The sequence below is a fragment of the Myxocyprinus asiaticus genome, chromosome 16, assembly GCF_019703515.2.
Source record: "Myxocyprinus asiaticus isolate MX2 ecotype Aquarium Trade chromosome 16, UBuf_Myxa_2, whole genome shotgun sequence".
Lineage (NCBI taxonomy): Eukaryota > Metazoa > Chordata > Actinopteri > Cypriniformes > Catostomidae > Myxocyprinus > Myxocyprinus asiaticus.
This window is the reverse complement of record NC_059359.1, coordinates 20,980,732-21,115,144: the sequence shown is the minus strand read 5'-3', so window position 1 is coordinate 21,115,144 and position 134,413 is coordinate 20,980,732. Positions and strand designations below refer to the sequence as shown.

The 134,413-nt window shown below is 37.7% G+C and overlaps 4 protein-coding genes across 17 annotated transcripts; 2 read left to right on the top strand and 2 right to left on the bottom strand.

The window, feature by feature from the left end:
• The first annotated feature begins 655 nt into the window (after nucleotides 1–655).
• On the top strand, nucleotides 656–4,641 carry gpatch4 (G patch domain containing 4). The gene is made up of 8 exons (XM_051721990.1): nucleotides 656–768; nucleotides 921–1,034; nucleotides 1,172–1,245; nucleotides 1,617–1,709; nucleotides 1,835–1,942; nucleotides 2,772–2,884; nucleotides 3,238–3,288; nucleotides 3,541–4,641. Exons 2-8 carry the CDS (start codon nucleotides 953–955, stop codon nucleotides 4,460–4,462), a joined length of 1,443 nt encoding a protein of 480 aa, XP_051577950.1. The 5' UTR covers nucleotides 656–768; nucleotides 921–952; the 3' UTR covers nucleotides 4,463–4,641.
• Nucleotides 4,642–4,789: 148 nt separating this feature from the next.
• Nucleotides 4,790–9,613, bottom strand: LOC127454645 (C-type lectin domain family 9 member A). 2 transcript variants are annotated; one of them, XM_051721995.1, is made up of 8 exons: nucleotides 9,450–9,613; nucleotides 9,096–9,161; nucleotides 8,765–8,872; nucleotides 8,098–8,132; nucleotides 7,865–7,997; nucleotides 7,595–7,758; nucleotides 5,371–5,495; nucleotides 4,790–5,235 (listed from the first exon to the last, which is right to left on the bottom strand). In XM_051721995.1, exons 1-8 carry the CDS (start codon nucleotides 9,511–9,513, stop codon nucleotides 5,046–5,048), a joined length of 885 nt encoding a protein of 294 aa, XP_051577955.1. In that variant the 5' UTR covers nucleotides 9,514–9,613; the 3' UTR covers nucleotides 4,790–5,045. The 2 variants fall into 2 exon arrangements, with proteins under 2 accessions (XP_051577955.1, XP_051577956.1); XM_051721996.1 differs by lacking the exon at nucleotides 9,096–9,161 and having other exon boundaries at nucleotides 9,450–9,605.
• Nucleotides 9,614–11,918: 2,305 nt separating this feature from the next.
• Nucleotides 11,919–20,490, top strand: LOC127454632 (nestin-like). Its single transcript, XM_051721967.1, has 4 exons — nucleotides 11,919–12,839; nucleotides 13,143–13,267; nucleotides 15,552–15,625; nucleotides 16,701–20,490. The coding sequence occupies exons 1-4, from the start codon at nucleotides 12,027–12,029 to the stop codon at nucleotides 19,673–19,675; spliced, it is 3,987 nt and encodes a 1,328-aa protein (XP_051577927.1). The 5' UTR covers nucleotides 11,919–12,026; the 3' UTR covers nucleotides 19,676–20,490.
• Nucleotides 20,491–26,866: 6,376 nt separating this feature from the next.
• mef2d (myocyte enhancer factor 2d) lies at nucleotides 26,867–126,134 on the bottom strand. Of its 13 annotated transcripts, none has more exons than XM_051721979.1 (13): nucleotides 125,900–126,134; nucleotides 81,643–82,068; nucleotides 78,030–78,233; nucleotides 66,177–66,311; nucleotides 58,016–58,223; nucleotides 55,168–55,224; nucleotides 51,743–51,921; nucleotides 49,341–49,370; nucleotides 47,232–47,346; nucleotides 45,963–46,155; nucleotides 40,134–40,202; nucleotides 32,871–32,921; nucleotides 26,867–31,338 (listed from the first exon to the last, which is right to left on the bottom strand). In XM_051721979.1, exons 2-13 carry the CDS (start codon nucleotides 81,694–81,696, stop codon nucleotides 30,948–30,950), a joined length of 1,686 nt encoding a protein of 561 aa, XP_051577939.1. In that variant the 5' UTR covers nucleotides 81,697–82,068; nucleotides 125,900–126,134; the 3' UTR covers nucleotides 26,867–30,947. The 13 variants fall into 13 exon arrangements, with proteins under 13 accessions (XP_051577939.1, XP_051577935.1, XP_051577937.1 ...); XM_051721975.1 differs by lacking the exon at nucleotides 66,177–66,311 and adding an exon at nucleotides 65,948–66,085; XM_051721977.1 differs by lacking the exons at nucleotides 66,177–66,311; nucleotides 125,900–126,134 and adding exons at nucleotides 65,948–66,085; nucleotides 125,702–125,853.
• Between the last annotated feature and the right edge of the window lie 8,279 nt (nucleotides 126,135–134,413).

The window sequence follows — 134,413 nt, the reverse complement described above, 5'->3', positions numbered from 1 at the left end:
GAATAGAAAATCATTAAAATAAAAAAAATTATCTGTTCACATGTGACATTCACAGGACTCTTGGTTTGTAGAAAGTAATCCATATGACTCCAGTCGTTAAATATATGTCTTTAGAAGCGATACGATAGGTGTAGGTGAGAAACAGCTCACTATTTAGGTTGTTTTTTACTATAAATCTTTAATCTTAAAGAAGATTGTATCGCTTTAGAAGGCATTAAAACACTGGAGTTGTATGGATAACTTTTATGCTGCCTTTGTGATTTTTGGAGCTTAAAAGTTTTGATCACCATTCACTTGCAGTGAAAGGAACTGAAATATTCTTCTAAAAATGTTTGTGTTCTTTTGAAGAAAGAAAGTCAAACATATCTGGGATGGCATTAAGGTAAGTAACTGATAAGAGAATTTTCATTTTTGGGTGAACTATCCCTTTAAACTTGAAGTGTCCAATGAAAGCATGTATAGGTCTCTGCAGAACAGCAATGGGTCTTTTCAAATCTGCGGGTGTTTTCAAACTGGGATGGGCGTTTTTAAACTTTCCAATGAAAGTAGGGAATCTCAATGGTTTGAAGACGCCCACTGATTGGGAAAAGCCCATTTTTGTTCTGCAGAGTTATAAGACTCAATGAAAGACTTATTTGGAACGCGTTTCGTTAATCGAGAACTCAGACCCCTTTCGTTTTCCGTAGCTGCCTTTTCGGGCCGGTGTCATGTCTGCTCCCATGCTGAACGCGTGGTAGAAATAATCGCTATTTTCCCCTCATCCTTCTGGTAGGAACATGAGAATATTGCTTGTGTTTTAAATGCACCAACAGTTATTTAACAGATACAAAATTGCTCAGAAATTCGTGTGATAGAGCTTTGTGTTTAAAACAGTTATGTGTCTGGAGTCTAAACTGCGTCTAATGGCTTCACTCATGCAGATGCTGTTATTCTGAAGAAGTCATTCAGAGTCATGGCAGAGTCGGTACAAGACAAAAGTGCCACCGGACTAGAATTCGCGGAGCAGCAGCTTCTGCGCCATGGATGGGAAAAAGGTGAACTCCGTACAGATTGCAGAATGCGGGCAGCTTTATACATCGCAATGCACTGTCCGTAATATGTCTGTATTTAACCAGAACTTACAAATAGATGTAAGTCATTCATATATTGTGTTTCTATTGATGTGTTGTAGGTAAAGGTCTGGGCAGGACAGAGAATGGCATCTCAGAAGCTGTTAAAGTCAAAATTAAGTGTGGCAAAGGAGGGGTGAGTTGTATATACTGTATATTCCCTCTTGGTGTAGATGTCTGCCAAAAGTACAACATGTGGGTACTTGACAGATAACATGGTCATCACATTTTTCATTATTTTTTTTTTTTTTTTTTTAAGTTTGCAGTTTTAGTCTCAATTAAATTCTCTTTAAATCTCATAATTAGTATGAAATCATAAAAACTGCTTGCAAGAATAAGAAATATACTGTTTAAAATGGTCTTGATGAAGTTTAGCATAATGTCACCCCGCAGGACAACTGTCACTGCTTGACAGTACAAGTTATACATATCTAGCACTGGAGCTAATTCATTTGATGTTCTACTGCTCTTAAAGATATCATAAGTTTATTGTACTGTTTGTTTCAGATTGGCCATAATGAAGGTGAACAGTTTACTTTCCACTGGTGGGACCATGTTTTTAACAAAGCATCCTCTAATCTGGTTGTGGAAACAGGGCAGGTAAGTAATGTGAGAAAGTGGATTTAAGCTATGCATTTTTACAGTTACCAAAACATTATTTCTCCTCATTAGATATTTTTACTGCATCAGTAAACATGAAGTTCTGTTGTATCATTGTGGATCAGGATGGTGTGTTGGTGAAGGCAGACGATGACAGTGATGGATTGATCTCCAACAAGAAGCCACGCAAGGCTCAGCAAGCCAAGTCCATGCTCTATGGACGGTTTGTGAAGGTACCAAACTGCAAACTCCACTGTACAAATATCAAAATAATGAAAAAAATACCACATGAACTAACATTAATGGGGCATTAAAGGAGTATTCTGGGTTCAGTACAAGTTAAGCTCATTCGACAGAATTTGTGGCATAATGTTGATTACCACAAAAAATAATTTTGACTTGTCCCTCCTTTCTTTAAAAAAAGCAAAAATTGAGGTTACAGTGAGGCACTTACAATGGAAGTGAATGGGGCCAATTTTTGGAGGGTTTAAAGACAGAAATGTGAAGCTTATAATTTTATAAAAGCACTTACATTAATTCTTATGTTAAAACTTGTGTATTATTTGAGCTGTAAAGTTGTTTAAATCATCATTTTTACAGTCATGATTTGTTGACATTACATCATCATGGCAAGTTGTAAAATTGGCTTTAACTTTACACAGAAAAGATAAGTGAGTGATTTTATCACACTAAAATCATGTTAACACATGTATTGTTTATGTCTTGTGGCAATACTATTGAAAAAGTGCGAATTTTAACATTTATGGATTGGCCCCATTCACTTCCATTGTAAGTGACTCACTGTAACCCAGAATTTTTATTTTTTTTCTTTAAAGGAGGGGCAAGTCAGAATAATTTTTTGTGGTAATCAGTATTATGCCACAAATGCTGTCGTTTGAGCTTAACTTGTTTTAAACCTGGAATACTCCTTTAATATTCCTTCATCCGAACCAGTTGTTTTCAGAGAAGCATGTCTCTCATGTTATTCTACCAGTTGAGTTGTTTCTGGATGTGTCTTGCCCTTTGTGCAATTGTTTTAAGGTCTTATTTTTCCTGTCTTAGTCAGCCACTCTGCTCTCAGGTGAAGAGCAGCCGGACAAGACCTCTGATTCAGATGATAGCAGCAGTAGTTCTGAAGATGAGGACCAGAAACTGGACCTCTCCAGCGCTACAAAGTAAGAGCTGCCAACATTTTTCAAAACGCCGACACATTCCTGTAAATTCATTAAATGTTATTGGGCATGGAATATCGTGCACTAAACAAGTACCTGATCATTCAAGTCTTATTGTAAGTTACTGTTTAGTTGAGTTAATTCATTCTCTCAGCCAACCAAACTGTCTGTTTCTAATCTGTCTGTTAATACTGAATCAGTTTTAGAGTTCTTATTGAAAATAACATTTTAAAACCTTATATAAGTTTTTAATCACTCTACCTGTAAAAAAAAAAACCCTTGTTTTTCGCCATGAAAATAGCCATGGAAGCCGGCATGGCGTGAAATAACTAACTAATCTGTCTGTTTGTCTTCAGGTTATCAGATGAAGACTTGCTTAAAGCTTGTGGAGGACGAACAGCACACAAGTAAGTTTGATCTCTTAAAAATGTACACTATAATAAATTACATTCCACAGCATCCTTATTGTAATACATGTTAGTAAAATGATAAAATTCCCCTGACAAGATATTGCTGACAAAGAATGTAAAGAAATGAGCATGTAGCATTTTTATTATTAAGAGAATTTAAGTTGGACAGTAAAATGAAGAATTATAGATATTATAACATTTTTGTGTCTTTTTGTTATTGCATTTTTTTTTTTTTTTTTTGGTGAACAGAGGGGCAAGACATGGGCTCACTTTGAGTGCCAAACTGGCCCGTCTTGAGCAGCAGGAACAAGAGTTCATGATTAAGTATGGTAAAAAGAACCAAACTTCAAAGACACCTCAAAGCAAAACAGTTGTCTCCGATCCAAACACTGAGGGAAGTCCTGATATTACAGAGAAAACAAAATGCAAGAAATCAAAAAGCAAAGAGAAACCCTCAGAGAATGATATCCATTATGGTCAGACCACAAGACATATCCTTGGACGTAATGAAATTGTTGACAGCAAACCCAAAAAGAATAAAAACTCTAATGGGCTGCCTGCCTCAATAAACGAGGATACGATGGCAGATACTGAGCCTAAGAAAAAGAAAAATCGCAAAAAAAAGAATGCCTTACCAGAAGAGGTGAATGGGGACTGCAGCATAGCAGTAAATAAGATGTCCACACACTCAACTGAGAGACCACAGCAACAGAGGACAGAGGAAGAAGCTTTACACCAACTGATGAATGACAGTATCCCCAAGAAGAAGAAGAAGAAAAAGAAGAAACAATCAGAGATGGTTGCTGTAGCTGAGGAGGGAGTGACAGCTGACACAGATGTGATCAGTGAGGATTCCACAGACAGCCGTGACAAACAATCACAGAAGGACAGTTCTGAGAATAAACAAACTTCTGACAGTGCCTCCAAGAAGAAAAAGAGAAGAAAGAAAGCCTCCATGAACCACCATGAAACATCTCCATCCATTGATGTGGAAAACTCCACCAGTGTTGTGACGACAATAACAGAGGACACTAGCACAGTACGACTGAATATAGACACGGAAACAGAAGGACAGGAGAAAAAGCCGAAGAAGAACAAGAAAAAGAAACAAAGAGATGTGGTAGAGAATTTTGAGGAGTCTGTGCCAAAGAAAAAGAAAAGCAAAGAGTAAATTCAAATGGTACCAAATTCATTACAACGGTGGCAGTCAGTGTTGAATGATGACAAGTTTTCTTTTTGGGTCAACTGTCGCTTTAAGAATCTGGGCTGCTGTTATTCTAAAAAGTAACTGTTGTTGAGTTTTGGACTATTCGTTCATATTTATTCTTACAAATCATTGTGAATCTTTTAAGACTGAGACTCACAGGTGATATGAAATGATGTGTCTTTAGATTTCTAAAGATGTTGTTATTGGTCTGTTCTGTAATGTGTGTATTATCAACATTATTCACAATCAAAAATAAGATATTGACTAGAGATCAAGATTATCATAGAGAAATGTGTCGCTGTATTGTTTATTCCATCATGTCAAATGTTTTAATGATTTTTTTTCTTCTGACATTCATTATGAAGCTAATGTGAGCATATATGAGTTCTCCCTGAATTGCTTCAACTAGACAGAGCTAGTACTTTTCTTAGTAAGTCCAACAGCAAAACTTATTTTGAGTATGTATCTTGTCATTCTTGGAACTTTACCCTAAAAATTAAAATTACAATTTGTTTTTTAAAGGGTTATCTTTTGCACGGGTTAGTTTTCAAAATGTTGAAAGGTTGCTGTGGTTCATCTGGGCTTGAAGAAAGTTTGGCCATGTTAAAACTGTCATTTTGCAGATCCATCTGTTAAACATGAGACACCGCTCTGCATGCCAGCTGTTCAAAGTGGAGTTGTTTACCATTGACAGGACACAATTGTTATCAGATTGTGAGGGAGCATCAATCCAGAAACTGAAAGGAAAATACAGTTTAAAAACAGTAATGTTTGAAATCTTTTAGAAAATATATATATATATATATATATATATATATTTATTTATTTATTTATTTATTTATTTATTTTCGCGTCATTATTTTTGTTCTTACCCTCCCTCAAGCTTAGCGCCACTGGTCCAGACCCAAATCTTTGGCTGTTCAGATTTTTCATGAAGTCCAATCCAGTACCCGTGATACTGGTCAAAGTAGGGCTTAATGTGCTTATTGATGAATTCCTGAATTTTAAGAGAAAAAAATGTGTTATTTTTAAGGTTGTCGGTTTAACAAGTTAATGGTGATTAATTGTTTAAAAAAAATAACACATTAAAGTGATGTAACTTTTTCAGTGTTTTCATTCAAATTGATGTTTGTTTTGAACGACCCGCTTAGGGACTATCTGACTATTTGAATGGCAGCAGATGAGGGGCGTGTTCAGAAAGCTGTTTTGAAAACATTTTGTGTCGCAGCAATTACATACTTCAGCTTTAAAAATGTAACACAATTAATAATGCCTCTTGACCATACGTACATTCCATAATAAGGCATTTTCCTACCAACGGAGCAATTCAAGCTCACAGTACCACCTTCATGTTTTTGCATTTTATAGTCAGCAGGGGACTGTCTGCACAGCTCCAGCTGTAATACAAGCAACGCACATCTGTACAGACAAAAAACGACAGCTGTTCAAAGACAGCTGGACAGCGCTTCAGAATGCAGGGGTCTCGATATAAATGTAGTTTCAAACTACATTTAACATGACACAGCAACCAAAAACACTGTTTTTTGGGTAGAGATGCTAAAAACCAGTGAAACGCAACGTAACCACAGTGAGACGCTCCAGAAGTGTCCGTCTGAAACGTGTACAAAGACCAACAAAAATATCACAGAAGGAATGCACTCAATTGCTAAATGGATTGCTGTGGACTGTACACCAAAAAATAAAACGATTAGTACGATTTACTTCATTTTTATTTTGCGAGTTTTTGCACACAATTTTTTGAAGTAAATCTTGATGGTGTAAAATCTCTGATGCTTTCAGCATGCCAGTCATTTTGCACATTCTCATAGTATTGTAGTTTCTGGAAATTGAGTCTTAATGGCATTTTTATGGCATTTTGTTCATTAGTTTTTTACAGTTCATTATTTTGCTGTGGGTCAGTCTCAATAAAGCTCAGTTGGTTTGCAGGGTTTTGGAAAGAGGGGCGTGGCTAATCCAATGGGTCAGTTTATGGAAATTCTAGAATGGCTAAAATCGCTTACAGCACCTTTAACATGTTATTAAATGCAGCAACTTTTACTTACAAATATGATATAAATGGTACTTAAATAAACGTAGTAAAATTAGAACATCACGTTTTGAACTTTCCTTCCAAACACAATTAATCATGTACCACGTGACACACAGAAAAGCCTTTCACAGGAATTTTAAAGCATGCCAAGTAGTTTATGAGACAACATCACCATGCATTACTGGTGATTCAAACAAGTTAAAGAGCATGCAAACCTCAACACTTGGTGCACAAAACACGATGACTGTGACAATCAACAAATAATTTTTTTGATCATGAATGGGTAATTTTGAGTAGAAAATGAAGTTCAGATTGCACAGAAGAAGTTACCAAATGTAACAATGAAATTAACAATACAAACGGTGTAAATAAACTTGTAAACAGTGAAACCATGCACACTTATTAATTATTCAAGCCCAGTGCATACTGGGAACACCAGTTTTGTATTTTATTTACCAGTGAAAATTTCTCAAATTAGCAAATACTTATGACAAGGTTTTATAATTTAGGGTTGGTACATGATGACACATTGTGAAGATAACTTTCAATCATAAATAATATCAAATTATAAGCTAGAGCATTCATTTGTACACTTTTTAATGTAGAATTTACTTAATATTTTCATGTTCAAGCTCAAACTAACTTTTTCAATGTAGAAAATAATTATTTCTGATATTTTTACTTCACCTCCAAATTTTTTTTTTTTTCTTCTTCTTCAGTGTAGGCCATTGATGGGCTTATATTCAATTTGGAAATAAACCAAATTGACATATAAAGCCACTTTTTGTATTGTCTAATCAATGCTTTACTATGCTTTATCACAGTAATGTAATGTCTTGCACTTATCTGAATTATATGTATTACATTTTACAGCAAATATTGCTTTTTGACAAGAATTTCAAAGTACCAGTGTTCTCAACCTTTTTTTTTTTTTTTTTTTTTTAGGGTATTCAGGGCAGCAAAAGAAGGATACAAAAGAAAAAGAATTTATGTTATTGTATTTTCATCAGATGAGCTCAAGTAGTGAGTCCCTTCAGCGGACTGACCTGTTCCTCCATATTGTCTATTATGGCCAGATGAGCTCCAAACCTCTGGCAGAATTCTTCACTATTCCACCAAGTTCTCCAAGAAGGATCATCTTGTAAGTGGAAGTAGTAACAGTTGGAGCCATTTTGAATCCAGTTTTGAGGACAGGGTTTACACTGGACCCCTGCAGTGCAAATTAGCTTAATTGATTTGCAGAAAACACATTACATTTCTAAATGCAAAATCATGCTTATTAAGCAAACAAACATAATCAATGAAAAAACGTTCACCATTCCCAGTAGACTGACAGTACTCATTCACTAAAAAAGTGCTTTGTTTGGAAATGAAGTCCAGGATGTTGTTTAGTGCTGCCTTGTCTGCCAGTAACTCCTGGTTAGCTGCTCTCTCTTTAGTAAACTGGACCTGTATAAAGTGATTTCCTTTGTTTAAGATGCTGCCCTGAGCTCTACAAGTCATATGGAGACATCTGAGTAGCAAAATATGTTTAGAGCCTAATTCTTACCAGAATTGTGTTGTATTGCGACATATGAATGTAGTCTACAAAGAAATTAATACAAATTATTAGACAAATGTAAAGTTCTACATTTACTGTGGATTGTTTTTAGCCTATTGTGCAGTGATTCCATACACTTAGGCCTTACAGTGTTGTTGTAGGGCATTACACTATTAGATAGCATTGCCAAAACCATGAAATTGTGCAAATTTCATCTGACACAGGACAAAATTTCCAGTGTTAATGAAACACATTTTACTCTTTAGTAACACAAGTATTTCACATTTTTGATACCTTCATGTTATTCTACCCAGTGACTTTCTTTCGTAAAACACAAAAGGAGATATTGGCAGAATGACAGCTTCAAGTCAAGTCATTTTATTTGTATAGCGATTTTATTTTATTTATTATTTCAATCCCCATTCACTTGCATTCTATGGAGAAAGAGAAAAAAGATCCAGTGAAAGTAAATGGTGTCTGAAGCTAACATTCTGCCCAACATCTCTTTTTATGTTCCACAGAAGAAAGAAAGAAAGTCATATGGGTTTGGAATAGCATGAGGGTGAGTAAATGATGACAGAATTTTCATTTTTGGGTGAACTATCCATTTAAGTATATAAAAAGTACAAATGTAAGCATTTGTATTGGTTAATTTCTGAGTTGTAGTTGTCCTCACTGAATATGCTGATAGCTGTTAATGCTGATAACAGGAGGAAACAGAGCAACCCCAGACACACTGTAGCTTTTCTGTAAGATGGAGAGATTGGGATGACCACTTCCTTTTCTGAAAGAGAATGAGGCTAATATGATTCCAACAGTGCAACATATGACAGAAAGTACACAGCCACGTTTGACAAATCAAGACTGAAAAGAGTAACTTATCCCTCTTCAGGTTCATATTGGCATTGACCAATAATATCAGCTTCAGTCTTTCTCAGATGTGTTGAGTAATTTTTTGAAAGAAAATTAACAATTTAACACAAGTTTTTATGGGACGGATCTCTAACCTGGCATCTCAGAAGTTGTCTTTCTTTTCACCTCGGCATACAATACAGACTCCTTTGATTGTGGTACTGTTTTTTTTTTTTGTTTGTTTTTTTTTTCAACAACAAAAAAAGACACATAGTCAAAAATATATCCATTCAACTTCATACATCCAATAAGAGAAAAACTACTCTGAAATTTCTTCAAGCAAACAAGATAACTACACAGGTGTGGTTAAATATCAGGGCTATTAATATAGAGGCTGTGTGTTCAGTATGTAATGGGAAACCTTTACACATCATCACTGAGTTCTTTGGCCAGGCACTTGACTCAGGCTGTCTTTAGTGTTGACCAAATGAAAAAGAAACTGAACTTACCCTCATGTTTTTCATTGTCAGATGCATTAAAGGTGACTGTTGAATAGCACACGTCTTCTTCCATTCTTCTAGCTCACAGTCCACAGAGCTCTGTTGTATCATGTATCATCGTAATCAGACAGGAAACAGTAACTAATCCAGTCAGTCAGTCAGTAATAACAGTTGACAGAAAGCAGAACATGTAACACTGTCACTTATGCATATGTATTCACAAGGAAGTGCCTGATTTGAGCAATTTTACATCATGTACACTGCTTTAGTTTTAGCTGTGTAAATTAATTTCAATTGTTCAATTCATGTAAAATGTGATTAGTTATGTAAATTGAGTTGAATAACAATATCATGTAAAATAGGAATGGCTTCAACAGTAGTGTTAGATTTGGTAGTTTTTAAGTGCTCTAAAAACTGAAATATCCACATTTTTAATCTAATAGTCTGTGCTGGGTAGATTACTTTTTAAGTGAAATCTGGTACTGGTACAATTCACGAAACTAAAACTGATCCATCTTCAGTGTAATTATGGCTGGTGGCTTGTATAAGGTCTGTGTGTGCAATTTAGAAGGGAAAATTTTAATTATTTAAAAAGAAGACAAACAGGGATCAATAAATTATGAACAATTTACTACCTTTGCTTGATTAATATGTAATCATGTAATCCACAAAAAGTAACTGTAATCTGATTACGAGTATGTTAAAATGTAATTTAATCTAATTACAAGTACTTGATTTTTGTTATTTTATTACGTAATCCAGATTACATGTTATCCATTACTACCTAGGACTTCTAATAGTATACAGTATGTATTAATAGTTATGATTGACTTACTCAAATTCTAACCAACAGTTACGTTATGTGGAGATGTATTTTCATTGCAAAATTGCCATCATTGTTTTCACTTAGTTCTCATTTTTAAGTGAAAGAGGGAAGGGATGTATTGAAAAGGAAGGTCTTTCAAAATTGTGTTTAGTCCTGTTCGATTATGACATATGATCTTTTGTATTTTTTGTTGACAGAGGAAGTTAGGCTACTACAGTGTTGCAGCTATTATATTCCTGCAATGAAATCACTTTTTTATATATACAGTATGCATATAAATTGCAGTTGTTTTCAGTGAGTACAAAATAACCAGACTAGATCAGAGGTAGGATACTAATCAGTTCCAACTTACTTGTTGAGAATAAATAATTTCAGTGAAAATATGCTTAGTGTCATGGACATTTAACCTTATAATGTAAATGTTTTCTGTTGCATCATTGCAAATCATTGCATTTAGGTTAGGTGTTGTTTTTTTGTTTTTTTGTTTGTTGTTGTTGTTTTTTTGTTTTTTTCATACAAAGAATAAAAAAATAAAAAATAAAATAAGCACACAATTATGTTTTAAAATAATTATCCAAATTATATCATCCTTGATATGCAACTTAAGTATAGTATGTCTAATAAACCATTTTGGTCTGATATAATGTCATCATCTTGCCACAAGAGGGGGCAGAAAGTTACCGCAACAGGATGTAAAAAATAACCATAATGAACAGCGAAACAAACACATATCCTTGATCTTATTTAAAGGAATATTCTGGGTTTTGTACAAGTTAAGCTCAATCGACAGCATTTGTGGCATAATATTGATTACCACAAAAAATAATTTTGACTTGCACCTCCATATCTTTAAAAAAAAAAAGCAAATCTAGGATCCAGTGAGGTACTTACAATGAAAATGAATGGGGGACAAAATACTCTTTCAAAAGTATAGCCAAAAGACATAAACAGCATGTGTGTTAACATGATTTTAGTGTGATGAATTCACTTAATATCCTTTTCTGTGTAAAGTTATAGCCATTTTTACAACTTCATTGCATGACGATGTAATGTCAACAAACCCTAGAATGACTGAATGTAAAAATGACCATTTAAACAACTTTACAGCTCAAATAATGCATGAGTTTTAACATATGAATTATTAATGTAAGTGCTTTTATAAAAGTATAAGCTTCACATTCTGCTTTTAAACCCTCCAAAAATTGGCCTCATTCACTTCCATTGTAAGTTCCTCACAGTAACTGATTTTTGCTTCTTCTTTTTTTTTCTTAAAGAAAAGGAAGGACGAACCGACATTCATTTTTGTGGTAATCAACATTATGCCACAAATACTGTCAATTGAGCTTCACTTGTATTGAACCTGAAATATACCTTTAAGGCTTCCACATTTTTAATAACAAGAGGCACATACATTTCTTTCACCTACACATGTAGCGTTTTGTCTCGATTACCTCAAATTCTCTCAATTATATTTTATGAGAGTGATCCAGCAGTGTTAGCGTTAACCTCCCAAATTACATCACTGCTTTCTCTCCCATTCTGTCCTCCCAACCCCTTGTTTTCACTCCACCGCCCTCCCCCTTTCCTCATTGTCTATGTAAGGAGTGTCTTTCTCTGCCCTGTCCATTCAGCCACTGGGTCTATGGGCCAGACCTCACCCTCACCTTATACTCACTTAGCAGCCACAAAGACCTACAGCCCCTCACAGCCTCTGTGCACAGGTTTATTGTGACTTAAACAACAGTTCACAACACTCTGAGATGGAGTTTCTCGGTGTCCGACAGCCTGTCACCTGTTTTTGGGAGGAAAAGTATCAGATGCTGGAGCTGAACCAGCGTCTTGAATCATACTTAGGCCGTGTGAAGCTTCTGGAAGAGGAAAACAACCTACTACGAGAAGAGATCCACACTCTCAAGAAGAGCAGTGATTCATCAGGCCAGCGCAGAGCACAAGAGGAAGCACTTAGACAGGCCAGGAGGATGATGGAGGAGGCCTGGAGGGAGAAATACCATGCAGAGCTGGAGGTGGAGAACTTGATTGAAGATATGGAAAAGGTGGGCATTCGAAGACAGAAAGAGAAAATGGCACAGGGTGAAGTGCAGAGAAGACTTGCAGAGAGTAAAAAGGAGCTAGAAGAGGAGCAGAGAGCTCAGATTTGGCTTAGAGAGAAGGTTGCCCATCTTGAAAGCGAGCTTCTGCTACAGGTGCAAGTCCACCAGGAGAACATGGAAACCTTACAGGCCTCTCTGCAACAGACAAAACAAGTCTTAATGGCCCCTCAGCCCACACAAATTCCCAGCATCCTAGACCTGGGACAGGAGTACAGCCATAGAGCAGCTGAAGCATGGCAGGAGGCAACCACAAACTATCAGAGACAGGTTGGACGCCTGGAGGAAAGTCTAAATCAGGCCAAAGCTAACATGGCAAAGATTCACCAGGAGAAGAGAGAGAACCAGCATCAGGTTAAGCATCTGGCCAAGGAGCTGGAGAGTATTAAGACTAAGAGAGAGATGCTGCAGAAGCATGAAGGACGACAGAGAGAAGAACACAGACAGGAGCGTCAACATTTCCAGGTATGAATATATCAATTCTTAAAATGTAATATTGTATAATGATGCAGTAACAATGAATGAAGGAAGAACTAAAATTAGTTTTCTAAACACAAAAGAGATCAGCTTTGGCTCTTAGTAGTTCAAGGACAAATCTTGGAGCTACAGTATGCTTTCCATGGTTTCTAATTAAACAAAACTTATAACAGAACCAGGGAAAAACACTTGGTTACAGCACACATTAATTTCATCTCTCTAAAGCTTTTTTTTTTTTTTCCTCACTTGAATTAAAGTTTTTAAGAAAGCCTTTCTCATGTCTTTGTGCAGGCTCAAGTAGATGCTCTGGAGGTGGAGAAAGACAGACTGGGACAACAGATAAACAGCCTGATGGAGGACAAACAAAACCTGCTGCAGGTGAAGATCTCTCTTGGACTGGAGGTGGCCACGTACAGGTACGTCTATGTTCTCAACATCATAATCACCATCAACAAAACATCATTATTGCTTAAATGATTGGTTAAAGATTTAAAGAAACGCCTAACCCCTAAGTATTAAACTTCGCTGTAACACCTCCTAGAGGGTTTGTGCTACAGACATGAATAATATCTAAAATTAAGTGACTTGTGTGGGGAGATATGCTATTATATTTCTAATCTGTCAGACTTTTGATTGTTGCCCAGTGAAAAAATCCCATAGACTTAAACTGAAAGTGGGCTCTTATGTAAAGACCAGAATATCATAGCAACTTTGGGGTTGGCTCTTTTTACTCGCGTCAGTAAGTAACCACCAATCATCCACCCAGAACACTTTAGCAACCACATAGCAATGCCCTAGAAACCTCTCAGAATATCCTAGCAACCACATAGCAACACGCTAAAAACCACTCCGATTACCCTTGCAACCACATAGCAACTACCCGGAAACCACCAATAACACCCTACAATACAAGTTAAGCTCAGTCGACAGCATTTGTGGCATAATGTTGATTACTACAAAAATATATTTAGACTTGTCCCTCCTTTTTTAAAAAAAATTTTTTTAGAGGGTTTAAAGGCAGAAATGTAATGCTTGTAATTTTATAAAAGCACTGGCAATAATTCTTCTGTTAAAACGTGTATTATTTGAGCTGTAAAGCTGTTTAAATCAGAATTTTTACAGTAATTTCAGGATTTGTTGACATTACATCTTCATGGCCCGAAGTTGTAAAATTGGCTATAACTTCACACAAAAAAGGTTTAAAATATTTTTTATTGCACTAAAATCATGTTAACATACATTTTGTTTACGTCTTGTGGCTATACTTTTGGGATTGGCCCCATTCACTTCCATTGTATCACAGTAACCCAGAATTCAAGTGATTTTTTTTGTTTTGTTTTTGTTTTGTTGTTGTTGTTGTTGTTGTTTTTGTGGTAATTAACATGTCACAAATGCTGTCATTTGAGCTTAACTTGTATTGAACCCGCAATATACCTTTAATGTTAAAATATTTTTAAAAAATATTGTCTTCTCTGGCTGACTCTTAGGGACATTCATTTGATTTCAAAATGTCCTTTTTACATCCCCAATAGTATGGCAGACTGAAGCACTCTATGTAATGTGGGATTTGTAATTTATGGAGGCACAACTAATATTTTCATGCATCACTGGTTCTGAAAGGGCATCTGAGCCACCCTGAGAGGGGTAACTTTAGATCAGTCAATCATACTAGACCCTCTCCATTTCCCACCCAGCACTGACCCTGATCCATTTGCTGGAGAAGGGGCAGAAATTAGGAGGGATGGTAATTAATTCAATAACACCCTTCAGATCAGTGTTTCTATTTTATTTCTGTCAAGAGCAAACCAAAATAAATTTTTGCAAAAGCAATTTAGATGTTGCTCATTTCAAGGCGCTTCATGTGACAAGTGAAGTTGCACTGCGTTACATTCACAGGTCCTTGTCAAGGATGCAGTTGTTGCAAGGAAGGAGGTCACAAGAGGAGGATCTAAGTGCAGCATGCTTTAATGAAATTAAAACAAAATATAAAACAGGATAAATGCAGAATAGGGCAAGACAAATAACCAGGAAACAAAACAAACTATAATAAACAGGACGGAAACCAGAGCATAGTCTGGAGCAGAAACATGTAACAACCGACAAGGAATAAACAGACAACAGGGCATTAAATACATGAGGATAAATGAGGTAACAGAAGACAGGTGAAAACAATAAGGAACAGCTGGTAGCGATCAGGGCAGGGAATCATGGGAAGTGTAGTCCAGGGGGAAACAGATGACAGAGGCTAAACACAGGGCAAACAACAGAGAATCGTAACAGCAGTTGGGATTAAATACTGTATATTTAGTTATTAGAAATTGTAATAGAGAAACAAGAACAAAATTAAAATAAAAAACTGAATAGATCAAAAAGGCATGGTTTTATACGAATGTCATTGTAAAATGAATAAATAAATAAACTACTTGGAATACCTTCATTTGGAATGATACCTGTCACACAAAAAGTGTGTAGGTCTGTAAAGTCCAACCCTTGCAATTGTTTCATGCTTTGTGTAGTAAAGGAATTGATGCCAGCCTAATAGCTGCAGAAGGCCTTACAATGACAAATTTGACATACTGTTTGCATAACAACACAACCAGGCACAGGACTACAGTAAGGGCCTGACTCCATTTCTTTTAGTCCAACCCACATGTTAAAGATCATGCAAAACACTAACAGTTGTTCTTTTACCTTTTTCAGAGCTTTGCTGGACAGTGAGGGCCCAAGAACCAAAAGACCAACATTAAACAAGACCAACTCTGCTTTCCTTTTAGGTAACATTCTATGGGGCTGTTCACACCAAATATGTTTTGTGTCTGTCTACACTGTTTAAAAAAAAAAAAAAAAAAAAGGTTTTCCATGAAAACATGTGCTGGATGGACATCTTTGACCATTGCGCCGTGTCTTGCTGTTTTCTCAGTCCCCTAAATCACAGCTAGAAGGTGTTTCATATTCCTTTTTCTCAAATATTGAGGGTTCAAATCCGTGAAGACTTTGCAAAACACATCAACTGCTTTCTGAAAAGAAACAATGTTGTTTGTAATAACAAATAATATATAACATTGACAAAAGCCATCATTAATTATTTCAGATGATGCACAAGTTAATAGCAGCTTACATTGTAGACTACCTTAAACAGAAAATTCACCCTATAGAAATGACACATTTGAACACAAAACCCTTTCCACTTGCATATTGCTATGCTATGGGCTGGTTTACTGCACAAATGATTAGTACTTTGTGAGTTGAGTGCATAGTGAGGTATCTGTCTAAGCCTGTAAAACTAGCTTCCTGTGCTAGTCCCATTGGTCAGTGTAGCAGATGGCTCCAGTTTCCAGTAATGCAGACCAGGGAAAGATAATGAAGATCAATACATCTACATTACTGCTCACTCACAGATCAGGACAAGTGTGTATTCTGATAACTCCCCTGGGAGACACATCAAGGGTCTTTGTCCTATTTCATAGTATCTCCACATATCTTTTTAGCCTGGGGCTTTATCTGTTACAGCCACACCATTGTTCCAACAGCATCCTAGTTTTCATGAGGATGGACAACCCGATCTCATGACAAGTGGTTAGAATAATACGAGATGGTGAAATTGCAATCCAAACCACAGACCTAAACCTAACCATAACCATATAATGTGTAATATTGTACCCAAACCCTTAAATCTAACCATGATTTTAAAAGGAAAATCACTGTTGTGTACCACGGAAGATAGAAAACATGGCAGTTTGGAAGGAGATGAGAGGCATATTACAGGTTGATCAAGTAGGTCTAGATTTACAAAGCCTGTTCTCTGTCTGTGACTAAGCCTGTCTCACTATCTTATTTTTTTTGTTACAGATGCACTCTCAAAGCCCACTGGGACCCACCCAACCTCCCAGATCAATGCTGCTTCCTGCCATTTCAGCAGTACCATGGCTACAAGTCACAGATCAATCACCTCATCTCAAACTCTGCTGACCGGTGCGACTCCAACATGGACCCTGACTCGAGGGACCCCACAAAGAACACCAACCAAAATCTCAGTGACAAACGAGACAAGGGTTAATATCCCTGAGGAGATCGAGACAGCTGCAGAAGTGTCTGTAGATCATTTTAGGCCAGAGAATGTCCATGATGACATGTCCCTTGCATCAACTTTCCTCCGAACAGTTGCAGACAGTGTCACTGCAGAACTTGAACCCAAACCAGAAGATAGTGAAGTTCAGAAAGAGGATGAACCAAAACAACCTCTGGCAGCTCAGTTGGTTGAATCTAAAATGGATGAACCTGCATTAATAAGTGTGTCAACTGACCAACCAAGTAGCCTCTCTCAAACTCCAGAGACAGAAAGCTGGGCTGGTCAATTCACAGATCCTGCTGTAGTTTCAGAAGAAGGAAAGGATGAAGACACAGAAGTATCTGTGGAAATGGCACAGATCTCATATGCACCAAGGGTTGCTTGGGAGGAAAATAAAATCATTGCAGAAGATAATAAAGAGGATGCCTGTGAGATGGATGTAAGATCACAGAACATTAATGAAAGTCACACATTTGATTATGGAGATGCAGAGAGTGATAATAATGGATTAACATCCAGCCAGGTCAGAGAAAACACCAATAACATGGCTTCATCTTTGCTTGAGCAAGGACCTTTATATTCTGTGGGTGGTTTAGGCTGTATGGAAGAAATAAATGAAGATTTAAAAATAGCAGATGAACAGGACAATGCAAGCAATATTAATGAGGAGCTGACAGAGCTAATGAACAGTGAAACTGAAGCAGCGATTGACTCTATTGTTGAGTGGGACAGACAAGAAGAAGATGAGGGAGAGAATGAGATGAAAGTCATGAGTCTTGACTCTGAGATGGAAGATGAGGGTGAAATGGGAATTGACAGTGAGGTGGAGGAGGAGAAAAAGGGAACAGAGAATGTGATTGTGACTGAAAGAGAACATGAAGAGATTGAGGTGATTGAGAGAGACATTGCTGTGCAGGAGGAAAGCCTTCCTCATACAGGAGAAAAAACTGTGGACCTGGATCATCAAAAAAGTCTAGAAAGTATTGTACCACCAGTTGAACTCAATTATCAGACAATAGATGAAGACCGTTCTTTGTCTGAGGAATATGAGAGAGAAGAAGAAAACAAAGGTGATGAAGATGACTCCCCAGACATCTTTGCCTCTTTGAGAACTGATCCTGGTGAGTGTGACAGCTACACTAAGGAGAACACACTTGCAGACCCTCATCCCTTGATTTGTTATAAGAGTGATGAGGAAACAGATATTAACCCACAAGCCTCACATGCTGGAGTCAGTATGACTAGCGACAGTGAGGATGAGAAAGACCGAATGGAAGGAGGCCGGTGGGGTGAGAACCCCTCAGAATGCTTCAACACCATGGAGGATCTCTCAGAAGAACCAGACATGGATGCCATTGGAGAGATAGTGACAGAAGAGATTATTCAGACAGAACAAACACTAGATAATGGGGAGCATATGATTCTTCAGAGTGGACATGATGGCTCTGAATGCCATGAAAGTTTGGTGGTGGAAAAAGAAAATGCAAGGTTTGAGCTCAAGGAAAACCATGAAGAAGAGAGAGATTATATTTTGAGAGATAACGATCATGATTACAAGGTTGATGAGCAAAATGAGAAGCCTCAACTGAGTGAAGAGCAGCAAATTCATCACACAGAACAGGCTAACCAGGTTGGTGATGAAACAACCAATTCATATACTAGTCAAGAAAATGTCAACATGGAACCATTTTCATGTTTTAACCATCCATCCTCATTACCATATGTGCCATTCCCTGAAACGTCCCAGCAGGTAGAGCCTGAAAGTTGCATTGAAGTTTCATCAACTACGACCCTGTTTCAAGACCCATTTATAACCAAAGAATCACCCATTAAAGAGGAAGATGTCCAGAACATGTCCATGCACACCAACATGGATCTCATGGAGAATATCTCTTTAGAGAGTGAGATACATAGTCAGCCGGATATGCCCAACTCTGACTTGGAAGAGTGCAATAGCTCAGAAGATGAGTCTCCAAATGCCAGCCAGTGCTTTCAGAACCCAACCCTTTTAGCAACGTCTACTTACAATGAACAAGTATTAACCTTGGGAGGTCAGTTTTCTAATGGTGTGGTCTCCAAGGCAGACAACGATGTGCCTAAAGAAGTGTTCAGCAAGGACTTAATGGAAAAGAGCACAGAAGACCATAAAGCTTCTCAGATTGATGACAAAAGCACAAGCATGCCAGCTGCAGAAGAGATCAATCACAGCAGTATGGATAGAAACATGGGCCAACTTTCTCCAGGGCATGAGACTGCGAATTTGGGCAGTCCAAACAGAATGCTGAGTGTAACTGAAAAAATATTTGGCAATTTTGAAGAACATCTTGAAAGGCCTGTGGAGAGCTTTACCAAAAAAGAATCAAGTATGATAGATATTTTCAAAAGGAACAATCCAGAGGAGGATGAATTCCAGTCAATGGAAAAGGAAAGTGAGATTCACAGCTTTTTTAGCTCTAGTTTGAAGGAGGATTTCTGTAGCGAAGGAAAAACAGAGATGGCAGCTACGTACAACCCAGCCCAAACTGAAAACTTTGCCCATGATCCCATCCACTTAAACCAGGATATGGTCTTTGGAGAGGAGTGGAGAGATTTGGGGGACACAACAACAGCAAATGTAAATACTAAAGAAGAGATCCTCAAAAGCCAGTCAAAAGATGAGAAGGTGCAGCATAAGGTTGAACAGACAGGGCATGAGACAGTCCAGTCTGATGATTCTATTGATGATGGGGATTCCTGGTCCTCTGGTGATGAGTAACAGCTTTGTGGAATGTTAGCTTGGTCCAATGACATGTTTTGAGCAGTTTAACACTAAACCAAAAACCTAGAAAAAAAGTAGTAATGTCATATAGATACTGTAGATAGAGTGATAGATAGATATACATATTATTAAAGGGATTGTTCACCAAAAATGAAAAGTCTGTCATTATTTACTCACTCATGATGTTCCAAATCCAAAACGACTTTCTTTCTTAGGTGAAACACAAAAGGAGATGTTAGAAAGAATGTTAGGGACTGACAACCTCTGTAACCTTGGGGGAATGGTAAGATATAATTCTTCTTTGATTTATGCTTGTTGTTACACCTAAGTGGGTGTAAGGGGGCCCCCCAAGAGCTGTGATTAAATTTGAACCCTGCCTTTAAGCAGCAATGGAAAATTTTGCAGTGGGTAAAAAAAAAACCCCAGCAAAATCAAACACTAAGTGCACCTTTATACTGTATATCCACAGAAATTAAACTTGACAAGACAGAGGGAAATATGTATAATGTGATTTCTCATTAATGAGTTAACAGCCTGACATAATGTGCCAGCTGCCATGGCAGCTGAAGAAAAAGGCATTGTACTTCCTGATGGCAATGGGCAGAAGGATCTTGAGTAGAGCTTTTTAGAGCTTTACTATGAAGACCCATGCCATTTTTGTTGTTAGATGTCCTAATCAGACAAGCTTTTTGGTGAAAAAAAGAAAAGCAAAAAGCAAAATACTTTGTGTATTTGCAGAGAAAACTATATGAAATCAAACAGACTTGTTAAAATTGGAAATCATTATTTATAAAAAGTAATAAAAAAGGTAAACAGCTAATACTTTGAGTTGGGTGTTTTTTCTTTTTATTTATTTATTTTTTATTAAGTTCTACTATGTTGATCAAAATAATTTCATGGGCAGTTGGGCACACATAACATCATTTTCCTCAGTTCGCATAGCCATCTCAAATTCTGCTTTGTGATACATTTAAAAATATGATTCAAATCAGATTCTCAAGTTCTAGTTTTAATTTTCCAACCATTTTAGGGAATCAGAACTCCCACTGAACTGTAAATGTGCTAATTATGACAGTAGATCACACAGTTCAAAAGAGACTTTGGTTTGGAACCCACGGTTGGTAACCGCACAATACTGCTATGAGAGAAGTAGGCCACATGAGAAGGAAAAAAGAATAAGAACAATTAATAATAGATGACTTCACCTTATTTCCCTCTATATGCATGGGGGGGGGGGGTTGTTGGGGTGTTATTGGACTAACACATCTGCATTTGAACCAACACCACAAAAGTAAAACACTTGGTATGGAGGATATGTAGTATGACAGAAATTGGTGGCAGAACATCCTGTAATTTGATGTAAATGGTAATCAAAGGAGTTTGTGAGTCAAAAGAAAGAAAGAAATGAAAAGAAAAAAAGATTACATGATTAGATTACATCAGTGGCCTGTTTTGTCCTCTCTCATTTTCCAAAAGGTTCTCCAACATTCTGTTCTTAATCCAGTCAAATAGCTTATCAGTTGACCTACCCACGAACACTAAAAAAAGGATATGGATTTACTGGGTCTTTTGAGAGCTAAAACAAATGTGAGGCATGCAGGCAGCAGCTGGGCCAGTCAGATGCTTCAACACCTGCTTCCTGTGGAAGAGAACACCACAATCACTCCTGATGCAACAGCCTGCAACTTGATTTTATTAACAGCTTATCGAAGCGAAGATCTGATCCTCTTGATATGGCTGAGGCTATTATTTAAATCTGATCTCAAACAGCGTGCTCAAGTGTGATTGTAATGGCTATTTGAGTGGTTTGACCACAGAATCACAGGACCACAGCTCTGAACAGCACCCTACAAATAAATCTTAATAAGCCATAAAACTGTTCAGAGATTGAGTGTTGTTGGAGCTCTCTCTGTCCAGTATACCATCTGTCACTGTTATTGATTTAGATTAGCTATTTCTATTGATTGACTATGTCAGCGACAGAGTGACTGAGTGTCTTTAATATTATACAGAAAAGGACGTAACATATTCATCATTATTCCTTTTCCAACATCCAAATGCAAATGTGATTCTGCTAATTGTTGGTAGTTCAGCATGTAATGTATTTACTGTGTTATGGATAACCTTCATCCAGGAATGGTGTCGAGGAAGAGGGTTTGTCAAACACCTGAAGATTGAAAGACTGAAACCATAAACTGGTTGAATTCTTCATATCAAGGGCAAGAAAACTGGACAAAATTGTAATTGATCATACTGCCTAAGCAAACAGCCCCAACAATGTATAAAGACATAAACATAAAAATATTGATTAAAACATCTGAGGAATTTTTTTTAGAATTAAATCATTTTCCATTATATTGGTAACACTTTACAATAAGGTTCTATTAGTAAATGCATTAGATATCATGAACAAACTATTAACAAAGTGTTGTTTACAGCATTTATTAATCCTTGCTAATGTTAGTTAATAAAAATACAATTGTTCCTTGTTAATTCATTAACTACTGTTAACATTTACAACATTTGATTTTAAAAATGTATTAGTATATGTAAAAATTAACATTAACTAAGATACATACATGCTTAATAAGTATTTTTCATTGTTAGTTCATGTTAACTAATGTTGTTTACTAATGTTAACAAACGGAACCTTATTGAAAAGTGTTACCATTTTATCAGTAGTTTTTGCTGTTCTCAGAGCCAAATTTGCACTGATCTTCCAAGATATGCATTAAAATGTTTCTCTTATAATGACTAATTATAATGGGGTCTGCTTAAGCAACTTGATTTGCATTTTTCATACCCCTTAGTCCTCACCTAAGCTTTCAATAGACAGTTTATTTTTGGGTGCAAATTGTAATCTTTTTGAGGTCTGAATCAGTTAATTCAGCATAAATGCTTGAGAAATTATGCAAAAAAATAAAACATTTGCAGAATAGTGCATAACTACTCTCCCAACCAGTGTATAAATGAACATTTACATTGTAGTAATCTCTAGGATCGTCTAGGATGATAGGGGCATGTTCTGTATTTTAAGTGTCTTGGGAATAGGTTAACAACAGGCAAACAATAAGTGGGGTCCTGTTACAAACATAAGCTCAGTGGTTGCACTAGACACTGCAACTGACAAACTCAGCTGACACTGGTCAGATGAGCAGAATGTAAGAACCTCAATGACCCCACCACAAAAGACACACATGTACAGAACACACACACACACACACACACACACACACACACACACAAGGTTATCATGTCATGTCATTGGGCCTGAATCACCGTGATCTGATCTAAACAGATCTGTGGTTTATATTTCCAACAACAACCCTAGTGTCTCTATGAGGGGAAACAGTTTTACAGAAGATCACACTTTAAAAGACTTGAAACTGAAATTTACTCCCACGTTCAAATAAAGACCTGTATTTCTCTTGAAAAGCATGCAAGTGAAATTATAGAACTGAATCTGAAGGAAAAAGAGTGAATTAAAATCATTTAAAATTTTAGTAGCTACCAGCAGCAGTACTGATTTGCCTCTGATACGTTCTATTCCATTCCAGATGAAGCGAAATGCTGACATCTAGTGGTCAGATCTGAAAACAAGTGTAAAGTATAGACATGATTGTAAAGGTTCGTTCAGGGGTTTTCAGACGTTTTGGCATCAAGTACCCCCAGATATGACGATGGCCTTGCAATGGACCCCCTTCCTAAAATATAATGCCAGCTCTTAATTTTAATGTATAAAGTCCCAATCATATTGTGTGAAAACATTTATAAATGATGATATAAAGTTAAACAAATGTTTTTAAAAATTAAATCAGAATAAAGAAATCAGCAAGATATTAAAATATCTGATTTTTTTTAATTGTTTTTTTTACTTTGTATAAAGTTGACAGTGTATCTTTTTTTCTACACAATATCACAGTAATGTTAAATGTAAAAACCTGAAGAGAAACATTTTCAGTTCAGTTCATATGTATTTTTAAAGCACTTTTCACAATAAATATTGTTCCAAAGCAGTAAGCTAAAAGTGTTGAGGAGAAACTAAAGACAAAACAGTTATCTAAAGAGAAGTGAACATATTTTTCACAAAACTATATATGTAGATTTGTTTTTATTTATTACTATTAAAAACTATTGTTCAATAGAATAATCATAAGTAACCTCATGATTTTCAACCAGTCTTAAGCAAAATGAAACAGTAATTTTGTCAAATGGTAACCTTTTTTTTTTTTTTTTTTTTAAAGAAAATCTGCACTTTTTCTATGACATTTTTCACAGACCCCCTAGCCCCTGGGGGTCCCTAGACCCAAGTTTGAAAACACCTGCCTTAGTGCGCACTTTGATATGAAAAAATACAAGCACTGTTACTGCCACTGCAGCTTTAAGTGAAAGTTTTAATACAGAATTTCAAGATAAAAAAAGCCTAACTTACTTCAAAAGAAGTTTCTAAAGAACACAATATTGCATCTTGGGAGTCAAAACAACAATTTTCAGGACAACTCTGGTATTGTGGCTTTATGATATGAAGTTAAAGCTGAAATACAGTAACTGTGCAAAAATGTAGGCACTTGGGAAAAATGTTGCATAGTGTGGATGTCTTCAAAAATAATGCCAAATATTGTTTTCATTTATCAATTAATGTCATACAAAGTCCAGTAAACATAAAAAAGCAAAATCAATATTTGGTGTGACCACCTTTGCCTTCAAAACAGCACCAATTCTCCTAGGTACACCTGGATTCAGTTTTTCTTGGTTGTTGGCAGATAGGATGTTCCAAGCTTCTTGGAGAATTCACCACAGTTCTTCTATCTATTTAGGCTGTCTTAATTGCTTCTGTCTCATTGGTAATCCCAGACTGACTCAATATTCAGTGGGGGGCATTGTGGAGGCCATGCCATCTGTTGCAGGGCTCCCTGTTCCTCTATTCTATTCGCAAAAAGAATGTTTGGAAGTCTAAAACTGATACAGTGGCATGCAAATTTTGGGCACCCCTGATCAAAATTTCTGTTGCTGTTAATAGCTAAGCGAGCAAAAGATGGCCTGATTTCCAAAAGGCATAAAGTTAAAGATGACACATTTCTTTAATATTTTAAGCAATTTTACTTTTTTATTTCCATCTTTTACGGTTTAAAAAAAAAAAAAAAAGGGGCCCGAAGCAAAAGTTTGGGCACCCTGCATGGTTAGTATTTATTAACACCCCCTTTGGCAAGTATCACAGCTTGTAAACGCTTTTCATGGCCAGCTAAGTGTCTTTCAATTCTTGTTTGGGGGATTTTCAACCATTGTTCCTTGCAAAAGGCTTCTAGTTCTGTGATTCTTGGGTCGTCTTGCATGCACTACTCTTTTGAGGTCTATCTTTTCAATGTTTAAGTTCGGGGGACTGTGAGGGCCATGGCAAAACCTTCAGCTTGCGCCTCTTGAGGTCATCCAGTGTGGATTTTGAGGTGTGTTTAGGATCGTTATACTGTAGTAGAAGCCATCCTCTTTTCATCTTCAGATTTTTTACAGATGGTGTGATGTTTGCTTCCAGAATATGCTGGTATTTAATTAAATACATTTTTCCTTCTACCAGTGAAATGCTCCCCGTGCCGCTAGCTGCAGCACAAACCTAAAGCATGATTGATCCACCCCTGTGCTTAACAGTTGGAGAGGTTTTCTTTTCATTAAATTCTGCACCCTTTTTTCTCCAAGCATACCTTTGCTCATTGTGCCCAAAAAATTAGATTTTAACTTCATCAGTCCACAGGACTTGTTTCCAAAATCCATCAGGCTTGTTTAGATGTTCATTTGCAAACTTCTGATGCTGCATTTTGTGGTGAGGACGCAGGAACGGTTTTCTTCTCATGACTCTTCCATGAAGGTCATATTTGTGCAGGTGTCGCTGCACAGTAGAACAGTGCACCACTACTCCAGAGTCTACTAAATCTTCCTTAAGGTCTATTGCAGTCAAACAGGGGTTTTGATTTGCCTTTCTAGCAATCCAATAAGCAGTTCTCGCTGAAAGTTTTCTTGGTCTTCCAGACCTCAACTTGACCTCCCCCATTCCTGTTAACTACCATTTCTTAATTACATTATGAACTGAGGAAACGGCTACCTGAAAACGCTTTGCTATCTTATAGCCTTCTCCTGCTTTGTGGGCATCAATTATTTTAATTTTCAGAGTGCTAGGCAGCTGCTTAGAGGAGCCCATGGCTGCTGATTGTTGGGACAAGGGTTGAGGAGTCAGAGTATTTGTAAAGCTTTGAAATTTGCATCACCTGGCCTTCCCAAACAATGATTGTGAACAAGCCATAGCCCTAACAAGCTAATTAAGGTCTGAGACCTTGGTAAAAGTTATCTGAGAGCTAAAATTTCTTGGGGTGCCCAAACTTTTGCATGGTGCTCTTTTCCTTTTTTTTTCACTCTAAAATTGTTCAAAACAAAAATAATACACTAATCTTGCTTAAACTGTTGAAAAGAATGTTTCATCTTTAACTTTATGCCTTTTGGAGATCAATTCAACTTCTACTCACTTAACTATTCACAGCCAGGGGTGCCCAAACTTTTGCATGCCACTGTATTTCCTATTGACACATTAAAGCTGAAGATATAAATAACCATCTTAAGACAAATGTTTTTTGTGAAAAATCTCATGTGCCTAAGACTTTTGCACAGTACTGTATGTAACTGTTTTCAGTGTTAAAATACTTTCATCTATCCCAGCTTAATATGCAGAGAAACTATACGTAAGCCATTCATAGGTTCATTTTCTTGAAAACTGTAAACACTGTCTCTGTGGCGCTGTGAAAAGTCAAGAGACCTGTTTAGGCCGGCCAAAAAAACATTACTCAACCAATAACGTGACTTGGGGCAGGACTATCTCTTTGTTTGACCAATGGCAGGCGGGGTCGTATTTAGAAAGCTGCTTTGAAAATAATGTTTATTTTTGCGAATACATTCGGTTGCGCTTGTGCTGCAGAAACTGCATACTTCAGCTTTAAGTCCTATGAAATATTGTTATATAATACACTGTTTGTGTTTTTTCACATTTGTAAGTAGCTTTGTATTAAAAGCTAAATGAATATAAATATAAGTGTAAATTTAAAATGGGTCTTTGGGATGACAAAAGATAACAGAAGTCTTATTGGTGCACAAACAACAGGACACTGATTCAACATGCAGAAACATCCAAAACAGAGAGACTGACACTTCTGTGTAGGTCAACTTGTCTATTTAATATATAAAATACAATAAAACATACGCAAAAGGGCAGGGTCATAAAGGACAATGGATACTTTGGTACAATAACAAACACTCTTTTGTAAAAGCAGTATAGAATTTGTAATAACATATCAGTGCATACTTTGTTTATGAAAATATACACAAATTGTATATCATTCTCCGAAAACAGATTTTTTTTTTGTCTTTATTTTTTACAACAAAACTCAAAGCAGACTAGCCGAACACAATATATTAGCTATAATTTTTCTTTTTTAAACTTTTTTCTTCAATTTCTATTCTAGTTTTGTGTGTTTTATACTCTTATTGAAATTACATTTCAGTTTATTTATAATATGACTCATTCTTTGCTTGTCTGATGCCCATGCATTGTGTCTGATCAGAATAAATTAAATGTGTGGCTGTACCACCTTAACTGTGTAGATACTATTGTACAATTGACAAAAAATTGCAGCATTGAACTGGTCATTCTATCGAACCTGTTTTATCACTTCCCTCAATTACCAAGAAGTACTAATATTACTACAACTGTTTTGTTTTACTTAATAAACCGTGCAATATTAGTAACACCCCTTTGAAGAAAACAATGAAAAAAAAAAAAAAAGAAAACGAAAAATATATTTATATAATATTCATATATAATAAAATAAAATTACATTAAAATAAAATAGAATGCCTAACCTACACAAAAACTGCAGAAAATAAAAATCGTCTCTTTAAATGTATCATTATTGTTACCATATGTGATGATAGCCATAATGGTAATGTTAATCATCATAACAATTCAAATAAAAACAGACAATAAAACTGTCACCAGCACAAATTAACACGAGAAAAAGTATGTGAGAATCTCTAGACATCATACAAAGGGAATACGGGGGCCAAACTATTCACTGGACGATTGTCTTTTCTTTGATTACACCTACTGTTATCATGAGGTCCTTGTGAGAGCTTTTCGAACATCGTCTTACTCTTAAATCAACACCACACTGGCCTAATGCATCAGTTAGATAATCCATGGGCTCAGGCAAATTGCTTTACAATGCACAACCTAAGGGTATAAGAGCGTTACCATAAACGTACATTGAAATCAATGCATTTGTTCAAAGCTCAGGACACAACAGTCTTCAAGTCAACGAGTTCTAGAATACTTCTTCCCAGGAGCTCTAGAACCTTAGCAAAGGGAGCTGGATACGAATTCTGGATTATTATGCAGTTCTGTGATGTGTAGATTCCAGATCTCAACCGGACGAAATGTTTGAGTACAACCACGACAGGCGAACGCTCTTACTCAAACTCTCTCACTGCCTCCCATCGTACTGCATCCATTGTGTGTGTGTGAGTGTGTGTGGAATCTGCATTAACAAAGATGGGTCACCTGTTGAGGTGAAATGAAATGGCTTCTGTCTTCCTCTGTGAGCAAGGGAGTGGAGAAAAGGAGAGAAATAGAGAAAGATACTGGAGGATGGAAGAAGGGCAGGTGAGGTAGAGAAGCCGATGATGGAAAGGTTTGTCTAATTACAGTTGAATGTAATATCTAAAAGGCTTAAACATCATAATTGTGGGGGGGATAAGAGGAATACGATACATTTGAAATAATTTTAAACCCCAATCCCTTCTGCGCTTTCTAAGATTAGGTTGTAATTTTCAGAAACTTCACAGAAACATCCTTCATTTTTGTCACTTAGAGAATACACTAATGCACAGAAAACAAATTTGTGTACATAATATGTCACATTTGCAACACGTGTAAAACCTAATCTAAATTTCAGTACGTTCTTTTTCCAGAGTCTTTTTTTTTTTCCTACAAAACATGACATTTTTATTTTATTACTGTATACTGTTCAACAAGTGAAGTGCAATATAAGCCTTGATCTCACAAAACATGAAAAATCCTTCCCTGAATGTTATTAAACATCTTTAAAAGAGAAGTCTTGTACACAGGGAGGTTGTGTTCCACTCCAAGCTGTCAGCAAATCTCTCTAGAAAATTCCTGTTGGGTTTAGAGGGGTAAAAGTGAACTGGGCTGATCGCCTGAATGACACCGTAAGGAAGGAGCAGTCCTGAAATCACTCTCGAGAAAGATTGTGTGTGTGTTTGAAGGTGTGTGAGTGGACGAGGAGGAAAGATTTAAAGTGCGTGCCATCACAATAAAAACTACAGAAAAGGGTCACACTCAAAACAGTCAAATCCTCCTTCCTCTGCCTCTTCACCTTGCTAACTTGCAACACGGTACATTTTATTTACAGGTAAAGATTGACAGAGACGGTTCCACTGAGATTACAGCGCTGCTTCAGAAAGACCCAGCAGAATATATGTGATAATACATTGCTATGTACAATCTCAACGCTTCAACTCTCTTCTCACACACACACACACACACACACACACACAAAGCGCTACAACGGCTCCACAGCCAAACTCAAAGCTCTTTCCTAGCCACTCAGCTGTGGCTCTAGAACTCTCCAGGTTCTAGAATTCTACAAAAATGTATCGTTAGAGCTCCAAGATCCTTCCTTTCTGCAGGGCTGTGTCTGACACCAATTTTTTGCTATACATAAACCTTTACTGAAACACTGAGAGAAATGTTTATATAATGTTTGTATATACATGATCTCAACGTCTAAAAACAAATCACCCTGAGTTCACAACAACTCAGACTTTTTCTACATATTTTTCATCCTTCTACTGGAATCTTAAAACAATAATTAAGCATACTTGTCCCGTAAAGTTAACTAAATAATCTCTGAATTATGCAGCCAGGCAAACAAATAATAAATATAGCATAATGTGCCTGAGTGCGGCTCTCGTAAACCAACAGTAATGAAAGATAACGCAGCCACACACACACACACACAGAATAACACACTGCAGGCTGATATAAACACGTCTGTTTCCTGCAGGACTGGATCTCATTAGTACAGATAGAGCTACATTTCCATCAATGACACCACATTTACGGTCCACGCATACACACAGGTGTGCAGAAAATTGAGGATGTGGAGCGGCAATCACGTCTCAAACTCAAACTCAGCTCCGCTGTGTGTGCTTTAATACACACATACACAATTGCGCGAGCAAGGGGACTGGTGCGAAATACAACAAAAAGATGGAAAATAAACAATGAGAAGTATATGATCGTTTTTTTGGCTGAGTCCTGTTTAGCTATCGAATGAATGAGCACCTCTGTCTCACAGCAGACAAACACACACACAAATTATGCTTAGTTTTTGCACAGTTAAAGAGACATAAATATAAAGATCCTAATTTATGATCCTAATTTATCTATTTTTTTTCCCCTAAAAAAAAACTACAAAAGGAACAGGGAGATTCTAAAAGCCTGCTGCTCAAGCAGAGAAAAGAAAAACAAATCATAAAGAAGAGAAATAGAGAGTTAAACAAGAAGGTAAATGGCAAATGCAATCACTCATACAAAAACAAAATGTTAAAGAAAAATCAATAAAAAAAATAAAATAAAAAAACCCCCAGACTAACAGGCTTGTCTGTACAACATAACAAGCGGCTGTTATATTGTTTCAACTGAGCAATGCCGCTGAACTCTGATCACAGAGGAAATCATTATATGTCGAGTCAGGTGTACAGTAAGGCCAGTAAAAGTTGATCTGAAATCCCAGACGACCTCTCTGCACCTCAATTCTGGACTGAGCAGGGGTAGAAGTTCAGAGACGCGACAGAACGCCCACCTGCCTGATTCATCTCTTCAGTCTCATATACATAAACACGTTTACACCTGAATTGGCAACTGTGTATGAGGATCTAGTGTGTGTTTGAGCATATATGCATATTTTATATAAATACATACACACACACCTGTAAATACAAGAGTGTCTGAGAGTGAGACAGTGAGAAAGACAGGAAGAGAGAGAGACAGAGAGAAGGACAGGCGCATGCATGTGTCTAAGTGCGGACTGAGATTTGCTGCTGAAAGCAGGTGCCACTAGGGGTGTGTTTGTGTTTCGGTGTGTGTGTGAATGTGTGTGTGTGTGTGTGTGTGTGAGAGAGAAGTAGCTCTCTCGGTCTCCTTCAATGTTTATGTGACCCAGGTGTCCAGTCTCATGCGTTTGACATTGGTGGACTCCTGCTGCTCGGATTGGGGCTGCTGATCCCCAGATACTCGGAGGAGACCCAGGCCGCCTGAGCTGAAGTCAGGAGGGCGTGTTTGCCCGCCGTCGTCTCGATCGCTTCCCTCATAAGAGCTGCCGTTACTGCTGATGCTGTCAACCGGAGAGCGGCCGGTGGGCTCCAAACGCAGCGTTCCTGGATACTGGGTCACAGTTAGGCCCGATACGCCACCTACTGCACCAGCGGTGGAACTGGGTGTACTGCGATCCCGGTTAGGAGACACTGGCTCAGATTTTATGCTGACATTGGGGTTAGTGTTAACCGTCAGAGTGGCTCCATGAGGAATCGTTCCCACTGGCCTATAGTAAAGAGAAAGAGATAGAGAAACAATTAAAGAGATGACACCTGATATGTTCCAAAAATAATAGATTAAAACAAGACAAACTCTTAGACAAAAAACTCTACCCACAGCGTTACTGTGTTTTTCACTACCTTTGAACAAACAAATTTCAGAATAGACATAAATAATTAAATAGCACAACAAAGCAGCTATAAAATGCACAAAAGGAAGATATTAAAAGTTATCAATGTCACGTAACTCTTATTCTTCCAGCCATGCAGTCACAACTTGGCCAGCCTCCTTTCACACAACACAACATGCCACATACCCTCAGTTGCAATGTGTGTGTCTGTGTTTGCATTTAGACAGCAGAACTCTTCCTGTATTCATTAGTGTATTATTTATTCTGGAATTAGTCAGAACTATTCCAATGATTTTCTAGAAAGACAGAGGGAAAGGAAAGGGACAGGAAAGTAAAAAAGACAGGAAAATGAACAAATGAGAAAAACAGAGAGAGAGAGAGAGAGAGAGAGAGAGAGAGAAGGAAAAAGGAAAATAGAGAAACAGGAAAAACAAGGAGACAGGAATAGGAAAAAGAAAGAGACAGGAAAATGAAACAGATGAGAAAAACAGAGAGAGAGAGTGTGACAGAGAGAAAGAGACAGGGAAAGGGAGAGAAAAGAGAGAAACAGGAAAAACAAGGAGACAGGAAATGGAAAAGGAAAGAGAGAGAAAAAAGAAACGAAAAGAGACAGAACAATGAAACAGATGAGAAAAATAGAGAGTGAGAGAGAAAAGGAAAAAGGAAAAGAGAGAAACAGAAAAAACAAGGAGACAGGAAAAGGAAAGAGACAGGAAAATGAAAGAGAGACAAGAGAAAGAGAGAGAGAGAGAGAGAGAGAGAGAGAGAGAAACAGGGACAGGAAAGGAAAAAGAAAGGAGCGAGACAGAAAAAGGAAAAGAAAAGACAGGAAAATGAAAGAGACAGGAAAAAAACAGAGAGACAGGAAAAGTAAAGGAAATTAAAGGAAAGAAAAAGGAAAGGAAAATGAAAAAAAGAGGAACAGAGAAAAGGGAAAGGAAAAAGGAAGAAGAGAAAAAAAATCAACATAAGGGAAAAAGGAAAGCAAAGGGGAAAAAAGGAAAAGAAAAATGAAAAGGAAAGGAAAGGAAAAGGGAAAGAAAGGAAAATGGAAAGGACAAAGAAAGGAAAAGAAAAGCAATGGGAAGGGAAATAGGACAGTGAGAGAAAGAGTGGTGCTGTTTTAGTATGTTCTAATGTAAAACAAAAAAAGGCCAACTCAGCAAATTACTGACAAAGACTAAGCCCAGCTTCTTACAGCCAACAGCCAGAGACACACACACACACAGAGAGAGAGAGAGAGAGAGAGAGATAGACAGAGAAAGAGAGGGAGAGGCGAGAGAGTTAGCACCATTAGTGCATATAGAAAAATGCCACAAGACTGACAACAAACAAACAGAGAGAGAGAGAGAGAGAGAGAGAGAGAGAGAGATGAGAGAGAGAGAGAGAGGAAAAGCCATATACAGTACCAGCTGATCCCTTCCTCCCTGCCCAAGAGTAAGCTGCCCTGAGAGGTCACACTGCAGAGAGAGAGAGACAGGGGAAACCTACTCTAGGATCTTCAGTAATCAACGTCATGTCACAAACACTCACAAACATGACAGTGTCTACTTATCTAATGCAGTTGAACTAAGAAAAACAGACAAATGACTAAGGATAGTTAACATGGGCTTTTCAGCAGAGGTATGCAGGAGGGGCTTTTTTGAAGCATTAGTGAGATCAGAATGTCTTCTTCAATACTGAAACTCCACTGAAGATACAGGGGTGAGCCTCAAAGGTATTTGGACACATAAGCCACACTTAAAAATTAATGAATAACAGTGCATTACATAACAAATATCAAACCAAGTGTCATACATTTAAAAAAAGGATAGCACAAGTACACTTTTCAAGCAAAACATTTCATAAAAAGTTTTCACAAACATGTCCACAGTTAAAGGGATAGTTCACCCAAAAATGAAAATTCTCTCATCAATTCAACTCACTTTCATGTCATTCCAGACGTGTGTGACTTTCTTCTGCTGAACACAAACTAAGATTTTTAGAAGAATATCTCAGCTCTGTATGCCCATACAATGCAAGTGAATGGTGCCCAGCCCTTTTAAGCTCCAAAAAGCACATAAAGGCAGCATAAAAGTAATCCACATAACTCCAGTTGTTAAATCTTTGTCTTCAGAAGCAATATGATAGGAGTGGGTGGAAACAGATCAATATTTAAGTCATTTGTTACTATAAAATTAGAGATTTATAGTAAAAAAGGATTGAAATATTGATCTGTTTCTCACCCAAAGTGATTGCATTGCTTTAGAAGACATATATTAAACCACTGTATGTCGTATAAATTACGTTTATGCTGCCTTTATGTGATTTTTGGAGCTTGAAAGGTCTAGTTACCATTCACTTGGTGTGATATTTTTCTAAAAATCTTTGTTTGTGTTCAGCAGAAGAAAGTAAGTCACACACATCTGGGATGGCATGAGGGTGAGTAAATGATGAGAGAATTTTCAGTTCTTGGTGGAAATTGCAAATTCTGTAATCATTTTATCATCCTCATTTGTTCCGAACCCATATGACTTTCTGTCTTCCATGGAACACAAAAGGTGAATTTTTAATGAATATCCAGGCCACTCTTTTCCATATAAGTTAAATGAATAAGGGCTGAAGCTGTCAAGCTCCAACATGACAAAAAAGGCCCATAAAGGTATCATAGAAGTAGTTCAAACAATAAATTAAACAAAAATGCATTTTTTGTTCCAAAGAAGAAAGAAAATATGGGTTTGGTACGACTGCGAGTGTGATAAATAATGATGGCAAATTGATTTTTGGGTGAACTGTTCCATTAATGTGATGAACTAAATCTGTGGTTACACCGTTAGGGCATCTGTATGACATTGAGGGGAAATTACAAAATTAAAAGAGAAGTTAGTTCTAGCTTCATTTGTGTGCATTGTGTTCATTTGTGATGTCATTTGATTTGGCATTTTGTCATCTGATAGAACAAAATTCTGACATCTTTTTTTGTGTGACTTAAGTGTCCAAATACATCCAAATACTTTAGGGCTACTGTACAGTATATGCACTAATCTATGCACCCTTTAGAGAGAAAAATGCTTACTTTCAATCTGAAAACAAATATCCCACTCTTATGCATTGCAGAAAGATTGAATCTTCACCCTGTCTACAGCACCCAGTCCGGTCAGGAGAGGCCTGACTTCTGTGGTGCTCAGAGAAGCACTTCACAAGGGGAAATTATTTGATTGCATGAAATCAGAAGACAGGGTGGCAGAGCAGTGGGAGCTCTCACTGCTCAATTAGCATTTATATTAAAAGAACAGGGAGTCAGGGCCACAGTGGGACGTAATGACAGGTTCCTCAGACATTACGAGAGAGAAATTAATTTCACTCTATATTTGTAGAGAACACAGCAGCTGGTGCCAAGAGAGTGGTAAGTTCTGATAAAGTGTATGTGATATGAGGTTACTGCATTACTGACCACTCAAATCAGCTAAGTGGCAGATGTTGGGAACATAGCCTGTACTGTGAACATGAAAATACTCTCTCAGTCCTGCAATACCTAATATCTTTACCTTCATATTTACTTATTTAAACAAAGATGGGGGTTAATGAAATATGGGGTGATATTTAAACTACACTTATGCCCTCTTGAGGTCTGTGAGAGAAATTACAGTTTTATTGATAGAGACAGCAAGGTTGAGTTAGAGGGGAAAAAATAGGTAGCAAGAAACAACTCAAGCTTTTTAAAAAAAATAAAATAAAATAGTTGAAGGCAATACTGACAACTGTAACGCACTAGCTAGGGAGAGACAAGGCATATTGTCCTTCAGTAAAATCAATACATTTATGTTCTTCAGAACACACTTTTGTCTTCTGGGATTTTGCTAAGCTTCAAACACCAGCAAGAAACTAATTGCTAAAAAATTGAAATTTCTAATAAGTGGAACTTCTACCAGTGTAGCTACTAAATTAATACATTGTGCATCGCAAAAATACAGTGGTCTCAAAAATTCTTTGGACACTTCACTTAATGCATACATTTAATTGCATTAGATATCAGAATAAAAAAATCAAGTGTCATCTGCATACAAAAGACGCTAGATATTTTCTCAGAACTAACTTCATTTTTGCAATGACTTTTAAATAACTGATCTTAAGGTGACTTTTAGTAGATGTACGAAGCAAGTTCACGCAGGTACTTTTTTAGCTCAATATAGTAATGTAAATGCATTGTTTTATATTAAAACCTCCAAGTGTGCTTGTGCCATCTTTCTTTGAAGAAAAGAAGTTAGAAAATTAGATCTAATTGTGTTGGCTTAAGTGTTGGGGCCACTGTATCACATTTACAGTAATACAGTGTATTGTTGTTGCAGATGAATCACAAGGCTTAAAAGTGTCAAAAAACATAATATTGTGACTTTTAGGTCCTGACCTACTGCTGTGAAAAACAGCTTGGTTTTTTACATAATGTGTGCTGCTAGAGGTGATTCAGATCAGGTTGTGCTGGTGTGATGAACGTGTGGCCAAGCAGCAGGTTACAAACGGACGGATGAATGAATCCCAGAGAGTCCTGACCCACTTGGGAGGACATGATGGAGATGTCTGTCCTACATTCAAATTCCAATCTCCACCTGCTTAGTTATCCTGGCACTTATGTTCTATATTCTATATGTTATAAAAAAGAATAAGCTCCCCTAAATCTGTTTATGTGGACCACAGGACATTGTACAATAAACACTGAACACTTAAAATATAAAAAGACATAAATCACACACTGATGCTAAATTTGGAATGAACGAAGAGGGACTCTGCTGATAAGATTTTCATCTGAGAAACGAAAGCATACACACTTCCGCGCAAACATTCTTCAGCACTGTCCGAGGTGGTAACCATGACAACTAAGCCACGGCAGGTGACAGACAGGACAGCAGCACATCATAGGCGGACATTGAGCACCCACAGAATATGACTGTCTAACATACGCTCTATTCCAAAACCTAGTTAGCTGCCTTGCTGCCTGCTACCTTCATAGGCAGAATCCTAACCATCACGGAACCTCATAAGATACTAATTTGGAACACTCTGCACAGGCAGCAACTCAAAAAGGGATTAAAAGGATAGTTAACTCAAAAAATAAAATTCTGTCATAATGTATTAACCCTGAAGTCATCCCAAACCAGTATAACTTTCTTAACCCTTAAACCAATACCTCGGGTCTTTAGAGAACCAGAACCTCATTTCATCCCCGTTACCTCATGCATTCTTTGGAGTTGTGCCCACACCTCTAGTATTCCTCCATTTTTTCTCTTATACAGTTGAAGCCAGTTGTTTACATACACTTAGGTTGAAGTCATTAAAACTCATTTTTTAACCACTCCACAGATTTCATTTTAGCAAACTATAGTTTTGGCAAGTCGTTTAGGACATCTACTTTGTGCATGACACTGGAGGAAACATCCTTGGTCATTATGGCCAAAAAGTTCAATTATTGTTTCATCAGACCAGAGGAAATTTCTCCAAAAGATCTTTATCCCCAGGTGCACTTGCAAACTGTAGTCTGGCTTTTTTATGGCAATTTTGGAGGATTGGCTTCTTCCTTGCTAAGCAGCCTTTCAGGTTATGTCGATATAGGACTCATTTTACTGTGGATATAGATACTTGTCTACCTGTTTCCTCCAGCATCTTCACAAGGTCCTTTGCTGTTTTTTTGGGATTGATTTGCACATTTCGCATCAAACTACGTTCATCTCTAGGAGACAGAATACGTCTCCTTCCTGAGCGGTATGATGGCTGCGTGGTCCCATTGTGTTTATACTTGCGTACTATTGTTTGTACAGATGAACGTGGTACCTTCAGGTGTTTGGAAATTGCTTGTGGAGGTCCACAATTTTGTGGCTGATTTCTTTTGATTTTCCCATGATGTCAAGCAAAGATGCACTGAGTTTTCAGATAGGCCTTAAAATACATCTACAGGTACACCTCCAATTGACTCCAAATAGTCTATCAGAAGCTAATTGGCTAATTGACTAAAGGCTTGACATCATTTTCTGGAATTTTCCAAGCTGCTTAAAGGCACAGTTAACTTAGTGAATGTAAACTTCTGACCCACTCGAATTGTGATATAGTCAATTAAAAGTGAAACAATCTGTCTGTAAACAATTGTTGGAAAAATGACTCATGTCATGCACAAAGTAGATGTCCTAAACGACTTGCCAAAACTATAGTTTGCTAATATGAAATCTGTGGAGTGGTTAAAAAATTAGTTTTAATGACTTCAACCTAAGTGTATGTAAACTTCTGACTTCAACTGTATATATATATATATATATATATATATTATTTATAATGGTTTAAGTAATTGTATTGTAATTGTACTGATTTTCTTCTTATTTTTTTTCTGCTCTAAAAGTGTCCGGGCGTCAGAGACCGTAAGTCGTGGAGACACCAAACTTGGCAGGATGATCCCAAATCCCCCCCACTACTCAGGTGCACAAACGCACACCCATCTGACCCTAGGTGGTGCTATAATAAACACTTTTACATTTTGACTCACATCTCTGCAACCGTAAGGGCTAGAATCAAAATTTTATTACCTCTGGTTCCTTGAGTCAAGCCCTACACAAGTATATCTCTGATTTCATTTCCATCTATAACTTTTTTCCGGCATTTAGAATTTTTTGAAAAACCTACTTTTTCGAACTCCTCCTAGACCATCAGTACGATCAGCATGCAACTTGGTATACATCATCTACAGACCCCCCTGACAAAAATGTATCAAAAGAATTTCAATACGTCAAATTGTTCCAAAGATATTAACGATACAATTCCTTTGGTTTAATGTGATTTGAGTAATTGATCAATATCTACTCAACGCAAACTCCAAATGTAACCAAACTTGGAACATATAGTTAAAAGGCGTTTAGAAGATGTCAGCAAAGTTTCGTACAATTCCACCCCTAGGGGGCGCTACAACTAAAAATCTGTCATAACTGCAGCCGTTTGAGCGACAAAGTTCAAATTAAATATGCATCTTCTTTGGTTCGAATGCTAACACATTCTTAAAAAAATAGAACTTGGTATTTATGATCTACAGACCGTCCTGACAAAAAGTCAAATCGTTCCAAAGATAGAAGCAAATATGTTTTGGCTATATAATGACTAATTAGCCTGTATCTTGTGATTGCAATTTTCAAACTTAACAAATTTTTTTATACATGGACAAGAGAACACTCTGAGGTAACATAACGAGTTTCGTTCATTTTTTATGCTAGGGGGCGCTATAACTTAAGACAATCCTATTTTTGCAACTGTGCTCAAAGCAGGTAAAATGTCACCAATTTGTTTGTTTTGGTCATCTCACCATAAGTGCTTGGCCCCCGACAATAGTCGCTTGCAGCTATATTGTTAATATTGCTTTTGTATCTCCATAAAATGTGTAATTTAACAGTTTAACTACAAATAGAACTTGGCTTAAATAAATGTGACTGGTGGGCAGACATTGGCTGTGAACAAAAACAATTACTGTTTAATTAATTCTCTTTATATTGAATGTCACAGAATAGGGGGTGATTTCAGACAGTTCTGAAGGGAACTAACCAGTTGATTACAGTCACCTGTGACTGGTCAATGCCACCTTTTTTTATCTTTCACAATGTGTGCAGCAAACACTTCTGCATGAAAATGCAATTGAATTCTCGTGAATGAGCTTGGCAAGCGGAGGCGTCTCAGTGTAGCTGCCTGGCGCCTCTTTCCCTATCCCGAAATAAATTGGGAAATCACAGTTACCACATCCCGACCCGTGTTGCCGCCTTTACATGCTATGTACTAATGGACAGTTTTTCATTCTATGACCCTGCTGAGCCTGCTCGATTAAAACCTGGATTGTATTTGCCTGCACATGACATTTCATCTGTAAGATGAATTGTTATCGAAACAAATCGTTGTCAGAGTGAATCGTCCCACCCCTATTCAGGACAGACTTGATTTACATTTGACATTACTATTTGATGAAGAAACAACATGTAAATAAACTATAGCAAGTACAACACACGAACAATATGATATGACTACGTCTACTATGTAATTTAGGTATACTACTCAAATTATGAAAGTTGTGCATCTATTTAGACTCAATAAGTGCATGAGAAAATACTTATGTGTAGCTTATGTATTATGTGTAGCTCAGTATATATGTTTGACAGCCAGTTGTGTCTCATGAAATTTCAGTGTGAAAGTACTGAATCCTGTTCTAGATTTGTCCTGATTTGTTGCATTATCTCTTTGTTATATGGTAAATAAAACATCAGAATATATAAAAATATACTTTATTTTATTATTTTCTAATTGTCTTGAAAATATTTTGAAAATTGTACACTATCTGGACATTTTGTAGATTCATTTTTGATAGATATATATGCCGGTCTCTAAACACCCATATATGTAGAAGTTTTGGTGAAATTCCCATTCATTTAAGGGTTAATTCTGTGGAACACAAAAAGATGATGTTAGGCAGAATGTTAGCCTAACATTCACTCAAATGGCATACGGGTTTGGAACGAAATGAGGTTGAGTAAATGATAACAGAATATTCATTTTTGGGTGAACTTTTTTATTAAAATGTTGCCTCGGTAAGCATTTCACTTGGTTTTGGAACAGAGCAATAGAAATCCCACAGATTGTAACTGGCTGACACAGAGTGCCCACAGGGCCCCATTCACCTGAGATTAGCAGCAAGACCAGAGATGCAGTGAGCCATCTCTCCGTTCTGTTTGTCTGAGCCCCACATGCTGTAAACAAATTAGAAAGAGCACAGATACACACACACGGCAGGTTAGACCTGCTCCACACATCATCAAATCTGTACTAAACATTAACAAAGGCTTGACATCATCTGCCCCCCCGCCCAAATCCTAACTGTCACGCTAATGAGAGTGTAGCAGGGTGCTAACCCTGCTGTTAGCAGGTATTACAGCCAGACTAGAACACTTCAATGTTTACCCCAGTGGGAAGCAGAGGGGAGGAGGGGAAAGAGGCAAAGACAGAAAGAGAAAGAGAGAGGAAAACATTTGTGTGTGAGGCAGGGAGAGCGTTATATAGGTCAATATCTGACAGAGAATACACAGGCGCAAGGTTGTGTGGAACTGATGATTGTTAGCCTCTGCTGACATTATCTCTGTTCAAAATTGTTCATGTGATTGCTAATATGAGATCACAACCCTTTCTGTACCACTGTTCATTGAAAACAGTGAATAGCTAAAGAAATCACACCAATGTGGGGGTCCAAAAGTCTGGGAAGTGAAAATGCTATTTGCATTTTTACAATTTAATAAAATGATTTCATCACAAATTACATTATCAGCATAACCATTTGAGTAAAATGCTGAAGAGAAAAATTTACATGAATTAAAAAAAAAAATTGCAAACAAATTTGGTACTCATGCTGGCATGGATTCTACATGTTATCCCAGCATGATTTGAGAATGTTCCAGAGAATTTCTTGTGTGCTTCAATGGAAGCAAGGAAACCTTTCGTACAAAAGTGTTAACATGGTCAATTTCATAGCTTTGCTTATATGACTGGTGACCAAGAAATAGTGCAGAATCTTAAATATTTTCTTATTCATTTTACATCATAAAATTTCTTGGTTTACAATTTTTCAAAATCCTAAAACCTTTTTCCAGGTTAAATTGTTTCAGACTTTTGAACCCCACTTTACTGTGGATGTCATGCTAATAATGTAGTGTAGCATACAGCTAACCTTGACATGAGCCAGGGGCTACTGAACATGTTAATTTGGCGTATGAAGAAAAGAGGTAGTGCAGGCATTCATCTGCTCTGCCCTGAACATAAAATTAAAATCCTGACCATGAAACTCTACATCCAGGACATCTAGATGTCTCCATTTCGAGTTAGAAAGCAGTAGCGCTTTTCTCGATATAGCGGATGAAGCACTCAATGTAGAGAGACACAAAGCGCAACAAGATTAAGGGGGTGTAGCAAAGAGGTTATGTCTAGTGAGTGTAAAATCGCAGATTACAATTTTATAATTCGTAAAGCGTTGAGCTCCTGGGACCTGAGAGTCATAGTGGCTACATCTCCTCAGGAATTTTATGGCTTTTAGTGCATGTCTATTAGCTTTGAACCCATTTTTATCATGGTGTGCTCATAAAAGCTGCAAAAAAATAATCTTTAGCAGATATACAAATTTAAAATTTACTTTCTCTTCCTGGGGTCTTCAAAATCTAGTGAACTGCCTCCCTAGATAGCATTTTTATAAATGTTGTCTAGAAAGGTATCTAACAGCGACTGTACTACTTCTGGAAGTGCTATTATAACTGGAGCTCTAGACAGTGCAGATTCTAAACTCTAAACTTTGCTAAATTAATTTTACGGCACACCAAAGGTTTGATATCAGAGTTTCAAGAGGCCTCTATCTTTAACCTCCTGGGACCCCAGCACGACTGCTGTGTACATTTTCCGTTTCCCTTTTTGATTTGTAACTAGTAGCCCCTAATAAACATCCAAAAAAAAACTAAAAAATGTTTTTAGAGCAAATACTTTTCCTAAAACGTAAGTCCTCATATGGGGACAGCGAGACTAATTTGTGAAATTTTAAATAATAATAAGTTATAGAAAGTCCGATTTTTTAAATCAAATTGTTTGTTTTCAGGAGTGTTGCTTATTCATGTTTTTAAGACATTAAATACACTACAGCTGATTTTCTGTAAAGCTGCTTTGGAACAATATGTATTGGGAAAAGCACAAATAAAAAAACTATACAAATAAAAATTATTTGACTTGGTTTGACTTTTACGTAAAATCTCAATATTCTCACTTTGCACTGTCAAACAAACAAGTGATAGCCAGTGCTGAAGCATTTTACCATCCACAAATTAGCATAATTAATTCTGATACAAGTAATGGCCAGCATCGTCCAATCACTGCCAACCATGTTAAAATAAAATTGTACATATAAATTCTAAGAATCTAAGCACTGATTACCATTGTCCAATGTCTGCCAAACATGTTGAGTTGTCCAAACATCATCTGCAGCCTGAAACTGAACTTTTGGTAGGATGTTAGGAGTGAATGCACTTGGCTGCATAGGAAAGCTACAGGATGCTCCCTTGCTCCCTATTTAGTAAATGACAACCTCAGTGTACCGTCTAGAGCCCGACCAATATGGGATTTTTGAGACCGATACCGAAACCGATTTTAGAGAGGGAAAATTCACCGATTACTGATATGGTTGCCGATATATTAAATTTTTGAGCTGGAATGAAAACAGACCTTTTCTATGTGGATTTTTCACAGATTCTGCACCGATATGACTATGCAAATGTACTCAGAATATTTGACATTATTATACATTGTCAAAAATTCTAGAAATGAACACAGAGAAAATAAAGAATAAATAAAAATACAATAAATAGCTTAATAAACATCAGTACTGTATATTTAGTATAAATCAATTGTTGACCATTAAAATAAAGAATAAATAAAAATAAAACGAATAGCTAAATTAACATCAGTACTGTTTAGTATCAGCCAAATGCTGACCGTTTAAATAAAGAATAAATAAAAATACAATAAATAGCTAAATAAACATCAGTACTGTTTAGTATCAGTCAAATGCTGACCATTAAAATAAAGAACAAATAAAAATAAAATAAATAGCTAAATAAACATCAGTACTGTTTAGTATCAGTCAAATGCTGACCATTAAAATAAAGAACAAATAAAAATAAAATAAACAGCTAAATAAACATCAGTATTACTGTTTAATATCAGTCAAATGCTGACCATTAAAATAAAGAACAAATAAAAATAAAATAAATAGCTAAATAAACATCAGTACTGTATGTTTAGTATAAGTCAATTGCTGACCATTAAAATAAAGAATAAATAAAAATACAATAAATAGCTAAATAAACATCAATACTGTTTAGTATCAGTCAAATGCTGACCATTAAAATAAAGAATACATAAAAATACAATAAATAGCTAAATAAACATCAGTACTGTTTAGTGAGTACTGTTTAGTATCAGTCAAATGCTGACCGTTAAAATAAAGAATAAATTAAAATACAATAAATAGCTAAATAAACATCAGTACTGTTTAGTGAGTACTGTTTAGTATCAGCCAAATGCTGACCATTAAAATAAAGAACAAATAAAAATAAAATAAATAGCTAAATAAACATCAGTACTGTTTAGTGAGTACTGTTTAGTATCAGTCAAATGCTGACCATTAAAATAAAGAACAAATAAAAATAAAATAAATAGCTAAATAAACATCAGTACTGTTTAGTGAGTACTGTTTAGTATCAGTCAAATGCTGACCGTTAAAATAAAGAATAAATTAAAATACAATAAATAGCTAAATAAACATCAGTACTGTTTAGTGAGTACTGTTTAGTATCAGTCAAATGCTTACCATTTAAATAAAGAATAAATAGAAATACAATAAATAGCTAAATAAACATCAGTACTGTTTAGTGAGTACTGTTTAGTATCAGTCAAATGCTGACCATAAAAATAAAGAACAAATAAAAATAAAATAAATAGCTAATTAACATCAGTATTGTATGTTTAGTATAAGTCAACTGCTGACCATTAAAATGAAGAATAAATAAAAATAAAATAAATAGCTGAATAAACATCAGTACTGTTTAGTGAGTACTGTTTAGTATCAGTCAAATGCTTACCATTTAAATAAAGAATAAATAGAAATACAATAAATAGCTAAATAAACATCAGTACTGTTTAGTGAGTACTGTTTAGTATCAGTCAAATGCTGACCATTAAAATAAAGAATAAATAAAAATAAAATAAATAGCTAAATAAACATCAGTACTGTTTAATATCAGTCAAATGCTGACCATTAAAATAAAGAATATATAAAAATAAATAGCTAAATAAATATCAGTACTGTTTAGTATCAGTCAAATGCTGACCATTTAAATAAACAATAAATAGAAATACAATAAATAGCTAAATAAACATCAGTACTGTTTATTATCAGTCAAATGCTGACTATATTAATACTGCCGAGTCAAGAGATAAACAGCAGCAGCGGTGTTACACAGTATTCTGCTATACAAGTTCAGGGGAAACTTTCAACGGTGGAAAACCAGACTTCTAAATATTACATTTTATAAATGCAATGACTGGAATTGTTCAGTTGAAGGGTGGGTACCAAACTGTGAATCCTGAACAAAACAGTTTGGTGAATACATGTTTACACATTAGCTTCCACTCAGCTGACAACAATGAAAGTAGCTACCTGATTAGCTAATTAGCTATAAGCTCGTTGTCATGGAGAGAAAAAGATGGACGTTGTTTTTTTTTTACTTTCCAGCATTGTCTCACCAACTAGGTAACAACACAGCGTGAAATCAACACTCAACAGACACAATCCACCACCGCACCGTTGTCTGCTGAGCTGCAAAAAGATGCTCTGATGTTTACCTTTTAATCTGCTATATTACTGATTGCATTGACAAACTATAGCTGGCTAACAGCAAACAGACATGAGTGACATGGTTGTCAGGGACAAGGTTAATGTTATATTAGTTATATTGAAAAGGGAAAATGATGGGGTCATTGTTTATTAAGTTTCCAGTATGTTTTTCACAAACTAGTTAACTACTTATAGAGACACAGCTGAACTCCGGCCTGTCTGCAGAGCCACCGTCAGTTCAGCTCTGTAAAAAATGGAGTCGGAGTGTGCTCTGCTGGACAAACTATGCTATGACACCAATTCTAAAGCATTGTTTTCTGCATTATATGATATATCGGTGAAAGGCTAATATCGGCCGACCGATATATCGGTCGGGCACTAGTACTGTCTGTCAGCACTGGTCTCAGAACAATTCAAAATGCATCTTATTTTCATCCTAACTCCATAAAAAGGCTCTGAAATAATGTGATAATGCATAATGAATATAGGATTTCTAAGGGAAACATAGTGCTATAGTCCACTATAGTTGTCACTGTGTCTAACAGCGTGCAACTTCGTGATGAATTTTAATCTTCGCTCAGATTTTTAAAATGGCATATTGGATGAAACTAGAGACTCTAATCTTTGGACTCAAACAGGTTTCAATGTAAAAACTTAATGAGGTTTCTTACCAGATGTAGTTTTGTTGGCATTTCTCCCAAAGACAAACTCTGCTGAGATCGGCGCCATGTTGTTTTGTCACATGATACATGTGCGTCAAAAGTTTAAACCTTTACTGACAGTCTTCTGAACTGAGATCAGTCGATTTAAATGAAATTAAATTATGCATTAGCGTCTTAACGTATAGCGAAGACAAAACATAAGGTCCACGCAGGAGGACGTGGGGTCGCATGAGGTTAAAACAGATCTCTACACTGCAGGCGGAAACAGGAATTAGATGTGGTGCATGTGGCCTCACACTCTGGACATATGGTTAGAGAAGAACCAGGTGCAGGTGTGAGTATGTGTGTAAGTGAGAGAGAGAGAGAGAGAGAGAGAGAGAGAGAGAGAGAGAGAGAGAGATTGTAAAAAGCATAAAACTTACACAAGGTTACTGAGGGAGGCCAGAGTTAGCTGCTGTGGTTGTTGCTGTTGCTGGGATACTGATGGCTGCTGCTGTGGTTGCTGGGATACTGATGGCTGCTGATGTTGCCAAGTGGTCATGTTGCTTGGCAACAGTGCACCCGATGGCGTAAAGGCCTGGAGGGCTGTGAGATCTGCACTTGTTAGCTGGTACTCTGCATGAAAACAAAGAAGAACATTTCATGCATATTTATTTACTGAATTTGAAGAATTCCAAAAATATATTTTCCTCTGATTCTTATAATTATGTTAATACATCAATATTCATGTATTGTTTCCTTTCATTTTCAAAATAAATACCAGTGATAAATCTAGTCCAGAAAGGAAGGAGAAGAATGGGGAATAACAGATAGGGAATAAAGTATTTTGAGAAAGCATGAAAAAGAGCAAGGAGGAAATAAATAAATGGACAATGACCTCCATTTAATTAAAAAGCCATAACTGTAAGCATCTCTACAGTGTTAACTACAGAGTCTTTGTGTAGACAGTTTTTCTCTGATGTGTGCTAGCTTGTAAAGTTAAAGTTCTCCAAAAAATGAACTCACACTCATGCCATCCCAGACATGTATGACTTTCTTTCTTCTGCTGAACACAGACAAAGATTTTTAGAAGAATATATCAGCTCTGTAGGTCCATACAACACAAGTGAATGGTGGCCAGAAAATTGAAGGTCCAAAAAGCATATAAAGGTCACATAAAATTAATCCATATAACTCCAGTGGTTTAATCCATATATTCAGAAGCGATTTGTGTGTGTGAAAAAACAGATCAATATTTAAGTCCTTTTGTACTTTAAATCTCCACTTTCACTTTCACATTCTTCTTCTTGGCGATTTGCATTATTTGTGTATATCCCCACCTACTAGGCAGGGAGGAGAATTTATAGTAAAAAAAAAAAAAAAAGGACTTCAACATTGGTCTGTTTCTGACCCACACCAATCATATCACTTCTGAAGATTTGGATTTAACCACTGGAGTCAAATGGATTACTTTTATGCTGCCTTTATGTGCTTTCTGTACCTTCAAAATTATGACCACTATTCACTTGCATTGTATGGACCTAAAGAGCTGAAATATTCTTCTAAAAATCTTTATTTATGTTCAGCAGAAGAAAGAAAGTCATACACATTTGGGATGGCATGAGGGTGACTAAATGATGAGAGAATTAAAATTTTTGGGTGAACTATCCCTTTAAAAATGTCTTGGCTTCTGACTATGATGTCACTCTCACCTGTGTTGTAGGAGGTTGGCATGGAGAACGGAGTCAGGAGGCTCGGCGTTGCCACGGAAACCACCGGTGTGGTAAGAGGCTGTGTCACTTGAGAGGTGCCTAACCGCTGAGCATTCTGGAAAGTCAGCAAGAGAGAGAAATTAAGATGAGATGATTGAGAAGCACATGAGTTGACTGTGACAAGGAAACCTGCCATCTCTAGAATGTTTGTATATTGTATCACAACCAAATCTTCACATTCCAGATGGTCCTGAAGATTAAATGTTTTCAGTCCGAGTAATATAAGCCTCAGGAGCACAGCTCAATCGCTTAAATCAACATCAACAATCATAAACTGCAAAATCTATATAAACAACTTAATGAAAACAAATATTCCCTGATTGCCACTCTTAAGCAAATACACTTATTCTCTGTCTCTCTCTAAGCTCTTAACTGAGTGGAAAACATTGAGATAAAATGTTCTAAAACTCTTAATCATGCTTCACATACTAAAACTTCAAAACAAAACAAGCAGTAACAAAATTGGTAGTGTGTTTGCAGGGCAAACCAGTGTCAAGCATTTGTATTTAAATCTCCTGAGTGCCTGAAGAGTCACGTGTCTCTTTGATGGGACAGAGGTGCTTTTTGTCAAGGTGAAGTGTGTAACTTCTGTGCCACTAGTGTCACCAAACCGAACTGCAAAAATAATTACTGTTTTCAAACAGGTTTCCCAATCTCTGCGACTGTCGCTATTGGTTGACCAAACAGAAAGTTCCCGCCCCAAACTCATGCCATTGGTTAAGCCAATTTTTCTATGTCAGGCACATCAGGATGCTCAAACAAACAGCAATGTTTTGATAGTTCCACAAAGTCAAAGTTTTAAACTTCTTTTTAGGATAATTAACCTACAAATGCCTTACTGCATTAAACTGAAAAAAATAACACAATTTATACCTTTAAAGTCACTACTTCGGTAAACTGATTCCCATGATTCAGCAGTAATTTGACTTTGGTTTGCAATGCACACACACACACACACACACACACACACACACACACACACACACACACACACACACACACACACACACACACACACACACACACGTTGGTGCAGCTATCATTATGAGGACTCTCCATAGACATAATGATTTTTATACTGTACGAACTATAGATTCTATCCCCTAACCCTACCCTTAAACCTAACCCTCACACAAAACTTTCTGCATTTTTACATTTTCAAAAAAACATTGTTTAGTATGTTTTTTAAGCGATTTGAATTATGGGGAAACTAGAAATGTCCTCATAAACCACATTTATAGCATAATACTCTTGTAATTACCAGTTTGTAACCTAAACAAAAGTCCTCGTTAACCACTTAAACCTGTCCACACACACACACACATCCAGATGCTGAGATGGGTGAAACATCACCCCCCCAAACCCAGATGTACATGCACTACACTTTATGTGCCACTGGACAACAATCATTAGAGAAAAAGAGAGAAGAAGTGAGAGAGGGAGGGAGAGAGACAGACAAATTAATCTCTGGAGTGAGGGGTTCTGCTCCGCTGCTCTGCGTGTTTGATTCAATGTGTGTCTGACTCAAATGAGATCAACCCATGCATATGTGCATTTTGCCTTGAGTGTGTGTGTGTGTGTGTGTGTGTGTGGATCATTCATTTAATGCTGCACACAATAATCAGGCAGCCAGCCTGCAACTCCTCAGTATAATAATAAACAGCACAGCTTTAACTCCAATTCACTGACCACCAATTATTTCCAATATCAAAACCACTGTGTTCTGTACTTCAAAACTCTAAACAAATACAACAAAATGTTTAACCAAAATCAATATAATTTGGTCAGTTAAATTGTGGATATGGTTATGTGATAGCAGACATGGTATGAAAAAACATTTCTAGTTGTAGCACACATTAGTGATGTTGTGGCTCTGTTGTGTTGCGATGTGTAAAGAAAAATCAAGCAAAAAAAAAAAAAAACGCACTTCCAGCAAAAAATAACGTGACATGTTCACAACACAACATCCATTAAACCTTCACCAAACATTCACTAAATGTTGTGAAATTGTTCACAGCACAACAGTCAAAAGAACTGAGCTGTATTCACCTCACTCACCAACTCCAGCTCCTCATCTGTCTGCGAGGCCAGAAACAGAAAACAGAAATTACAACTCCAATGCACACACATATTTGTTTTTCCATGGTGGTGGGGACCTTCACTGAGTCCTTTAGAGTGGCGTAGCCACATTTGTGCCAGGGTGTACAAATCCCACCCAAAACGTCAGCTTGCACACCCAAATGAAACACTTTTTGGCATTTAATAATAGTATGTAGGGGTGAACAAATGCATCGATATGATGCTAAAACTTGCATTGCATTGACTATGGAATTTAATAATCGATCGTAATGACTATAATAATACCCAATGTGTCTCAAATAACATACACGGTCTCGTAACAGCTTCATTATTCATAATTGTGTATGCCCATATGAGCAAAATTATTATTATATTATTGTTCCCTGCTTCCCCAAGTATTATGTAAATTATGGAACATTATTTATATATATACTTTGAAGCCTACACTTGGAAAAGTACAGTAACGCTTTCCATGTGATGATTATTTGTTCATTATGTGTTATAGGCTTATGCCAGTAAGTTGTTAATTCTGTGACCTTGCTGGATTTAAAGATAAGACTTATCAGCATATACAGGTGACGGATTTCATTTATTGGTTCATTAAATGTTCCCCTAAGATAACATGCAAATATATTGCCATAAGACGGTCTACTTACCATTTATTTGTTAGTTTGCATTAAGTCAGACATGATGTTAACCTTTATTCATATTGGCTCAATAATTAATGTAACATTAGTATTATTTTTGTTTTGTTTACATTTGCAGTCACACATGAACCGAACCTCCATGTACTCCCTAAATGCAAAGAATTGAACTGTTGCTAAGCTCCGCCCCCTTTGGTTATCATTTCTTGCTGTGACAAGCTTTGCAGAACTTCCCATAGGAATGAACGGCATGATTTCTGGCAAGATATTCTCATAAACTAGATATTATTATTTTGTGGACTGTAATGAAGTGTGACATTGTAGAGCATATTTATCTGATGTTTTGTAAATAATTTGATTGATAACTGTGGAGACTGTGAATCAGAATTGAGGCAAACAATTATCACAGTCACTTGATAGTAGTAGTGTCATTTGGAATCCATAATTTTTTGTATAATTTCAATAAAATTCCACAAACACACATTACTCCATAGTCTCCCGTTGGAAAAAAAGCAAACGCTTGTCAGAGAAATGGCAGACAGCAACAGTTGCTAAGATAGGATTGCTTTTAAGGCACGGCTTAGCGAAGGGTAAATTACGTTTATTTCTTATCCAAAATTAAGCTTGAATGAAATTATTGAATTGAATGAAACCAGTGAATGCAAAACCTGGTGTATTTTTTTTTTAATCCATTTTTTTATAGTGCAAATTGGCACTCCATTTACATGGGTCTTCAGCATATTTTGGAAATTAATTAACTTTTTCAAAATAAAACAAATTTTATGACTAAATATTAAGACTAATATTTGGATACATTAACAGACATATCTACTCAGTTGATAAAAATGTCATTCAATTGTTTAATTATGTCATTATAATTTAACACAGGGCTACAAAGTAATCAATGTGCTTCAGTTCTTGCACAGTCAGTTTTCCCTAGGCACACCCAGAGCATTATTTCTGGCTATGCCATTGTTTCTATAGTTTATATGCTGAGCTAATAATATTTTTACCCCTAACTCTACCTAACTCTCTCAGAAACTATTTTAAATTTTTAGATTTCTTTAAGACATTATTAAGAATATTGATTTCAGGTTTTCACTTTATTATTATTTTGGTTCAGTTTAAAGCTGAAGTATGTAATTTCTGCGACACTAGTGCCACCAAATGGAAGAGAAAAAAATAAACTTTTTCAAAACAGCTTTCTGCCACTGGTAAAACAAAGTGATAGTCCCGCCCCCAACTCATGCCATTGGTTGAGTAATGTTGTTGAGGCGGGTCTAAGCGGGTTGCTCAAAACAAACAGAGCCATATTCATAGTGCCACAGAAAGACAGTGCTTACAGTTTTCGAGAAAATTAACCTATGAATGGCTTACTAATATTTTTCTCTGCATATTAAGTTGGGGTTGGAGAAAGTATTTTAACATACTAAAACTTACATACTTCAGGCTTAAGATCCCTAATATTATTTAATAATACCAAACTACCAGAATCTGTCTATACTTTGTTACATGGTAATAAAGGCATTGTTAACAGTATATTAAAATCATGTAATTTTTGATCATCATAAAATCTGAAAGATTGCAACATGCTCTCTGTATTTTCACTGGAGTGGTTTAAAATTTGACCTGATATGTTGTCAGTAGGCTGTAATATGGTACAGCTTTAAGAATAGATGGTAGTTTTGGCCCCATCAGGCTCCTTTAGTGCAGTGTGGGAGTGCTCACCAGCTGCATTAGGCCTTTGCTGCTCTGAGAGGTGATGACCCGAAGGTCCGGCTTACGACTGTTCACCATCTGAGCGCTGGGCGGAGGGGGAGACTTAGCCGGGACTACTTTCCCCATGCTGTTGCCGTTGGAGACTGAGAGGAGTCCTGGGGAGGCCCTGGCACTGACGTAACCATTGGCTACAGAAAGAGAAAGAAAAAGGAGGAAAAGGCAAAGAGAAAGAGATACAGTAGATGTCAAAATAGAGCTGGTGTTTATTTACAGAGAAAGACCTCACTCACATTCTTTATCACTGGCCCAACACAGTCACACATTCAGACAGACAAGTGTGATCATATTCAGTTTTCTATCGTTTATGTTGATGGGAAAAACACAATAATTGCCCATCAGCGAAAATAATCCTATTAGTGTCTCCCTCACCCTGGCAGATGTATTTTGTAACACTTTGTGTTGCAAACCAAAACCAAATGTATTTTGGGATTACAACTCTATTATGTTGTAATTGGAAGATTAATAGTGAATGGTTTTTAGGCTTGGAGAACCGCATTCCTGTTTGGGAGGAAACGTAGCTCGTGCGCACACATAAACATAAGCAGACGCACAAACGGAAGGAATCTGTCTGACACTGGTTTATCCTGTTCCTCGACTCTTTTCCAGCTTTGTCATTAAAATATTTTTTAGAGAGAGAGAGAGAGAGAGAGAGAGAGAGAGAGAGAGAGAGAAAGTCTGGGGACTTTCCCAATGTCTTCCTACATTCTGGAATTGAATAACACTATTTTCTCAGCACAAAACACACGTCCCATGTGAGTGCTATGGCAACACTCTGATGTCTGAGCTAAAACAAAATATCCCAAATATTTATGCAAATTTGTTTAGAAATGCAATTTTAACTCTGATTCCACTGAACTGCTTCTAAAATATCTGTATTTTGACATTTAAAAACAAAAATTACATTTACATTTCTGCATTTGGCAGACACTTGTATGCAAAGAGTAATTTTTTTAAAGTTTGTGCTGAGGCATTCCTAGAACCATTTAACCTTTAGAAAGCTCATAACTAACTTAATACACTAAATTGAAACAGATGATATGTCTATGATATGTAAAGGGTGCTTACTCAGTTAATGAATCATTTAAGAGCTTCAGACTGGAGAGACTTTTGCAGTTTGATATTTTATCCTATCTGAGGTCTGGTTACAGGGCAACAACAACTGTGCGTTGCTCTGCTAGACGTGTGTGTGTGTGTGTGTGGGCGTAATGACCGCGTCAGCAGCTCTGAATGGAAAGAGATTGCAAGGGGAGCTGCAATTCCTTGGCATGGAGAAGAGACGTGCTCAGCTGTTCTGTGCCCCAGGAAACACAGCTTTAAATTCTGTCTGCTTTTCATTGGGGGGGGTGGAGACATGTGTATAAACATGATTGCTTATGTTCTACGTGCTTGTGTCAGAGGGTATGATGGTAAATACAGTGGATATGAGTGTATGTATATGTAAGTGTGCTGTTTATGTTAGTAAATAAGTGTGTGGTGGTTCGTTGTATGCCCCTGATCTCTATTAATCTCCACTTCAAAGATGACCTGATTGCCTTTTTCTTTCCATCTCTGTCCAGTTCTCTCGTCCTCTCGCTCTCTGTCCTTCTCTCTCATGGGAATGGTAGGAATGCTATATGACGTCAATGCTGACATTCCCTGAGCAACAGCTGAGAATGGAGGGAAGGGAGGAGTAACGGGCAGAGAGAGAGAGAATAAGAAACAAGGAGTGGTAATGGAGAGAAAAACAGTTTGGTAAGAACTGAGAAAGTTTCTTGGGACAACCTTTCAGTCATTCTACATATACAATATGGATGGGTCACAATGGGCAACCAGTTGTCCAACAACTGACTACTTGATTAGTGAGGTCGAGAAGTTTATGTAGATTTTTTCTTTTCTGTTTTTCATTTTTACATTTTTAATGGTGGTGCTTTAATAAGCGTGCTTTGCCTCCGCCATTAGACCATTAACATGGTAAAATCCTCTTAGAAAAGTTGTGTCTTGAAATTCATCCCCTTTAAAGCACCACCATACAATATTCAGATGGATGTCTTTGGCTGTTGCATCACATCTCACGCTGATTTTTGAGCATCCCAAAGCATGTGTTGTGTTTTCAAGACAGCGTGTCAAGTTAAATATAGTCCAACTTTTTAAGTATGCGCCTCGAGATGCCTGCATTCTGTTGCACTACATCTAGCTGTTGTTAACAGTATCTTATGTAAATGTCCCCTAAGAAATGCATTTGCGCAGTTATAATCAATCTACAGTGGATTGCTTTTGCGTACAGTAGTCAAACTAGAGCCTTAATCTGTCTATCCAAGTATAGATGACACAATGCGAATATTTGAAAGAAAGACGTCAACTGAGGATGGGTCAGTTTTGGTATTCACATGTCACATGTCACCTGTGTCTTTCAGAGAATGCACACAATGCTGAGTCCATTGTGGTCTGATTAATGTGTATACAATACATGCTGGACGAAGCCGAGCTACAATTGCAATATCTAGGTCTGTTAGTCCAACCTCACAAAAATCAGACGGGTACAATTTCAGTCTGTCTAAAGCATTTACATGACATTTAAAAAAACAAATTATTGTTTTATTCTGAATGAAACCGAACTTTTAAAGTGACTCCACAAGAGGCTTCAACCTCTTCACTGATTAAATGTTTAAATGCCCACTTAAAATGTCCCTGAGACCCATGTGCTCTTTGAAGATCAGAGGCAGGAGAACCTACAGCTGTCAGGGATTGTCAAGATTGGCCGGGAGGAGAGAGGGGAGTGTGACAGAGGGGGAGGGGTGAGGACGGAGCGTGCTGATTTGAGCTGGGAATTCAGAATGTCACAAGTGAGATATGAAGAACAGCTGATAGAAGCAGAGGATGGGAAGACAAGTACGCAGGCAACAGAAATGGACAAGAAAAGATAAAAACGGGAAAGATAATGTAACTGGAACTGGAAAAAGAGAGTAGGAAAAGTTACGTATATGGTGTTGAACAATACCATTTATAGTTCCATGAGGGTGTTTTTCAGGCATGCTTGAAAAGCCCAGTGTGAGCTTCAGCTGTCACAAGCTAACAGGTGTGTGAGTGTACAGTGAATGTCCGTTAGCTAGAGTGCCATCCACAAGTCTTTCTGATCACTCACTTTCAGATTCTTGTGTCGGAGTCTGGAAAAGCTTCATGGAGCTGTTGTCATTCTCAGAATCATAGGATGATCAGATCAGATCAGATCTTATCTTATATTATCAGAGGAGATTGAAATAATCTTGCTCCATTCTGGAGGTCTTTAGAGTGCTCTTCGTTTTAGGCGGTTTGACTCAGACTAAGGTATTATTTGGGTTTGGTGGAAATGAAGAGGTATTACTGGGGCCGTCTGGCTGTTGGGAGAAAAGACTTACCAACAGGGCTTGGGCACGCTCCATTTGAATTGTTGAGGTCACCTCCCAGGAGAGCACCTGGAAAAAGGAAAGAGTGGCTTCGAGCAAGAGCAAATCGAGTTGAGACTACAGACTGCAAATCTAGATCTATTGGTGATAACAAATCTGAAACTGAACACAAAGTCTTTGTATTCTAGAACAAATATAAAGAAACTGGCACCGTTCAGACCTGGTATTAACGCCCATCTTGGGTGATCTGATGATCACAAATGGTCAGACAAGACAGACTGCCATTTACACTTGGTATGAACATGTGTCTCCAGTTACCACTTGTGGTCAGATTTTTAGGGGAAGGTCTCTAATTTCAAGACTACACACATAACTTTACACCAGTGTGTCGTACTGAAGATGTTCGGTAAGTTGAGCGTGTATGTGCCAACTTTACAATATTTCCAAATTTTCTATAGCCGTTCCTAGCAAAGTTTAAAACCCTTGGTTTGGTGCAGTGTTATGTGATTAGGAAGTTTTCTGGGAAGCATTAGGATGCACACACTTCAATGCCAATGTAACTCAGCATAAACATACAAACCATTTTCTAAGCTCCCACAGTTTTTGACCAAAGAATTTCCATGACTTTTCCAGTTATTTGTGATTGCTGGATTAAGTAATCACTAGGACTAGGAATTTTTACTAATCATTTCTGGGGGCAGATTTTGAATTATGTTTGGTACTTATCCTTGGTATTAGTAGATATAAATGATTACATTACTGTTAAATTTACTCCAAAAAATATGTCTTGAAAATGGAATTTGGCTTAATGGAGAATTTGGCTTTTATCATTCACCCTTTCCTTTTTAGGAAGACCACTTTGTGTCCCACTGTTAACTAGTTCCATTTTAGCTAGCAACATCTGACCCCAAAGAATCATACAGGCAGTTACATGTGAACATTGGAAATTTCCATGACTTTTAAACTGTCATTCATTTCCATGACTTTTCCAGACCTGGCAATGATGGAACTTAAAGGGATAGTTCACCCAAAAATGTAAAATTCTCTCATCATTTACTCACCCTCATGTCATCCCAGATGTGTATGACTTTCTTTCTTCTGCAGAACACAAACAAAGATTTTTAGAAAATATTTCATCTTTGTAGGTCCATACAATGCAAGTGAATGGTGACCAGACCTTTCAAGCTCCAAAAAGCACATAAAGGCAGCATAGAAGACACATATTAAACCACTGGAGTCATATGAGTTTCTTTTATGCAGCACTTGTGATTTCTGAAGCTTAAAAGTTCTGGACACCATACACTTGCATTAAAAGGACCTGCAGAGCTGAAATATTACTCTAAAAATCTTTGTTTGTGTTCTCTTGAAGAAATAAAGTCATACACATTTGGGATGGCATGAAAGTGAGCAAATGATTTTTGGGTGAAATATCCCTTTAAATTCCCTGATATTTCTAGGTTTTCCATAACCATGGGACAACATTTAATAGATCCAAAACTGAACAGAAGACTTCACAGGATGGTCTGAAGTCAGAACTTCACGAGTGATAAAGTATCAGTGCACTATCCAACCACTCCAAAGAAGAAGAGAGAAAGGTTTGACAGCCACTTTGATTCTCATCTATGCCTAAATCATTGGTGTGTCTCAGAGATAGCTGCTCTGGGTAATCCAACACCCACAGGGCAACATTACAACCACATGTACACAACATGAGTTACCACAGGGGTGTCCAGACTTTTTCTATTGGGGGCCTGAAAAAAAAAAGGTGTCACAGGCAGCATCACTGGTATAAAGGGCTTAATGTTATTAGACTGCCACTATTGCATCGTCTTTATATTTTATGCTTTATATTATGCAAGTTTTAATCACTTTGTGCTCTATGGTATGCTTCCGTACATGAGTTAATAAAGTATATTTCACACACCAAGGACACTTGGAACAGTGTTCCACAGTAATGGAACAGTGTCTTCTGTCACATGTATAACAATTTTATATAGAATAATATACTGGGTGAGAGCTTCTGCAACTTTGACTGGTTTTTGGGTTATGTGTTTACATGTTTATATTTTTGACGTCCATTCAGTGTCACTGCAAAGCACATTGAAGCTTCTGCTAAACAACGTTGGGTGTCTCGCATCACAATAGTCAGAATCAGATAAGCCTACATTTACCTGTAATAAACGCAAGGATTAACTCTTTATTATTCAGCAATCCAGTTACAGTGTTTTATATGTTGATACTCAAAATTATTTCGCTCCTTTTAATTTGTTTGATGCACATGTGCGAGCTGAACGAGGCAGCAATTGAGCACACACAGCTCATTCTCTGTCCTCACTCTCAAGTGACTTTTGAAAGCCCAAAAATCATTTGAAACATCAGAATGAACCAATTCACTTCAATTACACTCTTTGCAGTCGCTTCAACAACTTACTCAGTTGTAAGATGTGTAGTATTGGGACATTTTAACAAGAACGAGTACATAAGCACAGTATTAACCGACTAGATACCGGTCCTATACAAAACGCATCAATCTTTTCCGTGACGCTTCATCCATTGAAATCTGAGGTTTTCCAAACACATGTTGAACTTCGCCAGTGGATTAAGCTGGTGACAACAGCAAAGAAAACGCACTATTGGAGACAATGCGCTGTGATATGTGGCTGTACATGATATGAATGTCATATAATTGCTCAATAGCTAGCCAAATTATACCGTATTTATAAAATCTCTAACGGGCCGCACCGGAACAGTCGATAGGCCGCAGATGGCCTGCGGGCCGTAGTTTGGATACCCCTGAGTTGCCATCTCCTCTTTCATGTTGTGCTTACTGGTACCCAGTCCTAATGATTTGCTCTCTTACCTGCACTAGCAGGTCTCTGTGGCAAGCCGGGAGACACTGTGTTCCTCTGGAGCTGGGTTTGCTGTGGCGACAGCAGGCGCGGGTCTGTGAGGGTGGAGGTGACAAAGGAAGTGGTGACGAGGCTGCTGGGATTGCTGAATGGCAGAGGACTCTGATTGGACACCGGCACTGTGACTGGCATGGAGAAAGTTGGTGGTGGCACTGTAGACTGACAAAGCACAGATAGATAGAAATGGTTAGCCATGTCACTGCAGACAGTCATAAACATCTGCATGTACATTAAATGAATTGTTCACCCAAAAATGAAATTCTGTCATAGACCAGTGTCAATTTCTTTCTTCAATGGAACCCAAAAATAGATTTTAGGCAGGAGGACAAAAAGATACAATGAAAGTCAATGGTGACTGAGGCTGTCAATTATTCTGCCAAACATCTATTTTTATGTTCCACAAAATAAAGATCAATCATAAGGGTTTAGAACAACATGAAGTTTCATTTTTGGGTGAACAACATCCACTCACACCCAAATGCCCAGTGCAATAAAAACACACACACACTGGTTATAATATCATGCAGTGAATTGTGCAAACATCTCCAAAGCAGAGCATGTGAAGCCGAGAGTTAAGTGCAGAGTTAATTTCAGAAGATTTAAAATCAATAAGGTTGACACTGTATGATGCATTTTAGATTATTTCAGATGTATAAACAATCCATGTTAGAAACAAAGGAATAAACAGTTTAAGAGGCTTTCCTCTACCTACACTACCAGTCAAAAGTTTGGACACAACTTAAGTTATTTAATAGTTTTGATGACTTAAATCATTAAAAACAAGTAGGTGTGTTGAAACTTTTGACTGATAGTGTGTGTCTTTACATCAAAAGCCATCTAGATTTACACTGAAAAAAATGGATCATCCAGTGTTTAAGATATTTTAACATAATGGGCCAGCATTGTTCATAGCCTAGGAAAATCAATTTAAAATAAACTTGTAATATGGACCTAGGGAATAACCCACAGCGCAGCGAAGGCTCAGGCGTTTCAAACAAGGGGTATGTGGCCAAGACAACTCCTGAGTCAGCCGATCCTTGTCCTTTTGCTTTCTGAAGCGCTATTAACCAGCTTCAGCAGTCAGTGGACTCAAACTGTCCAGATGCACTGACGGAGATCCATTTTCCCATGATCCTCAGCAAAACCAGGGCCTCTAAAATTAGAATGTGGGCCGCACTAGGCCTCCTGTGTTCTGAGAGGGACCCAGTTTGATAAGAGTTAGACTGGCTGTTCCTCCGTCCTTCTTCCTTTCTCCTCTAGCCTCTCTCTGTCAACTCTCAATCTCTCTTTCTGTGGTTTAGCAGAAAAATATAGTTTGAAGTGCGCAGATTAAAAGGGTACTTCACCCAAAAATGACAATTCTCTCATTATTTACCCACTCTCATGTCATCCCAGATGTGCATGACTTTCTTTCTTCTGCAGAACACAAACAAAGATTTTTAGAAGAATATCTCAGCTCTGTAGGTCCTTTCAATGCAAGTGAATGGTGGCCAGAAATCGGAAGGTCCAAAAAGCAGATAAAAGTAGCATAAAAGTAATCAATAAGACTCCAGTGGTTTAATCCATATCTTTAAAAGCGATATGATTGGTGTGGGTAAAATATTTAAATATTTGACTTAAATATTTATCTGTTTCCTATCATATCGCTTTTGAAGATATGGATTTAACCATTAGAGTCTAAAGGATTACTATTATGCTGCGTTCATGTGATTTTTGGAGCTCGAAAGGTCTGGTCACCTTTCCCTTGCATTGTATGGACATACAGAGCTGAGATATTCTTCTAAAAATCTTTGTTTGTGTTCAGCAGAGGAAAGAAATTCATACCCATCTGGGCTGGCATGAGGCTGAGTAAAAGAGAGAATTTTAATTTTTGGGTGAACTATATCTTTAAAGTCCCTAAACTTCCTTGCAGCTTTGTTTTACCAGCACATATTGGGACTGTCTCTTCCATAAACACTACATTTTGAAGAAAGTCCCAATAGACTGTATAAAATGAGAATCTAAACAAAGATATGTCACTAGGGACACTAACAAAGCCTTCTTTAAAGGAATATTCCATCTTAAATGTAAGTTGGACATCAAGGAATGGTTCAACCAAAAAAAAAAAACAAAAAAAAAAAACATTTACTCACCCTCATGTCATTCCAAACCTGTATGACTTTCTTGTGTGTAACACAAAAGGAGAAGAGGAATGTTAGCCTCAGTCACAATTCACTTTCACTGTATACAAAATAGGTGCAAAAACAGTGAATGGTGACTGTTTTTTTTTTTTTTTTGTGTTCCATGGAAGAAATTTGTACGGTTTTGGAACAACATAAGGGAGAGAAAATGATAACAGAAATTTTCCTTTAAGCTCTATCAATAGCACCTGGCATGCTGTAGATTACCACAGAAAATTATTTCATACCTCAGTTTGTACAGGGCAAATATACAGCGGTTGCCCCGCATGAATCCATTGCAAGTACAATTGTCAACATATTTTTTTCTTTCGTCAAAATTATTTTAATGCCACAGATGCTGTCAACAGAGCTTAATTTAAGTTTGACACTGAAGATTCCTTTAAAAAGGGCAATATTCTTCATGTATTCTTGCGTTATAGTGCACCTCATTCAAAAAGTTGAATAAACGGTTTAGATTACGAAAGCTACTTCATCTGACTCCATAGCAAATCTTGAACTCCATCTATGGTTCTTGAGGGGGTAATTCATGTATTGAAGCATAGCATGTTACTGGCTGAGACTGTGGAAGAGACAGCAACTAAGTCCCAGCACTGCAAGCAGGCCAGGCTGGGTGAGGGAAGGGCAGAGGAGAGGGGACGGTCATTAGTGTGAGAAGAGCAGCTGGTTTAAAATATGGAGCATGCAGCACGAAACAGCACTGGGAATTTACCTAAAGATGCCGTGTCTAAATACATAAATGCAGTCCAACAAAAAAATCTAGTGTGCTGCTCTCCAAATTCTCAGCCAGAACCTCTGGCACACCTGACTGTGCATTTACCTCAAGATAGGTACAACTAATTCAAGATAATTAGACACACAGGCAAGGTTTCTTATAATACTTAATTATTACTTTTATTTATACTAAGTGATTAGATTGAAATATAGATACTTAACTGTATGTGTCAGGTTGAAACATTTAAAATGCACAAATCAGAATGAAGAGCACATTTAAAATGTATTTATTTATTTAGAAAATAAATCTCAAATTCCCTTCACGGAATCCACAGAGGTACCCATGGCCAAGTGAGACAGTTAGTGTTGAAAATCTAAAAACTCATTACAAACCGATCATTTTCTGGCCTGTTAAGTAGAGCTCATAATACACATGTTACTGGGTGTCCCCAGTGAGAGGGATTAAGGTTTTAGCCCTGCTTCTTCGGGCACTCATACTGGGATTATGTGGTAAAGAAAGAGAGAGGTGCTGTATGCCTCTGTTTGTGCTATGGCCCGTGAACAGTGCACTGGGTCAAGAGTGGGAGAGGAAAACTGCCCCTTTATCAGTTTATCATGACGCAACACTTTTAGGATATGCCTTCCAAACATCTTTCCACAATATAGTCCCCATTAGAATTTTATATCACATCCTATCTGGATTTGAAAAAGGGATATCATCAAGTGTTTTCAGGTATATTTTAACTATGGCTGTCAATTTAAAAAAAAATGACATGATATGCTGATCAATAAGTGCCAATTTATTGCCATTTGATGAGACAAATAAGCCATCGCAAATAAATTGTTGAATAGACATTACACAAAGTGGCTTTAGAAGTCAATATATTTTTTGTTTTATTTTTTATTTAATTGATATAAGCCTATGTCTAAGGTAGACTTAGGAGCCTTTGTTCCCTTTTGATTTCGGTCACTTACATCGCGTTGCTGACGCTTATGGGAAAAACTCCTTTTCTCCGATTTCTGAACTCCTATTGGATCACGCCAATTCAGATGCAACTGAATTGAGCCAATGGCATTCGTGCCCGCTCAGCCAATGACATTGAGTGCACGGTGCTCAGCTTTCTATATTAGCGGGCGGCATAATGCCATCTGTCAGAATTTATCTCCTTCACTCCTGGGATTTCACTGTCGAAACGCACTTTGCTATTTAAGCGCAACAACCCGACCGCTCTCACTCTGTTGCCTCCCCGTCCCTTGAGGACCTGGGGAACGACAATGCTCAAGGCGAGGATATGGAGCAAACTGTACTGTGAGGTTGTACTGCCGGCTCAGGTCCCGCATGCACCCACAATCCCACACTCTTCTTCCCCCATCCTGTTCACTAAAAGAGCTCGCCCGCCCGAAGGCACTTCCATCCTCGTGCAGTTCGGCAGCAGAGAACATGGAGAAGAGGAGAATGACGACGCCGTATCTCTCACGGCTTCAGACACAGTCACCTCGTGACGGAGACCATTCTTTGATTGTGGATGCGAAGCTTGTATGCATTCTCACTAAGGCTATAGACGAGCTGGAGCTCGAACGATCACCTCCGTTAGAGCCAACTCATTCTCAGCTGGACGAGTGGTTTTTGCCGGGTCGCTAAACTAAGACCACCCCGCACAGACCTGGCCCATTTTTCCCCGAGGTCCACGCTGAACTCTCCAAATTGTGGAGTTCACCATACTCGACGAGGCTGCACCTCTCCAATACAGCAGATTTCACATCCGTTGACCACGGAGACCAAATGGGATATGGCTCGCTTCCCCCTGTTGAACAGGTGGTAGCAGCCCACTTATGTCCCTCGACTCAAACTGGCCTGAGATCCCGCCCACTGCTCCCGTCTAAGCCATGCCGGCTTAATTTGACACTAGCGGGACATGCTTATAATACAGCTGGGCAAGCTGGTGCCACCTTGCACACGATGGCAGTGCTCCAGGTCTACCAGGCCAAAATTCGTAAAAAAAAAAAAATAAAAAAAAATGGATGAATCCGGTTCCGACCCGACCATGTTCAAAGAACTTCGCGTCGCGACCGATTTGGTGCTAAGAGCAACAAAGGCCACCGCCGGAGCGATTGGGTGCTCCATGGGAAATCTGGTCATCCTAGATCGTCACCTTTGGATGACGCTGATCGACATGCACAATGGGGACAAGTCGGCCCTCCTCGACGTGCCGGTATCCCCCGCTGGTCTCTTCGGCAACGCAGTGGAAGCCCTATCGGAGCGCTTCCAGACAGCCCAAAAACAGCAGCAGCCTATGAAGCATTTCATGCCTAAACAAGGCAGTACCGCCACTCAGCCCAGCCGTTCACACTCCGCTTCAGCGCAGCGCCCCCCGAAACGGCAGCATTCTACTCCCCAGGCCCCTCAGGGTCCATCTGAGCCGGCTGTTTGCCCGAAAAAGCCTTGGCCGAAGTGCCGCTATCCACAGCCACCGCGCCAAGGGCCCCACCCATCGGGAAAACCTTCCTCTGATAGCCTCAGCGTTCCTGACGGCTTCAGCAGCGTGAAGAGGAGTCCACGTTGTTCACCGTGGGAAAGCCCCGCCCCAAGCAGACTCGCATAGAATCCCTGTTCTCTCCTCCCGCCGTTCCTGTTTGGGAGATTGTTCACAATTGTTTATCTGTGCCAATATATTGTACAAAAAATGTGCACTCTGCCCACCTTGCCGTCAGTGCGAAAAGAGAAAAATACACAAACACTCACGAAAAGAGCTGTGTTCCTCTTCTCGCTCCCACACGCATCCCACAAACCGTCAGCCCCGCCCCTGGGCCGGGCGCCGTGTTAAGCTCTTCAGTGATCTCGGCATATCAAATTGGGTGTTAACAACTCTAAAGTATGGTTACACACTTCAGTTTGCGAGACGGCCGCCGCGCTTCAATGGCATGATGCCATCCACAATGTCATCTCAAAACGCTCACATTCTGCGTGCAGAAATCGACAGCCTGCTAGCAGTACAGGCAATAGAACCTGTCGAGCTCAGCGAGCGTTAAAAGGGCCTTTACAGCCATTATTTTCTTGTCCCGAAGAAAGACGGCTGGTTGCGTCCAATTCTGGACTTAAGGCTTCTGAATTGCGCACGGTCAAAGCGCCCGTTCAAAATGTTGACACAAAAGCAGATCATAGCACACATCCATCAGAACGACTGGATTGTCTCAATAGATCAGAAAGATGCCTATTTTCATATCCCGATCGTTCCTCATCACAGACACTTCTTGAGGTTCGCATTCAGAGAGATGGCATATCAATTCACAGTCCTGCCGTTCGGCCTTTCCCTCGCTCCGCGCACATTCACAAAATGTGTGGATGCAGCTTTAGCCCCTCTGAAAGCAAAGGGGCTGCGCATACTCAATTACCTAGACGACTGGCTCATTTGTGGCCATTGAGCGGGTCACGTCAGATGACGAAGACCTCTCACAGGCAATAAAGAATAAAATTTTGCATGCTAGAGCCCCATCTACGAGACGGCTCTATGCCTACAAATGGAACGTGTTTGTGAAATGTTGCAAAATGCGATGTGACGATTCCGTTAATTGCCCTATTTCTGTCATTTTGGAATTTTTACAGGAGCGCTTAGACGCAGGTCTTACTCCGCCTACGCTAAAAGTATATGTAGCTGCTATTTCGGCAAATCATGCAGCTGTAAGGGGGCATGCCAGTAGGTAGTTTCATGGTCAGCATTCTAAGAGGCGCGAGGCGATTGAATCCTCCCCGCCCAGCTACAATCCCTACATGGGACCTGGCCTTGGTGCTGAACGCGCTGACTAAAGCCCCCTATGAACCGATTGAGACTATCGATCTGCGTTCTCTTTTCTTTTAAACCAGCTCTCTTACTTGCCCTGGCATCTGTTAAGAGGGTGCCTCTTGGGTGTGGGAAAACAGTGTTTCCATACAAGAAATCTGCCTGGAGAATTTATAGTAAAAAAAGACTTAAATATTGATCTGTTTCTCACCCACGCTTATAATATCACTTCTGAAGACATCAAATTTAACCACTGGTGTCTTATGGATTACTCTGACACTCCTTTATATGCTTTTTGGACCTTCAAAATTATGGTACCCATTCATTTGCATTGTGAGGACCTACAGAGCTGAGATATTCTTCTAAAAAACTTTGTTTGTGTTCAGCAGAAGAAAAAACATCATACACATCTGGGATGGCATGAGGGTGAGTAAATAATGAGAGAATTTTCATTTTTGGGTGAAACTTGAGGTTAACAATGTTAATTTGGTCACCGTAGGCAGCCAGAGCTTTTAACAAAATTCACTTGTGCAAAACTAGTCAGTTTGATTGTGTGGATTGGGTGAAGAGTATTTATTTTGAGATTTTTCTTTAGAATTACATAGAATGAACGCTAACTACTGTAAGAACCAATCTTCACTGCTCACATCATGTTGAATCATAATCACAACGTAAGCGAAACTACAGTATGATAAGGCTATATCAAACTCGGCCACACACTATATAGAGATAGTGAGCTACATGTTTTTATCTCTCTACCTCCTGAAAGGAGATTCCTCATGCAGAGTTCATGCATAAAGCATTCTTGACAGTGCCTTAATGAAAATCATCTTCACCAACGCCTGTTATGGGACCCAGATGAGTCAGAATTCTATTCCTGGCAAACTTGATACAAGCATCAGTCATCATGAAAAACACGAAACAACAGCACGCAGAATGAAGACAGCAATAAATCAAAGCCACTGCGCTTCACCGCCGTTTTCGAAAACACGATTGTGAGCATCAAAGCAATACAGCCCACTTATCGCCCTCTCGCTTCAAACTGCCCTCACCTGGCCCAAGCACACACATTCAGAGGGGATTTGGGGTGGTGGGGAGGGGAAGGGGGTGAGAGATGGTTGCCGGGTGCTCTGTGAGTTGGTTGCCGGGCCGGCAGCAGGCTGTGTGAGTTGGTTGCCGGGCCGACAGCAGGCCTCTTCACACGGGTACTCACTGATAGCCTATAGCTCTGCATCATTTTATCAAACTCCTCATCTATCTTTTTGTACTTCTCCTCTGTGCGAGGTGTGAGGGAGAACGGCTCCTCTGGGTCTGGACTCTCTGAATCCCGGTGCTCTTTCTTGTTCAGAGCCTTTGTTTATTGCCCACAGAGGACAGGAGAGAGGGAGAGAAAGAAAGAGAAGGAGGGAGGTTAGAATGTCAAGGTCAAGAACAATACTCACTCCGTAGCGTTTGAAGAGGATGTCCAGCTCCTCGCTCTTGCGATATTTGTCCTCCTGTAATGGACTTTGGTCGACTGAATCGTCCCCGTCGGGCTCTGGACTGTTGCAACCATTAAAGCCTTTCTTTCTCAACGTCTTAATCCGTTCAAAACAGGAGAGGAGAGAGAGAGGAGCACATATCACATTTAGAAACACAAAAAATGCAGCACTGATTTAATAAAGATGCACTCAAACAATTTTTGCTAATTTTGCATTGGCCAAAATTGCAGTTTTCATGGTCTTTATACAGACACCTATCTGTGTGGATGCAGTATAATGCTAAAGCAATCATTTTCGGTTATCAATGGCCTTAGAAATACATTTTGTGTAGTCAGTCATGATTAATACAGTATATTCTTTGAGCAATAGTGTCCGATAATAGGGGGGTTATCAAAATAAAACGAGCTGTGTTCGACTGGTCATGTAATTTCAGCATTGCAGCACCAATGAGGGCAATTGATTTTAAAAAATGTTTTTAAGTACTATTCATTTCTTTAGGGGTTAAACATTTTTAATGTGGAAAAAAATGACAGAGTGCAACTTTAATCCTACAATGTAATGTGTGACACATAAACCAAGAACTCCATTAACACTGTACATCAGCAAAATGTTTCATGAGGGCGTGAAGAGGCTAAATTCGATTTTACACCATGACTTGGAATACGATGAAACTGTGCAGCCCACAGACAACCGTGGGCTGGAAAATAAGTTAGAAGAGGCTGAAAAGAGAGTTTTGGATTTGAATCTCAGTCCGTCTGTTTCAGCTTGAAAACAGCTTGGGTCCTTTTTTTTGTGAGAAGATTTAGCAAACAAGCTTTTCTCTAAGTAGCTTTGCGGGGGTTATCGAGGCCCGTTTTCAGCACAGCTTTCTCCCTCACACAGAGATCATACTGACATAAGATTTGCACAGGAAATATAGCACAAAACAAACCGATCTGAAGCAATAAAGATCAACATGGTCTCATAGGTGGATAATTAACACTTATACCATTACAATTAACTAGAATTATGACATTTTGTAAAGAACTTTGAGTGGTGCTTGCCTGTGCAAACTTGCCACCACAATACAAAAGTGTTGCTACGCAGATGCTCAAGTGTTCGGAGTGGTTTTAACACATTGCTCTGCAGCTGTTAGAATGTTTTGGGTGGTAGCATACTGGCCCAAGTCGAAAAAGGTCACCCCCAAGTGTCTTATGATATTCTGGTCCCTAGATATGGCGCGGGTCCCTTTTTTAATGCAAGTCTAGCTTCTCGTCCCCCAAGCAAAAAATTTAAGTCTGATCTCTAAGAAAAGTAATAGCACATCTCTCCTCAACAAGCCATATGATTTAAAAGGTATGTTCCGGTTTCAATACAAGTTAAGTTCAATTAACAGCATTTGTGGCATAATGTTGATTCCCACAAAAAATTATTTCGACTTGTCCCTCCTTTATTAAAAAAAAAGGAGGGACATTATGGTTACAGTAAGGAACATTCACTGACAATGGAAGTGAATGGGGCCAGTCCATAAATGTTAAAGTACACATCATTTCGAAAGTATAGCCACAAGTCGTAAACAGTATACATGTTAACATGATTTTAGAGCGATAAAATCGCTTACTAACCTTATCTGTGTAAAATTACATCAAATATTACAACTTTTTTGTCATGCTGTTGTCATGACAACAAACCCTATAATCCCAGTATTGGGTATAACTTTACACAGCTAAGGTTAAGTAAGCAATTTAATAACACTAAAATCTTGTTAACCTCATGCCATCACAGATGTGTATGACTTTTTTCTGCTGAACACTAACAAAGATTTGTAGAAGAATATTTCAGGTCTGTTGGTCCTTACAATGCAAGTGAATGGGTACTAATTCACAAAAAGCACATAAAGGCAGAATAAAAGTAATCCATAAGAATCCAGTGGTTAAATCCATGTCTTCAGAAGCGATATGATAGGTGTGGGTGAGAAACAGGTCAATATTTAAGTCCTTTTTTACTATAAATTCTCCTCCCTGCCTAGTAGGTGGCGATTTGCATGAAGAATGCAAATCGCTTAAAACAAAAGAAGAATGTGATTGTGAAGATTTATATTAAAAAAAGACATAAATATTGATCTGTTTCTCACTCTCACTTATCATATCGCTTCTGAAGATATGGATTTAACCACTGGAGTCAAATGGATTATGTGCATGCTGCTTTTATATGCTTTTTGGATTTTAAAAGTTCTGATCACCATTTACTTGCATTGTATGGACATACAGAGCTGAGATATTCTTCTAAAACCTTCATTTGTGTTAAGCATAAGAAAGAAAGTCTTACAAATCTGGGATGGCATGAGGGTGAGTAAATGATGAGAGAATTTTCATTTTTGGGTGAATGATTGTCTGTCGGACAAACTGTGTGGGACGAGTTACTACTTAAAGTTAGGGTAGGTGATTTTAATAAACCCTAAGTATGAGCAACAGAAATAGTGGTTGCCTTAGCAAGCACCACTAATAAATGTATTAATTTATAATATAAAATCCATAGATTTGGATGATGATCTGATGAAAGAATGACAGATGAAAAAGCATTTGAACTAGCTCCTCTGACAGTTTATACATGACACACTCTCGTGCAAACACACAGTGAGGAGTGGGTCAGCTGATCAGCTTGTCTCTGAGTCTGCTCCATCTGTTCACCTGTCCCTGTATTTCTCTGCCTGCTGTCTCTCTTTTATGGGGCGGGTGCTTGTTTGTGTTGCCAAGGGAAGATTCCCCTGCAGAGCTCCGCTGCCTCTGACTGGCTAACCTTGTTCTGTTGTGCCCCTCCCCCTGCAACCGCCCTCTGTCCTCTTGCACGCTCCTTTTTTCTAATTTCCCTTTAATGTCTTTAGGTTATTTCATCAGTTTAACCCTTTGACCTTCACTTACTTTCTTCTTTTAATGTTCCACAGTGCTCATTTCTTGTCTATTCACAAATGTCCACACATTAATTCTGTCTTTATGTGTTCCTTCCCTCATTGTCCTTTTCTAATCCAGTAATACTCTCCTTCTTCCATGACTTACTGAGCTGACTCATTCCTGTATCTTCTTTTCAAACTCCCACTTCCAGTGTAACAAGGATGCAATCAAATGTTCAAGATTTACTTTTTTATGTGTTACCAAAAATGTACAAGTTAAAAGGAATAGCTTAACCACTATGACTATTCTGTCATCATTTACTCACCCTCATGTTGTTCCAAACCTGTATGACATTCTTTCTTCCGTGGAACACAAAAGGAGATGTTAGGCAGGATGGAAGATTGAAAAGTTTAGAGGAACAACAACAACATTACTCATATGGGTAAGTGAATGATGACAAACTTTTCATTTTTGTGTGAACTGTACCTTTAAGAATCTGACAAGTGAAAAAAAAAAAAACAATATTGATGAACAGCTAATATAAATATTGGGCCTATGTTGATTTTGGCCCTGCTATGTACACATACTCTCTCTTCCTCTTTTCTCTCTTTAGTGTGTGGAAGTGTGCTCAAGTGTGCACTGATGTCTATACAAGCAGAATGTAATGTCAACTCCCATTTGCAACGTGTAAAGCTTTGAAGGCTGCAACCCCCTCCGGCCATCCCTTGAGAACATGCTTAAAGCCGCTTCGCTGCAGCCTGCCGGCTTACATGCTGGCGTAGATACACCCATCTGACAGCTTAAGGCCCCTGTGAACCCTCTACTCCTCCTACTTATCCCTCCGTCCCCATTCCTCCTTTAAAGGCTGCATGTCTACCATTATCAGGGCCAGCCTGACTATAACTCATACATGAGGCTAATGGAGTCATTTTAGCAGCTGATCTGGGCTGATAGCCCAAGGCTCAGCCCACTGTGGAGGCGGATCTGAGAGAATAAGCTGGAGTGTATCAACTTGATATCTAGGAGGGTTTAGCTGGTGTCCAGCACACACAGCTTTCACATCTCTTAAAAGGAGAGGTTAAGAGTTCACACTCATTTTAAAATGAGCTGTCGATATTATTAGTACTTAAAGGTAAAGTGCATAATTTTTGTGTGTAAATACTTTCTCCTATGGCAGCTTAAAGGGATAGTTCACCCAAAAAATGAAAATTCTGATATCATTCTCACTCTCATGTTGTTCCAAACTCGTATGACTTTCTTCTGTGGAACATAAAATGAGATGTTAGGCAGAATGGCACCGACAGCCTCAGTCACCATTCACTTTAATTGTATGAAAAAAAGAACAATGTCAACATTCTTTAAAATTGTGCTCCACAGAAGAAAGTTATATGGGCGAGTATGTAAATATAATAAAATGATTTTTGGGGTGAACTATACATTTAAAATGCAGAAAGACAACTATAAATAAGATTCCTTTTGAAAAGATTAATATTATTTGCAATTTGTTTTGTTCATGCTAGTGGCAAAGAAATTATGCAATTCGCCTTTAACTTGTTCCAGCTCAATGTGCCAATTAAAACACTGCATTAGGCCTGTCACGGTTATTTGATCTAACTGCAGTTATTTGAGATAACCTTGATTGTGCACTTCAAATTCCAATCACATTTTAATGCCCAAATAAGGAATTTTCAGTGAATATATAAATAGCATCAACAGCATGTTTGTGTATCATTCAGTTGAACTCTGAGCTTCAATGAGCCACAGATGCCAAACAGAGTAGCACCTGTCCTTCTCTGATGTTCACGCCGTCATCAGAGGCTTGCGCCAAAATGCAGCGAAAATATAAATGAATAAATTTAAACTTTGATAGTGAACGCAAAGCCCTCTGGCTTCTTTTTAAACAATAGTGTAATCAGTCAAATTTTCCTGGTAATAGCGGGTTCATACACCCAGTGATAATAACACGCAGTGACACAGAGGAGGAGAGTCACGCTTACTCTTGTTGAGTAATAAAATGATCAAATGAATTCTCAGAGGTTTTGCTTCATGAGAAATAAGGGCATGTGGGTTAAATCAAAGAGCATTAAAATAAAGTGTGAAAGTGAAGAAATTAGGACAGAAATATTTTACTATTGCATAATATAATATAATAATTAATATATATATATACACACACACACTGGCGGCCAAAGGTTTAGAATAATGTACAGATTTTGCTCTTATGGAAAGAAATTGGTACTTTTATTCACCAAAGTGCATTCAACTGATCACAATGTATAGTCAGGACATTAATAACTTGAAAAATTACTATTACGATTTGAAAAAACATTTCAGAACTTCTTAAACTACTTCAAAGAGTTCTCATCAAAAAATCCTCCACATGCAGCAATGACAGCTTTGCAGATCCTTGGCATTCTAGCTGTCAGTTTGTCCAGATACTCAGGTGACATTTCACCCCACGCTTCCTGTAGCACTTGCCATAGATGTGGCTGTCTTGTCGGGCACTTCTCACGCACCTTACAGTCTAGCTGATCCCACAAAAGCTCAATGGGGTTAAGATCCATAACACTCTTTTCCAATTATCTGTTGTCCAGTGTATGTTTCTTTGCCCACTCTAACATTTTCTTTTTGTTTTTCTGTTTCAAAAGTGACTTTTTCTTTGCAATAAGACCTGCACCCCTAAGTCTTCTCTTTACTGTTGTACATGAAACTGGTGTTGAGCGGGTAGAATTCAATGAAGCTGTCAGCTGAGGACATGTGAGGTGTCTATTTCTCAAACTAGAGACTCTGATGTACTTATCCTCTTGTTTAGTTGTACATCTGGCCTTTCAACATCTCTTTCTGTCCTTGTTAGAGCCAGTTGTCCTTTGTCTCTGAAGACTGTAATGTACATCTTTGTATGAAATCTTCAGTTTTTTGAAAGTTTCACTGGTGCACTTCACAAAATAGATGGCATCATAAGGAAGGAAAATGATGTGGATATACTGAAGCAAAATATCAAGACATCAGCCAGGAAGTTAAAGCTTGGTCGCAAATGGGTCTTCCAAATGGAAAATGACCCCAAGCATACCTCCAGAGGTGTGGCAAAATGGCTTAAGGACAACAAAGTCAAGGAATTGGAGTGGCCATCACAAAGCCCTGACCTCAATCTGATAGAAAATTTGTGGGCAGAACTGAAAAAGCATGTGCGAGCAAGGAGGCCTACAAACCTGACTCAGTTACACCAGTTCTGTCTGGAGGAATGGGCCAAAATTCCAGCAACTTATTGTTAGAAGCTTGTGGAAGGCTACCCAAAACGTTTGACCCAAGTTAAACAATTTAAAGGCAGTGCTATCAAATACTAACAAAGTGTATGTAAACTTCTGACCCACTGGGAATGTGATGAAAGAAATAAAAGCTGAAATATCTCTCTCTACTATTATTCTGACATTTCACATTCTTAAAATAGTGATCCTAACTGACCTAAGACAGGGAATGCTTTCTACGATTAAATGTCAGGAATTGTGAAAAACTGAGTTTAAATGTATTTGGCTAAGGTGTATGTAAACTTCTGACTTCAACTGTATATTTAGTTCCAAAAACAACAGTGTAAATGTAAAACTGACCAAATCTAAAGTTGACCAAAAATAAACTTTTAAAAGTTTTTAAAGCCTTAAAAGGAAATCGTATGTCCCTACTTTATTGTTTGATTTATGTATTTGAAGTCAAATACACTGGCGGCCAAAAGTTTGGAATAATGTACAGATTTTGCTGTTTCGGAAGGAAACTGGTACTTTAATTCACCAAAGAGGCAAATTTTGGTGAATTCCATAATTTTGGCCGCCAGTGTATGTAAAAATGACTTCTTAAGGTGTACAAAGCACACATGCAGCTCAAGAAATATTAATCGTGAAAGCCCTAAAAGAGACAATTAATCTTCATAGTCCTAAAATAGACAATTAATCGTCATAATCACAATTATTTGTTTGACAATTAATCGTCAGCAAAATTTCATAATCCTGACAGCCCTACACTGCATTAAAGTAAGAGTTTTACTCTGGGCTCTAATAATGGGATAGCACTATCATGCTGGTCTCCATGTACAGTGGCAGCACAGGCTCAAAGAGGTTAGATTGCAGAGGTATATGGCAGGTCTTAAGGGAGTCTGCGGAATCTGTCGGACATGGATTACACAGAAGGGAGCATACAGGGGGTAGTAGAGGGGGTTTGCCGTCCCTTGTCTTCCTTCATTCAATCAACATATATCAGAGATGCTAGGCCTTTTACCACATAGATCTGGAATTATACTCTTAGTTAGGAAAATGACTGGCATTAAAAAGGGAATGAATAGGCTAATGTTTCTACTGTAAGTAAGTGTGTTCTCTTAAACACCAGTGGGAAACTAGGAAATATAGTTTAAAGACAACAAAAGAATGAAACAAAAGTTTTCAGCCACAGGCGATTTGACTGTCCACAATGAACACGAAACTGCAGTGCTACATGACAGTCACAGCCAATCAAAAGATGTTTAATGTTTAACACACAATTTTGTGAAGCCTAATTTAGGACCAATGAGATTTCTCTATGTGTGCGGCAACGCAGCATGACACAGAAGTAATAGAAAATAAGTGATCGATAAAATGGCTAGTTGCTCATCTCAGTTGGACAGAACAAAACTCATTTAGAAGAGTCTGGTTAGGGGGACACAGCATTAGTATAAACATGCACCGATGAATTGTGCACAATAAGACCAGGGACATTTATTAATTAAGTAAATCAGCTCTTTTATTTCATATTGTCTTTAAGTCCCCAAAGCCTCTTCAACTAAGCTGCTTAATAAAGGGGCAAGCCTCATATTTTTCATATCCTCTCAATTCCAACTTCTTCTCTCCCTCCATATCTACAGATCTTCATCCTTAAACACCCACTCTTCACCAATCTCCCTCTCTGTGTCTGTGTTTCTTTCAGTCTCCCCCTCCTTCTCTCCATGTCTCTCTCCTGATTGGGATCTGCAGTCAAGCAGATTAACAAGCTCTGGCAGAAGAAGCAGGCAGCCCCATACACACACACACACACACACACACACACACACACACCCTATGCATGTGTAACACGGTGGGAGCGAGGAGATGAGATACAGCAAAAAAACACACACACAAAAAAAAAAAAAAAGAGAAGAAACTCTGTGTGCGTAAATATGCATCTGTTCAATCATGCATTAGTGTGAAAGCATGCCTGCCTGAATGTGTGTGTGTGTGTGTGTGTGTGTGTATACAGTAAGCTGTAGGGTGAATGAGGGTTTGTCTCTGGGTGAATGTGTGCAGTGGCACTTCATAATTAATACAGCGCAAATCTCTTTTACTTTTTCTTTCTTTCTCTTGTTATTTGTCTCTCTCTTGATAGCTCTGTTCCAAAACCTACTGAGCTGCCTTGATGCCTACATCCTAACTATGGAACCTCATACTGCAAGTGACTTATTTGGAATGCTCTGCATAGGCAGCAACTCTAATGCGTTCCTCACGTAAAGCACAAAGGAGACTCACAATTGGTTTCAATAAAGATTTGGTGCTCTAAATCCTAATTTATACAATTCAAAAAGCCAAGTTTTTTTTTTTTTTTTTTTTTTCTGAACGAACTAAAGCACCCAAGGCAAACTAAGCCTCTGTTTATACTACACGTAGCATCATTTAAAAATTAGGCCACATCCACATGAATCCGTTATTGTTTGAAAACTCTGTTTTTAGTTTTCTAACATCATAGTTTTCCAAAGTAGGCTATGGTAATGGAGAGCGGAGAGAGGTAGAGAAAAATGCTGTTCTAATGATGTTAAAACACGTAAACGTAGCAAAATGACTGTTTTCAAATGAAAATGTATTAGTGTGGACATGGTCTTAGTCCACTGAGGAAAATAAATCAATCAAGAACGTCACATCCAAACCATACCCACAATTAGTTTTAACCGATTGTCAATGCTCTTCAACTAGCCGAGTTCTCCTAACTCAAGAACTTCAGGGATGAACACCTTAGCAGAACAAAAATGTCAGTGCATTTTGTCATAATTTTTAGGCCAACTTAAAGAAGCCCTTTTGCACAGTACGTAAAATTAGCCTTAAGATGCAGAACTCTAATAAGCATAAAAGTACATAGCACACACAAATATTAGGTAAAATAATTCATTTTTAATTACTGTATTTTCTGAAATATAAGTCACAGTATTTTTCATCATCTGAAAGGTCCTGTGACTTATAGTCCGAAGCAACTTATTTACATAATTTATACCTAATTGATGTCGGCCGATCAAACACGCTGCACATCAAAACGCATATGGTTGCACACAAACAGATGAAAACATTACAGTCATCATAACATTATTGCTTCAACAGACTCAAGACCGCTGTCACACGCAACTCCTCACATGCCCACAAAATGACGTTTCATCACACTCTTAGTAAAAACATTCAGTCAGTGAACCGGATAATTAGTGCACAGTAAAGAGGGTTGCAAATATCAGAAAATATCCACGGACAGACCGTCGCTAATGTGAATAAATGAATAAAACAGAACTGGCATATTGTTTTATTCAGACTAAAAGCTGTATATTTGTATATAGCATAGAGTTACATAAACAGATGTTATCATATTTGCCACGTTTTTTTCAAAGAACATTACACAAGATTACTTAAAGCAGGTGCTCCCGATTAAAACAAGGCCAAATACTGCATGGTATGATGTGTAGATCCTGAGGTTATCTTCACGGAGTGCATTTTGACATGTTGAGTGTCAAATTTGACCAGGTGCAACTTATATTCAGGTGCAAATTTATTTCGGGAAAATAGGGTAAACTGATATTGAAACTTTTTTACTGATACTTTTAGTATTTAAATACATTTATTTATAATTAACATTTCTCTCGCCTCGTCCACTATCTTGGATTTTTTCTTACACAATGCTTATTGCAATGCATTCTTGGAACTACCTTCTTCAGCTCTCTAGGTTTTGGAATGGAGCGTTCGACTCTGCAGGGGAGAGACAGAAAATCTAAGAAGCAGTTAAAAATGTTCATACACCTGTACTTAATGACCTACTATATGTTGAGGGGTGGAGGGGAGACGATGTGTTTTTCATTGGGTGTAAGGTGCAGGGATGGTGTTATGAATGGTACTGCCCCCAAAGATATCTCTTATGAGGCCAAACGATGGGAACCAAGTACCGGGTCTGCCTCTACTGTCACTCAATATTACATGAGACAGCTTTCAGCCTTTATACACACACTCACACACAAATTAGCCCAGTCAGGCTTGAGCTGATGTGGCCCACAGTGGCCCAAAACCTTCAACACAGTGTATGCAACACACACACTCTCTCTCTCTCTCTCTCTCTCTCTCTCAAAGGATTTCTGCAGCTGCACCCAACAGGAAGCATGCACCTCTACCACTGGGGGCTTCTGCAAAACACATACACACATACTCACACTCAGTTTCTCAACATCACACACTCCTCTGAGACCACTGAAGTATTCAAATATTCATATTATGAAACAAATGCTCTTTTCAACAATCCTCAACACCTTTTTTCTAAGCACTAGACAGCTTTGTAATTGTTCAGGGGTAGTTAACATGTCCATTTTTTTTTTTTAAATTCAGCATCAACAGTTTAGGCTAAAAAGTACATATATGTACATAAGGAAAAGTGTATATCTTAGGTCCTGTATTTGTTTTTCACAGATTTTGACACCACTAGCTAATTTAATGTTCCTATGATTTAACAAATATGTTGTTGTTTTTTAATTACAAATATTATGCATCCTCTCTCAATCAATATGAGATTATAAAAACGGTTTTGAAATTGTTTAAAATAGAAATAAAATAGTGTTTTAGATTAATTATAACACATTACATGACACTGCTAAAACTTTCATGTCAAATATACTTAGCACAACTAACAATTATAACAGTAATTTAAGCAGCTTTCAAGCTGTGTTATCTGAGATACTCTTCAGCTGGCACTGACAGTATGCACCCCAAAACAACATGCCACGCACAAACAGTCGCCATCTTGTGCTGGACGGGACAGGCACCGGATGGGCACCGTGTGTGTGTTTGTGTGAAAGCCACTTTCTGTCTCTGGCCAAAGGCAGGAGGAGGTAGAGGGTGCAGCTGTCCCTAACTCTCCTGTCCCACCATCGTCCAGGCAGTTAGCCAGCAGCGTATAGAGACCCACGAGTATCTGAAACCACCCTTCAGGCTGCTCGAGACATACACAAACACACTCTCTTTCACCCACATACACTATATGGCTGGATGTTTAGCTTAGCATAGCCTTGCCATCGCTTGAAGAATGAAGTGTAGTGTATTTATGGCACACCATTTAAGAACCATAATATGTATGAATATAATAATCATTCAGTATCATGCTATACAGCGGCCCTAAGAAGTATTTGGGCACTTTTGAACACTTAAGTCACACTTTAAAATCTCTGAATGTCATTGCAATAGATACAAAACATCAAACAAAGAGGCATCTGCAAACAAATGAGCCATTTTTGCAATGACCTTTAACCATCTGGTGTCAAGTGATATTTTAGCGGATGCATGAAGTCATATCCTCCCAGTTTCACACATATGTCCTAGCAGAGTAACCACAGGTGTCTTTTTAAGTTTAGGTTTTAGAGTCTAAATACTTTTTGAGGCCACTGTTTAGCAAAACGCCATGGTATTACCATCACTATATTATGGTACTGCCATAGAACTTATTTGCAAGTTGTTTTTGTGTATATCTTCGGCCAGAGACAGCTGGGATAGGCTCCAGCATGACCCGCAACCCTATATAGGACAAGAGGCTGAATAAAACTAACAAACAAACAAAACAAACTCCCTATATTTGTCTTCTGACTGAAATGAGGAGTATTTGTGGTAGGCTTGCATGTCTATATGCGTCTGTGTCTCAGTGTCTGTGTCTGTATTACCTCAATGATGTCTGCGTTAGTCCTGCTTTCGTGCGGCTCATTGTACTCCGTGTATTTGAGTAGTACTTTGTCCATGTCAGTGCTGGCATACTGGAAGAGCTTGTTTGAGTGATTGAAAATAATGAGGGCAATCTCGCAATCACACAACACACTTAGCTCGTAAGCCTTCTTCATCAGACCAAACTTCCGTTTGGTGAAGGTCACCTGTGGAGAGAGAGAGAAAGACAAGTTTGGACAGGGAGAGACAGAGGGATGTGAGACTATGAGATAGACTATGACAATTTCCACAGCAGATGTTACAGAAGGTGAAATTTGTGATTGGGACATTGTCTGTCCTCATCATAACACAGTTTTTATATAAACTATGTAATCGCATAGACAGTCACTCCATAAAGACTACTGGCAATGACAAAATGCATGATCTACAATAAATAAATAAATAAATAAATCCTTTCTTAAAGCTTAAGTGTGCAATTGATCAGTTTTGTTAAAATAATTTCTCCTATCCCGGTTTAACAACAAAGACAACTATAAGTTGATTCTGTCAATTAGTGTCAACAATGTGGCTCTGTGGCGCTATGTTTGTTTGAGTGTTTCGACCACCCTGACACAGCAACATTGGCTCAATCAATAGTGTGAGTTTGGGGTAGGAATATCTTATAAAAGACTGGAGTCTTCAAAAAACCTGACTATTATTTTTTGTAATACCTGTTTAGTGACACTTGTGGTGTAGAAATTAAACACTTCTGCTTCAGTATCCTGTAAATACATCTAAGCATGCTTAAAAAAGATCAAATTTACTTCAAAAATGTGTAAAACAATTAAACAAAACAAACTCGTATTCAAGATACTTTCTTTGAACACAAGTCTTTAAAGGGCTGTGTACAGTCCGTGGTCATCACTTTATAAATTTTTTGGTTTGAAATTGAAAAAATAAATTAAAGAGATGACAGGTACAGTTCAGGTCCACCCACACATTCAAATTAAATGTTGAAGCTGTATAACAATTTTATAACCATAAGCAAAAAAAAAAAATAAACATGAGAAAAAAGGGATTTCTAATTTTTCCATTTCTTAAAACAAATAAACAAAAAACTCGCTTTTGCCCATTTCTTTTGAGTTGAAAAACCAACACATCATCTTTCTTATATTATCTTTCTTTTTTCAATTTTGAAAAACCACAAATAAACAAAATGTGGACTTTATTCACATATTTTTTGTTTGAAAACAAGACAAAGAAACTTGATTTTTGCAGTCAACATTCCTTTCTACAGTCTCTGCAAACAAGATGACTTTCTTTCCATCGCATTTTTTTCTGCTCCTAAAGACAAATTAAGTTCACAGACAGAAAGTTTTCTTTTCAAAACCAAGACTCCTTAACCTTAAGAACTCAACAGTGCAATCAGACGGTGATTTAAACTCAGTAAATAAAAACCGTTTTCCAATAGGTGAAAGAATCTCCTCCACCTCAACAATCAGTGAACTGATGTTCCCTCTCTCTCCACATCAGCACCAGGATAAACACCGGCATCGTAATTGCCATCAAAAATAGAAATCGCAGGTAACCAATGGCAACAAGAGAACCGAACTTTATCACTGCAAAGAATGTTGACAGGCAGGAGATAGAGACACCGACCTGACTTCTCTCCATTCCTCTCTCAATCCAATTAACCTCAGGGACGAATGCTTACCTACTGACCTTTACAGCACCCACGGACTCAAATGCACTCTCTCACCTGCTGCTGTCTCTCTATGAGAGTGCTGGATTTCACAGTGCTAGCTCCTACAGACCTGCCTGGATGCATTGGAGTTTCATAATTAAAGACATTTCATTAAAGTAAAAACACAGAGCATGTTTTTTTTTTTTTTTTTGCTGTAGTTCACATGCCCTTCTCACACTGCTGCATTCTTTAATTGCCAGAATAACTGCTTTACATCGCAGGGAGGTCAGAAGGACAAGATTTGGAATGCCAGATAATTTCCAAAGGAAAATCTCAAATAAAAATGAAATTTTGTTCATGATTAGGCCAAATCTGGGTCAGAAAAAGTACACAAAAAGACTTTTTGTAACTTTGTTGAAAATGTGGTTAGTCAGGCACACCTGAGAGAGGAAAAAACGCTGACACAGCGAAGCAGGTTGAGTAGGAACACCTGGTCAAGTCAGAAAGCGACTACACCCATCAGCACAACTCTAACACCTCCACTGTAACTAGAAAAAACAATTAACACAGCCATCATTGACCTCTCTAGTGTCTTAAACATTAGCAGGGGAAGAAGTGGGCAGAGCTTCTGACTAATTCTAGGGTTGGACATTATAGCAAAATAAAAAATAATAAATAAATAAAAAAAAAACTCTATTTTTCAGCACTAAATAATACATCATATTTATGTATTTGCTCTGAAATAGCTTAAAAGAATGTTGTTTCCTAAAGGGAAGCAAACAGCCACTGTAGATTTAAGTAAATTCAAAATCTTAAATACAGGAAGTAAAATACAGTCCAAATCTAGTTAAACCCTATAGCTAGATTTCCACCCTAGAATGCATGTGGGTCAAAAATGTGGAATACAATTAGGTACATATTCTTTATAAAACTATTTATTTTATAAATAACAAGTAGAAAATACATTTTTATGATAATTTAGATCGCCACTAAAATAAAATTAATAAATCGTAAATATCTAATATACAGCCCACCCCTAATCCTTACACAGAAGAGGGAGTGAGGAGGACAATGATATGAAACACAGAGTGTAATTTACTGCCACAATATATGTGTGACAATTGTGGTAAAAGTTTAAGCAACAGTAGGGTTTAGGAAGTAAAATTCCCATTCATTTTCTCATTAGAGAAACTGAGTTTTAGCTATAAAGAACAAACTGTTCTAGACAGACCATAATATCCAACATGGCTAATTTACAGTAAACGTTTCTGTAGAATGCACAGGTCCCTGTGAAAATAGTGTTTAATTGCTTCACTCCCAGTGAAGACCTACATTACCCATAATCCTGAAGAGAGACCCACCAATCAAATAAGCCTTGAAAAAAACAAATTCTTTCCAAACAGGTTTTCCAAACACTCCCCTACTTTTGCCATTGTTTAAGCTAGCAGGCAGTCCCACCCCAAACTCAACTTCAAGTTGAGCCAGAAGCTGACATTCAAACAAACTGCAATGTTTTGAAAGCATCTCAGAGCCACCGTGGAAAGTCAACCTACAAATGTCTTATAGTTGTCTCTACACATTAAGCTGGAACGGGAAAAATTATTTCAACATCAAAAAATTACACACTTTTATTTAAATCAATGGAAACTGGAAATCTGATTTACTTTATACATTGCTCTGTTTATCTTATGTAAGAGGTCTAAATTACAGATGTAAGTAAAGACAACTCACAAGAGTCAGAACCAATTAGAACTAATTTAATTCAAATGCCAGTAAAAACCCTTTTGGGATCTCTGGTGTTTGTTCAGTAAGATATAATTCAGCTGATTAAAACCAAATTTTTTTCCAGTTGTGTTTTCGAAACTGAAATGATTTATCCTACACTGACACCATAAATGTAGATTTCTGAACTAAAAATAATGTTTATTTAGAGAGACAGCTTATGCACTCACCTGTCTGTTACGCTCATCTGTGATTCGCTGAATTTGGATCTTTTTTCTCCCCATGGCTGCTGTGATTGGCAGAGCAGGGGTGGGGGCAAGGTTGAGGGTGTGGTGAGGTGAGGTCAGAAGTCAAAGTTTAGGTTGTCTCGAGGCAGTCACAAGAGCACAAACGGCGACTAATCGCCTCTGTGTATGAAGATGCGTGTGTGAGAGAGTCTCCCTCTCTGTTTGCCACCTGTCTAAGGCAGCTGGGCTCACCTGTATCCTCCTCCGATAAGAAAAAAGGAAGGAAGGAAATAAAGAGTGTGGCCTCCTGGTAGGGCCTTCAGATCATGGTCTACTCAGGGTGGAAATCATCCAACAGGTGTCTGTTCTGATATCCAACCCCTCCGGAAAAATAATATGATGATAATGATGGTGGGCTTGTGATGAATTCTGTGAAAGAAAAGAGAGACAGAACTTAGAAATAAAACTGGTGTGACAAATTACAGTAAAAGAATTTCAGTCATACTCTTTGTTACCTCCTTCAGTTATCTTATAGGATAAGAAGGTCAACTGAGACTGTCAGTAAGACTGTCAAATACTCCAGCAGTATGATTTTTATGTCACTCATCTGCATTTTAAGTCAACGGAATTGTGGATTTCAGCTTTAAGACCCCATTAAATTGCTGTGTTGACATACACTCACTGAGCACTTTGTTAGGAACACCTGTACACCTTCTTAATAATGCGATTATCTAATCAGCCAATTGTTTGGCAGCAATGCAATGCGTAAAATCATGCAGATACGGGTCAGAAGCTTCAAATTCATGTTCACATCAACCATCAGAATTGGGGAAAAATGGCATGACTGTTGGTGCCAGATGGGCTGGTTTGAATATTTCTGTAACTGCTGATCTCCTGGGGTTTTCACACAACAGTCTCTAGAGTTTACTCAGAATGGTGCCAAAAACAAAAAACATCCAGTGAGCAGCAGTTCTGCAGATGGAAATGCCTTTTTGATGAAAGAGGTCAACAGAGAATGGCCAGACTGGTTCGAGCTGACAGAAAGGCTACGGTAACTTGGATAACCACTCTGTACAATTTTAGAGAGCAGAATAGCATTTCAGAATGCACAAGTCAAACCTTGAGGCGAATGGGCTACAACAGCAGAAGACCACGTTGGGCAGTTGATGAAAGTGGGAAGTTGGGGCTGGCCATATCGAAACTATAGGCGAAGGACACTCATGACATTATTTGATTGGCCAGAATCTGTGTAGTGTAGGATGTCATCAATAATTTAGGTTTGTTTTCACGGAATTAAAGACAGCACATTTTCAATGCGTTAATCTGCTATAATCTGCTATAGTACTTTTAAGAGTACAATAGCATAAGAATGGCTTCAAAGTTAAAGGAAAGCTAAAAGCCACATGGTGGCATAAAAAGACCTTAAGGTTTCTTTTTGCCAGGGAACAGCTGCAACATAGATGGCTAGGCTAAACCCCCTTCTGCACCCAGACAGTGCTCAGGAGTGTGATTATGTGTTCTCATTCACAAACCGCTGACACTGATGTCGTTTAAAGAGCTAAAACATCTTCACCTGCAGGGTAAACACCTGCTGCTTGAGTGTATAATCCAGCAGCACTCTGAGTGTTCACTCACTCCTAAGCCTCCCTTTCACATGTCTCATCAACATGGATATTAGTCGCATTTGAAAGTAAAGTGATTTTCGAGTGTTATAATAATAATAAAAAAATACAATAAAAAAAAAAGACAATGTGAACAGATGGCTGTGATTTTGACACAGCACCAGTGTGTGTGTGTACAGTATGTGTGAATGAATAGCTGCATTTACTGCTGCCTAAGAATTGTCATATGGGCCAAGAAAGCTAATTTTAAAACATGCTATTATTATCTCTGCCTTGAACTGAAAAACAACCAAGACCTTAAAAAAGATTTCTATATATACACATCTAGACTGTATGCACACACCCCCACATGACTGCCTGAAATTTGTTTTTGTTTTTTTTGGTATTAGATATTCAGACACATATATAGACTTGATTCATGTCAATTCAATTCAAGATATAAAAGCCTTTATATATCAGGAAACAAAGCATGTCCATTAGTTTTGAGGCAATCTGTACATTAGGGCTGGGCGTTATGGCCAAAAAAAAAAAAATAGCACAATATTTGTTTTCATAACGTTCGATAACAATATTTATCACAATATACATTTCATAACATTAATGGGGGAAAAAATTATAACTTGTTTGTTTACAAGTAAACTCCAGAGGGTAAGCTACCTTTAAAGTACACTCAGTTTAGTATTTAATCCTACATAAGGTATGTTTGTCCTCTTTTCGATTAAATTTCGCCAATTTCATCATCTTCAGCTGATGTTTGACTCGACTGAATGACAGTGATGCTCCACACTCCAGCTCAGTAGGTGGCAGTAAAACACCATAAACTGGATTGCCAACTGCCAATAAACATCACAAGAGGAACAAACACTTTCTTGCCATGGATCATGAAAAAACACAACTAAATAGTACAGAAATAAACAGCAGTGGTGTTGATGTCGAAATTGTCGTTGTGTTCAGTTGATAGCTGTATTGCATTGTCAGTGCTGTCCTGTTTGGCACACAATGATATATTATTAGCTGGATAGCTAGCTGCAAGCTAGCAGCTACAGAGTCTCATTGTTGGTTTCCATGACAGCAGGGCTGCCTGCTAATACTTCCTAACAAGCTGATTTCATGATTGCGATTCAGTTAGTGAGTTGTGTGTATAAATTTGCCAAAATGCTTGCGTTTTTAGCGACACGCACCTGATCCGATTGTCTAGATGTAGAACATAGGCTAAATACCGAAAATTACTTAAAAATGTATCATTGATATAAAAAATTATTTTTTGCCCAGCCCTAATATACTGTCCATACTAGTGTACTCCTAAAAGTTGACCAAAAAAAAAAAAGATATACACACTTAAAATTTACAGACTTTCCCTTTTGGGAAAACATACCAAAACTTTTGATGACTAATCTTGCACTACATAGATTTCTGTCCAATCAAATGCTCTCTAGAATGAGAATGTCCCTTCCCCTGCAACCAACTAGCAAGTAGAAAATCATGGTTCATGGCTGTGATATGACCAAATCCTTTTGGCTGTTAAAAAAACAAAAAACAAAACAAAAGGACAAGCCCTTCGATAGATCCTGCCTAAACTTTGTGTTTCAATTGGAAATACTTCAACAGAGGAAAGAAAATTGCTAGTCATATGATTTCTATAGCATGTGCTTAATGCCATAACAACAAGTTCTACTCAGATAACTTAAGAGTTCTTGTTTGATAAAGGGACAACTGATTAAGATTTCCATGATTTAGGAAAAAAAATTTTTTATTTGTTCTAGTGTTGAGTGACAGAAATGGGCAAAATACACTAGCTCACATATTTTTAAACAGGGTCTAAACTGGGCTGGGCATGAAAAAAGTTTCACAAGTTTCATCACTTCTTTAACACTGAAAGGTGGAGTTTTGTCTGTGTGTGTAGGTATGTATGTGTTCTCCTTTTTCTACTGGAGAGGATGTGTCGATAGAAAAGGCTTCCTCGCCTGGACATTAGAAGCTCAGGTTTGACTTCAAAGTGACTCAGAGTTTGTGCATGCTTTGGTCAATGGGGCCAACCAATGAAAAGGTTTCTTTATCTGCAATGAGAGTCAGAGTGCGACCTTTCACCCTGTGAGCACTAAGAAGGGCTGATTCCCAGCTCTGATCTTAGTTGCTTCACCAGGGACCTGGAAAATGTCCATAGACTGCGGTTCCTCACAGTCAAGTGTCTCCAACCACAGAGAACTCAGACAGTGAAGTACATGATAATGCTGCTGCTGGATAATTCCGTTCTTAATGACTATGATTTCACTAGACTGTTAGAGATGCATCTCAAGAGTTGCCCTTTATAATGTGAACTGTGTTTATCAAGCAGGCTTACAAGAGCCAGACATTTGTAAGAGTGACATAACTAAAATTAATCTTTACATATTCTGAAGAACTATGAGTGGTGCTTCCCCATGCAAAACTTGCAGCTACGATCCTAGGCTGTTGTGTGTAGTTGCCAGTGTGGCAGGGTGAACAAGTGACAGACACACTTGGGCGCGCTTTGTGTTTTTATGGCAGCATTAATTAGGCCCCATTCAATGCATGTGAGCCTCATCAAATGCCGCCCCAACGAGGCTTATTAATTATACACCTCTTCTCTTCTCCTGCCCAACTCCTGTCGTGAGCCTTGCGTAAGGACGGCCCTAAGAGGCGGGACGATGACGACGAGGGAGGGGCGGGTCGTTCCGCCACACCAGAGTGTTACTATGTGGGTTGTTCTTAGGTGGTTGTTTACTTGCCAAAGTCTCATGAATGATATTCTGTTCCCTATATATGGATTTGGTCTCTTCTTCAATGTAAATCTATGGATTTCTTTCATTTTATCGTCTGCAAGCTTTTTTTTTTAGCACAAGAACGTGTTTGGTCTGAACGGCCCCTTAAGAAAAAGTAATAGCACATCTCTCCTCAACAAGCCACATGACTTGAGGAATCAATCATGTCCATCGGACACAGTGTGGGATGAGTTACACACCAACTATTAATGCTTACCCAGAGTATGAGCAATAGTAAAGCTATTGTTTGGCAAGCACCACAAATGAAGATAACAAATAATGAAACAGAGAGATAACATGGGCTCGTTCCGCTTTCTAGTTGGGAGATCCCCTTTTAGTAGAAAAAAATTATTTGTTTTGATAATTAATCAAGCTTATGAAAATATTGAATATAAAAAAATGCAACTTCAGTACTGTATATCTATATATTTATGTACATACACGTCAGCAGAATGCATTTCTCACTGATCTCAGTGCACAAAGGTGAGCTGCTGTACAATGCAGCTGTCACACACAAATTCGGGGTAAGGTGTTAGAATTTGACTTGTGGTTTTGCTCATACCACTGAGGAAATCCTGCGGAACAAGGCTTCAACATGCAACACAAGCAAAACAACATATTTACACAGGCCTGCACAAACAAGCAAATAAACAACTTCACACTAATGCGTAAAGACTCTCTGGCAATATTAAATAATTCTTTCCACTTCTTCCACCTTCAAGCAGCTCTAAACCTCAGAGTTGCAAGGCTCAACAACAAGGATGGCCTTGGGTCAGTGTGAGACAGTTTTGGGCCAGATAACCACTATCGGGCCAGTAAAAACACCTTATGTTCATTGATATTTATGCCTTGTAAACTTCAACATTTGGATTTCTTTGACTGAACATTGCTATTGTTTCACCATCGTTTTCCAACAAAATTCTATTTATGAATTTACTTCTAAAATGTCATTATGTAACATTATAGCTTTATTGTAAAGATTCAAGAAAACCTAACATTTAAGGAAAAATATAAAATCATAACATACTGTATAGCTATCAATATACACTCACTGAACACTTTATTAGAAAAACTATGGTCCTAATAAAGTACCCAACGTGGTCTTCTGCAGTTGTAGCCCATCCGCCTCAAGGTTTGATGTGTTGTGCAGTCTGAGATGCTATTCTGCTTACTACAATTGTACAGAGTGGTTATCTGAGTTACCGTAGCCTTTCTGTCAGCTCGGACCAGTCTGGCCATTCTCCGCTGACCTATCTCATCAACAAGGCTTTTCTGTCCACAGAACTGCTGCTTACTGGATGTCTTTTGTTTTTGGCACCATTCTTAGTAAACTCTAGAGAATGTTGTGCGTGAAAATACCAGGAGATCAGCAGTTACAGAAATACTCAAACTAGCCCGTCTGGCACCAACATTCATGCCACTGTCGAAATAACTGAGAACACATTTTTGCCCATTCTGATGGTTGATGTGAACATTAACTGAAGCTCCTGACCCATATCTGTATTAATGGTGGGGCCACTGATAATGTTACCAATTAAAAATATTAACTACTGGCCTGTCCAAACCAGTAGAAAAAAAATGCTTATTGTTGAGCCCTTCAGCTGTGCCGCACCGTTTCTAGTATGGACTCTGAAGTGCCAGAGTTCCACTGGGATAAGCTCTCACTGCCCTCATCCATGTGTGGGCATATGGCATTCTGTGCAAGCGTGTATGTGTGTGTAAGCATATCTCCTTTGCAGGGTGTGTGTGAGAGAGTCCAGTTTTGTTATCCCTCCCTGTAACTAGAGGCAGAGTGGCCTGGGGCTCAGAGATAAGGGACTGTGCCAGTTTGGACCAGGGCCAAAGCAATGCTGAGAAATCCATCACATTCCCAGCTCAGGGAGGTCACCAACTGGGACAGAGAGTTGTTTAATTTGACCATTTAAAGTTTCCTTACATCGACACTATACAAAGCACCCCATGACCACAGCTCTGCAATAACTTGGCAGTCCTGGGGCCAATAAAAGCCATTTCATATTTAAAGTAAAAGCAAGCTAGTGGGCACCTCTACAGCTGACTAATATGTTGTGACACTGAGAAGAAAATGGATATAAATATATTCACAATGATTATGCTGGTGAGATAAAATTCTGCAACATGGTGAATATCGCAATAATTTTGCTGGTGATATGAAATAAAGCAAAAATATCATGATGATATTACTGCACTTTTTATTTGGCCAATAAAGACAGACATCACAGAAGTCTCCGGATGGAATTTCATGAATTAAAAATGCTTTAGTATATATATATATATATATATATATATATATATATATATATATATATATATATATATATATAAACTCAGCAAAAAAAGAAATGTCCTCTCACTTTAAACTGCTTTTATTTTCAGCAAACTTAACATGTGTAAATATTTGTATGAACATAAAAAGATTCAACATCTAAGACATAAACTGAGTTTATGAAGTTTCACAGACATGTGACAAACAGAAATGGAATAATGTGTCCCTGAACAAAGGGGGGGTCAAAATCAAAAGTAACAGTCAGTATCTGGTGTGGCCACCAGCTGCATTATGTACTGCAGTGCATCTCCTCCTCATGGACTGCACCAGATTTGCCAGTTCTTGCTGTGAGATGTTACCCCACCCTTCCACCAAGGCACTTGCAAGATCCCGGACATTTCTGGGGGGAATGGCCCTAGCCCTCACCCTCCGATCCAACAGGTCCCAGACGTGCTCAGTGGGATTGAGATCCGGGCTCTTCGCTGGCCATGGCAGAACACTGACATTCCTGTCTTGCAGGAAATAACGCACAGAATGAGCAGTATGGCTGGTGGCATTGTCATGCTGGAGGGTCATGTCAGGATGAGCCTGCAGGAACTGTACCACATGAGGGAGGAGGATGTCTTCCCTGTAACGCACAGCGTTGAGATTGCATGCAATGACAACAAGCTCAGTCCGATTATGCTGTGACACACCGCCCGAGACCATGACAGACCCTCCACCTCCAAATCGATCCCGCTCCAGAGTACAGGCCTCGGTGTAACGCTCATTCTTTCGATGATTAACGCGAGTCTGACCATCACCCCTGGTGAGACAAAACCACAACTCGTCAGTGAAGAGCACTTTTTGCCAGTCCTGTCTGGTCCAGCGAAGGTAGGTTTGTGCCCATAGGCAACGTTGTTGCTGGTGATGTCTGGTAAGGACCTGCCTTACAACAGGCCTACAAGCCCTCAGTCCAGCCTCTCTCAGCCTATTGCGGACAGTCTGAGCACTGATGGAGGGATTGTGCGTTCCTGGAGTAACTCGGGCAGTTGTTGTTGCCATTCTGTACCTGTCCCGCAGGTGTGATATTTGGATGCACCGATCCTGTGCAGGTGTTGTTACACGTGATCTGCCACTGCGAGGATGATCAACAGTCCTTCCTGTCTCCCTGTAGCGCTGTCTTAGGCGTTTCACGGTACAGACATTGCAATTTATTGCCCTGGCCACATCTGCAGTCCTCATGTCTCCATGCAGCATGCCTAAGGCACGTTCACGCTGATGAGCAAGGACCCGGGGCATCTTTCTTTTGGTGTTTTTAAAAGTCAGTAGAAAGGTCTCTTTAGTTTTTATAACTGTGACCTTAATTGCCTACCGTCTGTAAGCTGATAGTGTGTGAACGAGCGTTCCACAGGTGCATGTTCATTAATTGTTTTTGGTTCATTGAACAAGCATGGAAAACATTGTTTAAACCCTTTACAATAAAGATCTGTAAAGTTATTTGGATTTTTACAAAATTATCTTTAAAATACAGTGTCCTGAAAAAGGGATGTTTCTTTTTTTGCTGAGTTTATATACATTTTTAATTCATGAAATACCATCCGGAGACTTCTGTGCTGCCGATTTAACATGTTAATACAGTGCGATTAATTATATAAAAATAATGTGTTACAAAAATTTATGCAATTAATCAAGTCTCCTGACCATAATAAGGAATATTCCTACCATCAGAGCAATTCAAGCTTGAAGTAGCCTACTAGCAGACAGCACAAGATAAGAACACGTTCTTGCTTTCAAACACAGCTTAATGGGGCGCAAATTCAAATGCAGGGATCTCAAGAGTTTTTCTAAGTTTCAAACTGCGTTTAACTTGACACAGCGACCTAAAATGGTATGTTTATGATGCAACACAATCAAAGATGCTCCAAAAGCATCCACCTGATGTAGGTGTGCATTGACGCGTCCTTAAACAGGTTCTTATAATAATTCTCAGACTGATTGACGAATTCAGTTGCAAAAAATAAAAAATAAAAAGCGTCCGGCCGGGATTTCTAAATTTGCGAAAATGTCCGGGATTCGGATGTGCATCTGGTCTAATACTTCATTGTGTGTGCGCGCATATTTGCATTGCTTTAACCCCTCTTTGAAAGTCTTGCCTTCTCGCACACCAATTGGTCGATTATAAGAGGCTTGCAGCAACTATTGGCCAAATTCCTGCCTGTCAATCTCTCCGCAAATGTGCGAAGCGCTGTTTTGTTTGGCATCAAACAGCTGCTTGACAGTAGCAGCAAATGACAGCTGAGTGGAAACAATGCCCAAACGAAAGTGCAAATTTACAGAAGATTTGCACAAAAAATTCCCATGCTTTCATCCAGGTCGAGATCCGTGGGAAGCAGAATGTATGACATGTAAAGCTGGCACTTATGTGTCAGTTGCTAATAAAGGTGCAAGTGATTTAGAAGCACACATTAGCTCTGCAAAGCATAAAGGGTCAGCAAAAGGTGAAAGTTCATCAGGTAAATTAACGGACTACTTTTTGCGACCAGGTAAAATTATCACATTACTTCATTTTCCATGGCCATTCAAAATAATAGTAATAGTAAATGAAGGTACACCCATGGCATCAAATATTTTATTTTAGTACATGGACATTCAAAAGAATGTTAGAAATTTTTAATTATTTATATATATTTATGTTATGTTAATAGAGTGTCTTTTTCACTGTATTAAAGTTTGCATTCATAGTAACACTGTTTTGAACCCTATTATTCCTAAAAACAGGTGTCCTCTTTTTGGAAAACCAGAATATGTTCACCCTAATACTGTGGCAACTCAAAAACAAACACAAAGACAATGTTAAGCTTCATTTAATGAACAAAATAGCGTTCAATTGTGTTTGATATAATGGCAAGTGATTTTCTAGTACCAAATGAGCAAATTAGCATGATTACTCAAGGATAAGGTGTTGGAGTGATGGCTGCTGGAAATGGGCCTGTCTAGATTTGATCAAAAATGACTTTTTTTCAAATAGTGATGGTGCTGTTTTTTACATCAGTAATGTCCTGACTGTACTTTGTGATCAGCTGAATGCTGCTTTGGTGAATTAAAGTACCAATTTCCTTCCGAAACAGCAAAATCTGTACATTATTCCAAACTTTTGGCCACCAATGTATATATAAATATATTATTTGTGATTATTTAAATATAACTATTTATAATTATTTCATGATTATATACTGAATTATTGTTATGTGAGGGCCATTCTCAGCCAATATTTATACATGCGATTAATTGTGATTAATTCGATTAATTAATCGGCATACCATGTAATTAATTTTATTAAAAATGTTAATAGATTGACAGCCCTAATATATATATATATATATATATATATATATATATATATATATATATATATATATGTATATATTAGGGCTGTCAATCAATAAATGTTTTTTTTTAACTAATTAAATCGCACAGTTTTCTTTCATTAATCGTGATAAATCATGGTACATTAAAACAAATAATAAAATATAAATATAAAATATTGTAATTATTTAAATATATACATGTTAATATGTTTTGTATTTTGTGACAGAGTTAAATTAGACACATACATGCCATAAAATCAGTGGACATGCTGTAATTAAAATTTCGGCACAATCTTCTGCCGTTTTGCAGTGGACTTTAAAAACAGGATCAAATGGGCAGATTCAAATAAAGCTTTATCTTAAACCATTTGAGAGCAAATATATCTTTACATAAGTAAATCACAGAAGTAAATAAGTAAAACATAAATATCTTGAAAAATACAGAAAAATATCAAGATACAAATTTGTAGCTATTGCCAAGTAGTAATGGTGACTTATAAAAAAGAACTAACACCTAAGAGAAGACAAACTCAATATTGAACTCAAATCCCAATACAATAATATAATAGGAGGTAATCAGAGCAGACTTATCTGCAAAATGTGATGTGTTGGCCACCTAGATGACAAAGAAAATGAACTTGGCTGGTCCAACACAGAGCTACAAAGCCCTTGTGCTAGAGGAAAGTTATTTTGAGGAGACACCCTCATGCTTTTAAGTTTTTCTGAGCTGAATGCTGTTCAAAACATTAGCTGTGGCTAAACTGGGGCAAAAATGGTGCTCGTTGAACCCTAAGAGACTCTCCAGCGATTTACTCCAACCTTGGGGTTGTACTGCCAGCACCAACTGGAGGATATTTCCAGCCTGTTGACTCAACCTCCCCACACCGCTGGAACTCATCCAGTCCAATATGGCTACCCAGCTGCTGACCACAGCGCACAATAATTTAGCTTTTTCAACACGTTTGTTCAGTACACAGCATATACTGATGATACAGCTCTGTTCGTGTTGAGAGCCATCCCTGGACCTCCTCCAGGAGAGGGGAGCTAGGTGGCGTAATGTCTGCCAAACCACAAGTGTAACCCAATCCCTGAAGTGGGGGAGGGTGGTACTGCACTGCAAGGACAGCATTTCAGGGGAAAGGGTGTAATGGATCCGTGGTCTTTAGCTTGTGAAGACTGTCCATCTCGTCAACTCTGTAAGCAAACTACAAAGATAGGGTCACCACTACCAACCCTAAGTTAATTTAGTTTTTGGTGTCAGAATACAAAATCCCTCTAGTCTTTTAGTCTCAGACCTGTTTGACAAGTAAAGCACTTGAGGACAAAAGTAATAGAATCGTCTGGCTTGCACAGTACAGTAGGTTGTTGTTTACACCATCTTATCTTTTCCATCATCAGTGTGGACAATGTAGTCAGACTTGTCAGTGAACAACACTACCACATGGTCAAACAGACCAGAGTGCATCCTGCTAACAACAATAGATAACCTTATTCATATAGGTACATTTTTTTTTTTTTTTTATAATACTTGAAACAAATTATTTTAATTCAAAGAACACTAAAACACTCTGTAGCATTTCCTGCATTGCCGTGAGTGTCATCTGACATCTTTATATTGTGTTGTTCTCGCTGGCTGCACATTAAATTAACAGGTTCTTTTTAATGAATTGGTCAAAAAAGTCACATTTCAGTCTCAGACTCATGAGCTGTGCGTTATGTGTACTTAAGGCTTGTTAAGCTTAATTCAGAACCCTTATATATTTATACAGTTGAGCTCCAGTGGTTTTTTGGCATAGTCGAGTAACAGTCTGTCCAAGTATACATGACGATGCGTAATCGAATATTTGAAGAAAGGCCGTCAGCTGAAGAAGTGTTAAATACACTTTGTGTGACACCTTTCTCTTTCAGAGCAAGTGCACAAAGACTAGGACAGTTATGGTTCAATTAATGTGTGTACATGCTGGATGAAGCCATGCTATAATCGCATTATGTTGGTTTGTTAGTCTGCAAAATGGTATGACTTCAGATGGACTAAAGCATTTACATGACATTTCAATTAGACAAATTATTGTTTTACTCCAACAGAAATCATACTTTTAAAGTGCACATTAACATACTGAATGAGTGAAATTACTGACTGGTTATTCATATAAAAAAGTGATGTCCTGATACCGATATCGGGTCTGATACCGCGCTCATTGCGTAAACATTTAGTACACATATTAAAATCACGTTATGTCCTTGTGAGATTATTTAACAGCAAAAGCTGCGATTTAATGAAATAAATATAAAGTCTGCATGTGTGGCGCGCTTCAACTGTGAGCACTTGTGAATGAGTGGCATACCTTTTAAAGCTCCTCCTTGGCTCATACAGGGAAAACACAGTTATGAGCATGGAGCGCTCTGTTTGTAGCAGATTATTCGACTATTCTGAGATTATTGCAATGATTAATCATGAGCTATTAACCGACCATTCAGCTTGTGCCCCGACTTAACAGGTTGTATTAAACATGCTCACTAACAATAAAGAGGACAAAATCATCTTTTAAAAATACCTCTAAATGACATTCACTGAATTAAAGGGAAAAAATACTTTTTATTAAGTTTAATTCAGTAAAGAAATTCACTGCAAAAAAACCTATTGTTATCAAGTGTTTTTGTATTGTTTTCCTTTTAAAATTGTCTAAAAATCCTTAAAACAAGATACATTGCTTTAAGAGAATGTATCTTAAATATAGGTGTATTTTGTATATGTGTATTTTTTAACTTGGTTATACTTCTGCGAGTGCAGTAAAGACAAAATATACTTAATTTCAAGATTTATTCTCTAAAAGCAAGTCTAAATATCTTATATGCTGCTTCTCAAGTGAATGCATCTTTTTTGTTTTTTTTAAGGATTTTTAGAAATGTTTAAATATTTGTATTTTTAATATTATATTCAACATTCTCAGATAAAACATTTTCTTCTGCAGTACAGCTGCTAAAGAAAATGTACGTTGTTTTAAAGGAGTTTTAGATATTTATATTGTAAAACAAGCCAAAACAAAAACAAATCAAAAACGTATTTTGTTGCAGTGTATAATGGGGCGAAGACCACCCTCTCTCACCTTTCTGTTCACTTCAATCCATCTTTAACTCACAAAAACAAACTGACTGTTATTAATAAAGCTGCGTATTGCCAATTTTCTTCATGATAAGAAATGCACAGTGACATACAGTTGAAGTCAGAAGTTTACATACACCTTAGCCAAATACATTTAAACTCAATTTACAATTACATTTAATCGTAGAAATCATTCCCTGTCTTAGGTCAGTTAGGATTTATTTAAGCTTTTATTTGTTTCATCACAATCCCAGTGGGTCAGAAGTTACTTTGTTAGTAATTTGTTAGTATAGTACATTGCCTTTAATTGTATAACTTGGGTCAAACATTTTGTGTAGCCTTCCTCAAGCTTCTCACAATAAATTGCTGGAATTTTGGCCCATTCCTCCTGACAGAACTGGTGTAACTGAGTCAGGTTTGTAGGCCCCTTTGCTCGCAAAGGCTTTTTCAGTTCTGCCCACAAATTTTCTATTGGACTGAGGTCAGGGCTTTGTGATGGCCACTCCAATACCTTGACTTTGTTGTTCTTAAGCCATTTGCCACAAATTTGGAGGTATGCTTGAGGTAATTGCTCATCTGGAAGACCCATTTGCGACCGAGCTTTAACTTCCTGGCTGATGTCTTGAGATTTTGCTTCAATATATCAACATAAATTTTCCTTCCTCATAATGCCATCTATTTTGTGAAGTGCACCAGTCCCTCCTGCAGCAAAGCACCCTCACAACATGATGCTGCCACCCCCATGCTTCACGGTTGGAATGGTGTTCTTCGGCTTGCAAGCCTCACCCTTTTTCCTCCAAACATAATGATGGTCATTAACAGTTCAATTTTTGTTTCATTAGACCAGAGGAAATTTCTCCAAAAAGTAAGATCTTTGTCCCCATGTGCACTTGCAAACTGTAGTCTGGCTTTTTTTATGGCAGTTTTGGAGCAGTGGCGTCTTCCTTGCTGAGCAGCCTTTCAGGTTATGTCGATATAGGACTTGTTTTACTGTGGATATAGATACTTGTCTACCTGTTTCCTCCAGCATCTTCACAAGGTACTTTGCTGTTGTTCTGGAGTTGATTTGCAATTTACGCACCAAACTACGTTCATCTCTAGGAGACAGAATGCGTCTCCTTCCTGAGCAGTATGATGGCTGCGTGGTCCCATGGTGTTTATACTTGCGTACTATTGTTTGTACAGATGAATGTGGTACCTTCAGGCATTTGGAAATTGCTCCCAAGGATGAACCAGACTTTTGGAGGTCCACAAATTTTTTTCTGAGGTCTTGGCTGATTTCTTTTGATTTTCCCATGATGTCAAGCAAAGAGGCACTGAGTTTGAAGGTAGGCGTTAAAATACATTCAAAGGTACACCTATAATTTAGTACACCTCCTATCAGAAGCTAATTGGCTAACTGACATAATTTTCTGGAATTTTCCAAGCTGCTTAAAGGCACAGTTAACAGTTAAGGTGAATGTAAACTTCTGACCCACTGGAATTTTGATCTAGTCAATTAAAAGTTAAACAATCTTTCTGTAAACAATTGTTGGAAAAATTACTCATGTCATGCACAAAGCAGATGTCCTAAATGACTTGCCAAAACTATAGTTTGCTAATATTAAATCTGTGGAGTGGTTAAAAAATTTAGTTTTAATGACTTCAGCCTAAGTGTATGTAAACTTCTGACTTCAACTTTATATTATGATTCAATAAGTCCCGAGCCATGACGTTATAATCTAGCTGCATTAAGTGTGCGCGCTTGAGGGACGAGCGTCCCCGCGCCAGAGTGTGCCACAGCCAGGTACAGTTTCAATCTCTCCCTCTTGGATCGGGACATTTGCGCAACTCATAGAAGAGGCGCTGACCACACAGAGAAATGCCAGTTTCAGAGTTTGTAGTTATTTACATGATCTGCTTCCGTATTATTTGAACTTTAATAAAGCTATAATGCATTAAATATAACTGCATTTAAGATGTAACACCAGGGTGTTTCCTTTAAAGATGCTCGACATGTGAGTTTTGCTCCAGCTCCACTTATTTCACAACGAGAGTGCTTCTGTATTTACTTATTTTGTATTTTTGCATTATAATTCATCAGTATGATATCCATTCATGTTGCATGATAGATTGTTTTAAGTTTGAAATTGCAATATGGCCTTTACTAAGCTGAAGTTTACTAAGCCTTAAAAGGCTATGTTTTAAAATATAGTAAAATATAGTACTTCAGTGAGGGCTTCAGTCAGCGCTGTGTAAGCAAGCTGCGCCCTCTAGCAGCCTGGATGGCATTTTCCATCATCCCACTATAATACAGAATTTAAAAGGGGGTTTTGTTACTTTAGTTAAAACTTTTTATTTTTCCATGATGTGGTTGACATTTCCATGGGATTGCCCTACATATGTATGGAACAAATTTGTAATGTTCTATTATATCCAGTACATAGTAGTTATGTTGTTCTGAACTGCAAAAACAGAAGTGCAAAAATGTTTTAGAAGTACTAACTGGTTTTTTTTCATATCAATCATAATGTTATCATATTTAGTTATTTTTATATCCATGTTCAAATGGAAATTATTTATTGTTAGAACAGTAAAAAAGATTTGTACCTCTTTGTACATTTTTAAAACATAATTACTTAGTAAAACAGTGATTTGATGACAAAATAAGGTAAGTAGCAAAATACCGGTATCGTTATCTGCCTATATTTTTTTTGTTAAAATCGATATCAACCAAAAATTCGCATATCGTGCATCCCTACATTTAACCAAATCATATTTCACTTTTGTCCATGACTGCTGTTCTTTGGTGCTTACAGAACCATCTTAAAGAACAGAAGATATGGTCAATATATTCTCCTAATGAATTCAACAGCTTCACTCACACTATAGGTCAGTTCAACAGGGGCTCTATCAAATGCCCAATATTTGCAATTAGCTATTGAATTCATAGATTTTAATACTTTAGATGCCATTATAATTGCATAGTCTAATTTGGTAAATTTGATTTAGCCAATGAAATTATTAAAAATATACTTAACCTCAAATTAACAAATCAGAGTCCAACTGCTGCACAGTTAGAGTTATGCAATATATACTTTTTGTACTGAAGCAAGAACGAAACTGTTGTTAGGTGAAATCATTAGACAGTAGGGCTGACAATTAATCAAATAACTAATCCAGATTACAATTACACCTGCCACAATTACCTCCTGTTGCACAACAATTGTACAATTCTATGGTCCAAATTTATATTAAGTGTCTTTACCAAAGCGTACGTACATTAAAATACACACAATTAAAATATTTTACCACCGCGGTGGTTAAGGGCCAAACACCACCGGTGAACAGTGTCATACAGTGGTTGAAGGGCGGGGGAGGGAGTGCGCATAAATTATGTGTTTATTGTACATCACACTTTAAAAAGTACCTCAATGAATACGAAATAAAAATGAAACCCTTTGTAAAATATACAAAATACCTTAACATATATACAAATCTTTTTGCATTGGTTTAACATTTCAATCTGTTATTGGACCGTGCCGGTGATTTTATAGGCCTACATCAGAAGGATTACAGTATATTCCAGATGTCAGATTCTATTAATATTGTGAAACTCCAATATTCAACACAACTAAATATCACTAAACAGCTGGACAATAATTAAATTGTTCCATCCTACCTTTGCTGGATGCTTTTGAATTGTCAGATGCTTTTAATTTTTTTTCGAGTTATGTTTCCAGCTGCACTGAATACACGTCTAGAACGCGGTGTTAATCTTGTCAACAAAATCACACACAAATGTTTGAGGTGTAATTTGATACCGTTAACAAAGACGGGATTATGAGGATCATTTTAACTATTTTCAAAATATGATGAGAAATAAACAACACTGCAAGATATTACCAATGCATTGACAATGTTTTAGAAGAAGAAAAACCTTGTTATGCAAATGATCCACACTTAGTATTTATCGAAGATGCGTGTTGAGAGATGAAAGCACTGATCCCTGGTAAACTTAAGTGCTTTTTTAATCACCTATTTTCAAATGCATCATATAAATATATGAGATAAACAAGCCATCAACTGCATAAATATAATATTACAACTTACATCTGCAATGAAGAGAACGCACAACAGAGCTTGAACAGCTGATCTTGTAGAAAGTATTGTGAGGATTGCCCTGTGCTTGAGCCCCGTTAAACTGAAGCATTGCAATGAAGTCAGCAAATGCACTACGGAGCTCAAGTTCTTGATAGAGTGCATAAATGGACACGAGCCCTTTTTTCCCATGTTGTTTGTTGACATGATATCACGAATAAACTCTCCTGTGAGCGAGTTTGTGAAGGGATTTTGAGACTGTAACTTCAGTCGGAGACGAATGGACGTGTAGTTGTTACACCTAGTAGTGGTGTGCGTTTGGCTTGAGTTGCGTGCTAAATACGTATCTTGTGAATTCGCCATTACCATGCTCTGAAGCACAATTTCAAAGAAGTCTCTAATAAATTGAAAATGAATATGCCCATGATAAAGAACAGATATTAAAGATCTAATACTTTATTACACTCATTAAATTACATTATTTCAGGACCGGTGGGGCAGTTGTCACTGTGATGCTCGCAGCCCTAATTGTGTATCTACATTAGGGATGAACTGATACCATTTTTTCTCCCGATCCGATTCCGATACCTGAACTCTCAGTATCAGCCGATGCCGATACTGAAACAGTGTTTTTTTTTTCTTAAACAGTTTAGAATATCTATACCTCACTGTGTGGAACTGATTGGGGGAACTCTTTAATATGTAAAGAAAGAAAAACAGTAATGTCACAGTCTCTGTGAGTCTGCTGGTTTGTTCCAGTTTGTCATTACATGTTCTCTCTGTTTGGTTCAGGTGTCGCTGGCTCGCTTAATCAGCATTGTCATGGAAGCCTTGATTGTTTCCATGGTAACGCTGATCATTCCAGCTTGCTGCGAGCAAGCGGCACCTGATTGCTATTAGGTTCCAGGCTATATCTACCTCACTCTGTTTTGTGTTCGTCCCTCGATTGTTTGTTTGAGTCCTGTTGCTTACCACTTTCTCCCTCTGCCCTAGTATCATGTTCTGTTTATTGGTTACCAGTCTGCGCTGTGTGCGTCAGGATTGTGGTTACCATCCTGCCTGTTGCCTCGCCTCCTTTGAAGCTTCTCCTGAGTTTCTCCTCAGCGATACCTCACTGCACTGGAACTGCTCAGCACACGACCACTAAGCACACAAGCCTACGATCATACTACTCTCTCTGGATTCCTCGAGGATCTACACTACACGACCACTACGCACACAAGCCTATGAACACACCTTCCTTCTCCACATGGCAGTCGGTGCCAGGGTTCCCCCATTGAAGATTTACCAGCATTGCTGTGTTTGTTAAATATCAGATCATTGTCTCTGCACTTGGATCTTTTGTCTCATCCTTCCTGACAATTATTTTAAAAAATAAATAAAACTACACATTATTTAAATATAGAGAAAACAAAAAACTATTACATAAAAAGAGTGAAGCCTATTAAGAAAAACTTTATTTTTTAAGTCTACTTGATATTGCAGCAGCAAAATTAACAGTAATTCCAGAGAAAGTCTTCAGTAGAAAAAAAGCCAGTTCTCTTTACACATTTCTTCAATGTGTGTCTAGATTTAAATGGTTTCAGACCTTTTTTGTTCACTTCAGTTGTAACAGGATTTCAGTCCACTTTTCAATCACACAGTAATTTTTTGGAACCCAGTCAACTTAAATATTATTGTAATTTAATATAAAAATAATTATAATAATAGAATAAAATTATTTATTTTATTATTCATAATAACAATAATAATAATAAATATTATAATTGTACTATACAATAGTAATACATTTCTTAATTTATTAACTAAAACCTTGGGGCTTTTATTTTGAAGGAAAACTTCAGGAAGATGGTGAACTTAGTGTGTCTGCATGTGGGCTAGTTCACAGTAGTTTAATATACTTTTCATTCAAAATCTGGTGAACTGCTCCTCCTGTTCTGATCTCAATGCATGATATAAGTAAACCGTACTATCGAGCATCTACATCAGAGAAGTTATTTGTAAGGAGCGCTCACATACTGCGCGCCAATCTGTGAGCTGAAAACAGCAGCAAATATCAGCCCGTGTATGTTATATAACAGAGCACCGCTTATTTACTGAAGCATGCTGCACATGCAGACTGTATCTTTATTTATTAAATGCAGCCTTTTAAGATTCACAAAGATATCGTATGCCTTCAAGACATTGCAAATAAAATGCACGAGTCATATGGACTACTTTAATGGTGCTTTTATGTTTGCTTGTTTTTGCCATTTTTAAAGCTTTACGGTAACGACCATGATTAACACGTGGAAGCAGATTTAAAATGTCAGTCTCGGAGCTGATACCGATCCAGGTATCAGATCGGTGCATCTCTAAACTACATGTTGTTCTGCAAAATTCTCACAAGATTCACATTTGCTTCTACTGAGGTTAAGGTACGGGTAGGTTTAGAAGTTGGGGTAGGGTTAAGGGTAAGGTTAACAGTGAATAACACATGTACGTGTATGTGTATAATTTTGACAATTTCTTTAGTTTTTTTTTATGTTGCTAAGAGGGCCAATGTGAACTTGACCATATTGATAATTTTATTGTATAAAATAGTCTTATTTTAATAAAATCATCTTGTTTTGGATGTGCAGACTACATAAAGAATATAGCATGCAGATGCCCCAGTAAAAAAAAAAAGAAAGTATTTTAATGTAAATTCTATTCATCGGAATTAATCGCAATTACAATATCAAACATTTACAATATTTTTGCATAATCATGCAGCCCTTTTAGACAGTATAACAAACAGCAACTGAATAAATCCAATTCAGACATAGGCTGTGTCTCATTTGGAAGGATGCGTCCTCCGGAGGTTGCATTTGTCGGCCGCATACGTCATCGAGGCTGTCTCCTTTCAGAAAAGCGGGTAGGACACTTCGAATGCAGCCTTCAAATACGACCTTCTTTCACGGGAATTCAGAGGATGCATGAGGTGTATCCTTCGAGGGCACTCACAACCCACAATTCTTTGCTTCAACAGAAATGTCTAAAAAAAAAAATGACGCCAATTTGCCCGTAAATATGATGTTCAAACGCAAGGAATGCTAATTCCCAAGTTGAATTACCTCAGTAGATGGATGCAGAGTATATAATATAATTATATCAATATATAATTAAAATAAAGTATTAGACTAAAAGTACACCTGTAAAATCTATTTTCTTTTCTCTTTACATCATTATAACTCTCCTAAAATTTACCTCATACATTCCCTTCCTAAGGGACTTTGTTCCCTTCTCACTCAAAGCGCTCGCGCTTGTTAAAGAGTGGCGTGCTGTCATAGCAACCATGTTACGTTCCGTTTCCGTTTGTCCTACGAAGGCCGTCTCGTTTAAACAAGGCTTGTTTAAAGGAGGACACTCGGTATACTGCAGCCTTCAAAGGACGTGTCCTACCTAGCACACAGCCTTCGAAACCAGACACACCCATATTTAAAAAGAACTAACACCACTCTCAAAAGTAAAGATACTCTAACAGCAAAAGAAAGGAAAGATATTGAGAGACAGAGATGTGAAGTGCTCTGTGTGTGGAGCGAAGCTGTCATGCAGCACAACACATGGTCCTGTCACACCACACCACTCTTCAATGCTTGGAAATACCCTGAAGGCACCACAATGTTCATGTTAACCTGATCTCTTGGTGACGTTCACGGAATTTACAAATCTGAATAACAAACTAGTAAAACTATTTTGGGACATTTACACTGCACTTTTCGTGCCATATTAATTTTTGCAAAGTAATGGAAACGAACACGTTCAAACTTAAAGATTCGAGCAAATTAAAGTATGAAACTATGCAAAATAAGACATCACTTAGGCGTAACTTAGGTTAAGTTATAAGTGTTACATTAAGTACAATTTAGTTTGTCAACATTCTTACCCCTTATAACTCAAGATAAACAAAAAGCTGCTGATTCAATTTTAGGTTCGTCACGTTACATGTGTCCAAAGTTCCTTTCCAGTGACCCCATCAAATGTCAAATAAAATCCAAGTGGACTGAAGCATAGATCGTTCTTTGAACTATGCCTGGCTGACAGTAGAGAGCCATTCAGCAATGAGTCTCTAATGCAGAGTGCTCAAACACTCAGCCCTCCTCCAAGACCCCACCTCCCTCACCCTTTGCCCTAATAAGTCTTTAGCAACTGCCTTCAATACATCAGTGTCTTTGGATGTAACTGAGATGGTGGAAGGGTGTCAGGATTGGAACGGTTGTCAGTATGTCAGATCCTCTGTTCTCTGGCCTGTACATTTGTGTGTTAAATGTAGTGGCAGCTGCCTACACACCTTTTGTTCCAACACCCTCTTGTGATGTCTTTGCAGTCACAGCTGTAAATTCAGATTTCTGTGTCCTAAGCGGTCACAGGCTACGAGCTTTCCCAAAAATCCTGCATGCTTTAGGCACTAGCTCTGCATTTTGCAGGTGAAAATATTTTTTATATAAAAAAGTAGCAATAACAGGTGTTCTGAAGCCTTCAATCTTATTTTGTTGCATTTTCAAAAGATTATTCACTTCACCAAGAACAAATCTCAAGATTTGCCCTTTTCTGACCTCAAAATCTCTGAAGGCCTTTGGAGCAATGTGGGAATGCACGGCCGCTGGTTTATAAAACAACAATGTCAGTGAGTTTCCAATGGGAGGGACTAAATGTTTTGGGCACAAAATCATCAGGCTCTGGTATTCAGAATGTTACAGCTTAAATGGATTTTTAAGTTGTTCCAAAACTGACTTTTTCTTGTGTAAGAACACAAAATGAGAAGGTGGGCAGAATGTTAGCCTTAGTCACCATTCATTTTCATTGCATTTTTTTTCCCCATACAATGAAAGTGCATGGTCACTGAGGCTGTAATATACTTATATTCTGCCTAACATTCTCCTTTTTTGTTCACAGGGAAAGTAATTTGGGTTTAGAACGACAACGAGTAAATGAGGGCAAACTTCATTTTTAGGTGAACTGACTCTTTGAAAAGGGCAGTTTGGACATCACAGAGCATGTTTCTAGCATATAACAACTTCGATTTATATGGATAAACAAAGTAACTCTCCTTACTCTATAACGTATTGGAAATCTGCCAATAGTGGGACGAAAATATACAAATACCATAATAACACACATAACACATGCGGGCCAAAATCCAGCAAACACAATTGCTAGCACAAAAAACACCATTGATTGGTCATAGGTCTGTTAAGATCCTGTTTCCTTGTTAACTCTTTCTCTCTCTCTGAAGATCTTTTTGTTGCACACATAGCATTGACCCAAAGCCCATATAAGAGGAGCTGTGCAATGGCCTTTGATTTAGTTCTGGTGACAAATGCTGTCCAATGCCAATGCCATATTCCGTATGGTACTGACCACCTGTGTAGAGGTAAAGACTCCAGGAGCATATCGACAACATCGCTGTTCTTACATACACTATATTGCCAAAAGTATTCGCTCACCCATCCAAATAATTGAATTCAGGTGTTCCAGTCACTTCCATGGCCACAGGTGTATAAAATGAAGCACCTAGGCATGCAGGTGCTTCTACAAACATTTGTGAAAGAATGGGCCGCTCTCAGGAGCTCAGTGAATTCCAGCGTGGTACTGTGATAGGATGCCACCTGTGCAACAAGTCCAGTCGTGAAATTTCCTCGCTACTAAATATTCCACAGTCAACTGTCAGTGGTATTATAACAAAGTGGAAGCGATTGGGAATGACAGCAACTCAGCCACGAAGTGGTAGGCCACGTAAAATGACAGAGCGGGGTCAGCGGTTGCTGAGGCGCATAGTGCACAGAGGTCGCCAACTTTCTGCAGAGTCAATCGCTACAGACCTCCAAAGTTCATGTGGCCTTCAGATTAGCTCAAGAACAGTGCATAGAGAGCTTCATGGAATGGGTTTCCATGACCGAGCAGCTGCATCCAAGCCATACATCACCAAGTGCAATGCAAAGCGTCGGATGCAGTGGTGTAAAGCACGCCGCCACTGGACTCTAGAGCAGTGGAGATGCATTCTCTGGAGTGACGAATCACGCTTCTCCATCTGGCAATCTGATGGACGAGTCTGGGTTTGGCAGTTGCCAGGAGAACGGTACTTGTCTGACTGCATTGTGCCAACTGTGAAGTTTGGTGGAAGGGGGATTATGGTGTGGGGTTGTTTTTCAGGAGCTGGGCTTGGCCCCTTAGTTCCAGTGAAAGGAACTCTGAATGCTTCAGCATACCAAGAGATTTTGGACAATTCCATGCTCCCAACTTTGTGGGAACAGTTTGGGGATGGCCCCTTCCTGTTCCAACATGACTGCGCACCAGTGCACAAAGCAAGGTCTATAAAGACATGGATGAGCGAGTTTGGTGTGGAAGAACTTGACTGGCCTGCACAGAGTCCTGACCTCAACCCGAAAGAGCACCTTTGGGATGAATTAGAGCGAAGACTGCGAGCCAGGCCTTCTCGTCCAACATCAGTGTCTGACCTCACAAATGCGCTTCTGGAAGAATGGTCAAATATTCCCATAAACACACTCCTAAACCTTGTGGAAAGCCTTCCCAGAAGAGTTGAAGCTGTTATAGCTGCAAAGGGTGGGCCGACGTCATATTAAACCCTATGGATTAAGAATGGGATGTCACTTAAGTTCATATGCGTCTAAAGGCAGATGAGCGAATACTTTTGGCAATATAGTGTATGTCTGAATCCACTATCAAGACCCGTTTACACTAACTACGATTGCCGAGTCACTCAGTATGTTTACATTGACTTTAAAAGTTCAATTTCAGTCGGACTAAAATGATAATTAGTTTTTTAAAATGTCGTAACGCTTGAGTCGGTCCGATTTTTCTGAAGTTGCACTAACGGCCTAGATAATGCAATTGTAGCTCAGCTTCATCCAGCATGTATACATGTTAATGGGACCACAACTGCCCGTGCTGTTGTGCAGTTGGTCTGAAAGAGGTGATGTGCGACATGTATTTAACACTCCCTTAGCTGATGTCCTTCCTCTAAATATTTGATTACAAATTGTTCATGTATACTTAGACAGACAGATGAAGACTGTAGCTAAACTATGCAAAAACCTGCTATAGCTCAATTTTAACTGCACATGTAAATTGTGAACGGCGCCATACACACTACGGCTGGGTAAAAATATTGATTGTTCGTTGCATCACAATCTTCATTTGAACGATCACGATATAGATTTTTAAATCCCAAGATCGATCTTTCACTCTATGTGGTAACCCTATATAATGCAAGTAATCACTCGCATTTGCAACCAAATCTCATGCTATGCGACAAAAAATGTCTATGATTGGCCAACTGGCTAGTAAATGTTCAGATTTCCCCTACCAGAGATTGAGTAGTAAGTTATTAGCACAGATGTCCTTTCACTTCGTTTTAAGAGTAAAAGTTTGGTTTAACTCATACTGTGTGTCCAACGATGAGATCCACAGATCTATATGTCATTGAAAAATGTCTCTTTTAATACCCTTTCTGTTTTTTACAGTCAGTTGTTGATTAAAAACAATAAAAAAAGAGAAACATTTCTAATCAATTCTAATCACACTTGGATGCACTAAAGAAATTATGCACGTCCTCTCTCATTATATACGCTTTCAGGCTGGTACCGCTAGTTCACACGTAAACACGTGTTCTACATATCAATGTAAATATTTGTAAAAAGTACAAATTATGCAAGTAAACAATAAAAATGTAACAAAAATATATATGCAACATAATAAATGCAATATCAAGACATTAATTGATGTATCAAAACTAATGATAAAATATAATTTGTAACATTTATATTTTCAAATTGTACCTAGAAGGGTTGCCTAAAAAGTTCCTTTATAATTAAGAGCATTAGCTGAGAGAGAGCATTTCTTTAATATGTAAGCAAAATGGACATTGTAACAGAAATGCACCCATGTGAATCAATATCGAATCGAATCAAGATAGTAATCGAAAGCTTGTGAATCAGAATTGAATCGAATCGGGAAATCTGTATCAATACCCAGCCCTATTACACAAAATCCAGTGAACTCTAAAGACAATTAACATTTAACAGATAAAGTATTCTTTAACTTGAATAAGATGACTGAGAAACTTTTTAATGAAGGAATTTGTTTATATGAATTGCTTACCATATTTAATAAACCTCTGAGTGGAACACAGCTCTACAGCATTCAATTAAATCTCTTATGGTAAGACTCCAGCGTAAACTAATTTTAAATGCTTTAGAATATGAATGAAAGTACAGGATTTTAATGGAAAGCATTTGTTACCATTTGGCCATCATTAAACAAATCAAACACAATTAGCATAAAATCAGTAAGAAGGTTGATTTCAAAGATTTTGACTGGAGGTGACGGCTGAAAAAACGTCAGTGGAAACAGAGCAAAGCACAATATCACTTTGTCACGTCTTTCCATATCCCTTTTCCCAGTAATGCACTGTCATAAAAGGACTGTCATACCAGGAACAGCTGTGTGCATGTGGCCTTTTAAACAGCCAGACCAAATAACAGAACAAGGACTGTATACACAACCTGTATGAGTTGATGACTGCAGTCAAACATCACTGTTACAAGCTTCTTCCAACGGTGCTTTAACATTTTAGAGTACAATGTCCCTCAGTAACAGCACAGACAAGAATTTGCAAAAGATTTTCAACATGATCCATCAAAACAAATATGCTATTCTCATCCCCTGATGAGATACATTTTCATTTGTTTTCAAAAAAGCAAAATTTACAAAAAAAATTTGAGTAGAATCTTCCATCTTGTTGCTCTCTCTAGTCATCTCCACACTGTAATTCAAAGAAACATGGTATCTCCCTGCCTAGACTGTCACAGCTAAAGATTAAGGGTCAAGAGAAGCTAGATGAGTCCTAACAGACAACGCAACCTGTTTGTCTTTGCCTAAGCCACTTCAGCTGCCACTCGAAAAGACTGTGCCACAATCTCAAATAATTTCCTCTGACCCTCAAAGGACTCTGAATAGTACACTCAGAATTCTTAAGCTCAGTTTTAAACCATGACTTATTCTGAATCGGTAAACCTAAACAGAGCAAATTTAGCATTTTCATCATAAACAAACCCAAACATTTTTTATGGATATTTGCATCATTTATGCTCTAAAATAGAGATAGATCTGTATATATGCAAGGTTGATTATTTGCAAAGCATTTAATTGTCCATTTTGAGATGGCTGATTACCAGTAGTAGTCAACTCGCCTAGGTTCAGTAGGGCTGAAAAAGAATAGCGGTTTTGAATTAATCACGATCTTCATTTGAATGATTCTGATATTGATTCTTAAAATCCTTAGATAAATCTTATACTTTTACTTTGAAGTTTTGGTTGTGTTATCTTTATCTGTTAAATTAATAACAATTAAACTGCCTAGTTTGGACCCTGTTTTTAATTTTTTTTTTATTAACATTTTCATAATGTACTAAGTTCCCTGCCTATAATTTACAGCATTGGCTGAGAGATAATTTTTTTCATATGTAAACAAAATGGACATTATAACTGAAATATACCCAAATAAACCAGAATCAAATTCTACTGAAATTGATTTGAGCTTGTGAATCTGAATCAAATCAAGTCTTGATACCAGCCCAAAGTGTCAGTTCCAAAATATACCAACAGCCATGTCAATGGAAATATATACAGTATATAATACAGTGCTGTGGAAAAGTATTTGCCCCCATCCTGATTTCTTCTGTTTTTGTGTATATCTCATACTAAATCGTTTCAAAAATTCTAACAAAATCAACATAAAACAAAGGCAATCTGAGTAAACACAAAATACAGTTTTTAAATGATAATGTTATTATTGAAGCAAAAAAGTTATCCAATACCAACTGGACCCGTGTGAAAAAGTATTTGCCCTAAGTTACCAAATCCCTAAATCTATGAAACTGCATTCATAATGGGGTTCAGCTGGACTAGACACACCCAGGCAAGATTACTGCCAGCCCTGTTCAATCAAATCAACACCTAAATAGAACTTTTTCATCAGCATGAAGTTGGCTAAAAGGTCTCATCCAGTAGCACACTATGTCAAGGTCAAAATAAATTTCTAGAAATGATGAGGGAAAAGGTGATTGAAATACATCAGTCTGGGAAGGGTTACAAAGCTATTTCAAAGGCTCTGGGACTCCAAAGAACTACAGTGAGAGCCATTATCTCCAATGGAGAACACTTGGCACAGTAGTGAACCTTCCCAGAAGTGGCCAACCTTCCAAAAGTCCTCCAAGAGCAAAGCGACGACTAATCCATGAAGTCACAAAAAAGCCAAGGACAACATCCAAGGAACTGCAGGCCTCTCTCCCAACAATAAAGGTCACTGTTCATGACTCCACTATCAGAAAGACTCTGGCCAAAAATGGCATCCATGGAAGAGTGGCAAGGCGAAAACCACTGCTAACCCTGAAGAACATTAACGCTCATCTGAATTTTGCCAAAACACACCTTGATGATCCTCAAACCTTTTGGGAGAATGTTCTGTGGACTGATGAGTCGAAAGTGGAACTGTTTGGAAGACAAGGGTCCCGTTACATTTGCCATAAATCAAACACAAAATTCCACAAAAAGAACATCATACAGTCAAGCATGTTGGTGGCAGTGTGATGGTGTGTGGATGCTTTGCTGCTTCAGGGCCAGGATAACATGATAACATGCAATAATTGAGGGAAACGTGAATTCTGCTCTCTACCAGAAAATCCTAAAGGAGAACTTATGGTCATCAGTCCGTGAGTTGAAGTTCAAGCACAACTAGATTATGCAGCAAGACAATGATCCAAAGCATAGGAGTAAGTCCACATCTGAATGGCTCAAAAGAAGCTAAATTTAAGTTTTGGAGTGACCTAGTCAAAGTCCTGACATGAACCCGATTGAGATGCTGTGGCAGGACCTTAAATGGGCAGTTCATGCTCGAAAACCCTCCAGTGTGGCTGAAGTAAAGCAGTTCTGCAAAGAAGGGTGGGCAAAATTCCACCACAGTGTTGTGAAAGACTGATCTCCAGTTATCGGAAGCGTTTGGTTGCAGTTGTTGCTGATATAGGTGGCACAACCAGGAAGCAGTTCATTTAAGGAAGCAGTTTGTTTTTCACATGGGTGATATAGGTGTTGGATAACTTTTTTGCTTCAATTATATATATATATATATATATATATATATATATATATATATATATATATATATATATATATATTTTTTTTTTTTTTTTTTGAAAACTGTATTTTGTGTTTACTCAGGTTGCCTTTGTTTTATGTTATATCTCATGTGAAGATCTAAAACAATTTAGTTAGAAAAATACACAAAAACCGAATAAATCAAGCTGGGGCAAATACTTTTCCACAGAACTGTGTTCTGTATATATATATATATATATATATATATATATATATATATATATATATATATATATATATTTGCTTTTGAATATTTTTACTGAATTTTTAGTAAATATTGTACAACAGTAAAATTTAAATGAAATTTTTTTTGGGGGGGAACTTTTCACATTTTCCTTTTAAACACAAATTTAGTCATGTACCATATAACATATGGTAGCTTTCCACAAGCAAGTTTCATGCATGCTATGTAGTCTATTAGACTGGAAATAGCAACAAGTTTCAGACCTCAACACTTGGTGCTCAAAACACGATGACAATAACAATAAAATATATATTATATATATATATATATATATATATATATATATATATATATATATATATATATATATATATATTTACACATATACATATATCATTTTTTTTATCATGAATGGGTAATTTTGAGTAGAACTTCAGATTTCACAAAACAAGAAGTTACCAAAAGTAACTACAAAATCAACAATAAAAGTGGTGTAAATAAACTTCAAAAGCAAGCTCATTAATTATTCAAGCCCAGTGCATGCTGGGAACACCAGCTTCAAAAAAGCTAATTAAAATGTACTTATTTTATTTACCTATGAAATGTACTCCAATTAGCGAATAAATATGACAAGATTTTCTACTTTATGATTGATACATGATGACGCATTTTAAGGATAAACAATCATAAATAATATTTACATATAAGCTAGATCATTAATTTTTACATATTTGAATTAAGTACAAATGTAGAATTTACTTAAAATGTTCAAGTTTCACTTAAAATAACTTATTCAATGTAGAAAGCACTTAATCTTTTCTGCTATATTTACTACACCACAAAAATATTTTTTTACGTGTGTAAAATAAATGTTACTTTAAATTCAGCAATTGTGTGTACATTATATTATTACATTATACATTACATTGTGTACATTAAATTGCATTATCTATATCAGCAAATTGGCCATTATGCTTTCTAGATATCGATATCGGTAATGGCCATTAAAAAATCCTATCCGTACCATTAGGCTAAAATGGTACAGTGTAAAAGTCAAGCATGAGCAATCTTTTAATTCTAGGTCACTGGTTATCCTATAAAAGAACATTAGGCAATGCAACAGAAAAACTACCAATGACAGAGCAGTTTTCATTTAGGCCTGGGTCTTCAGGACATTTGTAAATGTGAAACTCTGCTTCAGAATTGTAAATCTCGTTCTGGGAGCTGATATCATTCCAGTTTTCACGTGCTAGAATTATCATAGTCTAAACCAGCCAAGGAAACAAGCTCTAAACATCAGGGCCATTACCCTGTGAGACAAAGAATCATCAGCTGTCTGTAAGAGGTGATGTCTTGTCTTTGTGATGTTTTAGATTGTCTGGCGGGTTTAAGGACACCCAAGCAACTGTTGCTGCAGAGGGTGAGGAAAGATGGGGCTTGGGTGTTAAATAAACAAATACTCAAAAGGTAAGCTAATGTGCTCAGCTCCTGTTGCCATCCTACTGAACACTTCACTCATTGGAACTCTCTCAAACACTCACACACACACTTCTCAGAAACAGCTGACGTTTCAACAGGCAACAGCTGACAGGCTACAGGTGGGAAGGGCACAACCACTTTAACCCTATACAACCCCCAACCCCCATGCACACACCCTTTTTCTCATCCCGAAGCTAAGCTTTAACACACAGCAACACACACTGGCACACCTGTTAGTAGCGCACAGGAACTGTGATAAACCCTTCCTCCGCCACAGGTTTATTTCTGATTTTGGCCCCCCGTTTGCCTCACTCTTTCTATTTCCTCAGCACAGTGAGTCTCCGTGTTCTGCCAGTGTCTTTGATAATCTCAGTAAATGTTTCTGTTCACTGTGCAGTAAGCCAAATGTTCTGATTGTTTCGTAAATCTGGTTTGGTCCCTGTAATTGATTAAGTAAGAATATAGAGGTGAAAAACGTGGAGCACTCTGGAGTTCAGAAGTGATAGAAATGATCGCTGCAATAATTGCAGGATTCCCCCCCAACTTTAAAACATTTCACACTGATCGAAATCCAGTGAAAACTGCATGGCTAAAATTAACACTTAAATACATAGACCAACAATTCAAAATCAGTATCTGCATCTTTTTTTATGTACATATGTGTCAGATGGAAGTCTTTGTACCCCCTGGATTATTTATCTGTTGAGTACTCGAGTAAACAAAATGATCAAAATGCCCTTCCAGTTTTGCCAATTTTATTGATAGTAGGTATAGTAAAAAAAAAAAAAGGACAGGAAAGGGAATTGGGAAATGGTGCAAGTCAGACTCAAACTTGAGTCACTTGCATGAGCACACTCTCAATGCATCAGAGCTTGTGCACTTACCGCCAGGCCATGGCTCTAATTAAAGGTGCTATATGTAAGATTGACAACAAGCGTTTGAAATGGGTACTGCAGTCCAAATTCAAAATATTGGAGAGTTGTCTGCCCTGCCCCAGACTCGAAGCTCATGCGGGTTGCCAGATTGTTGACACGCAAATTAGCCAACTCAGCATTTTAAAGGATTTCTGGGCTTTAAGCTGTCTCCATCTTCCAAAGGCATCTCCAGTATTTATCCTTGTTTTACTACACCTCTGGTCATGGTGGTTTTCAGACAGATGGCAAGGCATTTTAGGTCAGGTGGAATTTGTTATCTCTGATCCAGTTTGTTTGCTGTCTTCCATGGCTGCAGCATGCAGTGTTGTTTGTCTGTAAACTTATTTAAATCTGGCAATGGACGGGATCACACAGGCCAAAACATAAACAGAAATTCCGGCCCGGAATGGAAACTTCAAAGCCAGATATACTGGCAGTAGCATTTGTTACCGGAGAAGCCAGTATTTCAACTTAGCATGTTTCCTAATTCTCTAATGACATATTATGGTCATTTTATGATTTAGTACAGTAAAAATATAACATATAGCACCTTTAAGTCAAATTGTCAAAAAACAAAGTCACACAGAACAACTCAAAAGCGGACAGTAAATGAACATCACGAGAGAGTCACACATAGACTAAATGAAATCAAGCTCTTTTACAACCCTCAAAAACACATTTGGTTTTGGCACTTAAAAGATAACACTAGAGAAGAAGAATACAGGAGAATAAAAATAAAGGTAAGTGCTGCCCGCTGTCCTCAAGGCGGACTGTAGGAGTGCTTATGTAACATTTGAATAATATAAACATTGGCTTTAATCCCCAGAGGAAACACGTAGTGGTTAAGATTTGTAAAATCCTTGCTGAAGGCAGCTAACAGAAAAGATGCATAAACATTCACATGTACGTCTGTATGGGACAACAGAAGGAGAGAGCTGAGGAAAATAGCTTGTCAATTAATTGATTAAAGGGATAGTTCATCCAAAAATTAGAATTCCGTTTAAAAAAAGAAGTTGGGCAGAATATTAGCCTCAGTCACCTTTCACTTTCATTTTATGGAAAAAAAAAAAAAAAAAAGATGCACTGAAAGTGAATGATGACTGAGGCCAATGTTCTGCCCAACATCATCTTTTGTGTTTGGAACAAATAAATGAGTAAATGATGACAGAATTTTCATTTTTGGGGGAACTATCCCTTTCACTCTACAAAACAAAACTTAACATTAACATGACGTAATTCTTTACACCTCTATAAATAAATATCTTGTGCAGGAATCTGATTGGCTGACCAGGCTTTGTTGTTATTTGTGCACAATTGCATTCAGAGCTCCATCTGAGAGAAGCATGCAATCTCGCATGAGTAAACACTCACAAACTCACTCACACAAATTGTGTCACATATGAAGGAGAAAGAAGGGATTTTTTTTTTTTCTGTGATGTTCCTCCTCCCTATCTGGCATATTTCCCAGATCTCCATACTGCTGCCTGCATCTCCTGTGATGAGAAGAGGCCAGCCAGCAATCTTCCATTAAAACATGGCGGTGATCTGCCATACTGAGCTTAAAGAGCGAACGGGACAATGTTTGCAGATGGCCTTAGACAAGAACCACAGCTGTACTGCCATATAACTGTGGTGCCCCATGAGAGCGAGACAGAGAGAAGCAAGTATAGCAGAATAAAGAAAAACAGAACTACATGTGCAGTTAGAAAAAGAAAGAGCATTGGCAAGAAATCAGATCAAAAGGCTGAAGTAAGAAAGAAAGAACAGGAGCGAGTGAGAGATGCAGGGCTGTTTGGTTTCAGCACTTGGCTCCAACACATGTTGTTTCAGCTGTGCGGGACTGATGACCAACCCTTGCTCTCATGCCACTGTAACCCCTTTATATCGGCCATTCTCCAACACAAGCAACACAAGGCTGTGCTATTGTGCAGTCTGTTTAGGGTAACAGCAACAAACACAACCTAACATGACGTGATTGACATGACTGGACGGTTCAGTAACCCCAATAAGCATCTGTGATTTTTGTTTTGTAACTTGAAAGATCTTCAAAGGATTTTGCAATACAAGTTACACTAGTGCTGTACTACAGATCCTATCCTTAGATGGTGACTAGATTTTAAACGATCAAGATGCTAAAAGTATACACTGGCAGCCAAAAGTTTGGAATAATGTCAGATTTTGCTCTTATGGAAAGAAATTGGTACTTTTATTCACCAAAGTGGCATTCAACTGATCACAATGTTTAGTCAGGGCATTAATAACATGAATTACTATTACAATTAAAAAAAAAAAAAAAAAAAATCAGAACTTCTTAAACTACTTCAAAGAGTTCTCATCAAAACATCCTCCACATGCAGCAATGACAGCTTTGCAGATCCTTGGCATTCTAGCTGTCAGTTTGTCCAGATACTCAGGTGACATTTCACCCCACGCTTCCTGTAGCACTTGCCATAGATGTGGCTGTCTTGTTGGGCACTTCTCATGTACCTTACAGTCTAGCTGATCCCACAAAAGCTCAATGGGGTTAAGATCCATAACACTCTTTTCCAATTATCTGTTGTCCAGTGTCTGTGTTTCTTTGCCCACTCTAACATTTTCTTTTTGATTTTCTGTTTCAAAAGTGGCTTTTTCTCTGCAATTCTTCCCATAAGGCCTGCACCCCTAAGTCTTCTCTTTACTGTTGTACATGAAATTGGTGTTGAGCGGGTAGAATTCAATGAAGCTGTCAGCTGAGGACATGTGAGGCTTCTATTTCTCAATCTAGAGACTCTGATGTACTTATCCTCTTGTTTAGTTGTACATCTGGCCTTCCACATCTCTTTCTGTCCTTGTTAGAGCCAATTGTCCTTTGCCTTTACAGACTGTAGTGTACACCTTTATATGAAATCTTCAGTTTTTTTGGCAATTTCATTGTATAGCCTTCATTCCTCAAAACAATGATTGACTGATGAGTTTCTAGAGAAAGCGGTTTCTTTTTTGCCATTTTTGACCTAATATTGACCTTAAGACATACCAGTCTATTGCATTCTGTGGCAACTCAAAAACAAATACAAAGTTAAGCTTCATTTAATGAACCAAATAGCTTTCAACTGTGTTTGATATAATGGCAAGTGATTTTCTAGTACCAAATGAGCAATTAACATGATTACTCAAGGATAAGGTGTTGGATTGATGGCTGCTGGAAATGGAGTATGTCTAGATATGATCAAAAATGACTTTTTTAAATAGTGATGGTGCTGTTTTTTACATCAGTTATGTCCTGACTATACTTTGTGATCAGTTGAATGACACTTTGGTGAATTAAAGTACCGATTTCCTTCAGATACAGCAAAATCTGTACATTATTCCAAACTTTTGGCTGCCAGTGTAGTTGAAAAAATGAAATTGCTTTCTTTCTTCAGTGGAACACAAAAGGAGATGTTAGTCTCAGTCACCATTCACTTTCATTGCATCTTTTTTTCCATACATAGAAGGTGAAAGGGGACTGAGGCTAACATTCTGCCTAACATCTCTTTTTGAGTTCCACAGAAGAAAGTCATTTCATTATTGGTTTGGAACAACATTAAGGTGAGTAAATTATGAACACATTTTATTTTTAGGTAAACTATCCTTTTAACTACTTGTTTTCAACCAGTGCCAAGTTAGATTGTACCTTTAAATAGATTTGTTAAAACTGTACAAACATTTCAACAATCTGAGTTTACGTTTCACTGATTGTGTTATGAATGCCTCGTGAGTGCACTGTAAATCCTAATAAGTTAGCAGAACTTAAAAAAATAGAGACAATCGGTTACATCAAATTTAAATTAATAAACTAAAGTTTAAGTTAATAGAACTTTCAGATTTTGATTTTGTGCTACACATGCATGTTAATTGCTCTTAACTAGAAATATTGAGCGAACTAACTCATTTGATGGCACTTTAAATATAACTCGTTGGCTGAACTTAAAATTACCATGTAATTACCTAGCTAGCTAGTCCTAGCTAGAACTACCGTAGCTAACACAGTGACTGCTAGCATGCAAAAAGCACACTATACTTTGATTAGCATAGCAATTGCTCAAAGACTAAAGCAATGTACTGCAGAAAAATCTTTAATTACATCTGTCCTTGACCAAAGCTAAAGCTCCACCATTCATCATAATGGTAACCTCCAAAAACTTTAACATAACAGCAACTCTTCTTTTTATTTATTTTTATTTTATTTTATCCCCTTTTCTCCCAATTTGGAATGCCCAATTCCCACTACTTAGTAGGTCCTCATGCTGGCATGGTTACTCACCTCAAATCGGGTGGCAGAGGACAAGTCTCAGTTGCCTCCACTTCTGAGACCGTCAATCCACGCATATTATCACGTGGCTCGCTGTGCATGACACCGCGGAGACTCACAGCACGGGAGACTCATGCTACTCTCCGTGATCCACGCACAACTTACCACGCGCCCCACTGAGAGCGAGAACCGTATTCGCGACCACGAAGAAGTTACCCCATGTGACTTTACCCTCCCTAGCAACCGGGCCAATTTGGTTGCTTAGGAGACCTGGCTGGAGTCACTCAGCACACCCTGGATTCGATCTCACGACTCCAGGGGTGGTAGTCAGTGTCAATACTCGCTGAGCTACCCAGGCCCCCCACAGCAACTCTTCGAAATAACTCAACAAAACATTAAACACTAACAAGTCTCCCCCTTAACATTCATCCTGTACAAAGACACATTATATAACACTTTATTTGAACATTTACTCTCCCTGTCGAGTGCCATCCAAAGCATGCTGGGAAATAGAAATCCCTGCCCAGTTTCAGTTAAATACACATTTCTGTAAATTTAAAGTGACAAGTTCATTAAACTCAAAACAATAAAACAATTCAGGTTACATAAAATGTGTCAGTTTCGTGAACTCAAATACTCAAAAGGTTAATTTCTTTAACTAATTTGTATGATTACATTTTTCCCTACTCAAAACAATTAATTATTTTGAGCATTTGGGTTTACAGTGTGTGTTAAGCATTAGAAAGCGTACTAATAGGAAGAATAGAGGAGTAGTTCCTGTTATTTTTGTCTTTATATGAACGTGGGATTCAAATAATCAGGATTTTATTCTCCTTTGACTTCTTCACCACCCCGCAGAATCAGGTACAAGGTTGCCGCAAATGTGTTCCCAAGGGAAATATTTGCATAGTTACACTTGATGAGACTGACAGGATGACAGTGAGTTCTCTAATTTGTTCTTAAAAAACGCATGCACACAAACCTTGACACTGACAGAGAGCTGATGGGTAATCTGCCTATTACAACACATATGGAAATTGAAACTAAAAGACAGGTGACTGGAAAATACTGGCTATATTTTCATTCAGTCATTTAGCAGATGCTTTCATCCAAAACACAACATAAGAAATATGTCATACAAAAGTAAACATTATCTGCAGTATCAAACTGCCAAGTTCTAAAAGTAGCTAGATAAGTACATCTTATAGACTTAATGCAATAAAGTCCAGAAAAAATACAAAACTGCTCTGGGCTGTTACTCTTTAAGAACATCTGTTTATTAATAAACAAAAGATAAAAAATTATACAGGATTGTTCACCCTGAAAGAGAAAATGCTGTGAGAAGCTACACTATCACAGCCAATCAGAGCATATTTGATGAAGTGTGTGTATCAGGATTTTGGACCAGTAAGATTTCACTTTGACTATGCTGAACAAACATTAAACAAGCAACCACCAAAGTGTCACGATCACTAGGGATGGGAATCATAAGGAATTGAATTGAACAATACCGGTTTTAATTCCTATTATGGTTCCTTAATGAGTACATTTAAAAAAAAATGTTTACTTTTGTATAAGACATACACTATATTGCCAAAAGTATTCGCTCACCCATCCAAATAATTGAATTCAGGTGTTCAAATCACTTCCATGGCCACAGGTGTATAAAATGAAGCACCTAGGCATGCAGACTGCTTCTACAAACATTTGTGAAAGAATGGGCCGCTCTCAGGAGCTCAGTGAATTCCAGCGTGGTACTGTGATAGGATGCCACCAGTGCAACAAGTCCAGTCGTGAAATTTCCTCGCTACTAAATATTCCACAGTCAACTGTCAGTGGTATTATAACAAAGTGGAAGTGATTGGGAATGACAACAACTCAGCCACGAAGTGGTAGGCCACGTAAAATGACAGAGCGGGGTCAGCGGATGCTGAGGCGCATAGTGTGCAGAGGTCGCCAACTTTCTGCAGAGTCAATCGCTACAGACCTCCAAAGTTCATGTGGCCTTCAGATTAGCTCAAGAACAGTGCGTAGAGAGCTTCATGGAATGGGTTTCCATGGCCGAGCAGCTGCATCCAAGCCATACATCACCAAGTGCAATGCAAAGCGTCGGATGCAGTGGTGTAAAGCACGCCGCCACTGGACTCTAGAGCAGTGGAGACGCGTTCTCTGGAGTGACGAATCACGCTTCTCCATCTGGCAATCTGATGGACAAGTCTGGGTTTGGCGGTTGCCAGGAGAACGGTACTTGTCTGACTGCATTGTGCCAACTGTGAAGTTTGGTGGAGGGGGGAATATGGTGTGGGGTTGTTTTTCAGGAGCTGGGCTTGGCCCCTTAGTTCCAGTGAAAGGAACTCTGAATGCTTCAGCATACCAAGAGATTTTTGACAATTCCATGCTCCCAACTTTGTGGGAACAGTTTGGGGATGGCCCCTTCCTGTTCCAACATGACTGCGCACCAGTGCACAAAGCAAGGTCCATAAAGACATGGATGAGCGAGTTTGGTGTGGAAGAACTTGACTGGCCTGCACAGAGTCCTGACCTCAACCAGATAGAGCACCTTTGGGATGAATTAGAGCGAAGACTGTGAGCCAGGCCTTCTCGTCCTACATCAGTGTCTGACCTCACAAATGCGCTTCTGGAAGAATGGTCAAATATTCCCATAAACACACTCCTAAACCTTGTGGAAAGCCTTCCCAGAAGAGTTGAAGCTGTTATAGCTGCAAAGGGTGGGCCGACGTCATATTAAACCCTATGGATTAAGAATGGGATGTCACTTAAGTTCATATGCATCTAAAGGCAGATGAGCGAATACTTTTGGCAATATAGTGTATTTGGAAATAAGAAATGCCATTCTCACTGGATTTACGACCTACTGGCTTCAGCAGTTTTGCCTACATTTGTTGGGAATCGGGCTACATTGGTTGTTGTGTTTCACGCAGTAGATGGCGTATCAGCGCCGCTAAATATCAATGCAGGAGAAATGTACAGAGTATTTTAGTACAGTGTTCCATTCGCACAGGTGGAAGAATACTCGTTTGCAAACCATTAACATATCCAGAAATCATTAATATCATTTGGTTCCGATATTTTTTAAATATGGAACTAGTTGTGAAAAAGAACCAGTTCTCGGTTCTCTACCCTAGCGATCACAGCTGGTTAGGACAAAAACCCAGATTTACATGAAAGAGATTATTGCTTGCATGCCTGGTTTGGAGATGGTTAGGAAATGTGCTGCCTTTATCTTCATCCTGAAACATGCACATACATTTTGTGTACTGTATGTGGATATCAGAACCGCATTTAACTTATGTAGGTCTTGGCCTGTGCTAACCTCTGATCCCACGAACACACATGGTGGGTTTTATGCAATTGGATATTTTCACCACTAACACTTATTCAAGGGGAAATACAGGGAAAACCCCTAATAAAATCAACGAATAATCGCCATCATCATACAAGTTAAAAATAATCAAAATATCCACACAAACGGACATGAAAGAAGTAGCCATTCACCATATTTAGAAGATAAATTCTTACATACACCTTCCAAAAGATTACTCCTAAACTTAAAATAAACTAAATTTAATTCTGCAGTTTCTCATTTATTCTTTTAAGTGCACACCCAGAATAAGGTCAACACACATCATTTTAACTTGAGGGTATTTTTTTAAGACATTCAGTACTATTGATGACATAATTATATATTTTAAACTCAATCAAATATGTCTGATTTATGATTTGTAAATCAGTATCATTGGGACTGCGAAAAAAAAAAAAGTCAAATCATGACAGACGTCTGGCTGCACTGTAAACTGCCTGCATCCATTAATAAAGTATTGAAGTGTTCACCAGCATCTAGCGCATTTAGCGTCTTGCTTAATAAAATGATTAAAAGATGTTCACCTGAAATAAACATGAGGACCAATTATTCATACTCGCTGTACATCCTACATTTATAATCGACCTTATTCACAGTATCGCCATATTTGAGTGTTTGATTGTATGGCCCCATTTACACCCGGCATTAACATGTGTTTCATATTCGGATAGTATCTGGATATTCTTTAGCTGGATTGCATTTACACCTTGCACTCAAATGTGTCTCCACTGTGATTGGATAGAGAGCCGATCAAAGTTACCTGCACAAAATGGAAAACGCTACTTACAGTACACATTACATTTACATCAGAGGCGGTAACTAACAATTTTATGTCATTAGGGAATTTTAAAAACACTGATGGATAATTTAGATGCTGTTCATCACTTTAAAAGTCAGGGGTTTTCCTTCTTTAAAAATTGTTTGGCAGTCGCCACAGCTAAATTTCGGGTCGCCAAAGAAAATTCATGCTAAAATGAATCTGAAACACATGAGTGATGCCTGGTTTCACTTGAGTGTTGTAAGAGCCATACAGTGATCAGAAAACAGGAGAGAGACATGAGCAAGTGGGGTTTTGAGAAGACAAAAAAAATATTCCATGTGTATTCCAAGGGAATAGTTTATAGTATATTGTTCATTGTTTGGGTGACAAGACTGCAAGACAGCAGTGTCTATTGTGTTCTTTACATTGCAATGGCAGAGTAAACAGAAAAAATCAAGAAACTGCAACACAGTGCCTTAACAACGAATGACTGAAGCATAACCTCATCACATAATTAACTACTTTTGTAGTTGTATCTGGAAATCCATTTGTATTAACACCTTCTTTGAATATGGTCAGAATCCATCTCTGACCACCTCCGAATGTGGTTTCAGTGATCCGATCACGATTCTGATAAAAATGCCTGTTGGGTGCATTTACACCTGGCATTTAATGTGATCAAGTGCAATCCTCTCACAGATAAAAAAAAAGATGGTGGTCTTTTTAAGGGGCACGTACAGCTGCTCTCTCCTCCAGTACACTAGTGCTTCAACACTGAATTAACCACCCTGTGCTTTAGACCTTGTTTGGACAGCAAAAACCAGTCCAGGGATCTTGTGGCTTTAGGGGAAATTTGGCAAATTCATGCAGTCTGTGAGAGATGGAGTTGGGTAACACTTTATAATTAACTTCATTAATAATATTAATAATTATTATTACATTATACAATGCTTAATGCATTATAATGCATTACTCAGGTATAATGCTGTTGATCTGGGGGAGAGTTCAGGTATCTGAATCGGGAAAGAAAAAGTGGTATTGGTGCATCACTAATGTTAATGAGTTTATTTAAAGTTACCATAAAGAGTTACCGTGTCTTTAGTAAAATAAAATACAAAATAGTGGAAGCAATAACTTTCAACTGTGTCCTTCTAAAGCCTCTGATACTATAGCATCATTTGAAAAACCTGAATATGTCAGCTAACATGTCAAAACCCTTTTTTTTTTTTAAATGCGAAACTATGATTGCTTGTCAAAAACCCATAAACCCATCCTGAACTTGTCTCGTCTCTGGTGGAAAAGGGTTGCCCTTATCTTCAGTGGTCTCTTTTCATACTGCTCATTACAATAATTGAAGTTTAACCCCTTGATCAGCAGATGATGGCTCAATTAAGATCTTGTTGGAGGAGAAAATAACACAGGGAAGGTGGTCTTTGCTCTTTCTGAGGGCTTTAGCACTTTACTGTGCCTACTCCACCAACTAAACAGCCAGTAAGGACACAGAGGCCATTTTGAACAGGAAAGGGCAGGGAAGGGCTTTTTTTTCCCTATGATACTTAATTTAATCAGCAGCGCTATGACCTTAAAAGTGGATTTGTTTTCAATCAGATGTTGGCCAATATCAGATGCTGCTGATCAAGGACAAAATTATTATTGATTGCAGAAAAAGGTTTTCCAATAACTGTGGGTCTGTGGCTGTCACCTAACAAAGAGTCTCACAACGCCAGCAGCATAGTATGCCCGCTACATGCGCTACAATATGTTCTGACTAAAATAATTCTGACTTCATTAACATAATGATGTAATCAGGTGGTGAAAAGAGGTTCTCTCACCTTACAGAGCACATTACACACCATTCTCTCCAGTACAGGGTTTTTGACCCAAAACAAATTTCTGAATACTTGCAGTTACAGCTTGGGAGAGGCCAAAGGCCACAGACTTTGAGTGGAAATGGATAAAAACAAAAATTTAAAAATTAAAAAAAATCTGACATAATTTACTCACTCTGATGTTGTTCCAAAACCCTTTAAATTACTTTCGTATGCAAAACACAAACGATGTTTAAATTAATATACTGGTTTGTCTTTTCAATACAATGGCAGTTGATAGCGACTAATTTATCAAAAGTATCATAAAAGTAGTCCACGTGACTACTGTGTTATATTCCAAATCTTCTAAAGACATATGATAGGCTTTGGCAAGAAACAGCCTGAAATTTAAATGTTTTTTAGAGAAAATATGAGTATATGAGAGCAATGCATTTGAACGAGCTTCTCTCATGCCGTTCTCATGAACATGCAACGGACGTCAATATTTTAATTTACAGTTTGATACTTTTGGGTACTTTAAGCTTTAAAGTGAGTCAATATCAATTGCCATTTTGCTAAAAAAGAAAAACCGGTATATATTTTTTGTGTTCTGTTTAAGAAAGAAAGTCATACAGGTTTGGAACGACATTTAGTGTTCATGTGTCATCTCATCACAACAAAAACATTTTGTGAACAGCAGCCAAAGTGCACAGGCTAATCATTTCCATGCATGGAACTCAAATGTTCCAATCAGTAAGCAGCGCTATCACACAAAAGGAACAGCACTGTTTACAGCAGGGGTTTTCAAACTTTTTGATGCCAAGGACCCCCGATTATGATGATCCCCTGCGAGGGACCACCCTCCAAAAAAGACAGTCATATATTTTCATGTGTAAAGACCTGTTTATAGTGTGTGAAAAAAGTATAATATTATAAAGACATAATATGTTGTTTAAAAAAAAAATAATTGAATAACTTGATTTATATAGTCATTGTACTAAAGCCAAAATAAATGATAAAAAAATATTATCTGAAAAATAAAAATAAACATTTATAAAGGTGACCACATGTCTTGTTTCTATCCACTATCAGATTACTGTTAAATGTAGGCTATAAACCTGAAGAAAAAAATGTTCAATTCTAATGAAATCTATTGTTAGTCCTTAGAAAGCAGAATGAAACTGTAAAAATGTCAGTTTTCATAAATGTTTACTTGTATACATTTTGACCCCCTTGCAGCCCCTTATGGAGTCCCTTAGAGGACAGGACGGGATTTGTTTGTCTGAAAATAGTTTTGCGTGCCCTTGCAATAAGTTTTGCATTCCCCCGCAATAGTTTTGCGTTCCCTCGTAACATTTACCATGGTTTTACTATGATAACTATATTTTAACCTTGATATTCGCAGTAAAACCATAGTAATAATAGAGGAAAATTAAAACTGGTAATAAAAATCATAATTTTGTGGTTATTATGATTTTAATACAAATACCATGGTATTTGTAATAAAACCATTGTTGCCACAAAACTAATCATGGTTAATCTATAGTAAAACCATCATGTCTTTATGGACACAGTACAGCCTACTGTATTCAAACCGTGGTTTCCCCCCAAAAAACATGGTTACTTACTTTTAATAGTTACTACGATATTACTATAGAAAACTATGCTTACTACAGTCCACAATATTACTAAAATAAAACAATAGTTAAACTACGGTATTTGATTAGTAAAACCATAATAACTACAAAAGTATTATTTTTATTACCAAAGTTTTTGTTTTCCTGTATCATCACTATATGGTTACTGTAGTAAAACCATGGTATATTTATTGCAAGGGAACGCAAAACTTATTATGAGTGCACACAAAACTATTTCAGAAAAAAAAATCCCCACCCTGTCCTCTAATGGGCCCCATACCTCCTTGCGGCCCCCTGGGGTTCCCGGACCTGTTTGAAAACCCCTGGTTTTACATAATGTTTTTTGTCATGTATTTGCTTTTTGCTGCATTAAAACATCAGTGGTACATTTGTATGCCTAAAAGAAGTCTTTTCTCTCTGTGTCTGTTATTGGTACCCCAGGAGAGGACATTACAGCAATTGAGTCCCTGCTGGGAATCACGACGGCACTGTACCTGTCTGCATGACCCTAGACATTCAGCTCATGATGAGATACAGCCTAAAATGAGAGCTGGAATAATGAAGCCACCAATGTGCAAAGTCACTTTTCACTGACAACTCAGCCTTTAGAAACTTTGGGCCAAAATATCTGTATAGGAGACTGAGTTCACACTTTCACAAATTGTGGAATGGCATGTTTTCTCTGAATTCTTAACGAGAAAAATGCATGTTGTTATTGCATAACAAAGAGAGAAGAGAGAGAAGGTGGTGTCGCAGAACTGCGTAGGTTAAACCAAACTTTTGTTTGGAGTCCGTGAGCAGGATCAACCAAACTTGATATGCGAGCAGCTTCAGTGCTGAAAAAATTAATTCCATTTTAACAAACATCAATTATCCCCCCCCCCCAAAAAACCTTGCATCAGTAAATGATTTATACAGAACACAACATACCACAAGCGGTCTTGTAGTGTAATGCAAAGTGAGCTGAAATTTGCGCGACTGCTTCAAAATCACGTTGGCATTTCGGACAGCGACAAAATCTGACAGCCCGTCTGAAGAAGCACCACAACAACAACGAATAACGTCATATCTCAGTAAATCACGATTTAAAATGATCCACTAAGGATAAGGTAGGTATTTACTCAAAAGGACAGTAACTGTGCGCGGTTTTTATCCTTGTATCCTTGCCACCCAATTGATTATCAAAAGCCTAGTCTGAACCTCCAGATCTCACCAGCTTCCATTTCAGACGCGAGTTTTCCCCCTTCTGGTGCTGTACAATAACTCACGCGACGGCGTCTGCGTGCGCGTGAAAGCGAAAGAACCATCATTTTGGCGATTTTTTGTTGTTGTTGTTTTTTTTATTGATTCAGAGAGGTGGCGGATCATTCGGCACTGCCAGAGCTTCAGCTGGATGAGACGATCGACTTACCCGGAGCAGCTACTAGATCCACATCTGTGCGATAAACACCAGGTTTCTTACTGCCCGAAAACACTTAAAACAAGTGTAATGAAGATCAAACCAGGCAAGGAAATAAAAGGCGCCGAACAGATGTCAGCAATAATACGTGCAATCCTTAACTCCTATTCGGGGTAATTATTTTGCCCGTACAGTCGAAAACCTCCATGTACAAAGTGTCCTATCCACCATGACTGGCAATGCACTATGATGGATGGATATGTGGCCAATCAGAGATGAGCTTTGAGTGTGGCAGCAGAATGAGTGGGCGGGGTTAAGGTAGTAGGAAGCGATCACGCTGAAGCGCTTTATGTATTCATCCGCCTCCCCATATTAATGGAAAAAAATCCTGTGAATTCCTTTCCTTGTTTACATTTTAGAGCTGGAAGGTAATAATGACTTTTTTATATGGTCGGACTATACGTTTGAAATACTCTCAATATATATGTCGCGAAAAAGCCCTCAGTGTGACTGTGCATTGAAATGCTACGCGATATTAAACCCATATTTTATTATTTATCAGATGCACAAGGTTACGTCAGCGAGTACATTGTGTTTTAGTTTTTTTTTTTTCTCCAAAGCACGTAATACGTCAATCAATCATAACTGGAGCTGCATTCGTGCATTATATTTTGACATCATTTGACAGCCATAAAATCCATTCATTATATAATAAATAATTAATGATTTGAACGAAATATTATATGTTTATATTATTTGACCAGATTTATTTAGTGGTTTTTACTCGAGTAAGAATCGGGGAGAATCAAATAAAAGCATGGAAGGTCCTATATTACGTGGAGGGATATAGTGTTTACAGACGGAATGGTAGTGATGCAGGCGAAGAAGATAAATGCCAGAGTGCAGTAAGTGAGTTTAAAGTGAGTTAAAACTGCCGGTGTGCTGATTTAACTGATATATTTAGGGAATCAATTCAACCTGTTTAGAAACACAACACAACAACAAAACTTAAATATTCAATAAATGATTTAATGATAGGAATGCACGACATATTCGGATCAGGATTGCGTGCGTCACCGTGAGGGAGGAACACTTAAAGTCACGAGAGACTCTCCAAAAACAAAACTCGTTTAGTCTGCAATTTTTTTTTAATGAGATTCAACACAGGTTCATGGTACTCTGCTAAGAAGATTTCCTAAAATCACATAGAACATTGAGTAATTAAAATGCTATGAAGAATAATTAAATAATCTGTATTAAAAAGATAGATATTCTGTCTCATGTTCTTATCGAGATCATTAATGTCTTGTGTAAATTCGCTAAAATTGTTCTGGACTTTGTGTGTGCGTGTGTTCTGTAAATTAAAAAACAAAAACAAAACAATGTCCAGTTGCTTTGTAATAAACTTTAAAAACATTCATTTATTAAAAGTAATAGGCTAAAGAAGTGCACTGTAGCCTTGTGCATATAGACCTACCTGTGCTGGAGAGAGATTACTCAATGTTTTGTTCCTAATGTAAGGAGCTTATGCACTGGGGTTTTGTGGAAGAGCATTTATACAAACAGATGGACACCCTGTTGCCCTCTCTCAGATCACTTGCTTCCTACACTCAGCCTGCACTCTGAACAGAGTGCCGTTCAACCACAAAACCTTCATTGCAAACAAAAACAAGCTGCAGTATCAGAGATGACACAGACAAGCCCTCTGATCTGGAATCTGTTATAAGCTGCCCACAGTGGGAATTTGCCAATGAAAGAGTAAAAAAGTCTGACCGATTATAGAGCTGTTCAGGTTGTAGTCCAAAAACTCGTAAGATAATTTAGCATGGGTTCCCTCTGAATTTTCCTATTGGTTTTTATGTTTTTTTTTTTTTTTATTTTTTGTTTTTTACATATAAGGTCTGTGGTGAACATTATTTGACATTTTACAATGTAAATTACACACTTTTATGCCTCAGACGTTCAACATTTTTGAAGCCGTATTGAATTGCATAATAAAAATAATAATAATAATAATAATAAAAAACACGGCGGCTTCAAAATGAAAATGGCTTCATAAATTGAAAACCCCATTATAAAAACCCATTGGAAAATCCCATGGCGAATTAGACTTCCGGGTTTGCCTACAAATTGATGTCATGGCTGAACAGCTCTATGTTTTACCCATCTGTGAATCTACTATGATATAAATTACAAAAGTTAAAAAATCCTTTAAGGGATAGTTCACCCAATATCGAAAATTCTCTCTCTAATGTACTCACCCCCATGCCATCCTAGATGTGTATGACTTTCTTTCTTCTGCTGAACACAAATTAAGATTTTTAGTAGAGTATCTCAGCTCTTTAACAATGCAAGTGAATGGTGAGCAAAACTTTGAAGCTCAAAAAAGCATATAAAGGCAGCGTAAAAGTAATCCATATGACTCCGGTGGTTAAATCCATGTTTTTAGAAGCGATATGATAGATGTGGGTGAGAAACAGTTCAATATTCACTTTCACATACTTTCTTTTGTTTTTTGGCGATTCACATTCTTTGTGCATATCACCACCTACTGGGCAGGGAAGAGAATTTATAGTAAAAAAGGACTTGAATATCCATCTGTTTCTCAGCCACATCTATCATATTGCTTCTGAAGACATTAAACCACTGGAGTCTTATGGATTACTTTTATGCTGACTTTATGTGCTTTTTGGACTTTTAAAGTTCTGGCCACCATTCACTTGCATTGTATGGACGTACAATTGAAGGCAGAAGTTTATATACACCTTAGCCAAATACATTTAAACTCAGTTTTTCACAATTCCTGACATTCCCAGTGGGTCAGAAGTTTACATGCAGTTTGTTAGTATTTGGTAGCATTGCCTTTAAATTGTTTAATTTGGGTCAAACATTTTGGGAAGCCTTCAACAAGCTTCTCACAATAAGTTGCTGTAATTTTGGCCCATTCCTCCAGACAGAACTGGTGTAACTGAGTCAGGTTTGTAGGCCTCCTTGCTTGCACACACTTTTTTAGTTCTGGCCACAAATTTTCTATCGGATTGAGGTCAGGGCTTTGTGATGGCCACTCCAATACCTTGACTTTGTTGTCCTTAAGCCATTTTGCCACAACTTTGGAGGAATGCTTAGTGTCATTGTCCATTTGGAAGGCCCATTTGCGAACGAGCGTCATGGCTGATGTCTTGAGATGTTGCTTCAGTATATCCACATAATGCAATATATCTTCCTCATAATGCCATCAATTTTGCGAAGTGCACCAGTCCCTCCTGCAGCAAAGCACCCCCACAACATGATGCTGCCACCCCCATGCTTCATGGTTGGGATGGTGTTCTTCGGCTTGCAAGTCTCACCCTTTTTCCTCCAAACATAGCGATGGTCATTATGGCCAAAAAGTAAAAATGTTGTTTCATCAGACCAGAGGACATTTCTCAAAAGAGTAAGATCTTTGTCCCCATGTGCACTTGCAAACAGTAGTCTGGCTTTTTTATGGTGGTTTTGGAGCAGTGGCTTCTTCCTTGCTGAGCAGCCTTTCAGGTTATATCAATATAGGACTCATTTTACTTTGGATATAGATACATGTCTACCTGTTTCCTCCAGTATCTTCACAAGGTCCTTTGCTGTTGTTCTGGGATTGATTTGCTCTTTTCGCACCAAAGTACGTTCATCTGTAGGAGACAGAATGCATCTCATTCCTGAGTGGTATGATGGCTGCATGGTCCCATGGTGTTTATACTTGCATACTATTGATTGTACAGATGAACGTGGTACCTTCAGGTGTTTGGAAATTGCTCCCAAGGATGAACCAGACTTGTTGAGGTCCACAGTTATTTTTTCTGAGGTCTTGGCTGATTTCTTTTGATTTCCCCAAGATGTCAAGCAAAAGGCACTGAGTTTGAAGGTAGGCCTTAAAATACATCCACAGATACACCTCCAATTCAGTACACCTCCTATCAGAAGCTAATTGGCTAATTGTCTAAAGGCTTGACATCATTTTCTGGAATTTTCCAGGCTGCTGAAGGCACAGTTAACTTAGTGCAACCCACTGGAATTGTGATATAGTCAATTAAAAGTGAACCAATCTGTCTGTAAACAACTGTTGGAAAAATTACTTGTGGCATGCACAAAGTAGATGTCCTAAACGACTTGCCAAAACTATAGGTTGCCAATATTAAATCTGTGGAGTGGTTAAAAAATTAGATTTAATGACTTCAGCCTAAGTGTATGTAAACTTCTGACTTCAACTGTACAGAGCTGAGATATTCATATATATATATATATATATATATATATATATATATATATATATATATATATTCTTCTAAAAATCTTAATTTGTATTCAGTAGAAGAAAGAATGTCATACACATCTGGGATGGCATATGGGTGAGTAAATTATGTGTTCATTTTAATTTTTGGTGAACTATCCCTGTAAATTCCTCGGAATGTAATTGAATATTTGCTCTGCAACATCATGCTCAATGACACCCCTCTATAAATGTTCTCTAATCAATGTATGAAGTGTTAGTTCTATTAAATAATTGTAGATACTTTTATATTGTGATTTTGTGTCCAGTGTGAACTGTTTAAAAGTTGTTAAACTTATAGGATTAGTTTGATTTATTTTATGACACAGATCTTAAGATATGTTTCACAGTTTATTAGTTGTCACAGCACTACATATAAAATCAGCTACCCTCAAAACATAGAAGGACTGGGAATGTATTCCTCTCAATCTAGGCTATTGCTGTCTTTCTTTTTCTCACTCTCTTCACTCCTTTTCTCTTTTCCTTTATTTCTGGATGTATTAATCGAGATGAAAGGTGTGTGGGTGAAAATATTCCTCTCTGCAGTGACCCCGCTGATCTGCTGCGCTTGGCTTCGTAGCATCCTGTCTGCTGCCTAGCAACGCTCTGTATCTATGGCAACAAAGCCAACAAACACTCATGCTTCTATCAAACATACCCCCACAATGAGCTGCTATAAGTATGTCAATCAGGAACAGGCAGGAATTCACTAAGTGGAAAAGCTTACCAAAAGAACTCAAATAAATAAATAAAATGTATGTCTCATAAGGCCAAATTAATTAACAATGTAAAGAAACAAAGCAACATGTATGACAGGGTTGTGTTATGTAATGCAAGAGCTCACTATTATAAATAGGTATGGATATCTGAATTTAAATTTGCTAAAAATAAAAACAGTTTACATCATTAAACAGGGTTAAGTGATATCACTGCAAAGCGTATGTATGGCAACTATTTTAGGCAAGTCAGTAGGATTGTGTTTGGTGCAATTATGACATTATATTGGGTGACCTTTTATGCCCATTCATGCATTATATTAAAATGATTATCAGGACATTCTGTGGTTCTCTAGATTTTTATTATTATTATTATTATTATTATTATTATTATTTACAAAATATTATATACATGGCTAGCACATAGATATGTATTATGTGTTTTCTATTTACAGTAGGGTACAACGGGGCTAAAGACACACCTTAAGGAAAATTTGTTTTTTTCTGGTCACAAAATGAATCAAGATAAAAAAAAATTAAAAAATAAACTGATTTCATTTTATTGAATATTGCTGGAACAACATATTTTGAATGAAAATAAATAATAACAGAAGGTTGTTTTGATTAAAAATAAAGTATTTTCTGGGGGGGGGGGGGGGGGGGTGTTGTGTAACAAATTAAGATAATGCTTACTCAAAGTAACTACTTCAGAAAATGGTTAAACGTCTTCTGTTAATTTTAAACACATTTGGCATTTTTATAACATCTCAAAATATTCTATAAACAAATTAATCTCAATTGTGATTTGATCAGTCAATTTAAGCCCACTTTGAAATTTTTTCATAACAAATCTATTTACCTGAGTTAAAAAATAAAAAAGGAGTGTTTTATACGGGGTCTTTAGCCCCTGCAACAGTTATATATGGGTTTAAGTGGTTTACCAGGACTTTTTTTTTTTGAGGTTACAAACTGGTAATTACAAGAGTATTATGCTATAAATGTGGTTTATGAGGACATTTCTAGTGTCCCCATAATTCAAATCGCTTAAAAAAAACATACTAAACAATGTTTTATTGAAAATGTAAAAATGCATAAAGTTTTTTGTGAGAGTTAGGTTTAGGGGTAGGATTAGGGTTAGGGGATAGAATCTATAGTTCATACAGTATAAAAATCATTATGTCTATGGAGTGTCCTCATAATGATAGCTGCACCAACGTGTGTGTGTGAGTGTGTGTGTGTGTGTGTGTGTGTGTGCGTGGGGGGGGGGGGGGGCGGGGGGGGGGGGGCGGGGGGGGTTAAAAATACAAGGGTATTATGCTATAAATGTGGTTTATGAGGACATTTCCAGTGTGTGTGTGTGTGTGTGTGTGTGTGTGTGTGTGTGTGTGTGTGTGTGTGTGTGTGTTTTAATGATCACTGGAAATTATGTTCTATTCTGTGGCGCTGTGGAGACGTGTCTACTAGCTATAGCCAAAGTTGATTCTGCCAAGTCGGTTGACTCAAGTGGGTCTGACTAATAGCTAATGATCTCCCGCCCTCTAGTGGCCACGCCGGGACAAGAGCAGTGAAAAAGCTGGCTGGTCATATGTGCTAGGCTACTTACCTAATAACTGTTTGTTGGAGTGGAACTTAAGCCTTTATTTCTGAAATAACAAGAACTAAATTAACATGATAAGAAAATGAAACAGTGCACTTTCAAAAACGACAAGAAAACATTAACAGTGGAAATGACTGTGGTCTACCACTTTATGTAATACACAGACAACATGCTTAGTTTATGTTGCCATCAGGTTAACTGATACAAAGTTCAGTACGCTTGATGGTGCCCTCCAATTATTTTAAACCTTATAGAGGAATATTGCAGAAATGAATGGATGTTTGACAGTCGCTATTGTTAGGGCTGACCAGTGTTCTGTGACAAGGCACAGAATGAAATAAAGTTTATTAGTAAACCTTTTATCAGCTAGTATTAGTATTATTACACTGAACCAAATCACCGTCATCAGCATTAACTTTAATAATAACCAAAATCCTTGTGAAGGTGTCAAAGCATCAGTGCAACCTCAGTTCCTTCAACTAGAGTGCAAATTAACCAGTGGAGTGCATGAACCCCAATGACCGACAGATGGCAATAAAGGCTTAATCGTTACGCTCAGGAAAGCAGCTTTGTAGTCCAGTCAGTAGTAGCGTCATCTTTGACACGTAAATTAAAACGAGTCTGTGAGTGACAAGCTTATAGTCTCTTCAATGGCATCAACTATATAAAGCAGTATGAAGCGAATTTATATAAAGCTAATCTATATTTACACAATTCATGTTTTCTGGAGTTTTTTGTCAACTCAAATTTCTTGGAAATATATATATTGTTTGCTTTTCTTTTTTTTTTTTTTTTCTTTTTTTTCAACATTTCAGCGAAACGATCCAAAACACTTTAAACAACAGTAGAATCAGCTGAAGAGACTGCAAGTCTCCCTCACAGCCTCGTTGTCATTCCCGTCAAAAAAAAAATCAAAGATGGCCCACTACTGTAGATAAGGTACATAGATTTGGATTTTGGGGAACCCATTTTAGTTATCTGAAATTACTCATTATTATATATTATTTATTAATATTATTTATCATTGTTATTATTGTTGTTATTTATTATTTAGGTATATTATTTATCATTAATCTCTACAACGGGGCTAAAGGCCCCCCCAAGGTAAAAGGCACTTTTGATTTTATTTTCTCCCAAAACACTAAACAGCAACAAAAACTACTATGGTACTTTCTTTAACACCTGTTTGTTACTATACAGTGCAATATATTCCTGATCCATGATATCATTGTGGACACTGTGTAAAGTCTGATTTAGAGATAATTTAATCTAAGATTTAATCATTTTCAAAATTTCAAATTTATGTAGCTAATAAGAATCTTTGAAATTATCACATTTATTTGTAGACAAAAGACTTATTTTCAGTTTTGTTCAAGGTGAATAAATCAAAAGTGCTTAATAACTGTTCAATAAGTGAAAGGATAGTATTTGGGGTAAAAAGCCCCCCTGTTGCAGGGGCTAAAGGGCTAACCCTAACCCCTATAAAACACATTGTTTTCTTAAGTGGGCAAATAGATTCGTTATTAAAAAAAAATTCATTACTCAAAAAAGCATCTTATGGTCTTAAAAGTATTTGCATATGTTGACAGATTTTGCCCTATAACTATTGTCCCTATATTTACACGATATCACTATAACCTGTTGGTCCTTACAATGCAAGTGAATGGTGATCAGACCTTTGAAGCTCCAAAAATCACATAAAGGCAGCATTAATGTAATCCATACTACTCTAATGGTTGAATCCATGTCATCCGAAGTGATATGATAGGTGTGGGTGAGAAAAAGATCAATATTTAAATATTCCATTTTTTTTACTATAAATCTAAATGATTGATCTGTTTCTCACCCACACCTATCATATAACTTCTAAAGACATGGATTTAACCACTGGAGCTGTATGGAATGCTGCCTTT

Excerpts from the sequence above, each read along its gene's own strand:
- gpatch4 (XM_051721990.1), top strand. The coding sequence starts at position 953 with ATGGCAGAGTCGGTACAAGACAAAAGTGCCACCGGACTAGAATTCGCG. Across the intron at positions 1,246-1,616 it reads TTAAGTGTGGCAAAGGAGGG|ATTGGCCATAATGAAGGTGA; the intron begins GTGAGTTGTATA and ends TGTTTGTTTCAG. Across the intron at positions 2,885-3,237 it reads GACCTCTCCAGCGCTACAAA|GTTATCAGATGAAGACTTGC; the intron begins GTAAGAGCTGCC and ends GTTTGTCTTCAG.
- mef2d (XM_051721975.1), bottom strand. The coding sequence starts at position 81,696 with ATGGGGAGAAAAAAGATCCAAATTCAGCGAATCACAGATGAGCGTAAC. Across the intron at positions 78,234-81,642 it reads CAGATGAGCGTAACAGACAG|GTGACCTTCACCAAACGGAA; the intron begins GTGAGTGCATAA and ends CTCTCTCCACAG. Across the intron at positions 31,339-32,870 it reads AGGGAGGAAGGGATCAGCTG|GCCAGTGGGAACGATTCCTC; the intron begins GTACTGTATATG and ends TCTTTACTATAG.
- LOC127454632 (XM_051721967.1), top strand. The coding sequence starts at position 12,027 with ATGGAGTTTCTCGGTGTCCGACAGCCTGTCACCTGTTTTTGGGAGGAA. Across the intron at positions 12,840-13,142 it reads AGGAGCGTCAACATTTCCAG|GCTCAAGTAGATGCTCTGGA; the intron begins GTATGAATATAT and ends GTCTTTGTGCAG. Across the intron at positions 15,626-16,700 it reads CAACTCTGCTTTCCTTTTAG|ATGCACTCTCAAAGCCCACT; the intron begins GTAACATTCTAT and ends TTTTTGTTACAG.
- LOC127454645 (XM_051721995.1), bottom strand. The coding sequence starts at position 9,513 with ATGGAAGAAGACGTGTGCTATTCAACAGTCACCTTTAATGCATCTGAC. Across the intron at positions 7,759-7,864 it reads CTGTCAGTCTACTGGGAATG|GGGTCCAGTGTAAACCCTGT; the intron begins GTGAACGTTTTT and ends TTTGCACTGCAG. Across the intron at positions 5,236-5,370 it reads GGCGCTAAGCTTGAGGGAGG|TTTCTGGATTGATGCTCCCT; the intron begins GTAAGAACAAAA and ends TTTTCCTTTCAG.